The sequence below is a fragment of the Hylobates moloch genome, unplaced genomic scaffold, assembly GCF_009828535.3.
Source record: "Hylobates moloch isolate HMO894 unplaced genomic scaffold, HMol_V3 SCAFFOLD_10, whole genome shotgun sequence".
Lineage (NCBI taxonomy): Eukaryota > Metazoa > Chordata > Mammalia > Primates > Hylobatidae > Hylobates > Hylobates moloch.
Window position 1 is genome coordinate 19,020,988 of NW_026652285.1, and position 137,103 is coordinate 19,158,090.

The window sequence follows — 137,103 nt, forward strand, 5'->3', positions numbered from 1 at the left end:
AACTGAGTTCTGGAGTAAAGAAGCAGGTTCTGGCCGGGCGCAGTGGCTCACGCCTGTAATCCCAGCACTTTGGGAGGCCGAGGCCGGTAGATCACGAGGTCAGCAGATCGAGACCAGCCTGACCAACATGGTGAAACCCCATCTCTACTAAAAATACAAAAGAACTAGCTGGGCGTGGTGGCGAGCGCCTGTAATCCCAGTGACTTGGGAGGCTGAGGCAGGAGAATTGCTTGAAACCGGAAGGCAGAGGTTGCAGCGAGCCAAGATTGTGCCACTGCACTCTAGCCTGGGCAATAAGAGCAAAACTCCGTCTCAGAAAAAAAAAAAAAGCAGTTTCCCTTCTCAGTAGACACCTCCCACCTGCTGTTGGAACACATCAACTGTATCTTCAGCCTCCATTTCCAACTGTGCAGCTGTGTCTGTTTCATTGAGTGGTTGCCCATCAAATTGGAATCTGATTTGCCTCATTGACAATCCCTGTCGTTCACAATAGGCTTTTATTGGTTTACTGAGTGGTGTATGCCTCTTAATCTTAAACTGCACCACAGAACCATCCTGCCCCACCACCTTCAAATCAATATAATCATTGCTCTCAGTCTTTACTCCTTCCTCGGGCTTTTCATGGGCCATGGCGGGCGCCGGAGTGTCCTCAGCTGCTGCTCCACAAACGAGGTACCAGGTCCTCACTGAATGAGCACAAAAGCAGCACCAGGAGGGGCAGAATAACCCTTCTGCTCAGTTTTGCTGTGAATCTATCCACTGCACATCCTACAGGCAATTGAGATATTATGATACTATAATGACTCTGTGCTAATAAATTAGAAATTTTGGATTAAATGGTCAAAATTTTTGAAAAACACAACAAATCCTGTGGAACACCGGTATAGTCCTATATCTACTAGAAAAATTGTATCAGCAATTAAACATTTTCCTACAAAAAACACTTCCAGATGGTTTAGCTGCTTAATTCTTCGGAACATTAAATAAACAAATAACACCAGTTTAACACAAACTCCTTCAGAGAATAGAAAGAACACTTCCTAACTTTTTGGATGAGGGCAGCATAACCTTGATATTAAAACCGAACTAGGACATTACACCAAATGATAATTACAGAACAATCTCTGTCAAAACACAGACATAAAATCCTAAACAAAAATAATAGCAAATCAAATTCAGTACTAAATAAAAAATGATAATGCATCATGACAAATTTTAATTCATTCCAGAAATGTAAGGTTGGCTTCACATTTGAAAACCAGTTACATAAATCACAGCATTAAAAGTATAAAGGAACAAAATCATATTTCAGTCGATGTTTAAAAAGCAATTGATAACAATTCAACATTTATTCATGATAAGAATTCTTAGCAAGGTAAGCATAAAAGGAAATTTTCTTAATCTGATAGTGAATTTTAAAAACACAGCAAACTTTACATTTTATGGTATAAAGTATTGAAAATGATCCCTTTGAGAGTGGAACAAATTGAGGATGTCCACCACCACCATTTCTGTTCAATATTGTATCGGAGTTCTAGCCAGTGCAATAAGGCAAGAAAAAGAAGTAAAAAGTGTAAGATTTGAAAAGAAAAAATAAAACTGTGGCTCTTCATTGATGATATGATTATGTAGGTAGAACATTTTTAAAAACTACAGATATGTGCCGGGCCCAGTGACTCATGCCTGAAATCTCAGCGCTTTGAGAGGCCAAGGCAGGAGAATCACTTGTAGTCAGGAATTTTAGACCAGCCTGAGCAATATAGCAAGACAACAAAAAATTTAAAAATTAGCCAAGTGTGGTGGTGCATGCCTGTGATCCTAGCTACTTGGGAGGCTGAGATGGGAGGATCACTTGGACCCAGGAGGTTGAGGCTGCAGTGAGCCATGATTGCACCACTGCGCTCCAGCCTGGACAACAAAGCAAGACTTTGTCTCAAAAAACAAACAAACAAACAAAACCCTGAAACTACAGATATGCTGTAAGTTAATAAATTTAGCAAGGTTCCTGGAAACAAAGTTGATGTTGAAAACTTTCCATAAGTGGGCAATAGCAATTAGAGAATGAAAAAAAAGTCAATGAAAAAAATCAAATCCCAAACACCTAGGAATAAATCTGACAAAATATTCTCATAAATTTTTGTTTGTTTGTTTGTTTTTACTAGAGATGAGATCTCACCATGTTGCCCAAGCTGATCTCAGATTCCTGAGCTCAAGCAATCCTCCCAGCCTTGGCCTTCCAAAGTGCTGGGATTACAAGCATGACCCACCACATCTGGTCTATGCTCATGATTTGATACGGAAGACTATAGAATATTAATGAAAGGGGACAAAGACCTTTTTAAAAATACATAGAGATACACTGTGTTCATAGATTGCTAGTGTCATGTTATAACATGGTCAATTCTCACCTCAATTGACCTATAGATTCAATACAACCTAATATAACCTCATTTACTGCTGGTAGGAATGTAAAATGGTATAACTTCTTCAGAAAACAGTTTTATATTTTCTCCAAAGGATAAACATAAGGTTACCTGTGGCCCAACAATTCTAATCCTAGGTATATATTCAGTGAAAACGTATGTCCATACAAAAATTTGTGCATGAATGTTCAAAGTGGCATTATGCATAACAGCCCAAATGTGGAAAAAACAGATGAATAGATAAAGAAATGTGGTATATCCGTGGAATGAAATATTACTCAACCATTAACAAGATTGAAGTACTGACAGGGGCTACAACATAGATCAACTTTGCAAACATTATGCCACATGAAAGAAGCTACTCACAAAAGACCACATGTTTATGATTTCATTTATATGGAATATCCAGAACAGGCTTATCTATAAAGACAGAAAAATAGAATTAGTGATTGTCTATGGTTGGGGGTAGAGTGGGAGAGAAAAGGGAGTGACTGTTGATGGGCATGGAGGTCTTCTTAGAGGGTGATGAAAATATTGTAAAATTGATTGTGGTGACAGCTGTACAACTCTGTAAATATATTAAAAATCTATTGAATTATACACTTATTTAAATGGGTGAATTGTATGGTATGTGAATTACATCTCAATAGATCTATTTTATGAAAACATTTTTAATCCTTGAAGGTTATTTTCTTTTTCTTTTCTTTCCTTTTTTATTTTTATTTTTATTTATTATATTTTTTGAGATGGAGTCTCCCTCTGTCACCCAGGCTGGAGTGCAGTGGCACAATCTCGGCTCACTGCAACCTCCGCCTGCCAGGTTCAAGCGATTCTCCCACCTCAGCCTTCCGTGTAGCTGGGATTACAGGCACCCACCACTACGCCCAGCTAGTTATTGTATTTTTAGTAGAGATGGGGTTTCATCATGTTGGCCAGGCTAGTATCCAACTCCTGACCTCAAGTGATCCACCTGCCTCAGCCTCCCAAAGTGCTGGGATTACATTTTGGTGGAAATCGACAAGCTGATTCTAAAATGTATAGGGAAATGCAAAAGGCCAAAACTAATCATCATAAATAAGTACAAAAATGAAGGACTTAAACTACCTGTTAGTGACTTATTACAAAACTCTAGTAGTGAAAACAGTTGGTATTGGCAAAACTTACAGACAAATAGACCAATGGGACACAACAAACAGTTCAGAAACAGACCCACAACTATATGGTCCAGTGAAATGACATAAGGAAAGAATGACCTTTTCAACAAATGACACTGCATACATTTAATATTCATGTGGGAAAAAATGCACTTTGACTACTACCTTAGACCACACAGAAAAGTCAGTTCTAGGTAGATCATTAATCAAAATGTGAAGAACAATGGAAACAGACTTTCCAAATTCTGAAAAAAAAACCAAGTATTTGTCACCTAAAATTTTATACCCAGTAAAATTATCATTCAAATGTAAGGGTAGATTAAAGACATTTTCAGATGTACACCTTCTCACAAATCTATTGGAGGATCAGCTCCTTAAAAAACAAGAGAATAAAACACGAAAGAGGAAGACATGGGCTTTATGAAATGGGGGAATCCAATCTTGGAAGGATGGTTCAGGAGATTACACCTTGAGGGCTGTTCGCCTGGGCTGGAGAACAACCAGTTGGATTAGGATGGATAGAAAGCCTTCAGAAGAGATTGCTTCAAGAAAAGGAAGCAAACAGAATTCTTGATGTGTCTGAACATCCTAACGGGGGATTTGGACCACTGGGATTGAAATGGTGGTAATTACATGGAAAACTAAATGAACATCAGCAACAACACAAGATAAGTATGAACTCCAGGAGAACAGAGCAGAAGTGATCATAGCATACGACACAGCTCGGATAAGAATGATGATTATGTAGTTACAGTAAGGTACACACTGAATATTGGCTAACCAAAATTATCATGCAACCACATTGGGAGGCTGGTACGACTGGAAGTGTGACTGAATGTGGTAAAGGTGAGGAGTCAAAGAGAACTAAATTGGCCAGGCACAGTGGCTCACACCTGTAATCCCAGCACTTTGGGAGGCTGAGGCAGGCAGATCACTTGAGGACGGGAGTTCGAGCCCAGCCTGGCCAACATGGCAAAACCCTGTCTCTACTAAAAATACAAAAATTAGCTGGGCATGGTGGCATTTGCCTGTAATCCCAGCTACCTGCGAGGCTGAGACATGAGAATCACTTGAACTCAGGAGGCAGAGGTTGCAGTGAGTCTTGATTGTGCCACTGCACTCCAGCCTGGGCGACAGAGCAAGACTCTGTCTTAAAAAGAAGAGAGAGAGAGAGATTGAGAGAGAACTAAATCCTTATCTTCCATACTGGGAAGTCAAAAGATGATTTCCCAAACTGAAATATCAAGAAGTCATAATGAAAGCAAGTTATTTAGAGATATAGAGAACATCTATATAAAAAATAGCTGATCACATTGAATATCACTGGCGCTGGGGAGAAGGAGATAGTATGAAGGAGGACGGGACTACTGCCCTTTTTTAACCTGCCCCGTAGATTCCTGGCATCTAAATTAAATTATGCACACATATACCTTTGGTAAAAATTAGAAGTACATTTTTAAAAAGTAATTGTGAATTGCAAAAGAAAAAGGAACATCTTAGAATACAGAGACTAACAAAGGAGAATATGTTCATGATCTTGGTATTAGACACATAATGCTTAAACAAGACCCACATACACACACAACTAACCACAAGGAAAACATTAATAAGTTGGATTTCAGTAAAATTAAGGACGTCTATTCATCAAAAGACATCACTGAGTGAAAAGGCAAGCCCAAGATATTTCCTTTCCTTTCTTTCTTTCTTCCTTCCTTCCTTCCTTCCTTCCTTCCTTCCTTCCTTCCTTCCTTCCTTCCTTCCTTCCTTCTTTTCTTCCTCCTTTCCTTCTTTTTGAGACAAGTTCTCACTCTGTTGCCCAGGCTGGAGTATACGGCTCACTGCAGCCTCAACTTTCTGGGCTCAGGTGATCCTCCCACCTCAGCCTCCTCCTGAGTAGCTGGAACCACAGGCACGCACCACCACACCCAGAAAATTTTTTTTGTTGTTTTTAGTAGAGACAGGGTTTTGTCATGTTGCCCAGGCTGGTCTTGAACTCCTGCACTTAAGTAATTTGCCCACCTCGGCCTCCAAAAGCACTGGGATTACAGGCATGAGCCACCACGCCCTGCAGATATTTTCAACATATGTATTTAGCAAAGGACTTGTGTCCAGAACATATTTAAAATGTCTTATAAAATAAAAAAAGTTTGACAATCCAATTTTTTTAAGAAAATGGGCAAATGACTCAATATGCTTTTCATAAAACATCTAATTGGCTAATAAACATATGGAAAGGTATTCAACATATTTATCAGAAAATGCAAATTAATACAATGAGATACTACTACATATTCTATAAAATGGCTACAAATTAAAAGACAGACAATGCTATTAATAAGGATGTGGCCACTGGGACTCTCATATGGATGGGAGGAGTGTAAATTTCTGCAACCACTTTAGAAAAAACTCTGGCAAAAACTACTAAAGCTGAACATATGCATTCTCTACAATCCAGCAATTTCACTTTCAGGTATATGCCAAATAGAAGTGCATCTACATATGCATTAAAGGGGCATGTGCAAGTTTGTTTGTAACCATGTTACTTCTAACGGTAAAAAAAAAAAAAAAAAAAAAAAACAAAAAACTTGAAGAGGGCCAGGCACGGTGGCTTATGCCTGTAATCCCAACACTTTGAGAGGCTAAGGTGGGAGGGTCACCTGAGCCAAGAGTTTGAGACCAGCCTGGGCAACACAGTGAGACTCCTGTTTCTACCAAAAAAAAAAAAAATTAGCCAGGTGTGGTGGTATGCACCTGTGGTCCCTTCTACTCAGGAGGCTGAGGTGGGAGGATCATTTGAGGCTGGAAGGTTGAGGCTGCAGTGAGATATGATCACACCACTGCACTCCAGTCTTGGCCACAGAGCAAGACCCGGTCTCTCAAAAAACAAACAAACAACAACAAAAAAAAAACAAAACAAAAACTTGAAGAATCAAATGGGCCATCAGCAATAGAATGGGCGTATAGAAGTTGTGGTATATTCATTCCATGGAATAGGAGGCAAAGGCAAAGGGCAAGCCACATGCAACAGCATGGATGGATCTCACAAATACCACGAAGCCAGTCCAAACAGAAGAATATACTATATGTTTCCATGTATATAAAGTTAAAAATAAGCCAAACTATTCCACAGTGATAGAAGCTGGTTATCTGGGAGAGGGCAATAACTGGATGGGGTATGAGACAGACGTCTGAGGTGTGGGTAATGTTCCATATCTTCATCCAGTTGGCTGTCACATGGATTGTTCACTTTGTAAAGGTTTGTTGAGGTATGCATTTAATACGCACCTAGGATTCGTACACTTTACAGTAAGTATAATATATATCCATGTAAAAAATTGCTCTTCTCCTCTTTTTCCCCTTCCCTCTTTCCTTCCCCTCCCTTTCCTTCCTTTGCATACTCTTTCCTATCTTTCCTTACTGGAACAGTTCAGCCCTGAAGTCATCAGGTAGGCCAGAGCGAGGTCGGCATCCATGGTGATGAGAGTGGGAGCCACAGTGTCCCAGAACAAGATATCAGAGCCAGAGTAGGGCAATGAGGGAGGGGGAGGGGATAGCTGGTATGATCAGTCAGCGTGACTGGGGTGAGGGCTTCCACGTGTTGGAATGGTCCCATACAGTTTTCAGACCCTAGTAGTTGAGGAGAGCATCCCTACATAGGGATGGCCTGGCATGGGAAATCAGAACCAAAGTCAAGGTAAGAAGGATTCTAGGCCAGGCACAGTGGCTCACGCCAGTAATCTCAGCACTTTGGGAGGCCAAGGCAGGTGAATCTCTTGAGGCCAGGAGTTCAAAACCAGCCTGGCTATTGTGGCAAAACCTTGTCTCTACCAAAAATACAAAAATTAGCTGAGCGTGGTGGCACGCGCCTGTAATCCCAGCTACTCAGGAGGCTGAGGCACAAGAATCACTTGAACCTGGGAGGCAGAGGTTGTAGTGAGCTGAAATCATGCCATTGCACTCCAGCCTGGGTGACAGAGTGAGACTCAGTCTCATAAAAAAAAAAAAAAAAAGGATTCTACATGTAGGGGTTGGAGTGGGCACATTGGGGGTACCAGAGCCTAAGAAGAGTAAGGAGGCCGGGCGCAGTGGCTCACGCTTGTAATCCCAGCACTTTGGGAGGCCGAGGCGGGTGGATCACGAGGTCAGGAGATCGAGACCATGGTGAAACCCCGTCTCTACTAAAAATACAAAAAATTAGCCGGGCGTGGTGGCGGGCGCCTGTAGTCCCAGCTACTCGGAGAGGCTGAGGCAGGAGAATGGCGTGAACCCGGAAGGCGGAGCTTGCAGTGAGCCGAGATCGCGCCACTGCACTCCAGCCTGGGCAAAGGAGAGAGACTCCATCTCAAAAAAAAAAAGAAGAGTAAGGAGGGCATCCACCTGAAAAGGAAGTGGCAGCAGAGATGGAGAGCGGTAAAGAGTGGTTACAAAGAGGGAGATTTATCAAATAAGTGTATATATTAAGGATAATAGAAGCCAGGTTTCTCATCATTGGAGAAGGACGTTACAAATAGGGAAAGGGAGAAAACTAGAATGAACCCTGTGGTATTGGACTGGAATTGGAGGCATCTGTAGGGATCCATAGTTTTCAATATCAACAGGTAAATAAAGAAATGTAGCTGTGAATATGTGTAGGATTGTGTATTCCTATATTAGTCAGGGTTCTCTAGAGGGACAGGACTAATAGGATAGATGTATATATGAAAGGGAGTTTATTAAGGCAAATTGACTCACATGGTCATAAGGTGAAGTCCCACAATAGGTTGTCTGCACGCTGAGGAGCAAGGAAGCCAGTCCAAGTCCCAAAACCTCAAAAGTAGAGAAGCTGACAATGCAGCCTTCAGTCTGTGGCTAAAGGCCTAAGAGTCCCTGCCAACCACTGGTTTAAGTCCAAGAGTCCACATGGCTGGGGAGGCATCATAATCATGGTGGAAGAAGGAGGAACGAAGGCACATCTTATATTGTGGCAGGCAAGATGGTGTATGCAGGGGAACTGCCCTTTATAAAACCATCAGATCTTGTGAGATTTATTCACTATCATGAGAACAGCACAGGAAAAACCTGCCCCATGATTCAATTACCTCCCACCGTGTCCCTTCCATGACGTGGGGATTATGGGAACTACAGTTCAAGATGAGATTTGGGTGGGGACACAGCCAAACCATATCACCTAATAACCTCCTAAATACCCCACCTCCTAATACTATCACTTTCGGAGTTGGTATTTCAACAGATGGATATTAGGGGGCCACTAATATTCAGTCCATGACAGATGCCAAATGATTATTATCTTTTTTTTTTTTTTTACAGAATCTCACTCTGTTGCCCAGGCTGGAGTGCGATGGTGCAATCTTGGCTCACTGCAACCTCTGCCTCCCAGGTTCAAGCGATTCTCCTGCTTCAGCCTCCCAAGTAGCTGAGATTACAGGTGCCCACCACCATGCCTAGCCAATTTTTGTGTTTTTAGTAGACACGGGTTTTCACCATGTTGGCCAGGCTGGTAGCTTTTGACCTCAGGTGATACACCCACTTCAGCCTCCCAAAGTGCTGGGATCACAGGCATGAGCCACTGCGCCTGGTCCCGAATAATAATTATCTAATTCCATCATTCCTTCTGTCATTCTACTTACTGAAAAAGCTTTCTCTTGCCTGCCTGCCTGCCTGCCTGCCTGCCTGCCTTCCTTCCTTCCTTCCTTCCTTCCTTCTTTCCTTCCTTTCTTTCTTTCTCTTTCTTTCTTTCTTTCTCTTTCTCTTTCTTTCTTTCCTTTTCTTCTCCTTCCTTCCTTCTTTCTTTTCTTTTCTTTTCTTTTCTTTTCTTTCCTTTTCTTTCTTTCTCTCTTTCTGTCAGTATTAAGGTTATTATTTTACTGCTCCAGTTGTTCAGATGCAGCCAGTGAGACCTCTTCAAGCTGGCTTCTGTGTCTTTTTGATTCATCCCTGCTATGGAGTGAATTATGTCCCCTCCACCTAGCATTCCTATGTTGAAGGATTAATCCCCAATATGACTATATTTGGAGATATAGCCTTTAAAGAGGTAATTAAGGTTAAAAGAGGCCATAAGTGTATGACCTCAATCCAACAGGACTAGTGTCCTCATAAGAAGAGAAAGAAACACGAGGAGCATGTAAGCACAGAGACAGGCCATGGATGAAGACACAGTAAGAAGGCCCCCATCTGCAAGCCAGGAGAGAGGCCTCAGAGAACCCAACCCTCTCAATGCTTTGACCTTGGACTTCTAGCCTCCAGAACTGTGAGAAAATAAATGACTGTTATGTTAGCCTCCCATCTGTGGTGTTTTATTATGGCAGCCCAAGATGACTTAAATAGTCACCATCATTCTCTGAGCAGTTCCTTACTTTCTGTCACAAGATGTCCGAGGCAATATATAAGCTGTCATTTTGTACATTCCCTGGCCCAGCCTTGAAACCAACCATTTCTCCAAAGAGTTCTAGTTCCTTTTAGTGGAAAATGATACCTAGAAACCAAAATGTAGGTGTTAGGTGCCCATTGCCATTGGAATGTCACTACTTTGAAGCCTTCTCAGTGGGCAGCACTAAGGAATTGTGAAATTGCTTTGACCAAAATGCTGATAGTGATATGGACAATAAAGTCCAGGCTGAGGTGGTCTCAGTTGGAGATAAGGAACTTGTTGGGAACTGGAGCAAAGGTGACTCTTGTTATTTTGTTTGTTTGTTTGTTTTTTTTGTTTTGAGATGGAGTTTCGTTCTGTTGCCCAGGCTGCTGGAGTGCAGTGGCATGATCTCAGCTCACTGCAAGCTCTGCCTCCCGGGTTCATGCCATTCTCCTGCTTCAGCCTCCCGAGTAGCTGGGACTACAGGCACCCGCCACCACTCCTGGCTAATTTTTTTGTGTTTTTAGTAGAGATGGGGTTTCACCATGTTAGCCAGGGTGGTCTCTATCTCCTGACCTCATGATCTGCCTGCCTCAGCCTCCCAAAGTGCTGGGATAACAGGCATGAGCCACCGCACCTGGCCAAATCTTGTTATGTTTTAGCAAAGAGACTGGTAGCATTTTGCCCCTACCCTAGAGATCTGTGGAACTTTGAACTTGAGAGAGATGATTTAGGGAATCTGGTGGAAGAAATTACTAAACGGCAAACCATTGAAGAGGAAGCAGAGCTTGCAAGTTTGGAAAGTTTGCAGTCTGACGAAGCAATGGAAAATAAAAACCCATTTTCTGGGGGAAATTTGAGCCTGCTGCAGAAATTTGCATAAGTAAGAAGGAGCTGAATGTTAATCACCAAGACAATGGGGAAAATGTTTCCAGGGCATGTCAGAGACTTTTGTGGCAGCCCCTCCCATCACAGGCCTGGAGGTTGAGGAGGAAAAAATGGTTTTGTTGGGCCCAGGATGTCCTGCTGTGTGCAGCCTAGGGACTTGGTGCCCTGTGTCTCAGCTGCTCCAGCTGTGCCTAAAAGGGGCCAAGGTATAGCTCAGGCTGTGCCTTCAGAGGGTGGAAGGCCCAAGCTTTGGCAGCTTCCACATGGTGTTGTGCCTGCAGGTGCACAGAAATCGAGAATTGATGTTTTGGAACCTCTGCCTAGATTTCAGAGGATGTATGGAAATGCCTGGATGTCCAGGCAAAAGTTTGCTGCAGGGGCAAAGCCCTCATGGAGAACCTCTGCTAGGGCAGTGCAGAAGGAAAATGTGGGATTGGAGACCACACCCAGAGTCACCACTGGGACACTGCCTAGTGGAGCTGTGAGAAGAGGGCCACCAACCTCCAGACCCCAGAATGGTAGATCCACTAACAGCTTGCGCCGTGCACCTGGAAAAGCTGCAGGCACTCAATGCCAGCCCATGAAAGCAGCTGGGAGGGGAGCTGTACTCTGCAAAGCTACAGGGGTGGAGTGGCCCAAGGCCATGGGAGCCCACCCCTTGCACCAGCATGCGCTGGATGTGAGACATGGAGTCAAAGGAGATAATTTTGTAACTTTAAGGTTTAATGATTGCCCTATTATATTTCAGACTTGGATGGGGCCTGTATCCCCCTTGTTTTGGCCTATTTCTCCCATTTGGAATGGGTGTATTTACCCAATGCCTGTATCTCCATTGTATCTAGGAAGCAACTACCTTGCTTTCGATTTTACAGGCTCATAGGCTGAAGGGACTTGCCTTGTCTCAGATGAGACTTCGGACTTGGACTTTTGGATTAATGCTGAAAGGAGTTAAGATTTTGGGGGACTGTTGGAAAGACATGATTGTGTTTTGAAATGTGAGGACATGATATTTGGGAGGGGGCAGGGCAGAATGATATGGTTTGGCTGTATCCCCACCCAAATCTCATCTTGAAGTGTAGTTCCCACAATCCCCACATGTTGTGGGAGGGACCCGGTAGGAAGTAACTGAATCATGGGGGCAGGTTTTTCCCCATGCTATTCTCATGATAGTGAACAAATCTCATGAGATCTGATGGTTTTATAAAGGTAAAGTTCCCCTGCATATGCTCTCTTGCCTGCTGCCATGTAAGACATGCCTTGCACCTCCTTCGCCTTCCACTGTGATTGTGAGGCCTCCTCAGCCATATGAAACTGTGAGTCCGTTAAAACTCTTCTTCTTTATAAATTACCCAGTCTTGTGTATGTCTTTATTAACAGTGAGAGAATGGACTAATACATTAGGTCATGAGGGTGGAGCTCTCATTAATGGGATTAGCGCTTTATGAAAGAGACCCCAGATAGCTCTCAAGCTCTCAAGCTCTCTTTCTGCTATGTGAAGATGCAACAAGAAGTTAGCCATCTGCAACCTGGAAAAAGGCCTTCACCAGAACCTGACTGTGCTGGCGCCATGACCTCCAGAACCATGAGAAGTAAATGTCTATTATTTATAAGCCCACCCAGTCTATGGTACTTTGTTGTAGCAGTTCAAACTAAGACAGCAACAAATATAATTTAAAAAAATATTTCAGGCAAGAGCCCTCAATGGATTCTAAGATTAATGGGTGTAGGCTGGGTGCGGTGGCTCATGCCTGTAATCCCAGCACTTTGGGAGACCAAGGTGGGCAGATCACTTGAAGTTAGGAGTTCGAGACCAGCCTGGCCAACATGGTGAAACCTCATCTCTATTAAAAATACAAAAATTAGCTGGGTGTGGTGGCATGTGCCTGTAATCTCAGCTACTTTACTTGGGAGGCTGAGGCAGGAGAATCGCTTGAACCTGGGAGGTGGAGATTCTAGTGAGCCAAGATCATGCCACTGCACTTCAGCCTGGGCAACGGAGTGAGACTCTGTCTTAAAAAAAAAATTAAATTAAACTAATGGGTACAGGTTGGACAAGGAATGGGACTTGATATAGTTTGAGATCCTCCCCACAGAAAACAATGGGAAAAGGAGTAACTTTACAGTGGATAGACCTTGTAGATGCCACCTTAATCAAGCGATCGAAGTTAACATCATCAGTAATGGGGCAAATTAAAATCATGCACCACCCAATAAGATGCAGTGAGAAGAACATGGCATCGCTTCTGTGATATTCCTACCCCAAGTTCATAACTTGAATGTAATCATTAGGAAACATCAGACAAACCCAAACCAAGAGACACTCCACAAAATCATGACCTGTGATCCTCAAAATTTACAAGGTCATGAACAGGAAGGAAAGACTGAAGATAAATGCACTGTATGATACTGGATTGCATCTTTTTGTGACAAAGGATATTTGGGACAAATGGCACAACACAAATACATTGTAGTAAAGTGTTTATATTTTTATGGTTGCATTGTGGTTGTTTAGGAGAACATTATTGTAGGATTTACACATAAGAGTATTCATGGGTGATGAAATCTCATGTTGGCAATTTACCATCAAATGCTTCAGGAAACACAACTGCTTTGCACTATTCTTGGAATCTTTCTATAAACTTGAAATTATTTCCAAATAAAAAGAAAAAAATGGTAACAAAAAGCTTATAAAAATTATGTGTATGGGAAAAGTACATGCGTGTATATATGCTAGCAGCCAAGGGGGAATGTTTTGGACATTGAGTGTTTCTACCTACCTTAGCATTTGTTTCTCCTTCTTCCAGAAACAGCATCCAGATTTTATTTTGGGGAACTGCCCTTCCCCCACTCTTGGTCAATGCCTTGCTGGTGTAGGCACATGCCCAAGTCAACCAGCCTATTTCATCCGCCAGCCATGGTCACTGGTTTAGAGAAGGGCACATGACTTAAGTCCATCCAATATGGGCAAATCTTGGGATTTTTTTGTTGTTGTTGCTGTTGTTGTTGTTTTTTGACAGACTCTCTGTCACCCAGGCTGGAATGCAGTGATGCAGTCTCTGCTCACTGCAACATCCATGTCCCGGGTTCAAGCAATTCTCCTGCCTTAGCCTCCTGAGTAGCTGGGATTACAGGCATCTGCCACCACCCCTGGCTAATTTTTGTATATTTAGTAGAGACAGGGTTTCACCATGTTGGCCAGGCTGATTTCGAACTCCTGACGTAAGGTGATCTGCCTGCCTTAGCCTCCCAAAGTGCTGGGATTACAGGCATGAGCCACCATGCCTGGCAAATCTTGGGATTTTTTTTTTCCCTCTTGAAACTATTGTGAAAGAGTTTCTGTTTTTCTCCTGGGGTTGCTTAGCTTTTAGAAAATCAGCCTGAGGCAGCTGCGTGAGACCACCACACAGAGCCAAGCTGTCCAAGAAAAAAACTACTTCAGAGAAAAGCAAAAGAATATGTAGAGAAACTGAGTCTTCTTTATCTTATTTTAGCTGATAGATCCAACTGTACTTACCTTTTTGGTTAAATAAGCCAAATATCTTTAATTTTCTGTTTAAACCACTTTGAGTTAGGCTGTTGGCACTTGCAACTGAAAAGATCATGACTAATATTAGGAAATTCCTAATTCAGCTGGGCTGGAGTTGAGAGTGGGAAAGGGGTGGGGAGAGCTGTGGCTGACAGTCAGACTTGGCAGGGCCTCTGGCCATCAGGATCCAGTGAGCGTTTTGGGGACCTAAGAAGCACTTGAAGGTGCTTTTGGAGAATTGGTGAGAGCAGGTGGCAGGGAGACAGTGACCAAGCAGAAGTCTTTGAGTGACTTTGAACAAAGCTTGGGCCCAGGCTTATTCCCAATTGGCGCCACCTCATAACAGTTTGCTACCCAGCCTGGAGCCCAGTGGCCACACCCTTGGCACATTCCTGACCAGAGATGCCTGCAGGCCTGGCCCTGGTCTTCCCTTCCAACCCTGTGGTTACTAGTCCCTGCATTTCTTCACCCTGCCTCGGTTGACAAAATACCCTGTATCCAGATTATGCAATCGAGCATTGGGACAACCCTATGGGGGAGGTGAGGCTGGGATTATTCCCGTTTCACAAGAGTAAAAGGTAAGGCTCAGAGATGTAAAGCAACCTGTCCAAAGTCACACAGCTATTTGGCGGGCAGAGCCTGGACCAGGAGATAGGGCTTTTCTCTCCAAGTCCACAGCTCTTTCCAGAACTCTCTGAGTTTTAGAATTTCTGAGCTAGAGCTAGGAGATGGCACAGCTTCTCTGGTATGGGGGATGTGGTGGAAGACAGAATCCACCCCTTGGGTTTTGAAACCTCCCTTGAGTGAGCAGGGAGGGGTGGAGCCAGACTTTCAGAGGCACATGAGGCCCTCAGGAGAGGGAAGTGGGCTGAAAAGGAAAGTAAACTAATAACTTTACTTGAGGAATGATAATTGATCTAATACATGCTACATGCTTACTTCCACCAGGCACTGTTCTACCTACTTTAGGTTCTCACAACCTTATGAACAAGATCTATGATCCCCACTTTAGAGATGAGGAAACTCAGGCACGGAAAAGGGAAGTAACTTGTCCACAGTCACACCGCTGGGAAAAGGAGCGGCTGGGATTTGAACTGGAAGTCTGAGCCCGCAAGCCAAGCTCTCACAGCGCGACTGCACTGCTCCTTTTGTGCTCCAGGCACTGTGCTAGGAGCCGGGATGAACCTGACAGATGTACCCTAGTCCTCCCAGAGAGGATCCTCCCAGAGAGGATCCTGGCCGCGGGGCGGCCAGGGACCCAAGGGAGTTTTTGAAGAGAAGTGTAGCCAGAAGCGCCTAGGAGAGAGCGGGTGGGGGGTGGGATGGTAGGTGGACAGGGGCCTGTTCCAAGCAGAGCAGGGCAGGGTCCGCGCTGGGCAGGATACCCGGGGCCTCGGGGCTCAGGAGGGGAGCGCTGGCGGACGGAGGTGGCTGGAAGGCCGGAAAGCTTGGCCTGCGGGCTCAGACTTCCAGTTCAAATCCCAGCCGCTCCTTTTCCCCGCGGTGTGACTGTGGACAAGTTACTTCCCTTTTCCGTGCCTGAGTTTCCTCATCTCTAAAGTGGGGATCATAGGCGCTGGCGGACGGAGGTGGCTGGAAGGCCGGAAGGCGGTGAGAGCATCAGCCGCGATGCCCGGCCCGCATGTTAGCTAGTCCTGAGCGGCAGGGCCTGGGGGTGACTGGGGAGCTCGGGTCCTCCCCAGTGGGAGGGGACCACGGCGCAGGAGGCAGAGCGGGGAGGAAGGATGAGGCACCCCGTGGCAAGACCATTCTGGCTGCTGCCTTTCGGAGAAAGATTTGGGCCCTAGGAGGCAGGGGCAGGGAGAGGAGCTGGGAGGCTGTGGCAGGAGTTTGCAGAGACTGCAAGGCAGGAGGAAGGAGAATCCACGGGTGAAGAGATATTACAGGGAGAACCCCATTTGATGGCCATTTTGCAGCAGGGAGTTAAAACCCACACTTGGCTGCCAGACCTCAGTTTGAAGCAGAAGTCGCCACTCATTTGCAATGCAACCAAGGGCAAGTGACTTCTCTCTGAACCTCGGTTTCCTCATCTGTAAACAGAGCTAATGACCCATGTATCTCATTGTGAAGATTGTTGTAAAGATTTAGACAATGTACGCAGGCGTCTGGACCTAAGTCCTAAGTAAACTGGAGCATTCTGGACACTGTCCTTTAGGTCGTTTTGCAGACATCTAAGTCTGGGGGAAAGAGTCTTTGGGGCAAGGAGCATAAAAAGTTTCTGGGTCCTCTCCTAGCCTCTCCCCTCCAAACTGGGTGGCTTTGGGGAGAAGCTCTCTGAGCTTCTGGGTTCTCATCTATAAAATGGGGATACTAGCATTTTCCTCACTGGACTTTGAGCAGAACAGCCGGGACAGAGCTGTTGGACTTGGAGCAGAGCATCGCTTTTGTGTGAGCAAGAGCTAGTGACCCACCAGAAGGCTATGACAAGGGTCAGCTCAGCTAACACAGCAGGGCTGCGCTGGACAAGCAGGGCTCACAGGATCCTAGGGGCCTCCCTGGATTCCCTGTGGGATTTCTTTATCTGCCATGGAATGCAGCCTCGGCAGCAATGGGAGTGTTCTCACACTCAACATCAGCAGCCCTTACTGGGCATCGAGCTCACACATCAACCACCCACTTTAAACAAGTTTTAAAACAACAGTGTATTCCTAAAATCATTTTTGAAATGCAACTGTGTAAAAGTAACATGAAGGATAATTGTTACATATCAGGGAGAGTGATGATACCTTCTGAAAATTTCCGCCAGTACGTCTGCGCCCTGTGTGACAGTAGGAGCCATAAGGAGTTTTCATATCCTGTCAGTTTCTTTTCTTATTCCTTATTCGTACCAAATTAGAAAAATCCTAAACCACAATTATAGGTCATTAGAAATGGCAGCAAATGTTTGGTGGCTCTGACAGATGGTTCTGGATTCAGACCAAACAAGAATTCAGAAATCACAGACCTGTTTCTTCCTGAAGACTGCTCTCCCCTCTCTCGGACATTAGGTCAACAGGTACCAAGCTTCCAAAAGCCAGAAGACTAAGTATTTCACCAAGGGAGAGGGGGGCGGTGGTGGGGGGAGCAAGCAGAGCCATAATCCTTTCTTTGGTTGAATTTGACTCCGGAAAGAATTCTTTAAGTTCTGATGTAATGTTTGGATGTGGTTTTTAAATAGTCTTAATAATATGTCACCGATTCCTTTCTCCTGCTCAGAAACAAAATCACCAAGTGCTGAAAAAGAATCAAAATCAAAATGGAGCAGTCATACTGCTGTTTGGTTTTAAGAAATTCTGCTAACTTGCTCCTCAACAGTAAACATTGCAATTGGTGATGTCTGAACAATACAGATATTGAATATACTGCCATTTGAGCGAGTCACTCAGGATCTCAGAAGTGGCCTTGAGTGGAGAAATGAGGGTTTTTTTGGTTTTGTTTTGTTTTTTTTTAAGAAAGAGTCTCACTCTGTCGCCCAGGCTGGAGAGCAGTGGCATGATCTCAGCTCACTGCAGCCTCTGCCTCCCAGGCTCAAGTGATCCTCCCACCTCAGCTCCCCACCACCCAACCCCAGTAGCTGGAACCACAGGCATGCACCACCATGTCTGGATAATTTTGTTTGTACTTTTTGTGAGACAAGGTTTTGCCATGTTGCCCTGACCGGTCTTGAACTCCTGGACTCAAACAATTTACCCGCTCTGGCCTCCCAAATGCTGGAATTTCAGGCATGAGTCACCAGACCCAGCAGCACATCATTGATTTTTAGCCAGCTTCACATGGGCCCACAAGAATGTTTGAAAAAGATGAAATGAAACCATTTCCTTAAGTCATTGACTAGGCCACTGAAGATCAGTTCTAAGATCTTAAACAGCTTGCTCAGATGACAATATATGTGATAACTGACAGTTCAAACCTCACCTTAGAGGAATAAAATGTCATTATCCTTTTTAAAATTTTGATATTACACAAACTATCACTGGGCAAAAACTTACATTTTTAAATGAGGAGTATAAGATAGCCGGATTTATTAAAATCAAACTATTTTCTCATAATATTTGCAATTGACACTATGTGATATCCAACACTGTCATTTGATAGAGGAAATTTGCCAAAAGTTGGTTTTTCATTCTCTGTGAGAGAAATGTGTATCATTAATAACATGACTGTGTTACAATCTTCTCAGATAGTATTACTTTGTAGCTGTGTTTTACTAAGAGGAGTGCACTTTTAAATGCTGCCTCTGTCATTTTGTTTTTCTTTCTGCCTTTGCTGGGGGAAAATCCATTAATTTTGTCCTGGAAAGCTTATTTTGCTCTTGTTCTGGAAAAAAAAGAAAAGTCTCTGATGGTTTACCAGAAAGGTCACTGTGCTGTGTTTGAAAATGATGTGAAAATCTTGATGGCTTTATGCCACTATTTGACAAAGTTTCATAACACACAACTCACTGGGGATTAAAATGGAATGGATCACCAGTCCAGTAAAGTTTAGTTTCAGATCTTCAACATCATACTCACTATTTACACTTTTTCAGCTACTTGTGTGAAATTGTCAGACGTGTCCCAGTTCTTAGAGATTTACATATTTTTGAACTAGATGCTTGTTCACTATGTATTTACTTTTCTTCTTTCTTCCTTTTTTTTTTTTAGCCCAGCCATATGCTTGGACACTACGTATTTACTTTTATAACACTATTCTCAGTTGTAGTATTTGGGTTACTATTTTCCTCACTCTTCTTAGGCTTTAATTAACCACTTTTGAATCACTGGCTTATTATGTGGGTTGAGGATATTACACATAACAAAAATAATAACCAAAAACCCATAAATGACATGAAAATATGTCTCTGGAGATGATCTGCCCAAGCTAGATCAGCCAAATTCAAATTAGAGGATGCACAATGTTGGAGAATGTGACAGTTATTAAGAACAAAATGGGGCTGGGTGCAGTGACTCACGCCTGGATCTCAGTGCTTTGGGAAGCCGAGGCAGGAGGATTACTTGAGCCCAAGAGTTCAAGACCAGCCTGGGCAACAATGTGAGAGCTCATCTCTAAAAAAAATTTGAGGATTAGCTGTACATGGTGGCGTGCGCCTGTAGTCCCAGCTACTCAGCAGGTTGAGGCAGGAGGGTAATTTGAGCCCATTTCAAGACTGCAGTGAGCTATGATCACACCACTGCACTCCAGCCTGAGTGACAGAGTGAGAACTTGTCTCTGAAATAAATAGATAGATAAATAAATAAATTTACAAGATGGGATTGTTGCAAGAATCTTAGTCAATCAATTTTGCATTTCAGATTTATGAGTAGAGCAATTCCATCCCTCCCATAGAGGTTTCCTATGGACCACTTGTATACCTTTAGGGATCCCCCAGTGGTCCATGAACCACACTTTAGGAAAATTCTATAGCCATTAAGTCTGTTGTCTGAATCATGAAATGTAGTTGGGTGGGGGACATTGTCCTGTTACCCTGGTCTCTGGCCACCCAGAGCTGGAAGAGTGCATCCTTGGCTGAGTGACATGTTAAGGGGGAGGGACCTTGATAAACACATAAGGGGCATCAAGAGAGACCCAGGACATGTAATGAGCAGAAACCTGGACAGCTCAGTCTGGAGAATATTCATGGGAAGATGCAGGGTCTGTCAGGACTCAGTTCATTATGGGCGGCTCTGGTCCCCTGATGTCCCTTGGTTAGGTGTTCTGTTTCTACCAGGGTCCTGTAGCATGCAATAAGCTGTTTTTGACTAGTGAATAACCCCCCAGAACTCTAGAGGTCTGCATTGTAATTCTCCTATTGTGGTGTCAGCTTTTTTTGATGTCACAAATACCCCCAATGCCATAGGGTCTGTGGGTCTTAAGGTCCAAGTGGCAGGACCATTTGCACCACACCCGGAACTGTTGAACAACTCTTTCTTGCTCTGCGTCTCATTCAAATTTGACAGCCTTTAATGTCACCTGTAAAACATATTCCCAAAGGTAGAACATGTTTTCTCCAGAGTCTGAGGAGGCCTACCAGATGAGCTTTCTTATCTGTTGGGCAAGAATTTCTCCTTTTCTTTGGAGTGGATGTCTAGTCATGCTTCTGACTACCAAACCACTAAAGATCTCACTGATGTTAATAAGATCCTAAATCTTTGTAGGGCTTTTTTTCTTCCCATCCCCTGGAATGCATGCACTTACCAAGGCTCCTTGGCACTTTTCTGGTCCAATTAACACGACGTCATCTGAAGAGTAGACCAATGCAGCCAGGCGCCATGGCTCACGCTTGTAATCCCAGCACTTTGGGAGGCCGAGGCAGGTGGATCACCTGAGGTCAGCAGTTTGAGACCAGCCTGACTGACGTGGTGAAACCCCGTCTCTACTAAAAATACAAAAAAATTAGCCAAGCGTGGTGGTGCATGCCTGTAATCCCAGCTACTTGGGAGGCTGAGGCAGGAGAATCTCTTGAACCCAGAAGGTGGAGGTTGCAGTAAGCCAAGATCACACAATTGCACTCCAGCCTGGGCAACAAGAGCAAAAAATCTGTTTCAAAACAAGAAGAGTAGACCAACGCACTATTCTGCAGAATGTCCAGATGATCCAAGTAACTTCAGACTTTTATGACAGAGTGGGAGAGTTAATATACCCCAAGACAAGACTTTAAATGTATATTGCTGTCCTTTCCAAGTGAATGCAAATTGTTTCTATTTCTTTCTTATAAGGATGAAAAAGAATGCATTCTTCAGATCAATGCCCACATACTATGCACCTGAGGCATGTTCATTTGCTTTAGCAAAGGTATGGCTCCTGGCCCAGCAGCGGCCACTGGGGCTAATACTCAGTTGTGTTTGCACTGGTCCACTATCGTCCTCTGGAAACCATTTGGTGAATTGTTTGGTTTTTACATAATATATCCATTCTAGCATGCCCACTTCTCTGAGCTTTTTGATCCCATCTTCTACAGTCTGCTATGACAGTTCTAGCATTTCTACTGTACTTAGTGTAAAGCTGGCTGGTGGGTGATTCAGAGCCTGTTCTCTCTTCTCTCTCTCTCTTTTTTTTGAGACAGCACCTTGCTCTGTCACCCAGGCTGGAGTACAGTGGCATCATCATGGCTCACTGCAGCCTCGCACTCCCAAGCTCCTCCTACCTCAGCCTCCTGAGTAGCTGAGACTACAGGCGTGTGCCACCACATCTGGCTAATTTTTTCTTTTTTTTTTTAGACTGCATCTCACTCTGTCACCCAGGCTGGTGTGCAGTGGCACCATCTTGGCTCACTGCAACCTCTGCCTCTTGGATCAAGTGGTTCTCATACCTCAGCCTCCCGAGTAGTTGGGATTATAGGTGTGTGCCACCACGCTCAGCTAATTTTTGTGTTTTTAGTAGAGACGAGGTTTCACCATGTTGGCCAGGCTGGTCTTGAACTCCTGACCTCAAGTGATCTGCCTACCTTGGCCTCCCAGAGTGCTGTGATCACAGCCATGAGCCACCATGCCCAGCTATTTTTTTTTTTTTTAAATAGAGATGAGGTATGTTGCTTGGGCTGGTCTCAAACTCTTGAGCTCAAGCTATCCTTCCGCCTTGGCCTCTCAAAGTGCTGGGATTACAGGCGTGAGCCACCGTGCCCAGCCCAGAGTCAGCTTCTTTAGGCCACTCCTGGCACCAGCTGTCCTAGATTAGGTCCCCAGGAAACAGACTCTAAGATGGAGTTTTATGTGCAGAAATTTTGGGGGTAGTGACTGCAGTAGGACTGGGCAGAGACAGACATTTCACTGCAGTGGATTCACAACAAAGGCCTCAGCCAACCCCACAAGGAGTTCTGGAGCTGAGGTAACCCTTGGGAGTTGTCCCTGCCTTAAGACAAGGAGTCAGGCTTTTATACCGTCACAACAACCAGCCCTAGGATGACTGCTCCCCAGGGAGGGAGCGAGACCTCTGGACTCCCTTTGCCTTGGGTGATACTTGGGGAGGAATATTGGGGCAGCGGCCTCCAGCATTCAGCATTCAGCTGGCCTCCAGCATTCAGCTGGGCGTTGCCATCCTGCAGGGGAACCCACAATAGCTCTGAGGAAAGGCAGATTTCACAGATCTCCCCAGCCGTTGGAGACTTCTTGAAAATGTGTGGGCCGGGCGTGGTGGCTCACGCCTGTAATCCCAGCACTTTGGGAGGCCGAGTTGGGTGGATCACCTGAGGTCAGGAGTTCGAGATCAGCCTGGCCAACATGGTGAAACCCCATCTCTACTAAAAATACGAAAATTAGCTGGGTATGGTGGCACACGCCTCTAATCCCAGCTACTCAGGAGGCTGAGACAGGAGAATCGCTTGAACCTGGGAGGTGGAGTTTTCAGTGAGCTGAGATTGTGCCACTGCACTCCAGCCTGGGCAACAGAGTGAGACTTTGACTCAAAAAAACAAACAAACAAACAAACAAACAAACAAAAAAAACTGTGGTGGCCCTGTCACCAGAAATATGTAAGATGTAGTTTATAATTCCCTGGCTAGGGTTTTATAGCTCAAAACCAAGTACTGAACAGAGCTTGGCCTAAATTAATGGTTTTCAAACTTGGTTCCATGGTATCCTGGGGGTTTCTTATAATTCTCAGGGGGTTCCATGGATATTCATATTCAGGGGATCATTTCTCATCACTGCTGTGACCATGGCAACTCCATTCTTATCTGTTCACAGATTAGGACTCTGCAGAAGGTTTTGTTTGAGGAAAGGCTTTTACTGCTGAAAACTAACAGTAGGATATTCTATGGAATACCTGACCAGTACTCCTTGAAACTTCAGTCATGAAAAACAAGGAGAGACTGAGAAACTCTCAAGAACCAGAGGAGACCAAGGAGACACAAACACCAAATGCAATGTGATATCCTGGATGGAATGCCAGAATGGAAAAGGGACCTTAGGAGAAAAATTCATGAAATCCGAATAAAGTCTGGAGTTTAGTTCACAGTAAAGCACCAGTGTTGACATCTTCATTTTGGCAAATGTTCCACTATGATGTAGGATGTTAACATTAAGGGAACTGGATAAGGGATATATGGGAACTTTCTGTACTTTCTTTTCAACTTTTCTGTAAATATAGAATTATTAAACCCAAATTGTAAAAGTTTATTTTAAAAAATTAGCATTCAAAAACCGTCAGACAAATGAGCTCCAAATACATCCAGAGATGAGAAGAAAGATGGTGACCTGATTCTGGAAGTTCAGATGTCCATGTTGGTGACCTGATTCAGGAAGTCTTTCAGGAGGATATCAAGCTTGGATCTTGGATAGAGCTGGGATGCGAGGCACTGGGGATTGGGCAATATCCCTGCCTGTAGGATTCTTTGTGGAATGCTGGATATTCATATTCCGGTCTTTTCTTATCTCTGGCTGCCTCAGGGAAGTAAGAACCCACCTGGGAAAGAGAGGACAGGACTGAAGAGGGACTCAAGGAAGTTGAGCTTACTGGATTGGGGGTAAATGTTAAAGTTCCAGTTTGAACAGGTTTGGAGGGAGAGATGGATGGTGGGGAGGGCATCATACCTTCATCCTTGCTAAATACTTCCTCTTCTTTCCAGCAGAGCCCAAGCTGGAGACCAGGAGAATCTAGAGGAAGGAGGTGACACAGGCCTGCTCCTAGTCTGATGGGAAAACCTACGTTATACCCTCAAGGAACCCCAATCTGGTATGGGAGACACACTCCCTGACTTCCGAGAGCTCTCTGTCTGAACGAGTGGATGCAATGCCTACCTTTAAGGAGACCCTCTGTCTTGGGAGGGACACAGCTTCTTCTCCAATCTGAAGGGGAGATGGGACACATCACATGCACACTGGTGGTAGCTGGACTGACCTTTAGACATTAGTATTCAGGGACAAGGAGAGCCTGGGAGGAAGGCTTGAGGATGACCTGTGGTCCTTCGTGAAGAGAAGGCCAGTGTAAAGGGTGCTGGGATGGAGCTGATGGGCCCCCGGGGAGTGGGCCCTGCTCAGACATAGATGTCCATATTGGTGACCAAGCTCTGATCTGTTGTCCCCACAGGGGTCTATACCAGCTGAAAAGCAGTGAGGAGACAGGGAAAGACAGGAGACACACAGAGCCATATATGGAAGAAGATCTGAAGTGGAGTGATAAAGATAAATATGAGGCTGGGCGCGGTGGCTCATGCCTGTAATCCCAGCACTTTGGAAGGCTGAAGCCTGTGGATCACCTGAGGTCAGGAGTTCAAGACCAGCCTCACCAACATGGTGAAGGCCCATCTCTCCTAAAAATACAAAAAATTAGTAGGGCATGGTGGCACGCGCCTGTAGTCCCAGCTACTCTGGAGGCTGAGACAGGAGAATTGCTTAAACCTGGGAGGCAGAGGTTGCAGTGAGCTGAGATCTAGCCACTGCACTCCAACTTGGGTGACAGAGCGAGACTCCGTCTAAAAAAAAAAAAAGAAAGAAAAAATAATAGATATTAGTATATGATTAAAATGCAGGCAGAAGGCCGGGCCCCGTGGCTCACGCCTGTAATCCCAGCACTTTGGGAGGCCGAGGCGGGCGGATCACAAGGTCAGGAGATCGAGACCATCCTGGCTAACACAGTGAAACCCCGTCTCTACTAAAAATACAAAAAATTAGCCGGGCGAGGTGGCAGGCGCCTGTAGTCCCAGCTACTCAGGAGGCTGAGGCAGGAGAATGGCGTGAACCCCGGGAGAGCGAGACTCCCTCTAAAAAAAAAAAAAAAAAAAAAAATGCAGGCAGAAGCGAAGAGAGATTCCTGCTCCCAGACCTCCCCTCACTCCCCACCCTATCCCCCACCCCTGCCCTGGCCCCAGCTGGCACCCCATTTGCGTCTCCCTGTGTCCATGCTCCCCAGTCAGGCGTTACCTCAGTATTTTCTTTCACTAGGGGTCAAAGGCAAACAGAGCCAAAATCCACATGCGCCAGCTTGCAGGGGAAGAGGATCTCTGGAAAAGAAGGAGAGTGAGAGCAGGTACAGCCCCCATCTACCATGTGGTACACACCAGGCTGGGTCAGGAGGAGGGGGCAGGGAAGAGCCGTCCCGGGGGCCTGTGCAGAGTTGGGCACAACACGGCAGTCAGTAATAGTTGATGACTGACTGAATGAGTAGCATGCAATCAATATTAGAGAATGGGCCATAGCACAGTGGTTAAAGCCTGTGTTCGAATCTCAGCTCTGCAACTTCCTAGCTGTGTGACTTTGGGCAAATTACTTAACCTCTCTGAGCCTCAGTTTCCTCATCTGTAAAATGAGGATAAGAATATTAAAGGAACCTACATCCTAGGACTGTTGTGGCCTTGCATCTAGCTCATGCCTACACGGACCTTACAACAGGGCCTGGCACACAGGAAACGCGAAAAAGCCCTTAGCCTGTGTCGTACAGGTACTACATGAGTGTGGTTTTCCTGTCTGTGACATGCATCTGTGCTCACTGGGGATATGGTGTGTGCAGGGGGTGCTTCTGGGCTGGTGATAGTGAGGGTGGCAGGTGGTATTGGAGGGTGGGAGGAGCTCTAGCTTTGTGGCCAGGCCGGGCAGATGTGGGATCGATTCACAGCTTTACCACTTCCCAGCCAGGGGGGAGCCCCAGCAAGGGGCTTCCCCTCACAACAGAATGGGCCTAAGCCCTTCCTGGGGCATTGTCAGTGAGGAGGTGCAAAGTGCCTCTTCAAACACTACAGAGAGCTGTAATTTTTTTTTTTTTTAGATGGAGTTTTGCTCTTTTTGCCCAGGCTGGAGTGCAGTGGTACGATCCCAGCTCACTGCAACCTCTGCCTCCTGGTTTCAAGCGATTCTCCTGCCGCAGCCTCCTGGGTAGCTGGGATTACAGGTATCCGCCATCACGCCCAACTAATTTTTTTTGTATTTTTAATAGAGACGGTGTTTCATCATGTTGGCCAGGCTGGTCTTGAACTCCTGACCTCAGGTGATCCACCCACCTCGACCTCCCAAAGTGCAGGGATTACAGGCATGAGCCACCACGCCGGGCCAAGAGCTGTAATTCTTTCCAGTGTTATGCATGGTCTGTTGTATGTGGCTGTGTGTGTCTAGAAGCCATGTAGATTTGGAAATAGGGGACATGTGGACCAATGAGAGAAGACTGATCTGGCTGTCGGGACACCTGGGTTCTTTCTGAGCTTGAGAAAGGGGATCTTGCGCAACGCCTCGGCCCTTCTGACTCTCCAGCTATAAAATAGAGGTATTAAGGCTGACGTCCCAGAGCCGTTGTGAGGATTAAATGAGACGTCATGTGTGGTGTGGTCAGCTCACAATAGTTCCTCAGCAAAAGGGAGGGAGGCAGCTCTGTTCTGATCTTTCCAACTACTGGTGGTGCCTGTGGTCAGTTTCCAGCCACGTCATCCTGTGATCTTTTCCAGGCATGCACACAGATGGAGACCTGTTTGTGCAAATAGCCACTTCTTTAGATGAAGGGGGAGGGCATCCCTTGGACCATCCTGGGTCCCTTGGACCAGCTGGGAGTAACAGATAAGCCAGGCTGCCTGGGTTTGAATTCCAGCTCAGCCACTTGCTAGCTTTGTGACTTCAGGCTACTGACTTGACCTCTCTGTGCCTCTCTTTCCTCCTTTGAAATTGGAGACAATTGGAGCACCCATCTCAGAGGGCTTTTGGAGGAGTACAAAGGTGTAAAGTGCTTACGGCAGAGCCTGGCACAATCATTTGTTGTCATTCTGAAGTTGGGCCGGGTCTGGAGGGTGTGCTCCGCTGCTCAGTTCCCACGCCTTTCCTGGCCAGCAGATATCTCATCCCCTGGAACAGTCCCTCCTGAGCTCTGACCAGTCTCCCTCAGGCGGAAGTTCCTAGAAGGGTGCAACCTGGGGCAACAGCCAGGGCAAGCTGCTAAAATGATCACACTTCAGAGGAGGCCTCCGGATGTCAGTGGGACAGATTTTGTTGGAAAGCGAATGTTCATAATGTTCAGGAAAGACAAGTGAAGGGCACCCTTTTGCAGGTCCCCAGTTGGGTAGGAAAGAACCAGCCTTTCTCAGCTCTCTTCTCCTCACTCAGACTCCCTCCCACCCAAAACTCAGAAGGAGCCTTAGGGGATAGTCAGAGTGGTCTTTGGCAAGGTCAGAGGTCTGATACTCTGAAGTTCAAATCTCACTGCCCTGTCAGTGACCTCAAGAGGGGGAGAACCAGGAGTAGAAAAATGTAAAGAGGGTGACTACAGGGGGTGGGGTGGGGGCTGGGGGAGGTATGATTGGAGTGAGAGAAGAAATGGTGGGCTGTCAAAAAGAGGGAAACAGAAACTGTGGGGATCTGCTGTACCCAAAATAGGCAGAGGGCCACATGTGCCTGTAGATGTGTGTGTAAGTGTGCATCGGTGAATGTGTGAATGAATGAATGTGTGTGAGAGCGCAGGTGGGTTTGAGTGGGTATGAGTGCCTGAGTCTGACAGTGCAGAGAGAATCATAGACTCACCCATGGGTGGAGACTTTTTCTGTTCATCCCCCTTATTTTCCAGTTGAGGAAACTGAGGCTCATTGATGGGCAGTGAAATGCCCAGACATGCTGGGAGGGGGCGGAGAGGAGCTTTTCCTAGCTTGGTCTTCCCTTCAGTGTCCCCTCCCCCCACCCCCCAGCTATTTCTTGAGGTCAGAGGGAGGGGGCAAACCAGGGCTGCTGGGGAGAGGAGGAGGGGGGTGGGAGGCAGCCTTGCAGGGCACAGGGGCTCTGCGGGAAGGGTCCGGACACGTGGCCTCCCCATTTTCTGCGGACGTGGACTCCCCACCCAGCAGAGACGTGTCATCCCTGGAGCGGGCAGCAGAGCCTCTCCAGCTTTTCTGCCAGATCCAGCCTCGAATGCGGGGAGGGCCCTTCAGAAGGACGCTTGGGCAGGTTCCCAGTCTGAGAAAGCTGAGCCCTAAAAGGGAGTGGGTGAACCTGGGCCCACCCAAGTTCAGGCCCTCCCCTGCCCGCCTCTCCTCAGTGTCCCCATCTGGGAAATGGGAGAAAGTCAGGGAACTCTATCTGCCGTGGGAAGGTAGAATCTGGGTGAGGGGCGTGCAAGTCTTCGAAGCCCCCTTCCGATGGCAATCGGGGAGCAAGACCTCATCCCAGGCCTGCCTGTGGCTTCCTCCCCCACTTCAGAGCCCCCTGCCTGGGAGAGGCACCCTCTCCCTGACTGTGGGGGAGGAGGAGAAAGAGGGTCCATGTCAGGAGAGGGAAGCTGCAGCCAGAACAGACATTCCCAATGACTCACAGCCCCGGAATGCCTTGAGAGCCGCAGGGACAGCCCCCTGTTCAACTGGGGCAGCTGGAGACCCAGGACCCTGGGGGGCAGGGAGGCAAAGTGAGGGGGAGGCAGGGGTCAGAGGCAGAGCCTGGAGACAGGATTGAAGCAAAGGTCCCTGAGAGCAGCTGAGAGATGGAAGACAGTGTATCGCCCACCTCATCCTAGCCACATACTGTGGTCCTCACACAGCAGAAGGAGGAAGACTAGATCTTACAGAGGACCCCCTCCTAGACCACCATGGAACTCTTCTTCTTGTGAACGCTTGAAAAGAGGAGGAATGTCCTGCCCCTGTCCCTTTCTGGGTCTGATCCTAGCACCCTCCTGCCCTGAGGAGGCAGGGGGATGGCTACAATGACCTGAGAGCCCCCACCTGATTCTCACCCACTCCAACCCACTTCATTGTCATGCTTCTCCCATGACCTCTGTCCCCTCCACTTTCTGGGCCTCAGGTTTGAGGAGGGCAAACTGAGGCCCAGCCTGGTCATGGGGGGCGCTTGAGGAACACAGCTGCTCTCCCCAGGCCAGCCTGACCCAGCAGAGCTCTGGGCTCAGGGCCTCTGTGTTCTGCTCTTCCTCCCTCCAGCGAAGATGCAGCTAAGCCTCCAGTCTACGTGGCAGGCAAGGGGGGAGCTTGCGAGGGAGGGGAGCTGGGAATGAGGTCAGCGGGTTGGATGGGCCAGGCCATGGCTGCGAAGGCATCTGGGCTGCAGCAGTCTGGAAGGTAGGGGCCTCCGGGTCAGGCCACTCCCAGCCCAAACCCGCCATCCACCCGCCCACCATGGCCTCCTTCCCGTCTCCTGCTCCTCCCCTCCCTGCAGCCCACATTCCGCCCGCCCAGGCCAGATGGTTCGCATCAAGGCTTTTCCATGTGGCAGTTCCTCCCTGCCCACCAGACTCCCTTCCCCCTCTGGCCACATGGCTCAGCTAAGAGTTGGGGAGCAGCTCTCTTGGGCTGTCCTCCTAGGTCCAAACTGGGATTATGTGGGATCCCCATGTCATGCTGTCATCACCATCCTCAGTGACCTCCCTGGCCCTGCCAGCTCCCCAGCCCCAACCGCCTGGGCTCTTGAAGTGTCACAGGGTTCTTACCTCTGATCCCTCAATCCCAGCTGTGTGACCTCTGGCAGCTACTTTCCTTCTCTGGGCCTCAGTTTTCTAATCTGTACAAGGAGGGGAGAACAGAATAAACTCGAAATTTCCTTCCAGCAGAATGTCTCTTATTCTGTGATATTTCCACCTAGAGACTCTAAAGCTCTGGGATCCAGCAGAGGTCAAACCGCAACTCTGGAGGGGTTATCTGGTCTACCTCTTTACCTGCTCCCAGCCCCATTTGTTTGTTCATCTCCATATCCATGAATTCCTCCCAACCCACCTATACTTTCCTCGAATCTTTCCCTCCCTTTAAGGGCCCCAGCCTTCTAACTTGAGTCCTTCTGCTCTCACCAAGGTATAAGTCCTCTGGGTGAGTTCTCGGCAAAAGGATCACAACCATTCTCCTCTCAAAGGCAGTCACCAACTCTCTATGGCCACCACTGAGTATAACTCCTTCCCCCAGAATCCCAGGCCTCTAGAAGTTGGCCCTAGCCTGCTTTTCCAGCCTTATCTTCCTCTGCTCATGGCCTTCTCTCTCTTTCTGTCTGTCTGTCTGTCTCTCACTCAATCTGTGTCAAGCTTCCCAGGCTGGGCGGTGCCTTTCCTCCCATTTAAACCGTGCATTTGAACCCTATCACCCACCCTCCCAAGCCTGGCTGGAAAGCCACCTCCTCCATGCAGCCTTCCTTATCTCTCATTGGCACTCCCATCATCCTTTGTGTCTAGAGGCTTCCATTTACTGAGCAAGACATAGACCAGCAAGGTGGTCTCACTACTACCCCAGTTCACAGACTGGGGAAATGAAGTTCCAAGATGAAGCATTTATTCAAAATCACACAGCCAGTGCTGCCTCAAGTGAGGGGCATTTTTGTGTGTGTTTTATTCCTCTTCCTGGCTCCCCACTCTCCCAGAATAGGAGCTATTGTCCCCAGAGCTCTCCCCAGCACACGGCTGGCCCCAGAAGGCCTGAAGTAACCACTCAGTGAATAGGATCAACTAGAGGGCCGGCAACAGGCACCAAACTCAGCATATTGTCCCCCAAGCAGGGTCCTTGCCCAGCCAGAAGCCCGGGGTCATCCATGTTCCTCACCACCCCACCCCACATCCAATCCAACCCCAGCACCTGTACATTTTGCTTCCCAAAGGGCTCTCAAGTCCATCCTCTTCTCTCCATCTCCATTCCCACCTACCGGGGCTTCCTCACCTGGGCAAGTATAGCAGCCTCTCAGCTGCTCCTCCACCTTCGCCCACAGCCCTCCTCCCGCAGGTACCTACTCCATCGAGTGCCCATGGCGTTCTTTTACAAATGCAGACCTGATTGTGACCCTCCCCTGCCTCAGGCCCTCTGCTGGGGCCCATAGCTCAAAGGAGGCAAACTACACCCATGATGGGGCTTCTCTGGCCTTCCCAGCCTTTGCCTGTGGTGCTCCAGCCACACTGGCCTTCCCTGAATTCCCTGGGCATCCAGCACTCACCATGCTCCCTCTTGCCTTTGCATATGTGGTCCCATCACTCTCCACCCTGCCTCCTATCCTTTCCCATCAGCCTACCCAGGGAAGCCTTCCTAGGGCTCCAGGACTAGAGCAGACCCTCTGCCATGTCTGCCCATTCAAAGCTCTGCGTTCTTCTCCTTAGTAACCTTAATGGCTGCACCTCCACGTTTATTCATGTGATATCATTGCTGTCTGTGTCTTTACCAGACACAAACTCCATCAGGCAGACACAGAGTCTGTGCTGCTCACCATTAAATGCCTAGTACCCAGCAAAGTGCCTGGCACGTGACTATTGTTGCATGAATTTATCAGCAAATGAATGTAGCTCCTTAGCAAAATGGGGTGGGGGTGGCTTTTGGGAAGAAGGCAAGGTCATATTATCCATACGGGATCCTTTCTGTGTCCGAGCCAGACTGTCTAAAGGGGCCCTCTGCCAGGACCCCTGCCTAACAACCCGCCCTGAAACTCCATAATCCGAAGTTTGCCAGGAGGAAGAACTGGTGGCTGGGGCAGAAGCGGAAGACAGGAGACATCAGTGGCCAAGGCTTACCTGGAGTGGGGTTTGTGGGGGCTGGGTGTCAAGGAAGGAGATAAAGATCTGGAAGGTACCTCTGCCCAACAGAGGCTTCTCCTCAGCACCCCCTTCTTTTATTTAAATTCAGGATTCAAAGGAACCCTGGCATTTATCTCCCAAACACAACACGGCAACCAGACATCTGGCTGTGATGCAAGCCCTGCACCACCCGCCCCCCTGGCCACGCCCCCTATGGCTGCTGCTCTTTCTCCCCTGGAGCATCTCACCAAGGCTGCCTGCCCGCCTACAGCATGAGGAGACCCGGCAGAGCGCCATCCCCCAGGATGGGCACCAGAGAACCGGGGACTGGGGAAGAGGAGATACTGGAAGAGAATAAGGGAGGAAGAGAGGGAGGGAGAAAAAAATATGTGGGTGGAGGAGTGGAACAATGGGCCAGAGACTGAGGAAAGAAAAGGAAAGGAAGAAAAACTAAGAAAAGGAAGAAAAATGCATGAAGAGAAAAATTTGAAGGCAGAGAGGTTAGGGGGTGGGGGAGAGAAAAGGTAAATGAATAGAAAAAAGAAAGGAAGAAAGGAATGGAGAAAAGAAAATGGGATAAAACGGGCACAGAATTGAACCAAACCAGAAAGGTATAAATATTCAATCAATTCATGGGGCCAACGCTTTCTTTTTTTTTCTTTTTTCTTTCTTTCTTTCTGTCTGTCTGTCTTTCTTTCTTTCTTTCTTTCTTTCTTTTTTTTAGAGAGAGTTTTGCTTTTTTTGCCCAGGCTGGAGTGCAATAGTGTGATCTCGGGTCACTGCAACCCCTGCCTCCTGGGTTCAAGTGATTCTCCTGCCTCAGCCTCCCAAGTAGCTGGTACTACAGGCGCATGCCACCATGCCCAGCTAATTTTTGTATTTTTAGTAGAGATGGGGTTTCACCATGTTGGCTAGGCTGGGGTCTCAACCTCAGGTGATCCACCTGCCTCAGCCTCCCAAAGTGTTAGGATTACAGGCATGAGCCACCGCGCCCCGCAAAGCCAACTTTTAAGAAGAACTACACTGCCTCCAGACATCAGGAGCAGGGAGGGATGTGACAGAAAAGCTGCCAGCTACCCTGGCTGGGACCTGGTGGGATGGCTGGAGAGGGCCTGGGAGCTGGGGCCATGACAGACCTCGTGTCACCTGGGGCCATGCCCCCAGCCCTTCTCTCTCCAGCTCCCAAGTTCTCCTCCTAGGACTGGGGTGGGGGTGGTGGAGGCGGTGGGGCAGAGAATGGGGTGGGATCCGTCCAGGACTAGAAAACAAGGTTCATCTTCAAAAGCCTGGAATGAGGGCTTGTTCTAGGGGAGAATGAGGGGGAGGCTGGGCCTTGCTGTGGACATTTGAGGGCTCGGGTCACCTGGGAAGAAAAGGAAAGGGGGAAGGAGAGCGAAAGAGGCAAGTGAGATCCAGAAAAGGAGCTCTGGAGACAGAGGGGGTTGGAGAAAGCAGCGAAGTAGCTTGGAAGACAGAGGAGGGATGCAGGGGCCTGAAAGGAACGCAGGATCCAGGATGGAAAGAAAGAGAAAGAGCAGGGGAGAGAAGCCTCTCTAGACTCCTGCCACAGCCAGACTCCTCCTCCCAGTCGCTGCCCTCTGACCTTGCTTCCTGGCCTCGCACACACTCCTTAGCCCACTCCAGTCCAGCTTCCTTGCCCATCTCTCCACCACAGCAGCTCACACTGTGGAGATCAATCACCACCATTCTGCTAAGTCCAGGGAACGTTTTACTCCTTACCATACTAGTTCTCTCTGCAGCATATAACTCTACTTCCTTCTAGTACCATCTGTTTCCTCTGCACCCATGACCTCCCAATCCCTCTCACCCAGCCGTCCTTCTCTGGCCACTCTTGCCCTATCTTCTCCTCCTCCACCCAGCCCTTACACCCCGAGGGTCTCCGAGGCTCAGTGCCAGCCCCTCCACACTCCTCCCTCCATGCTTTCTCTGAGACAACACCATCCACAACCCCAGCTTCAGTTACCATCGTCCTGGGACCCACATTTGTCTCTCCTCTGAACTCCTGACCCAGGCGCCCAAGGGTTTCCTCCATATTTCTAATTGGATGTCTCACAGGCTTCAAACACTCAGCACGGACAAAACCTACTTCATCATCTTCCCACTAACCCTGGAAAGGAAAGAAGGAGGGAGGAAGGGAGAGAGGGAAATCCTAGGAGGCTGGAGGACTTGGGTTTGGGGCTAAGGCATAGAAGAGCAGAGCTGTACCTGGAAGCTGAGGAACCTAGCAAAGGGCTCCAACCGTGCAATGCTAAAGCAAGGGAAGAAGAAGGGCCTGCACACACCCGGGATCTGTCCCCAGACTCTGCTCCAGGCTCCCTCAACAGGAACTGTGCAGGGCTCCATAATAGAGACTCATGGAGAGCTTCATCCTGGGGTCTTCACTGCACCCCCACTCTTAGACCCCACCCTTCTCTCTCCTCAGCCCCTCTCCTAGGAACCCCCTCTCTATCATCAGTCCAGGGCTAGAGGTGGGGGCAGAGAAGCGTTCTGGAGAATCGGAGTTGGGGGAAGAGCAACAGAACCTCAACTGGAGGCTGCAGCAGCTGGAAAGGGTGACCCGGCTGTGCAGGGCAGGGGTGCATGCCCCCCACCAGGTGCACAACACCTGGGCTACCTCTTCCAGGTGTGTTCTCCTCCTTTGTCCCACACCATGGAGTCCAGATGGGGCGCCTGAGGAGCTCTGAGGGTGGGGGCCTTTTCCCTCCTTCTTTGGTGTTGGGGGGCACTTGGGGAAATTTGGAGAAGGAGAGAACTCAGAGCTCAGCACTTTCCTCTTTCTGTTTTTCTTCTTAAGGAATTTTTTTTCCCTAACTGCTGATGACTTTACCATTTCTTGGGGGTGTGGGGAGGAGATTTTGGCTTTTGCTCCCCCCCACTTTAAGTGCCGGACAAAGTCTTACATTCCACAAGAAGCCAGAGCTTCAGAGTTTCCTAAAGATGAGGTGGCGTCTCCTCCTCTCACAGGCACAAGCTCCCTCCTCCTCCCACCCCCCATCCCCCCAGTCTGCAGCCCTCAGTCCTGGCCAGGAAGGCCCAGCCAGGCTGGGAGGAGACCCCAAGCACATTCTTCCTCTCACTGTCATACTGCAGAAATTAAAGACACATCTTCGGCCTGGGCGCCCGCCAAGCGTTTTAAGTCGAAGAGTGGCAGGGGAGGCCTTGAGCCTCAGCTCCATGCCACGTGTAAAGGATGCTTGGAAACTGTCTGCCTCGGCCCCTGGGAGGAAGGCCTGGAACTGGACATTGGGGTGATGGCTGTCACACGCCAGGCACACAAAACCCCAATACCAGGGATCCCCAAATATCCTTCAGAACCCCAGGCCCATGATGTAGCAACTCCCAATTCACACCTCGGAGGTTTCAACTCTTCTTTAAGATGGGCGTGGGAAAGCCTGGATGGGAAACATATGGGGAGGGGCGGGGAGCTGCAGGCAGGAGCCCTTCTCGCTACGAAAACCCAAGAAGCAAGGAGGTGGACAGGTCACTAACCCTCATACTACCAAGCCCTGTGGCACCCTGCCCTAGACCACCACTCTAAATGTCTGTTCCCTCCAAAAACAGGACCCCTGTCCCCTATTAGGGAGGGGGTCTCTTGGAGCTGACCCCCAGTAGAGGGCAGAACTTTGGTGGGTTCAAGAACTGCCATCTCAGCACCTCAGCCCCCCAGTCCTGCCCTGCAGTCGCTGGCACTAGGCGGGGGCAGACCCTGGGCCACAAGTTGCCGCCACATGGTCGGGATAATTGATGAAGGTCCGTCCCTCCATTGCTGTCTCCAGCCCTGCCACTCTGGAAACTCTATATTTTCCCTTTAATTATAGCCCCTGCAGTCTCCCTCTGCTGCCCCACCCGCACCGCTCATCCTGGCTGCCCACGGCCAGCCGACGTGGCTGCCTCCCCTTCTGTTCCTTTTTTTTCCCCTTTGCCTTCGTTGCACAAAACCAGCTGGGGGAGGGCGTGGAGAGGGGCGGGGGGAGGCAATGGAATCTTGGATGGTTTGGGGGAGGCGGGACTCCCCGCTTCCACGTTTGCAGCTCTGGAGCACCGGGGGTGGGGAGCTGCTCAGGAGAGAGAGAAATGAACAGGGCACTGCAAGGAGACCCCCAGGCCTTCTCTCAGCCCTACAGAGTTTCTCAGGACGAGGTAGATTGGGATTGAGGCAGAGCCTTGTTGGGGGATTGGGACGTGGAGGAAGACAGGACTTGGAGTTCTAGAGGCATCTTCCCTAGATATAGCCTGCTGTCCTTCGGGTCCCCAGCCCCTTTCAGAGTGTACAGATGATTCTCTCTGGTTCCTAAGGCAGAGAGCAATGACCAGGATTTTCAGGAAAGAGAGGAGGCAGTGGGAAGTAGCCCCTAAAATAAAGTCAATCATCCTCTGCAGCCCATCCCACACCTCCAAAGGCAAGTTTCACCCAGACACCCAAAATATCCCATACATCCCCAACACTGAGTCCAGGTACAATGGGAGAAGGGGCTTTATGCAGCTCCCAGAAAGACACCTCTTTAGCTAAGTGCCCTCCCTCCACCCAGGTTCTCTCTGGTTTGACTGTGCTGGGTAGGAGGGTCTCTAAGCAGCCCCTGGCCATAGCCATGGCAAACAAAACTCTTCTCTAAGTCACCAATGATCACAGGCCTCCCACTAAAAATACTTCCCAACTCTGAGGTGGAAGAGTTTGGGGAATGAATTTTTAGGGGATTGCAAGCCTCAATCCCCACCTCTGTGTCCCTAGAATCTCCCACCCCTACCTTGGCTGCTCCATCACCCAACCACCAAAGCTTTCTTCTGGAGAGACCACCTAGTCATGTTTCTCACCCTGCACCTCAGCCTCCCCACCCCGTCTCTCAGTCACGCCTAGGGTTTGGAGGAAGGCATTTGATTCTGTCCTGGAGCACAGCAGAAGAATTGACATCCTCAAAATTAAATCTCCCTTGCCTGCACCCCTCCCTCAGATATCTGATTCTTAATGTTTAGAAAGGAATCTGTAAATTGTTCCCCAAATATTCCTAAGCTCCATCCCCTAGCCACACCAGAAGACACCCCCAAACAGGCACATCTTTTTAATTCCCGGCTTCCCCTGTTTTGGAGAGGTCCTCAGCTGGCCTCTTTATGCCCCTCCCTTAGCTCTTGCCAGGAAAGTCAGAGGGCGACTGGGGCACAGCCAGGAGGACCCCCTCCCCAATACCCCCAACCCTTCCACCTTTGGAAGTCTCCCTACCCAGCTCCCCAGTTCTACTTCCTCTAGATTGGAGGTCCCAGGAAGAGAGCAGAGGGGCACCCCTACCCACTGGTTAGCCCACGCCATTCTGAGGACCCAGCTGCACCCCTACCACAGCACCTCTGGCCCAGGCTGGGCTGGGGGGCTGGGGAGGCAGAGCTGTGAAGGGGGGAGATGTGGGGTGGACTCCCTTCCCTCCTCCTCCCCCTCTCCATTCCAACTCCTAAATTGGGGGCCGGGCCAGGCAGCTCTGATTGGCTGGGGCACGGGCGGCCGGCTCCCCCTCTCCGAGGGGCAGGGTTCCTCCCTGCTCTCCATCAGGACAGTATAAAAAGGGCCCGGGCCAGTCGTCGGAGCAGACGGGAGTTTCTCCTCGGGGTCGGAGCAGGAGGCACGCGGAGTGTGAGGCCACGCATGAGCGGACGCTAACCCCCTCCCCAGCCGCAAAGAGTCTACATGTCTAGGGTCTAGACATGTTCAGCTTTGTGGACCTCCGGCTCCTGCTCCTCTTAGCGGCCACCGCCCTCCTGACGCACGGCCAAGAGGAAGGCCAAGTCGAGGGCCAAGACGAAGACAGTAAGTCCCAAACTTTGGGGAGTGCAAGGATACTCTATATCGCGCCTTGCGCTTGGTCCCGGGGGCCTAGGCTTAAACCGAGACGTGGATGCTCCGGAGACTCGGGAATGGAAGGGAGATGATGAGGGCTCTTCCTCGGCGCCCTGAGACAGGAGGGAGCTCACCCTGGGGCGAAGTTGGGGTTGAACGCGCCCCGGGAGCAGGAGGTGAGGGTGGAGCGCGGCGTGAGTTGGTGCAAGAGAGAATCCCGAGCTCGCAGCCGGGAAAGTGGGGATCTGGGTGCAGAGTGAGGAAAGCACGTCGAAGATGGGATGGGGGCGCCGAGCGGGGCATTTGAAGCCCAAGATGTAGAAGCAATCAGGAAGGCCGTGGGATGATTCATAAGGAAAGATTGCCCTCTCTGCGGGCTAGACTGTTGCTGGGGCCGTGGGGGTGCTGAGCAGCGGCGGAGGGGGCGCGGAGCGTGGGCGGGTGGAGGATGAGAAACTTTGGCGCGGACTCCGCGGGGAGGGGTCCTTGCGCCCCCTGCTGACCCATGCTGAGCACTGCGTCTCCCGGTCCAACGCTTATTGGGGCAGGATCCGGAGCGGGAAGACCCGGGTTATTGCTGGGTGCGGACCCCACCTCTAGATCTGGAAAGTAAAGCCGGGGATGGGGCAGCCCAAGCCTCTTAAAGAGGTAGTCGGGCCCATGAGGTCGGCCCCGCCCCGGCCCCATTGCTTAGCGTTGCCCGACACCTAGTGGCCGTCTGGGGAGCCGCTAGCGCGGTGGGAGTGGTTAGCTAACTTCTGGACTATTTGCGGACTTTTTGGTTCTTTGGCTAAAAGTGACCTGGAGGCATTGGCTGGCTTTGGGGGACTGGGGATGGCCCCGAGAGCGGGCTTTTAAGATGTCTAGGTGCTGGAGGTTAGGGTGTCTCCTAATTTTGAAGTACATTTCAAGTCTTGGGGGGCCTCCCCTCCAATCAGCCGCTCCCATTGTCCTAGCCCCGCCCCCGCCACCCCACCTGCCCAGGGAATGGGGGCGGGATGAGGGCTGGACCTCCCTTCTCTCCTCCCGCGCCCTCCTCCTGTCTCCACCACGCAAGCCACTCCCCACGAGCCTGCCCTCCCGATGGGGCCCCTCCTATTCTCCCCCCGCCCTCCCCCCCCCCACCCTATGGTTTTTATTTCACTTGGCTTCAGCGCCAATGGGCTGAGGTTGGAGTTGGAAGCCACCGCGGACTAAAGCTTTGTTTAAATTCCTGAGAACTGGAAAGAGTTACAGCCTCCCTGGCCAGGCGCCTCGGCGCTGTCACCCGCGCTGATGAGGAGCAGGCGAGCTTTTAAGGATTTGAGGAAAGAGGAACGGGAGGAGGGGCGGGAAGTGAAAAATCCAAGTGTGCCTCTTAGACCAGGGGGAAAGGTGGTTAAAGTGAGGGTCTTGGAGCCCCAAGGTAGGGGGTCGCAGTCACTACTGACAACGCCCCTCTTCTTCCGCCTGTCCCAGTCCCACCAATCACCTGCGTACAGAACGGCCTCAGGTACCATGACCGAGACGTGTGGAAACCCGAGCCCTGCCGAATCTGCGTCTGCGACAACGGCAAGGTGTTGTGCGATGACGTGATCTGTGACGAGACCAGGAACTGCCCCGGCGCCGAAGTCCCCGAGGGCGAGTGCTGTCCCGTCTGCCCCGACGGCTCAGGTGCGGCTGCGCTCAGGGCCTGGGGCCTGGGGCCTGGGGCCTGGGGCTGGGGCTGGGGCTGGGGCTGGGGCTGGGGCTGGGGGTGGTCGGCGCTCGCTGGCCCTCCGTGCTAGAGGCCTCAGCCGACGGGAGCAGCATTAGCAAACCTTGGCTCTAACGCGCGTCTCTTCGTCCCCTAGAGTCACCCACCGACCAAGAAACCGCTGGCGTCGAGGTAATCTCCTGCCCTCGAATTTTGCCCCTCCGCGGCCCGTGACTCCTCACAGTCCTCCCTTCTCTAACCTGGCCTCTTGTTTCTTCTCCCCCAATCCCACAGGGACCCAAGGGAGACACTGGCCCCCGAGGCCCAAGGGTAAGCGTTGCACTCTCTGGGCTGTAGGGGGCTGCAGGTGGGCGTGGCTTCTGGACCCACGCTCACCCCAGCCCCGCCCTCTCCCCCTGCAGGGACCCGCAGGCCCCCCTGGCCGAGATGGCATCCCTGGGCAGCCTGGACTTCCCGGACCTCCCGGACCTCCCGGACCTCCCGGACCCCCTGGCCTCGGAGGAGTAAGTGGAGAGGACTTGTGTGTCCACTCTCCCCTGTTTTGTTTTTGTTTTTTGGCAGATGACATAATTTTATACTTTGAAATAATTTCAAACTTACAGAAGTTGCAAGAATCCTACAGGAAACTCTCACATACCCTTCACAGTTTGTGACATGTGCTTTATTAGTCTCTGTTTATGTATATGTATCATTTTTTTTTCTGAACTGTTTGAGTAAGTTGCTAACATCAGGCTCTTTTGCGCCTAAATACTTGGGTGTGTTTTTCCTAAAAACAAGAGCATTCTCTTAACTGACCATAGCACAATGATTAAATTCACTCTCTAATGTGCAGTCCGTATTCAAAGTTCACCGATGTCCCAATAATGTCCTTTATAGATTCCACCCCCCGCCACCCCAATCTGGGATCCAGTCCAGGATTATGAATTGCACTTAATCATCATGTCTCTAGTTTCCACAAATGTGGAACGTTCCTCAGACTTTCTTTGTCTTTCGTGGCACTGGGAGTTTTGAAGAGTCCAGTTGTTTTGCAGACCGTCACTCAATTTGGGATTGTCTGATTAGATTAGATGCAGGGCTGCATTTTTGGCAGGAATATCTGAAAAGCAATGTTATTCTTCTCAGCACATCACACCAGGAAGTGCATGATGTCAGTTTCTTCCATTATCGGTGCCGTCTTCTGCCTTTCAATTCACTGTCCTGACCCTGACTTCTCTTGTTTGTTCTAGAACTTTGCTCCCCAGCTGTCTTATGGCTATGACGAGAAATCAACCGGAGGAATTTCCGTGCCTGGCCCCATGGTGAGCCAGCAGGGGGAACAGGACTGACAGAAGAGAGAATGGGTATCCAGAGAAGGTGGTCACAGGCGGCTGGTATAGACAGCTTGGGAGGTCAAGATCACCTTTGGGACCTCAGAGTCCAGAAAGGATGCAGGACGACGGAGTGGTCCCAACAGGCATGAATGACTACATCCACATGCTTTCCTACAGAGGGATCACCATGACCCCCTTTCTTCTCCTTCTATAGGGTCCCTCTGGTCCTCGTGGTCTCCCTGGCCCCCCTGGTGCACCTGTGAGTATCCAGGACGTCTTCATATGCCTCCTTGGGCTTTGGTCTTTTGGAGGGAAGACTGGGATGAGGGCAGAGGAGATGCTCAGAGATCTCTTGGTAAGATTGGAGAAGGTTGACAGGGACTTGCCTTCTAACCACATCTTTCTTTCCTTCTTCTCAAGGGTCCCCAAGGCTTCCAAGGTCCCCCTGGTGAGCCTGGCGAGCCTGGAGCTTCAGTAAGCACTCTCTATACAGATACACACTCCTTCTACAAACACGCAGACTCTCCTATCGAAGAACTCCCAGGCCTGGGGTCTTCCTTACCTCTTCCCTTCAATCCCAGCCTTCCCCTTCTTTTTTTCTTATCCATATTCTAACCACCTCTGCTATCTTTTCTAGGGTCCCATGGGTCCCCGAGGTCCCCCTGGCCCCCCTGGAAAGAATGGAGATGATGTAAGTATCCCCAGCAAGAAGATACCATCTGACCCCATGGCCTCCATGAGTTGGATCCTGCAATTTCCACTCCACCACATTTGGGAACGATACTCAGAGGAAGGAGGGCAAGTCCTCTCTGATGCACGGACTGCCCTGGAACAATGATCTTTTCCCTTAGTGAGATGATTCCATGTCCCCAACAAAGTGACTGTTCTCCTCACCCCAGCCACCTTAGAGCAATCCCCAACCCCATCCCTTTGGGGAAACTGGTGCACAGATGGTGAGATTAAAATGCTGGTGACAGAAGTAGACAGAAATTCCTTTAGAGGCACTCAGATTTCACCAAACGAAGGTTTCACTGTAAATTTAAACTGAGCTCTAGATTCAAAGATAAGATTCTGGGCCCCCAAACCTGACCTGCAACAATCCAAAGAAGACTGAGACCTTCTCCACTTTTCCAGCCCCTGGGCGGTGGTGGGGAGGCAGGGGCATGATGGTCTTTTCTCTCCCTCTCAGGGGGAAGCTGGAAAACCTGGTCGTCCTGGTGAGCGTGGGCCTCCTGGGCCTCAGGTGAGCAGGGGGCTGCGGCTGAACCTGGGCTTCACTGCACTTGGGCTTCATTTAGGAGCTGGGTCCACAGTGGTGTGTTCTAATGGCCCTTCCTTGTCTTCTTCATCTCTCTCCAGGGTGCTCGAGGATTGCCCGGAACAGCTGGCCTCCCTGGAATGAAGGGACACAGAGTGAGTTACCTTTGAGTCATTTAAGCTCCCCAAGTCCCTAGCATACCCCCATCCAGTCCCAGCCTCTTCCCCAAAAGATCCTGAGTTGCATCATGGTGGGTGGCAGCTACAGAAGTCCCAAGGGACAGAGAGTGGACATCCAAAGGCACCGCCCTCCGTGGGAAAGCAGTCCCAATTAAACGACTGGGTGCGATCTTGAGCCAGTTGGGGTTTAGTCTAGCTCAGAAACGGGGATGGCGGTGATGACCTCCCAAGGCTCTTTCTCAGATCTAGGTGGGTGTCAAGGCTGTTCCACCCCCTCCACAGGTTCTCACCTTCTACCTCTTTCACGCTTTAGGGTTTCAGTGGTTTGGATGGTGCCAAGGGAGATGCTGGTCCTGCTGGTCCCAAGGTAAGAGGCTGTCTGAACATCATGGTCCTCCACATCCCCAGAGTCCCACCATGAATGAATTTCTCACTCATTATTCTCTGTTCTACAGGGTGAGCCTGGCAGCCCTGGTGAAAATGGAGCTCCTGGTCAGATGGTGAGTGTGCCCAGTTCCAGAGGGCAGGGATGGGGCAGGAGGCAGGGGCAAGATGGAGGCCTGGGGGAACGAGGCTGTCTCCCATCTCATCTGACTTCTCTTGGTTTGGTTGTCAGGGCCCCCGTGGTCTGCCTGGTGAGAGAGGTCGCCCTGGAGCCCCTGGCCCTGCTGTAAGTACTCCTGGCCCCTTGGGGGATCCCTGAGCTCTGGAAGGGGCTCCCCAGGAACTCTAGGGACTGGCCAGTGCTCAGTGGACTTAACGGGGCTTCCCCTCTCTCCTGCAGGGTGCTCGCGGAAATGATGGTGCTACTGGTGCTGCCGGACCCCCTGTGAGTGTGGCCTGTAGGCCTCAGGGCCTGGGAGTGGGGAGGGGTCTCAGTGTCTGCTCTTGGGGCTGACAACGGAGGCAGGTTATGTTGGTCTGAACCCCAGGACTTCCTCTGTCCCAGGGTGTGACTTGCAGCTGCCATCTCTTCCTTCTCGCTAACATCTCCATTTCATTCACAGGGTCCCACCGGCCCCGCTGGTCCTCCTGGCTTCCCTGGTGCTGTTGGTGCTAAGGTGAGACCCCCACTCTCCTCTAAGCATGACCCTCATGGGCCAAGGGGTTCATGTCTCCCTGTTCCCCAAACCAAAGGGACCCAGAGTGGCAAGAGAGCAGCCCGTTCACTAACACCTTTGACCTGGGGTCTCTGTCTCTGATGTTAGAGTCCTGATCATTGCTCTCCTGTCCCTGTCTCCCCTTCCTCCTGCCATCCCAAGAGGCAATGTTGGGTTTCCCAGGGTGGCTTCTGATATGTCCTTTCTTCTGATTCAGGGTGAAGCTGGTCCCCAAGGGCCCCGAGGCTCTGAAGGTCCCCAGGGTGTGCGTGGTGAGCCTGGCCCCCCTGGCCCTGCTGGTGCTGCTGGCCCTGCTGTAAGTGTCCCCGCCTCAGTGTCCCCTTTGCCACTTTCTAACCTCAGAGTCCTTGCCTGTAGCTCACACTCCTTTCTCTGTGCCACAGGGAAACCCTGGTGCTGATGGACAGCCTGGTGCTAAAGGTGCCAATGTAAGTATCCTGCCAGGCTTCAGTCCCACTCCTGCTGCCTGCAGCCTGCCTGCCCCTTTCCCTCTGCTCCTAGGCTCACCTGGCTGTCTGCCTCCCACAGGGTGCTCCTGGTATTGCTGGTGCTCCTGGCTTCCCTGGTGCCCGAGGCCCCTCTGGACCCCAGGGCCCCGGCGGCCCTCCTGGTCCCAAGGGTAACAGCGTGAGTACCAAACTCTCCCTTCTGCCCGCCCCATGCACTAGCTCCGGTGCGGCTCTCATCTGGGGAGCAGGAAGATGCAGGCCAACTGAGCGCCCCCAGCTCTCAGCTCATCCTCTTCTCTCTTGCAGGGTGAACCTGGTGCTCCCGGCAGCAAAGGAGACACTGGTGCTAAGGGAGAGCCTGTAAGTCTCCCTGCCATTCTTCTTGCAGCCCAGCCCACCCTGCCCTAGGAGCCCCCTGAGGGAAATCCAGAAAGGAAGAGGAGCTCCTAGTCTCCTGGGGGAGTCCCTGCCCCACCCCCCAGGAACCCCTGATGCTGGAGGCCCAGCCTCAGTCGGCTCTGAGGCTGGCACAGGATGGCCCCTTACGACAGGCCACCTCTTCCTCTCGGCCCTCTCCAGGGCCCCGTTGGTGTTCAAGGACCCCCTGGCCCTGCTGGAGAGGAAGGAAAGCGAGGAGCTCGAGGTGAACCCGGACCCACTGGCCTGCCCGGACCCCCTGGCGAGCGTGTAAGTGTCCCTGCCCGCCCCCTCCCGCTCCACCCTCAGTGCCTGGCTGGTGCCCGTGTGTCTCGGAGTTCACCGGCCTCTTCTCCTCCTGCAGGGTGGACCTGGTAGCCGTGGTTTCCCTGGCGCAGATGGTGTTGCTGGTCCCAAGGTAACCTCTCCTTGAGGCCGGGGGGCTGACCCTGCCGCTCCCTGGGCATCTTCTTCCTCTTTTGGCCCATGGCAAAGAGCCACAAACTTGAGACCCTAACTGTTCCTGTGACTTCCCCCAACCAGGGTCCCGCTGGTGAACGTGGTTCTCCTGGCCCTGCTGGCCCCAAAGGATCTCCTGGTGAAGCTGGTCGTCCCGGTGAAGCTGGTCTGCCTGGTGCCAAGGTGAGGCCCCAGCCCTTCGGCCTGGTTTGGCCAGGCCCTGACCATCCCGTGTAGGGTCTGGGATGAGGCGTTCTGGAGCAGGCCCAAGGGTCTGCCCCCCGGAGTCCTCCCCCACCTCCATCATGCTTCTCCCCAAATCCCTCTGCCTCCCTAGGGTCTGACTGGAAGCCCTGGCAGCCCTGGTCCTGATGGCAAAACTGGCCCCCCTGTAAGTATCACTCCCCCTGAACCCCCTGCCACTGTCCTGTCTGCCTCCCCGCTATCCTCACCGCTGCTTTCGTGCCTCCCATCCTTAGGGTCCCGCCGGTCAAGATGGTCGACCTGGACCCCCAGGCCCCCCTGGTGCCCGTGGTCAGGCTGGTGTGATGGGATTCCCTGGGCCTAAAGGTGCTGCTGTGAGTATTCAGTGAGGATCCATGAAGAGCTAGGGACAGACACACTGAGACTCAAAGGAGTCTTGGGCTCTGGGCTCAGCTCTGCTGCTGACCTGCCGTGTGACCACTCACTCTCGCTTTCTGGACCTCAGCCTCCCTATCTGTAAAATGAAAGACTTCTTGGCCGGGCGCGGTGGCTCACGCCTGTAATCCCAGCACTTTGGGAGGCCGAGGCGGGCAGATCATGAGGTCAGGAGTTTGAGACCAGTCTGGCCAACACAGTGAAACCATGTCTCTACTAAAAATACAAAAAATTAGCTGGATGTGGTGGTGGGCACCTGTAATCCCAGCTACTCAGGAGGCTGAGGCAGGAGAATTGCATGAACCCGGGAGGCGGAGGTTACAGTGAGCCGAGATTGTGCCATTGCACTCCAGCCTGGGCAACAGTGTGAGACCCCGTCTCAAAAAAACTAAAAAAAAAAAAAAAAAGAAAGGAAAGAAAAGAAAAGAAAAAATGAAACACTTCTCCAGGTTTCATGACCACTGCTCTGTCCTGGAAATAAGTGGTATTGGTGGCCCTCCACCCTGACACGTGGCGATAGGACAGGCCTTTGATGTGATAGGCACCCCCAATCTTGGTGGATTCTTTGAGGTCCAAAAGGAGATAGCAGAGGCGATGAAAGCGCTTTGCAGTGCAGGCCACAGCGGGCATCTAACAGGGAAAAGGCAGGGGAGAGGGTGCAGGAGGAGCAGCCTGGAAGGGCGTCTTGGGAGGAGTGGGCTCAGAAGGGGCCCAGCAAGAAGCGCCTGCAGGGGCATTCCCCGGGGGCCAAACAGGAGAGCCTTTTGAAAAGAAAGTCCCTTAAAAAGTCCCACTCAGAGTAAATGAGAGGCCCCCGGAGGCCCTGGTTTCTCACTTCAGCCCCCTCAACCCTAACTCCCTTTCTCCACAGGGAGAGCCCGGCAAGGCTGGAGAGCGAGGTGTTCCCGGACCCCCTGGCGCTGTCGTAAGTATCTCCTTTCCGTCCCTACCCCCTTCCCCGTTGCTGTCCCGGCACTTTCTCCTCCCTGCAGGAGGGGTGCTAGAGGCCACAGTCCTCGGCTGCTCTGCTCGGGGCCTCCTAACCCTGAGTTCCCCTTCACTGTCTTCCCTCAGGGTCCTGCTGGCAAAGATGGAGAGGCTGGAGCTCAGGGACCCCCTGGCCCCGCTGTGAGTGTCCCTGATGGGGAGATCTGGGGAGCAGGAAAGAGGAGACACCCTCAGCCCCTCGTCTCCTTGGCCTCCCCGTGACCGTAGTGTTCTCTCTGTGCAGGGTCCCGCTGGCGAGAGAGGTGAACAAGGCCCTGCTGGCTCTCCCGGATTCCAGGTGAGGCCTCATGGCTGTCAGGGTGCTGGGAGGTAGGGGTGGGAAACACCTCTTTGGTCTCTTCCAGGTTGTAAACCTTCCCTCCCTTCTTCCCCCATTTCCCACCTACAGGGTCTCCCTGGTCCTGCTGGTCCTCCCGGTGAAGCAGGCAAACCTGGTGAACAGGTAAGAGGGAGCAGCTGGCCAGACGGGTGGGAGATGCAGGGAATCCAGAGGGACAGGCCCCTGCTCCTAGCTAATCAGACAGCCATCAACTAGAGGGATTGAGGTTAGACACCAGAAAGAACTTCCTACCATGAAGGGAGCAGCACAGAGGGAAGTGGGGGCTGCATGACTGCTAGTCTGGGTGACTTCTTTTAAGAGCTCCTGGAATATGCTGTGACTTTCCCTCAACCCTTCTATTGATAAATCTTGGTCCATAGTTTGGGGAGGAGGAAGAGAGGGGCTGTTTGGGATAACCTCAATTCAGTGCTGAGAAGGGGTTCCTCTCTAATCACGGCCAGCCCCCAGGAGGAGGGACAGTGCTTTCCAGCAGAGTGGCCCCAGGTCGGTTTTGCTCACTGTCTGTTCTTCCCTCCCTCCCCCTCAGGGTGTTCCTGGAGACCTTGGTGCCCCCGGCCCCTCTGGAGCAAGAGTAAGTAGTCCTCTCTCGCTGCATCCATCAACGTGCCTTGTACTTGGCCCTGTCTCCAGAGCAGCCGTCACACGCCCTGTCCTTCCCTTCTAGGGTGAGAGAGGCTTCCCTGGCGAGCGTGGTGTGCAAGGTCCCCCTGGTCCTGCTGGTCCCCGAGGGGCCAACGGTGCTCCCGGCAACGATGGTGCTAAGGTGAGGGCAGCGTGGAAGGGGCTCTGGCAAGTAGCCCAGGGACCAGGTCTCACCCCTCCTGCAGCAGGGGATCGCTGGCTATGACCAAAGCCATGGAGATAGGGTGCAGGGTGGGGGAAAATGACCAGGGTAGGGGCCCACACACAGCCTGGAGTCTGGGCTGTGAGTCTTTTCATCTTTTCTCAAGGCTTGTCATTGGCCTTGGAAACAAGCCTGGGAGATACCAAGCGGGGCTTAGGGCTGTGACCCACTCTTGGGGCCCCAGGCCTCACTCCAGTCTTCTTGGTTGTCACATAGGGTGATGCTGGTGCCCCTGGAGCTCCCGGTAGCCAGGGCGCCCCTGGCCTTCAGGGAATGCCTGGTGAACGTGGTGCAGCTGGTCTTCCAGGGCCTAAGGGTGACAGAGTAAGTTCAACCTTCCCCCTTCCCTGAGCCCTACATGGCTCCCATCTCCGCCTGCTTTGAATCCCTCAGCATCTCTCCTTCTCTCTGGGATCTGTCCCTCTTCTCACTAATCCTCCCCTCTTCCCCTTTCCCCTCTGGCCTTTTTGCTGATGAATCCTCTCCTTGTGTTCCAGGCCCGTCTCTCCCCATGAGTTACCATGGTGATGAGAGGTGGGGGCATCTCCTGGATGGAGGCTCCCTTATTTATCCTGCTACACAAGTCAGGGGCCTCTTAACTTCAGTTCCACCTGAGTCTCCAGGCAGGCACCCTTTATCCTGAAAGAATCTTTGAGTCCTTGGCCCAGTTGGAGGCAGGGCAGAGCTGCAGAGGGCCTCTCAGGAAACCCAGACACAAGCAGAACACTATAGGTCACCTTGCCCCACACTGGAAATATCAAGCTTATCCATGTCTTTAGGGTGATGCTGGTCCCAAAGGTGCTGATGGCTCTCCTGGCAAAGATGGCGTCCGTGGTCTCACTGGCCCCATTGGTCCTCCTGGCCCTGCTGGTGCCCCTGGTGACAAGGTGAAGTGGCCGCTTCCCCACCTTCTGCCCTAACACCTCAGCAGGCCTGGGTACGGTTCTGTGGGGTTGCGTTGGGACAGCAGGTCCTGCCAAACTGAGCTGTCAACGTGGGAACCTGGAGGGACCAGAAGGAGGGGAGGCTCTCCTGGGGTCATATACTAGGAGTATTCAGGGGAGGCCCTGACCCTGAGCCTCTTGTCCCTTGCTCTCAGGGTGAAACTGGTCCCAGCGGCCCTGCTGGTCCCACTGGAGCTCGTGGTGCCCCCGTAAGTACAGAAGACCTGTTAAGACCCCATACTTGGCCCTTCCCTCCCTTCACACAGCACCCCTGGGCCTGTCTGTGCCTCCACCCCTTGCCTCTCCCCTCACCGCATCCCCACCTTCCCTCATGTAAGCGCATCTCTCCCATCTGACTCCTTTTCTTCTAGGGAGACCGTGGTGAGCCTGGTCCCCCTGGCCCTGCTGGCTTCGCTGGCCCCCCTGTGAGTACCAAGACCCCCGTCATTTTTCATCACCGACTGGGACCTGGGACCTGGAGGGACAGAATGAGGACAAAGGCGTCAGCCATCCTCGGGGGAGAAGGGTGGAGACGGGATTGTTTCCCACCCAAGCATCTTCCTGCCTCCATTACTGCTCCTCCCCCAGCCGGTGGAAACTCCTGCCTCCTTCCCTCCACTCACCGCCCTGCTTCCTCCCCCAGGGTGCTGATGGCCAACCTGGTGCTAAAGGCGAACCTGGTGATGCTGGTGCTAAAGGCGATGCTGGTCCCCCTGGCCCTGCCGGACCCGCTGGACCCCCTGGCCCCATTGTGAGTGGCTTGCCCTCTGTGCCCGTGATGCTGATGGGCTGGGACCCAGGACGGGTCCAGGCTTAATGCCTCTGTGCTCTCCTACAGGGTAATGTTGGTGCTCCTGGAGCCAAAGGTGCTCGCGGCAGCGCTGGTCCCCCTGTGAGTATCACCCACCTCTCTGCTGAGCCTCTCCCCTCTCCCCAGGCAGCAGTGGCAGGTGAGGGCAGCTGGGTCGGGTGAGTTGGCTGTTCTCCGTCTGACTGTTCCTGTGTTCTCTCCTTCCAGGGTGCTACTGGTTTCCCTGGTGCTGCTGGCCGAGTCGGTCCTCCTGGCCCCTCTGTAAGTCTCTGCAGTGGAGTCCACTGCTCTAGGTTGGGTGTGGTGGGTGGGGGCTGCCAGAAGGATGGTGGGTCCGACTGAGGATGCAATGATGCACCAGAGCCCCCTGGAGTCTGACAGCCCCTCCTATCCCCATCCAGGGAAATGCTGGACCCCCTGGCCCTCCTGGTCCTGCTGGCAAAGAAGGTGGCAAAGGTCCCCGTGGTGAGACTGGCCCTGCTGGACGTCCTGGTGAAGTTGGTCCCCCTGGTCCCCCTGGCCCTGCTGGCGAGAAAGGATCCCCTGGTGCTGATGGTCCTGCTGTAAGTGCCAGCTCAGATCTCTGCAGCTCCGGAGGTGTCCAGAGCTGGGGAGGGGTCCCTGTGCTGCTGTCCGGCACCTCACTCCTGTTTGCCTCCCAAAGGGTGCTCCTGGTACTCCCGGGCCTCAAGGTATTGCTGGACAGCGTGGTGTGGTCGGCCTGCCTGGTCAGAGAGGAGAAAGAGGCTTCCCTGGTCTTCCTGGCCCCTCTGTAAGTTCCCCCGTCACCTTGGGGGACCCTGAGAAAAACCATCACAGGACTTGGAGTGGGGTGGAGCCAAGGAGAACAGATTTGGTAGAGATGACCCCAGCGGACTCAAGGGTCCTCCCAGACCCTATCTCTGGCCTGACTCTTTGTTCTCCCTTAGGGTGAACCTGGCAAACAAGGTCCCTCTGGAGCAAGTGGTGAGCGTGGTCCCCCTGGTCCCATGGGCCCCCCTGGATTGGCTGGACCCCCTGGTGAATCTGGACGTGAGGTGAGCAGTCCCCAGCCCCCATGCCAGTACCCTCAGCATGGCCACTGTGGCCTTGCCTAAGCCCTCTTCCCTGGCTGACTCTCACTTCTCTCTCTCTCTGCAGGGAGCTCCTGGCGCCGAAGGTTCCCCTGGACGAGACGGTTCTCCTGGCGCCAAGGTAAGATGGCGACACTCCATGACCACAGCCTTGTCTGCTGCTTCCCTGCCCCATCCTGGCCCTTCAGTTGGGGCTGACCCATATTCCCCTGCTCTCCTCGCCAGGGTGACCGTGGTGAGACCGGCCCCGCTGGACCCCCTGGTGCTCCTGGTGCTCCTGGTGCCCCTGGCCCCGTTGGCCCTGCTGGCAAGAGTGGTGATCGTGGTGAGACTGTAAGTAGCTGGGCTCCAGTTCACTGTGTCTGGTCAGGCCAGGGACTCTCCAGGCCTCCTCAGAGGCCTGGGGATGGGTGTCGGACTTCACCCAGGCAGGGGGAGGAAAGGAGATCCTGCAAGATGTCGGCGCCTTAATCCAAAAAGCTGAGTTAAAGCTCAGCCCCAAGTCCCCTCTCCCAGACAGGAACCCCTCTAGTGAGTTGGCCCCAGCTCTCGTGAAGATTGCAGCGGGGAGGTTTCCCTGGGAGCTGGGAGAGATGGCCACAGTGGGAAGCAGCTGAGAAGAGAGAGATCCAGCAGAGGGGAGGCCTCATCCTGCAGCCCCAGCCTCAGCCTCCCCTGGCCAAGAGCTCATGCTTTCCTTGCTCTCCCCAGGGTCCTGCTGGTCCCGCCGGTCCTGTCGGCCCTGTTGGCGCCCGTGGCCCCGCTGTAAGTACCCTGCTGTGTCCCCCACGCCTTCAGAACTCTACAGATGCGGACAGTGCCCCACTCGATGCCAATGGAACTTCCACCCGACAGTTTGTCCCTTTCTCTCTTCTAGGGACCCCAAGGCCCCCGTGGTGACAAGGGTGAGACAGGCGAACAGGGCGACAGAGGCATAAAGGGTCACCGTGGCTTCTCCGGCCTCCAGGGTCCCCCTGGCCCTCCTGTGAGTATGCTCAGCCCCTCCCCAGCCCCCATGCTGTGCTGTGATAGGAGGGGGAGCTTTCCCTCAGTTTCCCCCTCTGGATAGTCATTCTTTCCCCTCCCTAGTGGGGACTGGGGTCTGAAGACTTATGGGCATGTCCAAGTAGCTTCTGAGAGGGTGAGGGGTACACAGAGAGGGATTATGGGAGAGGTCTCTGCCTATGGACACCCTCGGGCTAGATTTCCAGAGTAACGAAGGGGCATGGGTTGCCCACACTGCCCTTGTCTCTCCAACCAGGCCCTCAGGCTACATTTGACCCTCACTGGGCCTGAATTGCCTTTTTATCTGTCCTTCAGGGCTCTCCTGGCGAACAAGGTCCCTCTGGAGCCTCTGGTCCTGCTGGTCCCCGAGTAAGTCATGCCTTGTCTCTCCTCTTCCTGAGCCCCAAGCCCAGGCTTACCTCGGGGACCCTTGCCAGGGACCCAGGCACCCTTTGCCTCTCTGGAGAAGGGTTCAGGGACAGGGAGTGGGCAAAGAAAGGAAGAATCCTGAACAAACAATCTGATCTAGCTTTGGCCTCTCTGCTCCCCAATCCGTCCTCCCCTGGCTCAGCGGCTGGAAGGAGCTATGGCATGTCCTATGGAAAGAGGCTGAGACGGGCTCTCTGAGGCCATGGAGCCAGAGCCAGCAGGGAGGGTGGTGGGCTTCTCCTCCAGAGCTGGGGTTGTTCAGGCTCCTGGCAGCCTTTCTCAAACCATTTCCCCTACTCCAGGGTCCCCCTGGCTCTGCTGGTGCTCCTGGCAAAGATGGACTCAACGGTCTCCCTGGCCCCATTGGGCCTCCTGGTCCTCGCGGTCGCACTGGTGATGCTGGTCCTGTTGTACGTAGCTCCTCATCCCCTCTGCTCATGGCCCTCCAGCCCCCAAAGCATTTGGACGCTGGTAATCCCCACTCTCCTCCCTCTCTGTGCAGGGTCCCCCCGGCCCTCCCGGACCTCCTGGTCCCCCTGGTCCTCCCAGCGCTGGTTTCGACTTCAGCTTCCTGCCCCAGCCACCTCAAGAGAAGGCTCACGATGGTGGCCGCTACTACCGGGCTGATGATGCCAATGTGGTTCGTGACCGTGACCTCGAGGTGGACACCACCCTCAAGAGCCTGAGCCAGCAGATCGAGAACATCCGGAGCCCTGAGGGCAGCCGCAAGAACCCCGCCCGCACTTGCCGCGACCTCAAGATGTGCCACTCTGACTGGAAGAGCGGTGAGGGCCTGCCCTAGCCTCTCCCTCCCTCCTACTCCTGCCATGCCAGGGTCCCCATGCCCATATGTGCCCCTACCATATGGTGCTGGCTGTTCCCCTTCCCTGACTCCATCTTGCCCTGCCCTACCACAGGAGAGTACTGGATTGACCCCAACCAAGGCTGCAACCTGGATGCCATCAAAGTCTTCTGCAACATGGAGACTGGTGAGACCTGCGTGTACCCCACTCAGCCCAGTGTGGCCCAGAAGAACTGGTACATCAGCAAGAACCCCAAGGACAAGAGACATGTCTGGTTTGGCGAGAGCATGACCGATGGATTCCAGGTGCGTGAGCTGGACCTCAGAGCCAGTGTTAGGAGATGGGCTAGCCCAGTGCTCAGAAGGGACATGAAGTCCTGGAGTGGGTCTCTGCTAAGGGTGATGGACAGAGCTGGGCTGGGAGGCAGGGGTCTCAGGTCCCTGATAGTGATTCAGACACAGGCTGCCTATGGGCAAGTGGTGCCTCCTCTTGATATAACGGTGCATTGGGCAGCTCTCTGAGGACCCTGGACAGGGAGGCCAGGCAGGACTAGAGGTTCCCGCGTAGCGGCTCACTCTTCCCTCTCTCCCCTCCCCTGCAGTTCGAGTATGGCGGCCAGGGCTCCGACCCTGCCGACGTGGCCATCCAGCTGACCTTCCTGCGCCTGATGTCCACCGAGGCCTCCCAGAACATCACCTACCACTGCAAGAACAGCGTGGCCTACATGGACCAGCAGACTGGCAACCTCAAGAAGGCCCTGCTCCTCCAGGGCTCCAACGAGATCGAGATCCGCGCCGAGGGCAACAGCCGCTTCACCTACAGCGTCACTGTCGATGGCTGCACGGTGAGTGCCCAGAATCCCCAAGCAGGGACCCCCCTCTCCGGCCTTGGGCTTTTTGGGCAGGCCATAGTGCCCTCTTTCCATCACTCCCACGTGGTAATGCCCCCTCCCATTGTCTCCGCCCCACCCCAGAGTCACACCGGAGCCTGGGGCAAGACAGTGATCGAATACAAAACCACCAAGACCTCCCGCCTGCCCATCATCGATGTGGCCCCCTTGGACGTTGGCGCCCCAGACCAGGAATTCGGCTTCGACGTTGGCCCTGTCTGCTTCCTGTAAACTCCCTCCATCCCAACCTGGCTCCCTCCCACCCAACCAACTTTCCCCCCAACCCGGAAACAGACAAGCAACCCAAACTGAACCCCCCCAAAAGCCAAAAAATGGGAGACAATTTCACATGGACTTTGGAAAATATTTTTTTCCTTTGCATTCATCTCTCAAACTTAGTTTTTATCTTTGACCAACCGAACGTGACCAAAAACCAAAAGTGCATTCAACCTTACCAAAAAAAAAAAAAAAAAAAGAATAAATAAATAACTTTTTAAAAAAGGAAGCTTGGTCCACTTGCTTGAAGACCCATGCGGGGGTAAGTCCCTTTCTGCCCGTTGGGCTTATGAAACCCCAACGCTGCCCTTTCTGCTCCTTTCTCCACCCCCCCTTGGGGCCTCCCCTCCACTCCTTCCCAAATCTGTCTCCCCAGAAGACACAGGAAACAATGCATTGTCTGCCCAGCAATCAAAGGCAATGCTCAAACACCCAAGTGGCCCCCACCCTCAGCCCGCTCCTGCCCGCCCAGCACCCCCAGACCCTGGGGGACCTGGGGTTCTCAGACTGCCAAAGAAGCCTTGCCATCTGGCACTCCCATGGCTCTTGCAACATCTCCCCTTCGTTTTTGAGGGGGTCATGCCGGGGGAGCCACCAGCCCCTCACTGGGTTCGGAGGAGAGTCAGGAAGGGCCACGACAAAGCAGAAACATCGGATTCGGGAACGCGTGTCAATCCCTCGTGCCGCAGGGCTGGGCGGGAGAGACTGTTCTGTTCCTTGTGTAACTGTGTTGCTGAAAGACTACCTCGTTCTTGTCTTGATGTGTCACCGGGGCAACTGCCTGGGGGCGGGGATGGGGGCAGGGTGGAAGTGGCTCCCCATTTTATACCAAAGGTGCTACATCTATGTGATGGGTGGGGTGGGGAGGGAATCACTGGTGCTATAGAAATTGAGATGCCCCCCCAGGCCAGCAAATGTTCCTTTTTGTTCAAAGTCTATTTTTATTCCTTGATATTTTTCTTTTTTTTTTTTTTTTTTGTGGATGGGGACTTGTGAATTTTTCTAAAGGTGCTATTTAACATGGGAGGAGAGCGTGTGCGGCTCCAGCCCAGCCCGCTGCTCACTTTCCACCCTCTCTCCACCTGCCTCTGGCTTCTCAGGCCTCTGCTCTCCAACGTCTCTCCTCTGAAACCCTCCTCCACAGCTGCAGCCCATCCTCCCAGCTCTCTCCTAGTCTGTCCTGTGTCCTCTGTCCCCGGGTTTCAGAGACAACTTCCCAAAGCACAAAGCAGTTTTTCCCCCTAGGGGTGGGAGGAAGCAAAAGACTCTGTACCTATTTTGTATGTGTATAATAATTTGAGATGTTTTTAATTATTTTGATTGCTGGAATAAAGCATGTGGAAATGACCCAAACATAATCCGCAGTGGCCTCCTAATTTCCTTCTTTGGAGTTGGGGGAGGGGGGGACATGGGGAAGGGGCTTTGGGGTGGTGGGCTTGCCTTCCATTCCTGCCCTTTCCCTCCCCACTATTCTCTTCTAGATCCTTCCATAACCCCACTCCCCTTTCTCTCACCCTTCTTATACCTCAAACCTTTCTATTTCCTCTTTTATTTTCTATTCTTGCAATTCCCTTGCACCTTTTCCAAATCCTCTTCTCTCCTGCAATACCATACAGGCAATCCACGTGCACAACACACACACACACACCCCCTTCACACCTGGGGTTGTCCAAACCTCATACCCACTCCCCTTCAAGCCTGTCCACTCTCCACCGCCCTGGATGCCCTGCAGTTGGTGGCGGTGGGATGCTCATGGATACTGGGAGGGTGAGGGGAGTGGAACCCGTGAGGAGGACCTGGGGGCCTCTCCCTGGACTGACATGAAGGGTAATCTGCCCTCTGCTCCTTCCTCACCCACGCTGAGCTCCTGCCGAAGGAGCAACACAACAGGAGAGGGGTCTGCTGAGCCTGGCGAGGGTCTGGGAGGGACCAGGAGGAAGGCATGTTCCCTGCTCGCTGTCCTGGCCCTGGGGGAGTGAGGGAGACAGACACCTGGGAGAGCTGTGGGGAAGGTGCTCACACCGTGCTCTCGGGAAGGAAGGAGGCCTGGCCCTGCTCACCACAGACTGGGTGCCTCGACCTCCTGAATCCCCAGAACACAACACCCCTGGGCTGGGGTGGCCTGGGGAGCCATTGTGCCCCTGCCTCCCGCCTACTCCATTTTAAGCTTTTTATTTCTTTCTTTTTTTTCCTTAAATTCTCGCTTCCTCTTCCTCCCTTTTCTCCCGCACTTCTCTTTCCCTTCACCTTCTGCCTGCTCCTTGACTGTTCGGCTCCCCCATCTCAGGTAAGGGGGACAGCGAGTGTGGTCAGTGGGGGACAGAGAATCCAGGGCGTCAGAAGTTTGGAGAGAATCAGGCACCCGGAGCCAGGGAGACAGCGAGACGACAGCTGGTCACCTCTCTCACCTTGTCTCAGGTCTAAACCCAAAAGGAACAAAAAGCCCGCGTTCCTCCCTAAGGTCTCCAGAGAGATGGACAAGTCTGTAGATACCATCCATCAGCAATACTAATATCGTGGTGTCATTAAGTATTCATGGCCATTCATTATGGCCTTTAATAGTTCATCATTAGCACTTCTACCACACTTAGGACAGTGTAGAAAGGGAATCAGTCTAGAGAGGATAAGAATGATGGCATATAAATGAAGGCTTATTCATATGCAAATTACCCAAAGTTGTGTGATGCCCATGCATCTCTCTTTCTCTCTTTTTTTTGAGGCAGAGTCTCACTGTGTCACCCAGGCTGGAGTGTGGTGGTGCAGTCTCAGCTCACTGCAACCTCCGCCTCCCAGGTTCAAGCGATTCTAGTGCCTCAGCCTCCCAAGTAACTGGGATGACAGCCATGCACTACCACGCCCAGCTAATTTTTATATTTTTAGTAGAGTCAGGGTTTTACCATGTTAGCCAGGCTGGTCTCGAACTCCTGGCCTCAAGTGATCCGCCTGCCTCAGCCTCCCAAAGTGCTGGAATTGCGGACATGAGCCACAGCGCCGAGCTCCATCTCTTGATCAATGTGTTGATTGCTTGGTGATGCCTGCCATGCTGCCCAGGAAACCCTGTCCACCTGGACCTCTGGGACTTTAGGACCCTGGCTGTCCAGGCCACATCCCCATCTGCCCTCATGGGGGACCCAGGGACATCCTGAGCCTGGCATCCAAGGCTCTACCTGGTCACTACCCACCTGCCCAGGATCACTGTCCCCTCCCCTGCCCACATCTGTCACACCAACCAAAAAGGGTGGCCACAGTTCTCACAAATGCACTGCATTTCCCCACTTCCAGGCCTTCTAGATGTCCTTTCTCTCTGCATATTCAACACCCTACTGTCCGGGCCATGCTCAAATGTCTCATTCTCCTCCCATTCCCTTGCCCAACCCAGCCTGAGCTCAGCCCCTCGGAGTTTCCAAAGCTCTCCAGATCCACATAGCTCCCCTCGGTCCTTTATCCTAGGATTGTGGATGTGGTCATGTTTCCATCCTGTTATTCTCTCCAGACTAGAGGCCAGGTGTTGCGATGCAGGGCTAGGCAGAGTCTGTGCTTAGGTACTGGGGAGACTAAAGAGAGAGAGACTGAGCTAGAGAGGCCACCCATCAGGTGAGAGCATGGCGCTGTGTGTGCTTTGTGCACAGGAGTGAGCAAGTGTGAGAGGAAGAGCAAGTGAAAGGCCCATCGGGGAGCAGACAGCAATGGAGGTGCAGGGCAGGGCTTTCTACAGCAACAGACATGTCCTAGAGCTGCACTGCCCAATACGGTAGCCGCTAACCACATGCAGCCGTTGAGCATGTGAGATGCAGTTAGTGTGACTGAGGAATGCAGTTTCCACTTCTACTGAATTGCAATTAATTTTACTAACTATATGTGGGATAAGGGTTACCACATGGGGCAGCAGAGCTGTAGGCAAAGGAGTGAATATGCCTCTTGTCACCTCTGTACAAATCTACATGCGGGTATGTGAGTGTGTGTGCACGCGCGTGGGCATATATGTGGACACACGCACTGTGGGTCAGGGCTGCAGCGGGGGCAGCCTTGTGTGGCAGTGCCCCATGGGCAGCTCTGAGCCTGCATCACGTGGTGTGGGGGCCGGTGTGTGGTTTCAGTGTGTACAGGACAGGAGGGGAGGGGGACAAAGGGGCCATTGTGCCACATTCCCAACTCAAACCCTCCTTTCCGCTGACATCACAGCTGCCCTAAATACAGCCACCCAGACCCACTCCCCGAGACCCTCACTATCTCCTGCAGGGTGTCACAGAGCCTGCTGCTCTGTCAGACTCACCTTTGTCTTCTCTGTGAGAAGGACCAGGCTTCTGATTTTTGGCTGATTTTTCAGTCAAGCCCAGATGGAAAATTCTAGAAAGAGAGGAGCCTTCATTTGGATTTTTAATTTCTGCTGCAATCTCAGAATCCTGGGTCCCTTTTGGGACCTGAGCCCCATCTCCTGGCAGGATTTTCTATCACCGGAATACGGTAGATTTTCCCTCCTTTTTTTTTTTTTTTTTTTTTTTTTTCCCCAGCACCTTAACTCTCAGCTTCCCAGACTTTCTCCAGTGACAGAGCTGGGTGGATGGAGGAGGAGAGGGGTTGCAAGAGAGCTTGCCGGCTGGGGTGAGGAGACTGTGTGTGGAGCAGGCGTGAGAGTGGGCTGCGTGGGAGAGAATGCGAGGCTGCCGTCAAGCCCCAGCGTCCACACGAGGAGGCCTGCGATGGCGTCTGAGGGAGCAAGGTGAGTGCCACCAAGGGGTCCCTGTCTCCTGGGGGTGCCTGGTGATGAGAATGTGTCTCACTCTCTGTGCCCACCTACCTGTGCACAAATAAATGCATCTGTGTTCACAGGGGCCTATACACGTGTATGTGTGTGGGTTGGGGTGGGGGGGCATCTGTGCGTGATGAGGGCAGCTTCCCCACACGTGTGGCAGTGAAAGCAACCCTGTGTGAACTGTGAGAACGCATGGACTGTGGCATTTGGGACATATGTGTACATGGGCGTGACAGAGGGCATAGGAGGGTCTGTCTGTGTGATACGGATGAATGGGGCAGGGGAGCAGAGAGGAGTGTGGGAAAAATTAGTGGGGGCTCAGTGTGGGAGGAGACCACTCTCCTGAAGTCCCCCAGCCAGTGGGAGCCCTGGTGCTGGGAAGGCTGTGTCTCCCCATCCCCTTCCCCTGTGTGCGCTCCAGAGGGTATCAAGTCAGGCTGAGGGCATGTCCACAGTCAGGGAGGTAAGATCCTGGAAGCAGGAGGGGTCTTGTCCAGGAGGGGGGCAGGCCCTCCCCATGCAGAGATTTCAACCCTTTGCAGAGGATGTGCAAGGCAAGGCCAGGAGGGAGGTGGTGAGTTTGGCACATGCTAATGCTGCAGAAAGTGGGATTTTCTCCGCAAAAGACAATGGGAGGAACTGGGAAGGGGGTACTGAATGAGAAGGGACAGAGAACCACGATGGGGACTAAAACATTTTAGAGAGTGAGGCCACATACATGTTCAAGTTCTGGATGAATTCACTGCTGTGGGGCAAACTCTGCCCGCATGCTAGGGCTTCGCTGCTGAGTGCACAGAGGCCTAGGAGAGCAGGTGTTCTGTAGAAAGCAGGGAAAGGGGCTGAGCTCTGGGTGTGAGTTAATCTGGGATGGAGATACAGGAAGAGCCATGAAACCAGCGCAGCCCAATAAAGATAGAACCCAAGGCGCAGATGTAATTTTTCATGCTCTAGCAGCCATTTAAAAAAAGATAAAAAGGGCCGGGGGCGGTGGCTCACACCTGTAATCCTAGCACTTTGGGAGTCCGAGGTGGGCGTATTGCCTGAGGTCAGGAGTTTGTGACCAGTCTGGCCAACATGGTGAAATCCCGTTTCTACTAAAAATACAAAAAAAAAAAAAAATTAACTGGGCCTGGCGGTGTGCACCTGTAGTCCCAGCTACTCGGGAGGCTGAGGCAGGGGAATTGCTTGAACCAGGGAGGTGGAGGTTGCAGTGAGCCAGGATAGTGCCACTGTACTCCAGCCTGGGCAATGGAGCACAACTCCATCTCAAAAAAAAAAAAAAAAAAAAAAAAGATAAAAAGGCTGGTGCTGTAGTGCATGTCCTAGCTACTGGGGAGGCTGAGGCAGGAGGATCCCTTGAGGCCAGGAGTTTGAGACCAGCCTGGGCAACATAGCGAGACCCTACCTCTACAAAACTTGTAAAAATTAGCCAGATGTGGTGGTGAGTGCCTGTAATCCTAGCTACTTGGTGGCCGAGGCAGGAAGATCACTTGAGTTTGAGGTAACAGTAAGCTATGATCATGCCACTGCACTCCAGCCTGGGCAACATAGTGAGACCTCATCTCAAAAGAATAAATAACTACAGGTAAAACTAATTTTAGCAATGTCTTTTATTTAATCTAATGTATCCCCAAATCCGATCATTTCACCGTTACATTGAAGTACATCTCAGTTTGGACTAGCCACATCTTAAGTGCTTAGTACCCACATGGCCTGAGGCTGCTGTACTCGATGGTGCAGCTCTAGGCAGCAGATCCGTACCAAAGATCATACAAATTTAGGCTTCCGCCCCCAATTCACAGGGAGAGATTGAACTTTTTACAAGGTACAGGTGGAAATGGAGTTCATTTAGCCTGGATCTTAGGGGCCAGGGAGACCCCAGGGACCTCTGGCCTTGGGGGATTGTGTGTGTGCTTGCATGCAATAATGTGTCCATCCTTGGGAGCTGCCAGAGTGTCCAGTTCCCACAAATTCTCACAACAGCCCCAAGGCGGTTATGATGATCATCTTATGAGTAAACTAACCCTCAGCTGGCTGAGCCAGCTGTTGTGTGGCAGGATCATGATTCCAGTCCTGCTCCCGGGCAGCATGCAGCAGGGGGCTGAGGCCGGCCCTAGGTGGTGCCTTAAGTAGCCAGGTCTGGCCGATAGAGAGGTGGTGAGGGAATGTCTGAGCGTCAGGCCACGTGTGGGTGCTGTGTTTAGAAGGAAGGTGGAGGCCACCCACTGGGCAACAGGGGCAATGCCATCATGGGACTGGAGAAGACAGGGGTGGAGCAGAGTGTGCAGCTGGGCCAAGTCTCCCGGTGGAGGTGGTGATGGGGGCGGCTGCACTTCTTTGTCCTGGGCTATGGGGGTTGGAGTGTGACTGCTGGGTGGAACTTGCGCGCCAGGGAGGGGCTATTGCCCAGTGGGGAGGCACTAAGTATGTCCGTGCCCTCCCGGCATGCTGCCGGGGGCCTCTGGACATGTGTGCCCAGGCAGGGCTCAGCGTCCTCTGCAGGCACGCCATCCTCCCAGCTACTTGTCTGGGCCACTTCCTCTCAGGCCGGCAGCCAGGCTCCCGTGTGCTCTTTGGAGCTGAGCAGGCAGAAAGACGCTGCCAAGACCCCAAGGCAAAGCCGGGAAGTGAGGAGCTGGCCTTGCACTCTCCTAGCCCTGGCCAGCACAGGAAGAGCACAGGAGACCCAAGAGCTGCCTGGCTGCAGGGGGCGAGCCCAGAGATGAGGGGTGGGCAGCCTCCTCCTCAAGGGAGCAGGGATCAAGGAGGAGCCACCCCAGACAGCAGGCTGGCTGCTGGAGCCTCCGGTCTGCCCAATTCCTGGTTTCCTTCAGGAGAAAGAAAGAAATAGCCGATGAGAAGCCAGAGGCACCCGCTAGTCAAAGAACCCATTTGGTTATGGTGTGGGCACCTAAAGAGCTAGTCATTCAACAGGCAATTATTAAGCACGTACACTGCACCTCAGCCTGCCTCAGCAGATGCTCACGAAACCAATGTTTGATGAGTTGATTGACTAACTAATGGGTACAGGGAGGCTCAGGAGATAATGGAAGAACCTTTAGCCATGGCCTTGCTCACTCCCTGTGACCTGAGAAGGGGAGCGACCTCCTTAAGAACACTGAGCACAGGCACGGTAGCTCACGGCGGTCATCCCAGCTACTCAGGAGGCTGAGGCAAGAGGATCGCTTGAGGCCAGGAGTTCAGGGCCAGCGTGGACAATGTAGTGAGACCCTGGCTCTAAAAGAAATAAAGAACGCTGAGCAAACCCAGACACATGGCGTCCCTTCATGCCTTCCTTCAGAACATCCTTCCTGAGCACTCACTGTGTGCAGGCACTGCACCTGCTGCAGACTGAAAGAATCGTATGTTCTAGTGCGGAAGAGGACTCAGAATACGTGAGCCCAGACAGCGCAAATCCTCTCAGAGAGCAGGAAGGCCTCGCAGGGCAGGCAGTGGGACCACAGAGGGCACAGGGAAGGCCTCTCTGAGGAGGTGCCCTTTGGGCAAAGACAGAACCTGCATTGAGGGGCTAGTTGTGTGGATGTGGGACCCAGGGCCTCCCAGCAGAGGAAAAGGAGAAGGAGGCTGGAGTGGCGATGCCAGCCCTTGTCTGTGTTCTCTCAGAGTTGCCACTAGGGGAGGGCCTTGACAGCTGTCCCTCTTTTAGCCGGGCCCCTCTCAGGCTGAGTCCCTGGCCTGTCCTCACGTGGGAGTGGGAGTGTATGAGCCTGGATGTGGCCAGATGGCAGTGATCAGGGCCCAATTTGGTTGTGTCTACCTGGGAAAAACAGGCTCAGGCCTCCTTATGGCCAGCTGAGCTCTTCCGAGCTCATGCGGGGTCAAGCTGTGCTAGCACCACTCAGCCCAACAAGGGTCCCAGGCTGTGCTGTGTCCTCTGCACCCCTGCCCATCTCTGGAGGAGCTCAGCAAAGCGGGGAGTCCTTGAGCCTAGGGCATTCTGGGACCCGCATTCCAACCTCCCTCTTTCCATATCTTTTTTTTTTTTTTTTTTTTGAGACAGAGTTTTGCTCTATCGCCCAGGCTGGAGTGCAGTGGTGTGATCTTGGCTCACTGCAACTCCACCTCCGGGATTCAAGCGATTCTCCTGCCTCAGCCTCCTGAGTAGCTGGGATTACAGGTACGTACCACCATGCCTGGCTAATTTTTGTATTTTTAGTAGAGATGGGGTTTCACTATGTTGGCCAGGCTGGTCTCGAACTCCTGACCTCAAGTGATCTGCCTGTTTCGGCCTCCCAAAGTGCTGGGATTACAGGCATGAGCCACCACGCCCGGCCTCGCTCTCCATATCTAGATTGGCTTCTCTCCAAGCACAACAGACAGAGGGACTCTCCCTCCAGGGAATCTTGAGGTGCCAAAGAAATCTACAGGTAAGGGCCTGGATTTCCTGCTTCTAGAACCCCTCAACTCTGTAGAAGGCAGGGTGGAGGCAGAAGTGCCAGGGTCAAATTCAAGCTTTGCCACTTGCTTGTTCTGTAACCTTGGGTAAGTCACTGACTCTCCCTTGATCTCTGTTTCCTTGTCTATGAAATGGGGATAATGATCCAGGCATCCCTCACTACCAGGTTCGTGGGAGGGCTGCAGATAGCAGGTCCTTCCCTCTTTCTTCCAGATAATTTGAGAAACAGCAAAATGCCAAGAGTCCAAAGGGCAGGCTGGCAGGCACTGGCCGCCTGTGGGGCCTCCCAGAAAGCACAAAGGGAAACAGAGCCAGTGAGGACAGGGGAGGCTGCCAGCAGCAATAGGTGAGCAGAGCACCAGGTATTTATTCTGAATGTCCTTACTCCACACACTCTCATCCCGCCCCACCCCCTCTCTCTGCTTGTTTAGAGCCTGAGTTCCAGGCGGGCCAGGAGCTGGAATCAGCAGGTGGAATGTGCCGCTCGTGGTGTGGACAGAGAAGGGAGGATGAAGTCAGGGCTGGACCTGGAACCACTATGAGAAGAGAGAGTGGAGGGCTTAGAGGGTCAGATGCTAGTTCTCCTGACTTCCCCACCCTGACCCTCCAACCGTGAGTGCTTGGCATTGGGGTCATAGCCCTGGCACTGGTGAGGACCCCCAGCAGCAGCCTCAGAGGGGCAGACAAGTCTATGTGTCTCTTCCCCTGACCTCTCCCAGACCCCACCATTTGCCCCAGCCTTGAGATAAAGGCCATCTTGTTCCCAGAAATAAGGCTGGCATCACCCACCAGACCCACCTGGCTGGGCCCTCAGTGCTGGTCCAGAATGAGGGGCACCTGGGCGCTGTCCACGCGGAGAGGCAGCCGCTCACCCGTGCGCACATTGAACATGGGCAGGGTGGAGAGTGGCCGGGGCACCTCGCGGCTGGCCGCCATCTGCCGCAGCTCCTCTGTGTTCCCGTGGATGGTGCAGTGGTGGACCATCTGGATGCTGGAGGCACAGGTGGGGAGTCATCAGCTCTGGGAGTCAGCTGCTCTGGAGTACAGGCTGGCCCTGCCTCTGAGCCACCCTGCAGTCCTCCCCACCACTTACGTGGGGAGAGACTCAAACACATGATGCAGGGGCAGAAAACAAACAGAAAGCTCTATGGGGCCAGGCGTGGAGACTCATGCCTGTAATCCCAGCACTTTGGGAGGCCAAGGCAAGCAGATCACTTGAGGTCAGGAGTTCGAGACCAGTCTGGCCAACATGGTGAAACCCTGTTTCTACAAAAAATAAAAATAAAAATTAGCCAGGTGTGGTGGTGGGCACCTGTAATCCCAGCTACTCAGGAGGCTGAGTCAGGAGATTCACTTGAACCTGGGAGGCGGAGGTTGCAGTGAGCTGAGATCGCAAGAGACTCCATCTCAAAAAAAAAAAAAAAAGAAAAAAAAAAGAAAGCTCTATGGTGCCTGCTCAGTGCCCAGTGGTCAAGACATGGGCTGTGGGTGTAGACAGCCTGGGTTCAAGGCTGTGTGTCTTGGGCAAGTTGCTTAACCACTCTATGCCTTAGTTTGCTCAAGTGCCAAATGGAGATAATAACACCTACCACCAGGCCAGGCACGGTGGCTCATACCGGCAATCCCAGCACTTTGGGAGGCCAAAGCGGGTGGATCACTTGAGGCCAAGAGTTCAAGGCCAGCCTGACCAACGTGGTGAAATCCCATCTCTATTTAAAAAAAAAAAAAAAAACAAAAAAAAAACCCTACCTTCTAGGACTGCTGTTAAGATTAAAAGAGAAAATGCGGCTTAACGTTTAGAACAGTGCCCACCACGTGGTAAGTGCTCATAAGATACAGAGACATGAATAGACATCCACAGGGGCCATATTCTTCCAGAAGCCGGTGTTTGCTGAGCTTTATATTATGTTTTTATATTATTTATTTATTTATTTTTAAGAGATGGGGTCTCACTTTGTCACCAACTTCAGTGCAGTGGCACAATCATAGCTCACTGCAGCCTCTACCTCCTGGGCTCAAGCGATACTCCTGCCTCAGCCTCCTGAGTAACTGGGACTATAAGTGCAAGCCACCATGATCGGCTAATTTTTAAAATTTTTTTTGTAGAGACAGGCGTCTTACTATGTTGTTCAGGCTGGTCTTGAACTCCTGGCCTCAAGGGACCCTCCTGCCTCTGCCTCCCAAAGTGCTGGGATTACAGGCATGAGCCACTGCACCTAGCCAAGAATTGGTTTTCTTAGAGGAGCTGGGGCCCCAGGCAGGGCTGAAGCGACCCCACTTGCCACTTGGTTACTGGTGAGATGAGGGAGGAGAAGTGATCCCCAACCATGTTCAGGTCCCAATTAGTGGACACAGACTCCGGTTAGAGCCTGACAGTTTAGACTACAGAAAAGACCTAGCTTCACGCTGAATGGGCCATGCTCCTCCTGCGGGGAGTGGGACCAAGTCCTGTCTGGCCAGCAGGAAGAGGTGGAGTCACCATCTAAGGCCAGGGGAGGGTCAAGATGAGCTCTTGAGTCTGGAATTTGGTGAGCTGAGTTGTCCGAAACACAATTTTCTATTCCCAGGCAAAGGGAGACTGAGGGGAAAGAAAGCAACCAGTGTGTGGCTGCTGAGATGGAGACAGCTGGGCAGGTGAGGCCCTGGCAGAGGAAGGCCTCAGTCAGTGGGCCCCCTCCTTATTCCCAGCCCCACATCTGGGCCTCATTACTCTGGCAACACACAGGTGGAAAAATGTGCTGGGGATGTTTTTCTAGAGCAAGAGCAGAGGCCAGACCCCGCAGTGGCTTCCCCACAGTCCTTCCACATCAGCACTTGGGCAGACAGACAAACAGCAGGCACACGCACAGACACACACACACGTGGCCCAGGTCTCACCCACACCCACTCCACCACCAACACACAGTCCCTAAAGCACTGCCTCTGGCACAGAAATCCCCAGGAGAGGGTTGTGGGGCCTGGAGGACTCTGTGACCACTGAAATCTGATCTAGGTGAAAAGCAGGCAGCAGAATCATAACTTGTGGATAATCTGAAAAGTGGCAGACATTGAACAAGTGAAAAATTGGATTTTGTAGAAATACATCAACACGAAATCCAAACCAGCCAAGGCTAATGTTGCACATGGTAAAATGGTTATTGATTTCAAATTGACTGAGGCAGCAGATTTTTCTGGCAACATCAGAGCTACAGAGTTGACCCAGGGAAGGCTGGACGTGGAGGAAATACTGGTCACTAGAGAATATCCCCAGTGGCAGTAGATGTTAGTGATTAAATTTGGCGCAGTCCAAAAAAATTGAGGAATAAAATCTTCCTAGTGAAATGTACATGAAAAGTCACTGATCCCCATGGGGAAAAATTCTATAAAATTGAAAACAGAAAATAAAAACAAAGCCTTTTAACTGCTTTGTATAGAAAGTTGCTTGAGGAATGTAATCAAGGAATTACATCTCTGTTCACTCTGGAAAATATATTCCCCATAAAAATTCATAAATGTTGGTATAACCCTGATGCCTGCAAAGCTTGTATTCTTCAACCCAGTGGCTCAAAAACCCAGTGGGTCAAGACAGTGGGGTCAAAATGGTGAGTTTAAAACTGGGGGCCAGGCCAGGTGCAGTAGCTTTAGTCCCAGCTACTCAGGAAGCTGAGATGGGAGGATCGCTTGAGCCCAGGAAGTCTGAGGTTGCAGTGAGCTATGATTATGCCACTGTGCTCCAGCTTGGGTGACAGAGTGAGACCCTCTCTCTAAAAATTTTTTAAAAAATAAAAGAAGCCCAGGCACGTGCACACACACACATGCATATGTGCACGCACCGTTCAGGCCCACTGTCTGGCCCACAAGCGCAGCCCTCCTCCCCAGGACACCTGGCATGTTACATGCCTCCACCATCGGGCATCTCTGGTCCACCCCTCCCTGGAGGAAACAATGGGGCTACTGTGACCCACACAGAATTCTGGTAGCCTCTGAGGTCACCACAGAGATAACCTCACCACCCCCTGCACCAAGAGCACAAGTCTGTGGAGGCCAGCCGTGGGTGACCGTCCTTGATCCTCTCTCTGGCCACCCAGGGAAAGGTGAGGGCCAGAGCCCAAGAGGAAGCCTCAGAGAGGACCAGGAACCAGGACACACCTCAGCCATCCTGCGAGAGGCAGCCCAGTGGAGACTTCCAGCCGCCCTGGAGGTCCTTGCACCCAAGACACTTCACCTACCCCAGGGAGAGAAGCAGAAAGGCACTTCACCACTGTCCCGTCAGTGCCATTGAACTCAAATACTGCCATGGGTGGAGGCCAGCAGGGCAGCATGTCTCTAGCAAGACAGCGACTGGGCAACGCACCTGTGCCAAAGCCTGCCAGAAGCCCAGCACGTCCAAGGTGATCCTGAGGGCTGTGGCAGACAAGGGGACCTGCAAGTATGTGTCCCTGGCCACCCTGAAGAAGGCTGCTTCCACCACGGGCTACAACATGGCCCGAAATGCCTATCACTTCAAGCGTGTGCTCAAGGGGCTGGTGGACAAGGGCATGCTCAGCAGGTGACCGGCAGGGGGGCCTCAGGCTCCTTCACCCTGGGCAAGAAGCAGGCCTCCAAGTCCAAGCTCAAGGTCAAGAGACAACGGCAGCAGAGGTGGCACTCTGGGCAGCGCCCCTTTGGACAGCACAGGTCACTACTGGGCTCCAAACAGGGGCACAAGCAGCTTATCAAGGGGGTTCGAAGGGTGGCCAAGTGCCACTGCAATTAATGAGGCAGGCCAGGCAAGTAGTCAGGGGTGCCAAGCCCGCCATTGGCTCAGTGCAGTGGGAATAAAAGGAACCTAACTTATTTCACATCTGCCTCCTGGAATCTGGGGTTCAGGGGATTGGGAGAGGAAGAGGGCTGGGGGCACATAGGAGGGGTAAAGTCATGAGTTGGGGAAACCAGGCCAAAATAAGAGAGGAAGGATTTGGAAAGGGCTGGCAGAATTGGAAGCACTCATAGACACCAGCTAGTCCAACCTCGTGATGTTGCAGGCGGAGCATCTGAAGCCAGAAAGAAGGGTGACGGAGTAATTGTGGGGCAGAGCCCGGCCTGGACCGCAGGTGTCTGACTCATACTGATACTGGGAGTCTCTTAAGTTGCTTCTCAAGCCCTTTCCCCCATAGTGGCAGCAGGTCCCATTCCCCTGTGTCGCAACAGGCTCTTCTTTTTTGGGGGAAAGAGTCTCACTCTGTCGCCCAGGCTGGAGTGCTGTGGCACGATTACGGCTCACTGCAGCCTCGATCTCCCAGGCTCAAGCGGTTCTCCTATCTCAGCCTCCCAAGTAGCTGGGACCACAGGCATGCTCCACCAGGCCTGGCTAATTAAAAAAACTTTTTTTGTTGTTGAGATGAGTTCTCTGTGTTGCCCAGGCTGGCCTCAAACTCCCAGGCTCAACCAATCCTCCCACCTCAGCCTCCCAAAGTGCTGGGATTACAGGCATGAGCCACCACACCCGGCTCACTAGAGACTCTTCTATGGACACCAGCAAATAAGAAGGCAGAGTCAGGAAAGATCAGGCCCAGCATCCAGCCAGCCCGGAGCTGGGGCTCAGAGGTCAAGGGAAGGGGTGAGCATCACCCCAGAGTGGTTTATTCTGTCTCTGCTGTTCATGGCATAGTTTGGCGGGGGGGGTCCAACAACGGTCTGGGTGGGCTCCCATCCCACCCCCAGCTTTCCTTTACTCACTCGGAGGTAGCCAGGTCTCTCTTCAGCCTGTGGAAAAGTGAAGGAGAGGGTTAGCCCAGCTCTAGGCTTCACCCCAAGGTGCCCCAGGGCTCCAATGTGTGTGGAGGTCTGCGTGTGATTATCCACAATGCCCTCCTGTGCCAGGCCAGGCATATCTCCAGCCCCAAGTTGCCTAGAAAGGGGCCCAACACGCCTTTTGTGCCTGAGAACCCCATTCCCAGGGTGTCTGGGTCCCACACAGCACAAGTGCCATTGTGAGTCCCATGGGTGTGAGCTCCAGCAGGTGTTCCCCCACCCTTCATGCCCACACTCACCTTCCCTCCCGCCGGCAGCACATGACGTAGGCCAGCAGCAAGGTGAGAAGCAGGGCCACCAGCAGGGGCACCAGGAGGGTGACCAGAGCATCCACCAAGAAGTCACGGTCTGGGGCTTCAGTGGGTGGGCAGAAGAACGGGTCATGCTCCAGGATCCCATCGCCTGGGGTGGGCACCTCATCTGCAGGCTCCGGCACTGACTTATCCACCTGCACAGAGAGCTCAGGGCTGACGCAGGAAGTAGCTGGCTGGACACAGAGGTCCCCAGGAACAGGGCAGGGGCCAGGACTAGGAGGCAGGAGACAAAGTCCAGCAGAGGCGGGACAGTGCACTGGTTAGCACACAGCGCTACGGTCTGACCGCCTGGTTTGAATCCAGACTCAGACAAGTGCTTAGCTACGATGATTATGTGCCTCTGTTTCATCACCTGTAACGTCAGAAGGATAATAGTAGCACCTGTCTCCTGGAGTGGTGGTGAGCATAAAATATGTTGATGGGACAGTGCCAAGCACATAGCAAGCGCTCAAGAATGTTGTCAATTACCAGTAGCTGGCTGTGGACCCTGAATGAGTCCCTGCTCTGTTGGTCAATTCACAGGAACAGTGTATACCAGCGGTGGGATCCTGTGAACCTCAGCTCAGTGTCCAAAGAGCTGTTGTGAGCATCTTTGGTTTACAGTGTGAAGAGCTATCAGATCCTTGTTGTAAGTGGGTTTGCTAGGTGGCACCTTAGAGAAAAGCAGACAGAGCTGTCACGCAGAGGCCCTTGGTAGGGAAAGGGTTTGGGAACTGGACTATGATATAGCTGTTGGCCTGGGCAGATCTGGGGCGCGGGAGCTGGCGACCCCACGTGTGGATTGCGGACTCTGTCGCCCTCTTGTGGGGGAAAGGTAGAACTTCAGGGTGTGTGTGTGTGTGTGTGTGTGTGTGTGTGTGTGTGTGTGTGTGTGTGTGTGTATCCTCAGACTAAGCCTGTGGGCAATACTGAGAACATCAGAGAAAGAAATGGGGACTGGAGCAATTAGAGAGACGGAGGTAGGAAGCAGCATGGGAGGGAAGGGGGACTGGGATGGGGGCCATGCCCCACCCCACCCCTGGACCCAGGGTCCCTCCTCACCAGGGTCACATTGCACCAGTCAACGCGGAAGTGGGGTGCCAAGGTGTCGTAGCAAGACAGAAGTGGAGGCTGGCCCTGGGCACAGCGGGCGTAGCTATCGGGTGATGCCACCATCTTCAGGCAAGTGGAGAAAGGTGAGGCAGAACCCACCTTAATGTACACCCTGGGACCAGATAGAAGTCACTGTCAGCAGAGTGGGGGCAGGGGGCACCAGGCACCACTCTGCCAGGGGTTGTTGAAACTGTCCTGATTGTAGGCTATGACCTGGGGATGGGATGAGGGAGACGCCTAGGAGGGAGGATTAAGGGAGGAACATGGCACAGCTGGGGTCTGGCAGGAGTCACAGTCCTCCCAGAGATCTGAGGTCACGGTGAGAGTACACACAGCACCCCATTCTTCTAGGGGGCCTTACCCTCCCCACTAAGGAATGTCTTTTAATGGATGTATCTGGTATGTGCTCATGAGGCACCAGGAAGTACAGAGTTCAGGGTAACTAGGGTCGAGGCTCTGGAAGGACAAGGAGATGCGGGTGTAGCCAGAGGAGAGTGGAGAGTGGTGTGAAGCTGGGAGGTGGAGATGTGCATGGTAAAGCCCCACCTGGAAATTAGGGAGACCCTTGTTCTAGGCCTGCCACAAGCTGCATCCTCCTCTTTCAGGAAGTCCTCTAGGGTTGCACGCCTACCCTTCTTTTTGGCCCTCAATGGGAAGGGGGACACGGCCCCCACGGTCCAAGGCAGAAGTGATGTTGAGTAGCTGAAGCTCTCCGGGCTCCCAGAGTCCTCCCAAGGCTGAGAGGAAGCGGCTGGCAGGTGTTGAGGGCAGCACCTCCTCCACATCATGGCTGCGCACCAGGAACTCGGCTTGGTATGGCAGCAGGGGGCCTGGGAAGGCCAGGTGGACACCTCAGGCTGCACCCAGCCCCACCTCTGCCCCGCAAAGCCTCCCCGAAGCTCCACCCCACATCCCTGCACACCCCTTCAGGCCCCTCAATGCCCCATCCACCACAGACCCCAATGAGCCAAGGCCCCATAGTCTCTGCAACACAGTGGGTAACAGAACTCCAGAGCCTGGAATCCCAGCCCAGCACCCATTCCCTAAGAGCCTTGTCCCCACTTTCCAGGATGCCCTGCTCCATGCCTCTCCAAGCCTCTTCTGTCCACAGCCCCCTTCCCTTCCGGGAGAGATTCCCCAAGACTGGCATTGGTGGGGAAGGGATGGGCCACAGCTAGAGGTACCTTCCGGGTCCCCAATCTCCAGCACCAGCCTCTGTTGAGTGGTATCAAAGCTGTCCCGATTGTAGGCTGTGACCTGGGGGATGGGAAAGACATCTGAGAGGTGGGTTAGGGGAGAAACGTGGCACAGCTGGAGCCTGGCAGGAGAGGACTCAGATACCAAATTAGAGATATGTAAATTACATGTAAATGACTGTGAATGAACACCCAATCCCGACCCGTAGGGCTGCTCCTAGGAGGCCACTCCGGCCCACCCCTGTGATTTTCTCAGAGTCCCTGACGGCACCTCAATGACCTGGCGCCCACGATCTTCTGGGGTGGCAGAGCCGTAGAGGAAGCCAGGGTGTTGGGGGCTGCGCTGGGTGTAGCGGAGCCACCGGGGCAGGTCTGGGTGTCCCTGGAGGTGGGCGTGGTAGGTGATGTGGACAGCGGGTGGGACAGCTGGTGGAAGCAAGGAGAGGGGCTTAGAGTCACAGCAGGAGCCCTGCGGGGTACACCCCAGCCCACCCGCCTGGGTGCCTGTCAGGCCGCTCACCGACATGCTCAGGAAGGCTCAGAAACATCTCATGGTCCAAGGTGTGCACAAAGACACGGCCCACAAGTGGGTGTAGCGTGGTCTGCTGGGCCTCGGTGTCCCCCAGCCCTGCCAGGAGAACTGTGGGGACCCCACAAGTCCCAAACACACAGACCAGCCTCAGTCCTGGGCAGGGGATAAGCTCCCTTCCCCACCAAGTCCTTGGAGCCCCTAAGGCATCAAGAGAAGCGCTTCCTTTGCTGCCTCCCAGGAAGGGATTGGAGTGGGGGTGGGGGAGCAGGCCCTGCTGGGCTAGACATTTTAATCTTCTGGGTTTCGGGATTCTCGGGAGAGCCTCTCCCGCAACCTTTCCATTCCTTGTTTTAGGACCCTATTAATGGTGCAGTGAGCAGGGACTGATGTTTGACTGGGAAGAGTGTGTGTGAGGGTGTGTGTGTGTGTGAGGGTGTGTGTGTGTGTGAGGGGATGTGGGTGTGTGTGCGTGAGGGTGTGTGTGAGGGTCTGTGAGGATGTGTGTGAAGGTGTGGGTGTGTGTGAGGGTGTGTGTGCACGTGAGAGTGTGTGTGAGAGGGTGTGTGAGGGTGTGTGTGTGTGAGGGTGTGTGAGGGTGTGTGAGAGGGTGTTTGAGGGTGTGTGTGTGTGAGGGTGTGTGTGTGAGGGTGTGTGTGAGAGAGTGTGTGATGGTGTGTGTGTGTGTGTGTGAGGGTGTGTATGTGTGAAAGGCATACATGGGAAAAGAATTCCATGCTAAATGTCCAAGAATCTAGAGGAGAGGAAGAGGGGCCAGGAACCTACAGAGGAGGAAGGGTAGCCATCTGGGCCTGGAGACCCCACCTTCCTCCCCTAAAATATAGGTTAGAAGAAGGGCTGCCCTAGAGGCCAGCAGGAGCTGAGCAAAAGGAATCCTAAGCCCAGGAGAGGAGCAGAGGACCTGGCCGCCAGCTCCACCCTCCCTCCCAGGGCCAAATTTAGCCTGGGCTTAGAAGCTGCGGCCTAGCCAGCTCATTAAAGGGCCCACAACCCTTTGGGCCTGTGCTGTCAGACCCACCTCGGCCCTAGGACACCTCCAGCCCTCAGAGCTCCCAGCCCCCTCATCCCAGAGCCCAGCTCCCAGCCCCATTCCCTGGATCCCCAGCCGGCCATGGCATTAACACCCCAAAGCCCTTCTGGCACCTGCCTCACCCAACCCAGATCCCTCTTCTGCGGGCCCTCCACACCTCCATCTTACCACCCCTAAATCCCACCCCCTCATCCCGGGCCTCCCCACTGAACAAGGCACCAACTTGCCCAAGAGGAGAGGAGTCCAGAAGAGCGTCGCAGCCATGGCTGCCCAGCCTGGCCCGCCCCGTGAGTGACAGAGACAGGGGGCAGGGAGGAGAGGAGGGAAGGAGGGAGGTGGCTCGGGGCAGCTGGGTCCCAGCGTCAGCCTCCCCTCCCCGCCTGGAGCATGCACCGAATCTGGGATAGACACCCTCCTCACACTCATTGTCACTCCAACCATCCCCTCCAGTGGCCACAGTGTTTTTTAAACCACCAACCTGGCCACCTCCATCCTCCCTTAAAACTCTAATGGTTCTCATGGCCCCTGAGTTCCCAGCTCATCCCCAGTTGGTGGCTTTCTGGCCCGTCCTGAACCTGGTCAGCTGGTCTAGAAATCCCATCCTCTGCCCCTACCCTTCCAACCCCAGGCCCCTGCTCAGCCATTCCTGCCTAGCTTGGCAGACTCTCTCAAGTCTCCACGCCGTCACCCAGGCTTTTCCCTCTGCCTGCAGTTCCCTTCCCACCTTCATTCAAGCAGCAACCTTCCAGTCACCTTTCCAGACTCTGCACAGATGTCCTCTCCTCTCTGAAGCCTTTCTGACCTCCCTTCTTCTGCTAGGCCAAGCTGGATGTCCCCTTAGCCCCTGCGTGCTTTCCTGGGCACAACCCAACCACACAGACTGCTCCAAGCTCCTCGAAGACTAGGATCTTGTCACATTTGTATCCTTTGGCCTGGCACAGGGCCTGGCAACTAGTAGGCGTAGCCGGCTGGTGGCAGCTTCCTTAACAGCAAATGTAGGTGCCATCCACCCAGCCTTTATCCCCAGTCCAAGCACTTCGGTGTGGAGGTCTAGCAAGCCCTGGACAGGATCAGCCAGGTAGAGACAGGTGAGCGGAGGAGGCGCCCTCTCTGGCCCATGGAGTCAGGGCTCGGCGCCCAGACTCGGAGGTCTGGAGGTGGGCACGAGTCCCCCCTTGGCCACTTGCTGGGGATGCGGCCTTGAGTGCACCATGTGCCCTCTAGCCCATTTCCACAACTATAAACTGGCAAGAATAGTGCTTGCCTCTTGGCATCATTATGAGGACTCCACAAAGTAATGAATGCAGCGCATATTTACCGAACACCTGCTATGTATCAGACATTGAAATTGCAGAGATAAGCAAACCTCTGCCCATGTGGAGGTCACCTGCCAGTGTGTAATACCAGTTAGCCCTGCCAGCTACTGTGCTGAGAGTCTTACATATATCTACCTATATTACCTCATTCCATCTCCTCAGCAGTTCCATGAGGCAGGTATTATTACTGTGCCCATTTAACAGATGATAAAACTGAGGCACAGGGGTGTATACCTTTCCCAAGGCCACATTGCTGATGAGTAGAATGCATGCAGACGGCTTAGCCCAGTGCCTGACTCAGTTGATGACTGAGCTGCCAATGTACTTGCCCAGCCCTGCTTCCCCTTCCTTCTTGCCTCTGCCAAAGGATCTCAGTCCAGGGGCGATGGGGCGGGGTGTCCTTTCCCCAGGTCTCTCACTTAGGGCAGGCACAGGGGCAGTCTCCCCAGGTACCCTGAGAAGGGGGCGGGGACCTATGGCTGCCGGGGTTCCCAAGTCCTTGGTGCCTGTGTGACCTCTCCTCCAGGGCCTCAGGAGGACAACAAAATACTCCAGGCGAGGATCGCTTGGGTCCAGCCTAAGGGCGCAGGTGTTGGCCTGCAGATGGGGTGACTGGTAGGCAGGTTACTCAGTACTTGTCCCTTCCTCTCTCTCTCTCCACCTGACTGACCCGCTCATCCCTGGAGAGCCACCAAATTCCAGAGTCAGCGTCCCCTCAGGCAAGGCAGTACTTGTCCCAGCATCACCTGGCCATCTGTCTTCTCAGAGACAGAGGGAGGGAGGAAGAAAGGTTCTGGAGGCAGAGGAGGAGTCTGAGGGTTCTGGGGGAGCAGGCAGAAGCGCCAACTCCCTGGGCACCTGCCCAGCCTCACCCCTGAGCTTCTCCATGTGATTCCCCACCCCCTGCTGTCCCCCTGGCTATTTTTGGAGCCACCCACTCAGCTGTCTTAAGGTAGCAGTGCCTGGCCCCAGTGTCACCAGGCCCACAGAAGCCAGCCTTCCTTAATGAAGAGCTGCAGCCACTTCCCCATCAGATCCTCCCTGCCCAATTCAAGGGAGCCAGGGACTGTCCCACAAGCCAGAAAGTCCCCAGATACCCTTCTCAGGCCCCTCAGCCATCAGAGGACCTTCCCACTCAGAGCTGTCTGGATTGCAACCTGCTGCTTGTAACACACGGCACCTTCTGTCTGTTGGGCCTAGGGGTGGGAAGGGAGGTCACAGGGTCTTTCAACTTCTTAGTTTGAAAAATTTGCAGCATACTATAATAAGCCCCCATGTATCTGTCACCCGGCTTCAACAATTATCAACTCATGGCCAATCTAGTTTCATCTATACCCCTCCTGATTAATTTCATCCATCATTACATCATTATTTCAGTGTATATCTTTAAATGATAATGACTCTTTTTAACATAATCACATAACATGTTCAGTTATTAACATCATCAATAAAATTCCTTAATATCAAACTTCTAGTGTTCAAATTACCAATTTCTCATAAATATATATATTTTTACAGTGTATTTGTTTGAATCAGGATACAAAGAAGATACACACATTGCAACTGATTGATGATTTATAGGGCTTTTTTTTTTTTTTTTGAGACACAGTCTCGCTCTGTCACCCAGTTGGAGTGCAGTGGCATGATCTCAGCTCACTGCCACCTCCGCCTCCCAGGTTCAAGCAATTCTGCCTCAGCCTACAGGCACGCGCCGCCACGCCCAGTTAATTTTTTTTTATTTTTAGTAGAGACGGGGTTTCACCATGTTGGCCAGGCTGGTCTCAAACTCCTGACCTCAAGTGATCCACCCACCTTGGCCTTACAAAGTGCTGAGATTACGGGCGTGAGCCATTGTGCCTGGCCAAGGCTCTTTTAAATTTCTTTAAATCTATAGGTTCCCATACGTCTTTCTCTCTCTTTCTTTTTTCCTTCCTCCCTTCCTTCCTTCCTTCCTTCCTTCCTTCCTTCCTTCCTTCCTACTTTCCTTCCTTTCCTCCCTCCTTCTTTCCTTCCCTCCCTCCCTCCTTCTTCTTCCTTCTCTCCCTCCCTCCCTCCTTTCTTCCTTCCTTCTCTCCCTCCCTCTCCTTCTTTCCTTCCTTCCTTCCTTCCCTTCTCTCTCTCTTTCCTTGAAGGAGCCAGAAAATTTCTTCTGTAGTTTTTTGCCCTCTGGATTTTGCTGATTGCATCTCTATGGTGATCTTTAACATGTTCCTCCCACCTCCATACTTCCTATACGTTGTATTTCCTGTACATTGTTATCTCCTGTAAATTGTAGTTGGATCTAGAGGCCTCATAAGGTTTATGTTCAATTTCCTTCGTTGAGACCACTTCATAGGTGGTGACAGTGTTCTTCCATTTGAAGGCACATCATGCGTTTCTGTGGTCTTAGCAGTGTCTGTGCCTCCGCCATTAGCGTTTTGTTGTTTGTGTGTGTGCAGAATAGTGATATTCAGATTTGATCACTCTGATCATGCCTTCCTTTATTAGCTGGAATAATTATAGACAGAAACTGCCCCTTGCGATTTGGTTACTGAGTGGGAAAGTTCGTATAAGAAAGACAGGAGAAACGCTGGACTCTTCCTGTATTAAACAGTTTCTGAATAAAGAGCTGATTCCCTAGCATCCTCCAAACTCTGGCCAGTCCGAGCTTTTTTGGTAGTAGTAGAATGATGAATACATGGTTTACACTTATCTGACTGCTTCAGTCCATTGCAACTAGGGTCCCTTCGGGTGCTCACATTGCCTATCTTTAGCTCTCGGTTTTGTCATCCCCAGTTGGGGCGTCGGTCAGGTGAGCTGGAGGGGTCGGGGGCTCGCACCCTGCCTCGCACAGCTGGTTCCCTTGCCGTGCCATAGGTTCCTCCGGGACTTCCCCGGCCTCCGCCTCACTCCTGCGGCCAAGCCCTGCCCTGAGCTAGTCCCTTCTCTGTCCTCGCCTTTTTGACATACGCATCCGTCTCTTCAGCTTTCTGCCCCGTCTCTGCCCACCAGTGCCTAAATGTAAGCCCTCTGGTCCTTTGTCCCTGTATCTCCCCATCCTAGTGAATGTTTGCTGAATGAACGAATGAATGCTGTCCAGTGTGTCTCATTCAGCTTCAGTCTCTGCGCACCTGTCTCTAAGTCTCTTGAGGTCTGAGGCCGTGTTTTCTTTATCTGCATCTATACGTTGCCATGAGGCACAAAGGAAAGGGCTTCTCGTCATTGTGATCTGATTCTCGCATCTGCCTCCCAGACTCCACCCACATCTTTCTCCCCTGTCCCGTTCGCCGCCTCCGGCGCAACAACAAAGACTGCGACCTGTCCAGTCCGCCACGAGAGGGCGCGTTCGCTGGCGCCAGCCCGGTCTTGCGCCTGCGCGATGTTGGGACGGAGCGGGAGTCGGGGGCGGGATGCCTGCGGAGCGCACCGCCCCGGGCTGGGGATGCGCGTCAGCAGTGCGTGCTGGGGGACGCAGTTACAGGGGGCGACGCAGGAGGGAACCCAAGGCCACGAGCTCCATCTCGTCCTCCCCTTCCCGACCCAGAAGACGCTCTAATCTACAGGGGAGGAGAACCCGCACGGAGGCAGGGGGCTGGACATAATGATCTCTTCCCCGTTCCACCTCCACCCTATCAAGCCTCCGACTTCCAAGGACATTTCCATATCCCCCCAGACATTTTGGGATACCAGCCTGGAGACCTAAATGTACCCAGAATCCCCCGCCTTTTTATCGGTGGATTTCAGCCCTCAAAGGGTTCCGTGAGCCTCTGACCGCCCAAATCTATCACACATGAGTTGGAACGCCAGAGACCATTCCCGGCCAAACGTTAGCTTACAGCAGAACGAGAGAAGAGGAGGGACTGTCCAAGGTGCCTCGGCACTATGCCTGCACAGCTGGATCTCTGGACACGGAGCCCTGGGCCGTTTCCACCCAGACACTCCCATTCCATCAAGTGGGGGTAAGAAGGATCAATGAGATAATGGAAGCGAAAGTGCTTTGCAAACTGTAAAGCTCTGGAGAAAGTAAGGGTGTTTTATTTATTTATAACTGACAGTGCAAGGTAATAGCTGCCCAGGGCCAGCCCACAGGCACAGCCCAAGAGCTGGAAGAGGTCAGATTTAGAAGCCACCATTCACTGATAGAAGGATTAGGAAAATAAGGCCAGGCACGGCGGCTCACGCCTGTAATCCCAGCACTTTGGGAGGCCGAGGTGGGTAGATCACGAGATCAGGAGTTCCAGACCAGCCTGGCCAACATGGTGAAACCCCGTCTCTACTAAAAATAATTAGCCGGGCGTGGTGGTGGGCACCTGTAATTCCAGCTAATCAGGAGGCTGAGGGAGGAGAATCTCTTGAACCTGGGAGGCAGAGGTTGCAGTGAGTTGAGATCATGCCGTAGCACTCCAGCCTGGGTGACACAGCGAGGCTCCGTCTCAAAAAAAATTAAAAAAAAGAAGGGTTAGGAAAATAAGAGGCAAAAGTCTCTGACATCTTCTGTAGACAGCATGATTATTTATATGGAAAATCAAGAGATTCTACGGGCATATTATTAGAGTGATTAAGTGAAGTCATGCGGGACAAAGTCAACATCCAAATACAAAAAACCCTACAAAATTCAGCAGTGTTTCTATGCACTAGCAATAGTTTATTAGAAATTATAGTATTTTTCAAAGAGAAATCATTCACAATAAAATTAAAATTGTACAGAACCCAGAAAAAAATTACAAAACACATTGCAAGATATTTAGGAAGTAAAACATAGGCTACAATAGTAATAAATGGAGAGCCGTAGAGAAGTATTAGGTTAAGTATGAGATGCCTCAATGTTATGAAGACGATCCTCTCCATGTTAATCTGTTGATTCATTGCAGGTCCAATAAATATCCCAACAGGATTTTTCACAGAGCTAGGCAAACTGATTCTAAAATTCATAGAGAAGAGCAAAGACCCAAGAAAAAAGTAGAGAGTTCTGAAAAAGAATAAGGAAAGAGACCTGGCCCTAACAAATACCAAGACTTTTTTGAAAGCGATCATAATTAAAACAATGTGGTATTGGTGCCGGGCTAGACAAAGGGATCAATAGAATAGAGTGCCCAGAAACAGATCCAAGTATATGTGGGAATGTGATTTATGATAGTGGCGGCACTGCAACTCAGTGAGAATAGGCTTCAATAAAACGTGTTGTGACAATTGGCTTTTCCTCTGAAAAATCTTCACACCATCCATAAGTATGAATTCCAGATGGATTAAAGACCTAAAAGTGAAAAACAAAACTTTGAAATAATTAGGAGAAAATGTAGGAGACCTAAGGGTAGGAAAGCATTTCTTAGACAAGAGACACACTCAGAAAAGATCAGCCAATTTTCATTACATTACCCCCCAAAAGCCCTCTGCTATGAAAATGATATTACGAACAAAGTTACAACGTTAAGAGACAAGGAGCAGCCTGGGTGGCAATGGTGACAGTATTCGCAACAGATAAACGGTTAGCATTCAGAATATAAAGACCTCCTAGGAATATACAAAATTAGCTGGGTGTGGTGGTGCCCACCTGTAATCCTAGCTACTTGGGAGGCTGAGGCAGGAGAATTGCTTGAACCTGGGAGGCAGAGGTTGCAGTGAGCCAAGATTGCGCCATCCCACTGTAGCCTGGGCAACAAGAGCAAAACTCCATCTAAAAAAAAAAAAAGAAAAAAAAAACCTCCTAGGAATCAATATGGAACAGACAGAACTTTTATTTTATTTTTATTTCTTTTTCTTTTTTTTTTTTTAAACAGGGTCTTGCTCTGTCGCCCAGGCTGGAATGCAGTGACACAACCTCGGCTCACTGCAACCTCTGCCCCTCCAGGCTCAAGTGATCTTTCTACATCAGCCTCCCAAGCAGCTGTAACTACAGGCACATGCCACCATGCCCGGCTAATATATATATATATATATATATAACATATATACAACATATATTATATATAACATAACATATATAACATATACATTATATATAACATATTATATATAACACATATATAAAACATATGATATATCATATATGTTATATATGATATATCATATATTATATATAACACATATATTATATATCATATATATTATATATAACATATTATATATAAATATATATAGCATATATTATATATATAAATATATATATATATTTGGTAGAGATGGGGTCTCACCATGTTGCTCAGCCTTGTCTGAAACTCCTGGGCTCAAGCAATCTTCCCACCTTGGCCTCCCAAAATGCCAAGATTACAGGTGTGAGCCACCAAACCTGGCCTATTTTTTTCTTTCAAGGTACTCATCAAGTAGTAAGGACAGACATTTTTTGTGCCACTCCAAACAGCATCCCTTCTTTCTTCCTTGATAATCAGAACCCCATTCTGATTCAGGGGTTTGGGCTTTTTGGGAGGCTCGGCCTTCCTCAACCCCATCAGGTGAATGATGATTGGTCTAAATATAGCATGATAATTTAGTTCCTCTGGTCAATGATTGGTTTAGGTGTGAACGTTTATGCAATTCTGGAAGGTCTCCTGGTGGGGACCCCTGGGAAAGAGACTAATAAGAAAGCATCCAGTTTCTTCTGTCTCTGACGTTGTTGTCTGCACAAGAGAGTTGAGGCAGCCATCTTGGGACCATGATGGGGCCAGTCTAAGAGGCAAATCAACACAATGAGAGGGTGTTGGAAAAAGACAAAAAGAACCTGGTCTTTGATGTCACAGCGGGGCCTCTGAATTAACCACCCCCAGGACTTCTTGTTATGTGAGCTAATAAACATTCCTTTTTGCTTAAACCCCTTCTAGTTGGGCTTTCTGTTGTAACTTGCACCGAAAACTACAATAGCATAGCAAAGGATATGAACATAAGTTATTTTCCTAGAGGAAACCCACATGGTCAATGAGAGTAAGATGCTCAACCTCATAGGCAGGGAATGCAGCTTCAAGTGAGATGCCACTTCATGCCTATCAGATTGGCAAACATAAGTCTAACAAGAGCAAAAGTTGGCAAGGATGTGGTAAAACAGGATGTCTTGTACAAACGCTGGTGGTGAGAGGATCAATTGGTTCAGACGCTGTAGAGAGCAGTTTGGCAGTACTAGTCAACTTCAAAGTGTGCCTGCCCAACAATCCTAGCTTTCTAAGTATATGCCCTAATAATAGGTTCAGAGAAAAGTCCAAGCATGTTCATTGACGCCCTGTTTATATAATAGCAAAACAGGCCCGGCGCAATGGCTCATGCCTGTAATCCCCAGCACTTTGGGAAGCTGAGGCGGGCAGATCACTTGAACTCAGGAGTTTGAGACCAGCCTGGCCAACATGGTGAAACCCTGTCTCTGCTAAAAATACAAAAATTAGCCGGGCGCACTGGCGTATGCCTGTAATCCCTGCTACTCGGGAGGCTGAGGTAGGAGAATCGCTTGAACCTGGGAGGCGGAGGTTGCAGTGAGCCAAGATTGCACCATTGTACTCCAGCCTGAGCAACAGAGCGAGACTCCATCTCAAAAATAAATAAATAGCAATAATAACAAAACATACAGACGACCTAAACACCCAATTGATAAGTATATTGTGGCTTATTCTTCTGATAAAATAATAAACAGAAGTTAAAATGAACAAATCAAATGAACAAATGTGGCTACATTGTGAAAAAACATGTTGACTGGAAAAATGATACACATAGTATGATGGCCATTGCATAATTTTTTTTTTTCAGGGTCTTGCTCTGTCACCCAGGCTGGAGTGCAGAAGCACAGTCATAGCTCACTGCAGCCTGAAACTCCTGGGCTCAAGTGATTCTCCCACTTCAGTCTCCTGAATAGTCAGGACTATAGGTGCACCACCACATCTGGCTAATTTTTTATTTTTTTGTAGAGACGTGGTCTTGCCATGTTGCCCAGGCTGGGCTTGGAATCCTGGCCTCAAGTGATCCTCCTGCTCAGCCTCCCAAAATGCTGGGATTATAGGCATGAGCCACTGTACCTGCCCTTGTTACATACATTTTTAAAATACATAATTCTAGACCAGGCACAGTGGCTCATGCCTATAATCCCAGCACTTTGGGAGGCTGAGGCGGGCAGATTACCTGAGGTCAGGAGTTCGAGACCAGCCTGGCCAACATGGTAAAACCCCGCCTCTACTAAAAATACAAAAATTAGCCTGGCATGGTGGCGCGGGCCTGTAATACTAGCTACTCGGGAGGCTGAGGCAGGAGAACTGCTTGAACCCGGGAGGCAGAAGAGGGGAATGGGGGCTTATATGGGTATGGAGTTTCAGCTCTGGAAGATGAAAGTAAGTTCTAGCGATAGATGGTGGTGATGGTTGCACAACAATGTGATTGTACTTAATACCAGTGACCTGTACACATTAAATGGTGAATTTAATTTAATTAAATTAATTTATTTATTTATTTTTTGAGACAGAGTCTCGCTCTGTCGCCCAGGCTGGAGTGCAGTGGCACGATCTTGGCTCACTGCAAGCTCCGCCTTCCGGGTTCACACCATTCTCCTGCCTCAGCCCCCTGAGTAGCTGGGACTACAGGTGCCCGCCACCATGCCCGTCTAATTTTTTCTATTTTTTAGTAGAGACAGGGTTTCACCGTGTTAGCCAGGATGGTCTCCATCTCCTGACCTTGTGATCTGCCCGCCTCGGCCTCCCAAAGTGCTGGGATTACAGACGTGAGCCACCGTGCCCAGCCAAAATGGTGAATTTTGTATCTCTAGTCTGCTACAATTAAAATATAGTAACACAAAAATTATGGTCTAGAAAAGCTGTATTCCAAATGTGTGAGTGTTGGGGGAGGTGGCCAGTGGAACTAGGGAGAAAGAAAAGGGGGCCCGAGTTTTTTTTTTTATTTTTTGAGACGGAGTCTCGCTCTGTTGCCCAGGCTGGAGTGCAGTGGCGTGATCTCGGCTCACTGCAAGCTCCACCTTCCGGGTTCACGCCATTCTCCTGCCTCAGCCTCCCGAGTAGCTGGGACTACAGGCACCTGCCACCATGCCTAGCTAATTTTTTTGTGTATTTTTAGTGGAGACAGGGTTTCACTGTTAGCCAGGATGGTCTCGATCTCCTGACCTCATGATCCGCCCCCCTCGGCCTTCCAAAGTGCTGGGATTACGGCACTGGGTGGCGTGAGTCACCAGGCCCGGCAGAATATTCTCTTTTATACGTAAAAACCCAAAGCGAAAATGACACATTGCTAGCATTTGTAAATTCTGTCACATGATTCTTTGAAGGCCTCTTACTGTTAAAGAAACTTTTCGAAGTAAAAGTAAAAAAAATAATTAATGAACATTTTTGTAGAAAAAAGAGGTCTCTGAAGTAGAACTGCCCTGAAGTGCAGGATTTCTCACCCTACACCTCACCCCAAAGCCACCTGCGTGCTGGGCACTGAGCGTGGGAGACCTGAGAGCTGGTGTTCTGGAGGCTGTACCTGCACCAGGCAGAGCCTGACGGGCTAGTGGGGATGGAGATGGCGGGATGCTGTTTCCCCTGACCCCGGGCAGATGAGGCAAAGGCTGGCAGGAAAACGTGTCTCCGAGAGCCTGTCTCCTTCTCAGGCACCCACTGCACAAGATCCGGAGAGCAGATGAAACATAGGAACCATCAAAACACAGAAATGTGTATTATTAGCAGTGAGAGCAGGCAGTAGAGTTTTTTGAATCTGCTGATGACAAAATATATTGCCTAATCTTTCTGATTATTTTTTTTCTTTGACCTCCCTGCATATCTCTGGAGCTCCCACGGCTACGGGCTGTCTGCCTTGCAAAATACATATTTACAGGCCCTCTAAGCCCAGCTAAATATAGGCTTTCTTTTAAAGCAACTGATGATTTGGAGAAATCTTTCCTCTGTCCAACCCCTTCCCCCGCCCCCCAACACACACACACCCTGACTCCTCCTACTGAGTCTCCCTCCCCAGTCTCCAAGATGTATCTGAACTTTCCAAGAGCCACTGGAGCAAGTGTGGAGAGTGATAGAAAGAAACCGGCTGGAGCAGAGGGAACCAGCAGCAAGGCAGTCTCCTAGCTGTGAGAGGACCCTAAGGGACCCCTCTCCTGCAGGGACAATGAGGGGCTGGAGGCACCCACAGGCAGGAGTGAAAAACCTTTTGGGAAGTAGAGAAGAGAGGTCATCCCAAGGATGACCCCCAAAGATTTGGAGAAGCTGTAAGCAAGGGGTGTTTATATTTCAGAATTTCACATAATGAACCTTAAAAAAAATGAGAGCCCCAAAGTCCTGTGAAGACACACATAGAGATGCAAACACTGAGTTTCATTCTCAGCCACACCTGCCTGCATGTGCATGCAGGCACACACCCCCACATGTGCTTGGATACCCTGCAATCAGTAACAGCCAGCACTCTGAGCCCCATTTTAGTGCCTTATGCATTGAGGACACATTTATTCCTCACAACAACTCTATGAAGTTGGTATATTATCTCCATCTTATAGATGAAGGAATTTGTTGAAGCCCCGTAACTGGGGAGTGGCAGGTTGGGGATTCTAACAAAGATGGCCTGGCTTCAAGGCCTGTGTTCTGCTGTGCTGCATGCACAAAAGTGAGGGACACCTAGGGTTATCTATGCTCAGGAAACAGACAGTCAAGTTAAGCCTTTTGAGGAAACTGAGGCTTTGGGAGGGGACATGACTAGCCCACGGTCATCCAGCAAATGAGTGCAGCTAGGACTCAATTCAGGCCTCATGAACCCTAGCCTGGTCTGTTTCCTCTAAAACTAAGTATGTCACTTCTCAGCTTTCATCATTCTCCCTGTGAAGAGGTCAGCCAAGGGCCACTAAAGGCCCCTCCAACACTGACATCCTGGATTTGAGGTGTACACACACAAGCATACCTTCCCAGCATCCTATAACCAGTCCAAATCCCTGGCAGAGGACAACTCTTGAAGGAGAGCAACTGGGTGGGGACCACTGGCTCACCACAAAAGGATCCAAGCGCAGGGTCTGGGCCAGCCTCTGCTTAGATGACCATGGCCAAGGAAAAACCGCTTTTAGAAGCTGAGTCTCAAGGCCCCAGGGCTGGAAAGAGAAGCCAGCCTTGGCACCCAGCCCGGGCCTGCGCCCAGGGCGCTGAGGGCTCGGGACTGATCGCTCATCAGGCCTCTCCCTGCCTTCATCACCATCTTTGCAGTTACACCTGGTGTTTAAAACTAGCAAGCCTTGGGGAAAGAGTCCTAACAGAGCATCTTCCCAAGGGCCCTAATCAGATTTGGGGGTGTGTGGGAAAGCTGTGGCAGGGGAGCAGTTACCAGGAGGAGAGTTGGGGGTGAATTATTTCTGCCTAAAGCAGCCTCTGGCCTTTTTAGCACAGGCTGGGAAAGGCATCTCCTTCCCCACACCCTATCTTCTGTGTCCGAGCCACTCTCGTCTCTTTCTGGGCCTTCTTTTATCCTCCCAGAGCACAGAGGAGGATAAGTGACTTGTCCAAGGTCACACAGCCAGTAAGCAGTGAAGCCAAGATTTGAACCCTGGCAGCCTGGCTCCTAGGTCAACCACTCTATGCCAAGGCAAAGGTAAGGAAGGAACTTCCATCCAAAGACCACCGGGCAACTTGGCCATCAAAGTCTCTTCCATGAAGACAAAGGAAAAAGAAAGGGTGGTTAAATGATCCTGGAGTGCTTCCTCACCGGAGGAAGTAGGTGAAGATGACAGCCCAATGAATGAAAATTCGATTTAAAGCCTTCAGTTTGGATGGTAACCCTCCCAAACCCTCCTTGTTCCTATCAGGTGCAATTACTGCTCCAGACAGGCAGAGAAGGGATGGAGGCAATGAGACCCCATTCTTCACCCATCTCACAGGCCAGCCAGCTTGGTGCCTGACACCAGAGAACAAGTGATGGTGAAGCACTTACTACTCCATAAAAGCGTCTTTGGGAATTCTGGCCGGGGTGTTGCTCTGCTAACCAGGAGCCCATGAAATAATAATCCCACTGATTAGCCTCAGTCCCCCAAGCTCTGGCTAGCTCCACCCTCTTGAAGCCCAAACCCCCTAGAGGGGTCTGTTAAAGGGGTTTGTCCAGAGAGTCATAAACCTTTGGACAAGGGAGACCCAAGAGCACCCCTGTAATTCCAGTTTGCTCTAAGCTGCTACCGGAAATGCTAGGAGTCCGAGGGTCTCTGGGCCTAGCAGCTGGTTCTCAGCTCCTTCTCCCCCCGTCAGAAACCGGGGGCTTCCCCACCTGGCCAGACGCGTGGGCACAGACCCCTTGGGCTGGGACCAGTTAGGATGACCTACCACCAAGGGTGTGGGAGATTCTGGGCAGAACACAGGGGCCTGCGCCCTCCTCCACTCCACACAAGAGCTTCTGAGTACATTGTCCAAACTTCCAAACCTCAACTGGGTGAGGTTTCTGTCTTCTCTGGACTTCTATATTGGGGTTGGGGGGCCTGTGGGGAGGGGTTTTCAAGACCCAATCTTGAGTTTGGAAATCTAAGTCCCAAAGCTTGCTCCTGACAGAGGCCTTCTAAGAAGGGTTAAGAGGGAGGCTTCTTCACCCTGCACCATCCCAAAGTGCAAAACTGGGGAGGGGTAAGTTTCCTGGGCAGCTGGGCAAAGATGCAGGTGGCATTTGGAAAGTGTGAGGTCTGGGTTCACTTCCGGCTCCAGCTCACAACCTAGATCTTCCCTCCTCCTTAGCACCAGCCTCAGGATCAGTCCTGCGGTTCCTGGCCCCTCCCGATCCCAATATCCAGGGTTCCCAGGCGGCTTCCCCACACCCCATCCCCCACGCTGTACTCTAAGCTCTTTTGCACATGGTAACGCGTTAATATCCCACAAAACCCACACACACCCCTGCAGTGGAGTGGTAGGAGGGCTCCCTTTGCCAGCCCTTCCAGGCCAGGGGGGAGAGAGTGGGAGATTAGGAAGAGGATGGAGGGGAAGAGGGCGGGGGAGGAGGCAGAGGCCGCAGAAAGGCCTGAGATGCAGGAAGCAGCTGGGAGTGGGGGGAGGCTTTGTGCCTGAGTTGTTCTCTGGGTCCTAGGGTCCGTTGTGTTCATCAGTTTCTGGGATGTATGGACTGAACCAGCTCACCTGGACCTGTCCAGAGGGCGGACTCTCACACCCAGGGCCCAGGCAGCGCCAACACCCTAGCTTTGTATGCGGGGGGTGCAGAGAGCATCAAACAGCTTTCTGGGTTGCCAGGACAGGGGATGTGTAGGTCACTGTCACCCTCCCCACCCCCCCACCCCCACCGGAACACAGTGGCCAGGATCCTTTAAATCAGAGACCCAAGTTAGAGCTCTCACTGGGGAAACTTTGGCCCCAGGCCTGTAGAATTCCTGCTCCCAAACCCTTCCTTCCGGTTTGAGAGGCAGGAGTGCCAGGGTAGGGGCCTGAAGACGGGTGCACAGCAGACAGGCGACAGGACATCCTTTCCAGACTTCTAAAGGGCAGTTTTGGTGATCCCCTGCTACTTGGATGACGGGGTCCACCTCCTTTCTTCACCACCCCTCCCCCACCATCGAAAGGTCACCAGCGCTGGGCCAAGGTTTCACACCTCCAAGGGTGCCAAAGATTGCCTGTAGTGAAGTGTTAAAATGCAGATTCCTGGGTTCAGCCTCTGAGATTCTCCTTCACAAGGTTCGAGAGAGAGCCCAGAAATCTGTATTTTTACCAAGTGCCCAGCGATTCTGATGCTAAAGCCTTGAAGCACACCGAAGAGCTAGCTCCGAGGACCCTGAAGAATGAACCTCTGCTCCTCCCTACAAATCCCCTCCCCTCCCACTGAGACCATCGTGGATGTACTGCCTCCCCCCAATATTTCATGGGGGTGCGGTTCTGTAGGTTGTGATAAGCCGCAATCAGAGGTTGTGATGGAAACAGGTTGAAGAGTGCTGGCCAACGTCCGGGGGCAGCGGAAGGCTCTCCGCGAGGGCTGGGGAGGGGAGGGGATCCGTTCGGGTGGAGGGGAAGGGGAGGGCTCACAGGCTCCGGCCCCGGAAATCCGATCCCTTTAGGACCCAGAGGTGCTAGTCCCCCAGCGGCGGCTGCGAGAAGGGCAGCCGCTCGGTCTCCGGCAGCCGCCGCTCGGGCAGAGCCAGAGAAAGACCGAGGCTCGGGGCACGGGGGGGAGGGAGGGAGGGAGGGAGGCGCGGCGGCGGAGCGGCCCGGGCCGGCGGAGCAGCCATGGGCGTTGGGGTGCCGGGCCCCCCGAGAGCCGAGGCCTCTGGCCGGACTGGGGGACGCCCGGGCTGCCAGCCCCGCTGACACCGCCTCGGACGATGTGAGCCGGCGACACCGCGGCTGCTTCGCGGGCAGGGCGCGCGCTCCCACCGGCCCCAGCCGCCGCTTTGCTAATTTGGGTGGGGGCGACCGTACCAGGCCGCTCGGGCTTTTGAAGCGGGGCTGGCTGTCTTCAGCAGCTTGATTGGGGGAGGCGACCCACACACAGGGCGCTTGGAGATTTTTTTTTTCATTTTTTTTTTAAAGCGGGATTAACTGTTTTTGGCAGCTTGGTTTTGGGGGGACCGTAGAAAAGGCCTTCTGGGGTTTCTTTTATCGGGGGAGGGGGCGGTGGTCCCGACTTGGCCAGCCGCCTGTTGAAGCGGGGGAGCGGGGAGCAGGGGGATGTGAACCCGGCTCCCCCCACCATGATGAAGACGGAGCCACGGGGGCCCGGGGGTCCCCTCCGGAGCGCCTCCCCGCACCGCAGCGCCTACGAGGCGGGCATCCAGGCGCTGAAGCCGCCCGACGCGCCCGGGCCCGACGAGGCACCCAAGGGGGCCCACCACAAGAAATATGGCTCCAACGTCCACCGCATCAAAAGTATGTTCCTGCAGATGGGCACGACGGCGGGGCCCTCGGGCGAGGCGGGCGGCGGCGCGGGCCTGGCCGAGGCCCCGCGGGCGTCCGAGCGCGGCGTGCGCCTGTCGCTGCCCCGGGCCAGCAGCCTGAACGAGAACGTGGACCACAGCGCCCTGCTGAAGCTGGGCACCAGCGTGTCGGAGCGCGTGAGCCGCTTCGACTCCAAGCCCGCGCCCTCCGCGCAGCCTGCGCCGCCGCCGCACCCGCCGTCCCGGCTGCAGGAGACGCGGAAGCTGTTCGAACGGAGCGCCCCAACGGCCGCAGGCGGCGACAAGGAGGCCGCGGCGCGGCGGCTGCTGAGGCAGGAGCGCGCCGGCCTGCAGGACCGGAAGCTGGACGTCGTGGTGCGCTTCAACGGCAGCACCGAGGCGCTGGACAAGCTGGACGCTGACGCCGTGTCCCCCACGGTCAGCCAGCTCAGCGCCGTCTTCGAGAAGGCCGACTCGAGGACCGGGCTCCACCGCGGGCCCGGGCTCCCCAGGGCCGCAGGGGTTCCCCAGGTCAATTCGAAGCTGGTCAGCAAGCGGTCCCGGGTGTTCCAGCCCCCGCCGCCGCCGCCGCCCGCCCCGTCGGGGGATGCCCCGGCCGAGAAAGAGCGCTGCCCCGTAGGGCAGCAGCCCCCGCAGCACCGAGTGGCCCCTGCCCGGCCGCCCCCCAAGCCCCGGGAGGTGCGCAAGATTAAGCCGGTGGAGGTGGAGGAGAGCGGGGAGTCGGAGGCCGAGTCGGCGCCCGGGGAGGTGATCCAGGCCGAGGTTACGGTCCACGCGGCCCTGGAGAATGGCAGCACCGTGGCAACCGCAGCCAGCCCCGCGCCGGAGGAGCCAAAGGCCCAAGCGGCCCCAGAAAAGGAGGCGGCGGCGGTAGCGCCGCCAGAGAGGGGGGTGGGCAATGGCCGGGCCCCGGACGTGGCCCCTGAGGAGGTAGATGAATCCAAGAAGGAGGACTTCTCGGAGGCGGACTTGGTGGACGTGAGCGCCTACAGTGGGCTCGGGGAGGACTCTGCGGGCAGTGCCCTAGAGGAGGACGACGAAGAAGACGAGGAGGATGGGGAGCCCCCCTACGAGCCCGAGTCGGGATGCGTGGAGATCCCGGGGCTGTCGGAGGAGGAGGACCCAGCCCCGAGCCGGAAGATCCATTTCAGCACGGCGCCCATCCAAGTAAGTGAGCCCCCCCCGCCCTGCCCCCGCGCCGCCCCTGCCACGTGCACGCGGCCGCCCCCGGCTCGCCAGCCAGCCGGGTTTGGCAGGCTGAGTCAGCCCCTGCCACCCAGCCCCCTTCCCAGAAGTTCCCACCCTCAGGGGGGCGTGGGGGAGTTCCAGCTGTTTGTCAGAGAGGGATTTTCAGGTGTGCGAGGAGGGTGGCCTGCCCCGACCTGCCCTCAGGTTCCTCCGCCTGCTGCGCCGCCCCGCCGCTCCGCGGAACCCGCCCTGCCCCACGCGGGTCCTGGGACACCTGCTTTCCCTTCCTCACCCAGACATTCCTTCCTCCAGAGGCTGCCAGAGGCTGGGGTTTGGGTAGTGTGAAGGGGTGTGTGTGTCTTCAGGAGACACATTTACCCTTCACTGGGTAGAGAGGGGGCCGGGGTGCTTTCCCCCTGTATGGGAGCTAGATGGGGTGAGAAAGGGGAAAGCCAGGAACTTCTCAAAACGAAGCTGCAGGGGACCGCAGCCCTTCCTCCGTTCTGTTTGTACCCCCACCCCAACTTTGCAGAAGTGAAAGAGGGAAGCAGATCGTGAGGGTGAGCTGGTGTGTGGCCATGTGACTGGCTGGCGCCGTGTTCCCTGGGGGTCCCTGCAGGCCAGCTGCCCGGTCCTGGTTGCACAGGGAGGGGCACTTTGTGTGGTCCTTGATGGGGAGAGGCCTTGTGCAGGCATGGAGGAGGAGGGGGTGGGGCTGGGATCCCCCTGGGTGCCTGGCAGTAGTGGGCATGCCTTTACTCTTGGCTGCTCAATAGGACAGACTCCCATGGCCTTGGCAGTCCCCAAGTGTTCTTGCCACATTCTCTGGGAGCCCTGAAAGAGGGATGGGAGCTGCCCCTTTTGGGAGTCTCATCCCCACCGCCACTATTGGTGGTTGGGTTGTGGGTTGTGCCAGAGCTTTGAGATCCTCAGAACAGCGCTGATGGGGAGGGAACATCCCCTGGGGGGGAATCAAAAACCCCAGGCCACCCCTCCCCCCACTTCCCACCACCCTCCACTCTTGGCTAGCACATTCAGCCTGCAGGGTTCTTTCTCACCGCCCCAGGCTCAGCTGCACCCGGCCCCAGGTCCGCCCCATGGAAGTGTCCAGGTCCCTGGGCTCTCCTTGGCCTGGACCCTGCCCTGCCTTTACCCTTCCCTAGCCAAAGCACCATCTGTTTGCTTGTCGTTTCCATAACTACTCCTGGACTCTGAAGCTTCCCAACTTTCCTTTCACTCGCCCAGAATATCAGCCTCTGCCCCCCTCCCACCTCCCACCCCAGCAAGAGGCCTGAAAGGTTAAAAGTGAGTGGCTCTCAGGCCAGCCCCTCCCCTGGGCTGGGACCTGGGGGGGTCCTCTCGCAACCCCTTTCCCCTCCTGAAGGCAGTGGGGTTCTGAAGGGAATGGGGGACTGTAGTGTTTCTTGGGACTCTGAAGCAGAGTCTGGATCCCCCCACCCCACCCCCACTAATTTTTCGAGCAGTCCGATGCCCTCAGAGATGGAGTTTGGTCTGGGCCTCTGACTGTCTATATTTGACGCCTTACCCTGATTTTTCGGTAAAAAATAGCACATGATTTGGAGCAGTGCTTCCCGGCTCCCTGGTGACTTTGGAGCTGGCCCGCCCTGTGTGAGAGCCAGGGTGTGTGGCGGGCCCCGTGTGGCTGGCTTTCAGCCTCACTGGGGATTTCCTCCTCCCCACCCTGGCACAGGGGCCCCACTTTTTCTTCTTCCTGCCCCTGCCTTGATGCTAAGTCCAGGGTACCGGGCCCCACGGATGACCCAATTGTTGCCCTTCTGGAGGTGGAGGCCTCTGCTGAGGGCAGAGAACCCAATTCCAGCTTGGCCTTGGGGAGGTGGGACCTCCCCTAGGGCCCTCTGCTAGACCGGCATATCATGGTGGGCAGCCCAAGGAGGGGTAGGAGGTGGTCTGGGACCTCTGAGCCCAGGCCTCGGATTCCTGCAGGGGGCAGGACCAGAAAGGGAATGGATTTGATAGGCTGAGAGAAGAGGGCAGGGTGCAGCCCAGGACAGGCTGTGAGGGTGTGTTTTGGAGGTCGCAGTGGGCGTGTGTGTCCATGTGTGTCAGGGAGGGGTTTGGTTGACCCAGGAGACTGTAGAGACTGAATGATGAAGGGACCCTGTCTCCTAGAGCAGAGGGTGAGAGTCAGGGGACTCCAGTGCAAAGTGGGCCAAATCCCACTGCTGAGTCCAGGCTCACACCAGCCGTGTCCCAGAGCCTGGGGCATGTGTGCAGTGGAAACAAAGTCACCAGTGACCCACCCACCTGTCCCAGCTGGGTGCAGTCTCATCCTGTCTGGCCACAGTTTAACCCATGTGACCTTGGGCAGTGGGCCTGGTGCCCTGGACTATGTGTGCAAGGTAGGCAGCCTGTTTGTTCAAGGGGTGCAGAGGACAGATGAGCTTTAAGGTTTGGAGCCAGAGTTTCTCTGATGCTGTGAAATTGAGGGCATTGAGCTAAGTGACCAGAGGGGTCCCTCCCACCTAAGCCTTCTAGTCCTATGAGCACCCCCTCCCTCTCACACTGTGGCAGCGAGCCTCTCTGGTAGGGGGTGGGGACGACACGAAGCAAACCCAGACAAAGGCTGGGACACAAGAGTGCTGCTGCCCGCCAGGGTGCCCACAAGGTCTGCTCCTGGAGGAGACAGGGCCCTGACAAGGGCCCTTGGGGGAGATGGGGTCCTCGTCTGACTCCTCGTGGCTCAGACTCAGCCAACTGATAGAGCTGTTCCCCATCCCTCCCCGCCCCCGCCTGGCTCCAAGTGGTGCCAACCTGTCACTGCAGGCGATGAAGCTTGAGCATGTCATGGTACCCCAAATGGTGCTCATTAACCTCCCACTGGGGGCACCCCTGCCTGGGCCCAGAATTAGACATTCCCACAGAGCCCAGCCCCACCGTCTCTGTCCTTCTGAGAGGGTCAGAGCTGAGGAATTCCTCTTTTTGCTGAGAGAGATGGGAGAGAGACAACAGAGGGGTACAGGAGATGCCAAGGCAGGGCTGGCCTCGGAGCCCCATGGCGCCTGAGTTCGCTGTGGGCAGTGTCAGAGGCTGTCCCCTCCTCAGTCTCCTGGGCCCCCTAGCACGTGGACAGGGGGCGTAACTTAGAGAGCTGCAGTTGTGGAGGGAGAGCGGCCTGGGTGTGCAGGGAAGGCCACAGGGCCCAGCTTTTTCCCCTGCTCTTGCCACCCGAGGGGCTCCTGGGGGTGTAGGGCCTGCCTCTTCTCCACCGGGATAGAGGTGGTCTTTCCTGCTTCCCTCCCCTGCTCCAACATCCACTTGAGCGGCAAGTCAGAGCCAGTCCTGGGTACCTCTCCCCTTCCACCCCTCCTGCTCCCCTCCCCCTCTGCTGTCTCACACCCGCTCCCCCCTCTCTCCCCATCTGGCATTCTCCAGCATCTTCTCCATCCTCTCTCCCCTCCTCCTCTTCCCCTCTTCTGCTCAGCCTGTTCCTTCCTCTCTGTGTCTGTCTTTGTGTCCCCTCTTGCCTGTCTGGCTCTCTGGGTCCTATCTCTCACTTTCCCTCTATCTGGGTGTCTCGGTTCCTGAGTTGGACATTTCTCCAGGATTCCCCTTCCGTGCCTATGGCAGACCATGCTCACGCTGGTTGGAGCTGCAGAGAGAATAGCAGTGCGGGTCTGCCAAGGCTGGGTCCCTTTCTGTCTTGACCCTGGGCTCCAGAACTATAAGGGCCTTTGTTTTGCTCAGAGCTGGGGTCTCAGGGGGCTGGGTGAGGCCTCATCTCAGGGCTGTCATGGGGAGGCATGGGGTGGGTAACTCGGCCTGCCTCCTCGGCCTCCTCATGCCAGTTCTGCCCTTGTCCTCCTGCCGGCCTCTCTGACCAGCCGCCTCCCTCCCCAGGTGTTCAGCACTTACTCCAATGAGGATTACGATCGTCGCAACGAGGATGTGGATCCCATGGCGGCCTCTGCTGAGTACGAGCTGGAGAAGCGGGTAGAGAGGTTGGAGCTGTTCCCTGTGGAGCTGGAGAAGGGTGAGAGGCCAGGAGACCAGGTCACTTGGGCACAGCTGGGGTTGACCCGGGTCTCATCTCTGGCACCAGCTCCTGCCCTGTGCCCTCAGGGGCTCCTACAGACTTGCTGGGCCTCTCCCTCTGACTCGGGCCCTTGGTGACCTTCCCCGCTCTTCTCTTGTCAGTACCCAGAGCAAACAGGGCCTCCAGCCCAGGCCAAGCCACACCCCCACCACCCCAGTCATGGAACCACATTTGCACATTCAGTTAACAGGTCTCTGTAGGGTACTGTGTGCTAGGTCTTGGGCTCTGTGTTGGGGACACAGTGATGGGCTCCTGGAGAGATGGATGGGGGAGGCAGACGTGGAAGGCACAGTCACATCTAATCTCATCCTTAGGCGCTGGAATAGGGGCTGGGGAAGGTAAGGAGGGGCCGCTGTAAAAGCGTTTAACAGGTGACCTAACCAGACTGTGCTTGGGGGCATTCCCCAGAGAAGTGAGGCTTGAGTTTCACTCTGGTGAGGAGGAATTAGGGGAGTAGGCAGGAAAGGGGCTTGGCTGCATTTTCACAGGGAGGGCAAGAAGGGCATGCAATGAGGCCTTGCAGACCACGTGGTCTTTTGCTAAGATGGATTAGGAGCCATTTCGAAGCACAGGAAAGGTCTAGAAAGACACGCCAGGCTGTGATGTAGGGAGGGGATCACAAGTGGATGGAGAAAGGCCATTGTGGTGTGGACAGGAAGATGGCAGAGCGGGTGTGGGTGGACTGGAAAGATCTCCAGGGGTAGAATCCACAGGATCTGGGGGTCATTTGGCTCAGGTGGAAGCTGTGAGTGGGAGGGAGGAATCCAGGTGCCTCCCAGGTCTGGCAGGTGGCAGGTAGTGGTACCATCCCCAATGACGGAGTGTTTGTGGGGGAAGGTCGTTAGTTGGGACATCAGAGGCCCATGAGTCAGGCAGGGGCAGGTGTGGATAGGGGAATGGACCTCAGGGGAGAGGAAATCTGGAGATCTTTGGTCCTTGAAGCTGTGAGTACAGATGAGACTGGTTGAGAGGGAGAAGACCAAAGGCTTAGGGCTGAGTCCCATCCTGGCCACCCCCATCCCAGCCACACGCCCTGGTCTGCATATGCAACAGTCTTACCTGCCTGTGCCACCCTTGGCACACTCTTCTGCCCGTTGGTTCTTTGGAAGGGACAAAGGGCAGGGAGCGGCTCAGGAGCCATCCTAGTTGACTTGGCAAAGAAGGTGGACAGAACCATGCCCCTTCTTCAGTTGTGGGACATCCCCTAATGGGGACTGCTTCCTGATGTGGGGGGCTGTGCCCTGGAATTCGGGGTGGAGAGCCTCTTGTCTGTCCCCTACAAGCCCTGCCATCTCACCACTCTCTGTTCCACAGACTCCGAGGGCCTGGGCATCAGCATCATCGGCATGGGCGCCGGGGCGGATATGGGCCTGGAGAAGCTGGGTATCTTTGTCAAGACCGTGACGGAGGGTGGTGCGGCCCATCGGGATGGCAGGTACCAATCCTCCCCAGTCTGGCCTGACCCTTTTTCCCTCTCTAACCGGCCATCCTTGGTGGGGTGGGCCACTGAGCAGGGGGTGGGGCGGGCATTCCCTGGGAGACTTCCGTGCTGTGTGTGCAGCTGAGATGTTCGGGGAGCACTGCCATGCCAGGTGCTATTCCAGGCCCCAGAAATACAACAGTGAGCACGGTCAGCCCCTATGCCCTCAAGGAGCTTACGTTCTCCAGGAGGGGCTGGTGACCATGGGGGCTATAGGCGTGTGTTGTGCATCCTGGTCTGGAGTACGGGTTGGGCCCTGGTAGGGAGAAGACAGGCATGGAGTATATTTGAGCTTTTTTTTCACTGAACATTGAGTCTCTGACAATGTTGGGCTGGTGCTGGGCCCTGGGGAATCAGTGGTGAGGGCCTGGCACACTTGAGAAGTGTGCAGTGTAGTGTGAGGTAGACATTGAACAAGTGGACACACAAAAAGTAGTGAAATGGAGGGAAATGCAGACTGCTGTGAAGGCATACAACAGGAGGGTTTAACCTCTCTGAGCATTAGGGAAGGCTTCCTGGAGGAAGCAGTGCTGGAGCTGAGAGCTAAGGCTGAGCAGGAGTTAGCTGTGCTGAGGGAGTGAGTGCAGAGGTTCCAGGCAGTGGAGCCACGAGCAGGCAGGTGTGGCTGGGGCATAGAGAGCAGGGGCCAGGAGGCTGTGACTAGACCCATTGGTGGCAGTGGCTCTGGAGACAGGCTATCTTTGCGCATGTGAGTGTGTGTGCCTGTATTGAGCATCTGTGGTTGCAAGGGGTGAGTTCTGTGGGACAGAAGGTTCAGGGAGGGCATCCTGGAGCTGTGTGCCAGCCAGGGACCCCTGTGTTAGCTGTGTATTCCAGGGGTGTGGGGAGTGGCAGTAGGAAGGGCTGTAGGGCATCCCCCAGGATGGCTGTAAGTTAGAGTTGACATTGGGGATCCCTTGTGGTACCTGCAAACCTAGACCCCCTCCATGTGACAGAGGTGAGCAGGTGTCCTTGGGCAGCCGGGTGACTTTGGGATCTTGTTGCTAGAGATGGGGCTACCCTGTCAAGGGGCTTCTACCTGTTGTGGCCCGGGTGGCATGGAGAGGGGCCAGGAACAGGATGCCCTTTCATTTACCCCTTCCCCTCCCAATGTGAACTTCCAGAGCCTTTCCCATTGTTGCCTGTGGGTTGTCTAAGGAGTGAGTGTGCATGGTGGCCGTGGCCACTCACTTATGCCCACCTGGGAGTGGCATGTGTTGGGGTGAGCTGTTGACAATAGGCCATTTCCTCCATTTCCGTGTGGGAGTCCTGAGAGAAGGCCTGGAGCTCCCAGGGAGGTGGAGTGGAGGAGGGAGGTGTCTGAGAGGCCCCCCACCCTCCATCTCCCTCGGCAGGCCGGACTGAACCTCCCCTTGTGTGGAGAACACGGGCTTCAGGGGACACAACTGGAGTGTGTCGGCAGGTGCACCTGTATCAGGTGTGTGTGGGACAGTGTGAACTCGAGAGAGTGCCATTCAGTCTTGGGGACTTGGGAGGACATCTGTGCACTCAGTTCTGTGCAGAAATGTACACGTAAGAGGGTGGCATGTCATTTGTGTGCTGTGGGGCTCCTGGCCAGTGTGCATGGCAGAGATGAACTCTGAGAATGTCACACCGCTCGGTCAAGTATGATGGAGGAGGGGACAAGAGTGTGATTGTCACAGGAAGTGTGCCTGCCGCGTCTCCTGGTCCTGGACGCCTGTGTCTGCTTTGCTTGCCTGGCTCTCACTGCCCACACAGGTGGGCCTGGCTGACACTTAATCCTCTGGCCTTGTGAATGTTACGCAGGTAGACAAAGTACCAGGTCCCTGTGAGGACAAAGTATCTGTGAGGTTTTTTGTTGTTTTCTTTTCTTGGGTTTTTTTTTTTTTTTTTTTTTTTTTGAGGCAGGGTCTTACTCTGTTGCCCAGGCTGGAGTGCAGTGGTGCAAACACAGCTCACTGCAGCCTTGACCTCCCTGGCTCAAATGATCCTCCCACGTCATCCTCCCAAGTAACTGAGACTACAGGCACGTGCCACGATGCCCAGCTAATTTTTTTTTATTGTTTGTAGAGATGAGTTCTCACTATGTACTTAGGCTGGGGAGCCTGGAGTTTCTGATGGGAGGAGGCTACCTCTACCCTTGCTCCTTGGTTCCCCTGTGACCCCTTAACCAACGTCACTCCGCTAGGATTCAGGTGAATGATCTCCTGGTGGAGGTGGATGGAACAAGTCTGGTGGGAGTGACCCAGAGCTTCGCGGCGTCTGTGCTCCGGAACACCAAGGGCCGAGTGCGGTGAGAACCCAGAGGGGTGGGGCGTGGGAGTGAGCAGGAGGTCCTCATCCAGGCACTCCGCTCACCTGCCTACAGCCAGTTAAGGTTCTGGTGGCCCAGCTCACAGAGGTTCCGCCGACTCCTTGGCTGCAGGAGTTGCTGTGCCTGGAGTCCCTCGCCTCACACCTGCCTTCTCATCCCAGCTCTCTGGCCTCTAGTACTCAGCCTTCCTGGCCCACTGTCCACCAGCCCTCCAAACTGTCCTCTAGGGCTTATTCTCCTTCCCCCTACCTGTCCCCAACTCACCGACTGAAGAACCAGGACGTCCAGGGTGAATGCTAACCATACTGGGGTCCCCTCATTGGGACCTCATCCCCCCCACCCCGACCAGCCCCGTGTCATCCTGGGAAGACTCCTCCCCAGGCATGTAAGCAAGGGGACTGGATCAGAAGCTCCCTGTGTCCACTCTACCTCTGGCTTAACATTCAGGGATCACTCCCTGCCCCCCTGCAAGAGGGGTACTACCCCCAGGACAGGGTGGTGGAGAGAAACAGGATGTGGGTGGCCACCGGGAGGAGGGGCTGCTGCCTGGAAGTTCCACTATTTCCTCTCCATCCTAATCTCCAGTTGCCATCATCCCGCCCCTTCCTGAAGCGCAGAGGCTTGGAGCATACCCAAGAAACACCTCCGCAGCCCATCCCTGCTGGGAGGGTCATCTTCACCTTTCCCTGCCTCATTTTCTCCCCTGTGGCAGGGGAAGAGCCTCCTGAGTGCATGTCCCCTGCAGCCCAGCCTAGAGGTGGGCTGACATTCTCCCTCCTGCAATACTGGCCAGAGGGGTGAATGGGCCTTCCTGTCTCCCTTGGGAAGGAAACCTGATAAGGACCCCCGTTCCCCCATTCATTATTAACACTGCAGCCTTCGGACTCAGCCCTCTCATCTCTCCACCCCCGGGAGGGCCTGAGTTTGGAGAGGGGAGCATCAGCAGGGAGGATGATGGCATTACCTGGCTGAGGACAGAGGCAGCGGATGATGCTGGTGCCCCTGCAGGTTTATGATTGGCCGGGAGCGGCCGGGAGAGCAGAGCGAAGTGGCCCAGCTAATTCAGCAGACTTTGGAACAGGAGCGATGGCAGCGGGAGATGATGGAGCAGAGATACGCCCAGTATGGGGAGGATGACGAGGAGGTAGGGAGTCCCTGCCTGGCTGGCCGCGTGGTCGCCCCCTGGTGGCTAGATGAAGCATTACAGTCATCTGCCTCTACTGCTTCCCCTGCCCTGGTAAAAAGCCCACAGTGCCATTCCCTGTCCTCCAGTCACACTCTTTGTCTTCAGAGGCCAGACAAGGAATACACAGTCCTCTGAAAGAGCCCCCAGTCTGAGGGGAGAGCATAGGCCCTAGTCTTGGGGGACCTAATCTGAAAGGGAGATAGATCCAGAAGGGGAAAGATAGTACAGGCTGTTTCTTCAGAGGCCCAGGCTGATGAGGAACTGACCCCCTCTGTCATCAGGGGACTACCAGGCTGTTGGGGGAAGACGTAAACCGTGTCTCTGGTCCAGCCTCAGGCTGAAGCGGGAGGCACGAACCACATTCCTGGGTAGCTCTCTGTCTGGCATGGGCAATTGGTCCCAGCCCTGGTCATCAGGGCTGAGGGCAGCTGGGTGGGGAGGGCCCACAGTCGCCGGTCTCCCTTCGCAGACAGGAGAGTATGCCACTGACGAGGACGAGGAGCTGAGCCCCACGTTCCCCGGTGGTGAGATGGCCATCGAGGTGTTTGAGCTAGCGGAGAACGAGGATGCACTGTCCCCTGTGGACATGGAGCCCGAGAAGCTGGTGCACAAGTTCAAGGAGGTGGGATGAGGGGCTCCCTGGAGTGGTGGAGGGAAAGGCAGGCAGGTCTCCTGCCGTCGACACTGCCTGCCCCACCCTACCGGAGCTAAGTGCCTGCCCCTCTGCCCAACAGCTCCAGATCAAGCATGCGGTCACTGAGGCAGAGATCCAGCAGCTGAAAAGAAAGGTGAGGGTGCGTATGCGTGTGCGTTTGCGTGCGTGCATGCGTGTGTTGAGGAGCAGGGTCCCCCTACCCTCACATGCACATGCTGACACTTAGGCACAGGTACCCACAGAACAGGCTGCTCTAAAGCAAGAGGATATGATAGATAACGATATTAAGAGCTCAAGCTCTGGATCCATCTGCTCCAGCATCACTTGCTACTCTGTGCCTCAGCCTCCTCATCCATAAAATGAGGTCATAATAGCACCAACACCACAGGGTCGTTGTAGGATTAAATGAGATAATACACGTCAAGTCTTTAGCACAATGTCTGACATAATAGGTGCTCAATAAAAAGTCAAAGTAGGCTGAGCGCAGTGGCTCATGCCTGTAATCTCAGCACTTTGGGAGGCCAAGGCAGAATGCTTGAGCCAGGAGTTAGAGACCAGCCTGGGCAACATGGCGAAAACCTATCTCTACAAACAATACAAAAATTAGCCAGGTGTGGTAGCGCACACCAGTGATCCCAGCTACTTGGGTGGCTGAGGTGGGATGATCACTTCGGCCAGGGTAGGTCAAGGCTGCAGTGAGCCGTGATTGTGCCACTGCAGTCCACACCAGCCTGGGTAACAGAATGAGACCCTGTCTCAAAAGAAAAAAAAGTCAATGTATTAGCTGTGATACCGAAGCATGCTAAGTTCTGCTCTAGGTGTCTCTATGTTTGTGCTGTCCCACATATGTCTGCTATATATAGGCCCATTGATAAGTACAGACCACCCAGAAATACACACACTGACACATAGCAGCCTGGCCCCAGGCACATAGTACCCACAGACCCCCTCACATAGTACCTCATAGACACATAGAGACACCCACTCTACACAGACACAGTCACAGAGACAGTGGACCTGTGCTTCACATTACACTCGGGGCTATCAGCCTGGATACGCAGACCCACTCTGCACCCATCTGCTCTGAAACACACAGGCATGGCCATCGATCAGACCACCTGGTCTAGGAAGAGTGTCACAGGGCATGCACATTCTCATCTGGGCAAGCAACGCACAGGTGCTGATGCTGACCCCAGATGGAGACACATGACACACACACACACACACACACACACACACGTAGTATACACAGATGCTTACACAAGCATGTCAGGTGCCAGCACCCTCACAGGCATGCAGATATACAGACTTCATATTAAAAGTCTGTATGGGGCCACTGCTGGGACCTAGACTATAGGAGTCCCAGTACCTATGGGGCTTCTGCTGTGGTGGGGAGAGACAGATCTATAGGGGTCTTGCAGACATGGGAGTGTGTGTACCCTCTCACATGGGGGTATGCAGGAGAGGAGGCCGGGGTTTGGATGGCTGGGGCAGAAGCAGGGGTATTCCTGGCAGGGAGAGGAGCTCCATGGAGCTTGGAGGCTGGCTTTGAGGGGAGGCCAGTCAGGAGGTGGCAGCATGCCTGTCGGGGAGAGGTGGAGGCAGGGCTGGACTGCCAGGATGGGCTCTGGCTTGCAGTATCCTGCCTCCCCTCTAAAGACTCTGGCCTTGGTCCTACAGATAGCATGGGGTATGTGGCCATTGGGATTTTTCGGAAAGCCACTGCCTATAAAGTGGGAGGGCATGAAAGTGGGCAGTGCTGGGAGGCAGGCAAACTGGTTAGGGGCCCAGACAGTGTCCTGGCAGGGGTAGGCCAGGACTGCTCAGAGTATAGGCAGAGGGTCTGGAAAGGAAGGGTAGGTGAGCGCTGCATTTCCAGGGTCAGAGTGACAGGCCATGTTCCTGGGGTGTATGCAGAGTATGAAAGGGAGGGGCATGCCAAAGGTCTGTTAGTGCATTCCACTTACGAACATCCTCTGGGTACCTTCTAGATGTCCAGTACTGTTCCCATCACCATGATGGGCACAGCCAGAGTTGATCGTTGTTCTTGGGCATCTGCAAACCAGTGACTGTGTCGTCACACACTGGCATGGGGCTCTGTAGGAGAGAACAGGCTTACTGAGCTGCTAAAGCAGGAGGAACCTGATTCGGGTGGAGGTGGGAGTAGGGCTGTGCTGTTGGAGGAAGCTGTGGGGGCTTTTTTGGAGAAGTGACACATGGAGCAGAGAGCGGAAGGGTGAGCTAGAGGGAAATAACTAGGCAAGCAGGAGGGTAGATGGGGGACATTCCAGGCAGAGGGGACAGCACACGCAAAGGCCCTGTGGCAAGTCTGAGGATCTGCAGGAAGGCCTGTGTGGCTGGGGGACAGAGAGCAAGGGATGTTTGCAGCATCCCTCGCAGGGGCCTGAGACTGAGTGCCAACATGGCTGTGAGGTTGTGGCGCCTTTTGACAGAGCAAGTCAGGAAAGGAGGCATAGGTTTGTGCAGCTGCGGGGGTCTGGTCTGGGGCATGGTACCTGGGAGGAGCTGGGAGCTAAAGCTGGGAGTTTGGAGCAAGGGTGGGCTGGAACTTGAGATTTGTAGTTCAGAGTGCACAGAGGTGGTGTGGGAGATGGGCCAGTGCCCCAGGGCAATGAGTATAGAGAGAACAGAGGATCCGGAACTGAGCTGTGGGGGACTGGAGGTCTGCGCTGGGGTCACCTGGAAGCTGGGAGAGAACCAGGATTGTTCAGGAAGCCACAGGTGCAGAGACTGGCGAGCAGGGCTGGGGCTGCAGAGAGGGGACAGAGAGTAATGGTGACCCTCATCTGCCCTTTTACTTCACATATACTGTCTCACTGGAGCTTTTGTGAGCTTGGGAGGCACATATCACTACCATTTTACAGATAGGATAACTGAGGCTTGGAACATTAGTTGCATTGCCCCAAGTCAGAGTATCAGTGACTAACCGAAGCCTTCCAGCCTCCCTGCGAGGGGGTGCAGTGACAGGGAGTCTGGTGGGAGCTATGAGGCTGAGCTCTACTTCTTTCCTCTCTGGGTTTCAGTTCTCAGGCTCAGCCAAAGAGGGTTAGTAGTTGGGGTGCAATGGACTCCACAACGGTAGGAATCCCCTGGCGACTCTGGCCCCAGTGCTAGGATAGGGGTACCCTTTGGCTCCTGCTGGCCCCCACCAACCCAGGGCCATGCCTTTCTCAGCTGCAGAGCCTGGAGCAGGAGAAGGGGCGCTGGCGGGTGGAGAAGGCGCAGTTGGAGCAGAGTGTGGAGGAGAACAAGGAGCGCATGGAGAAACTGGAAGGCTACTGGGGTGAGGCCCAGAGCCTGTGCCAGGCTGTGGACGAGCACCTGCGGGAGACTCAGGCGCAGTACCAGGCCCTGGAGCGCAAGTACAGCAAGGCCAAGCGCCTCATCAAGGACTACCAGCAGAAGTACGTGGCTGGGGGCTGGGCGGGCTGGGCCCAGGGAGCATTGAGAGGCTTTTGAGGGCAGTCCCTCCCCACCCCTCCAGCTGAGTAGGGAGGCAAGGAGCACAGAAGTTGGAGGGCCCCATGGTGGGGACACCCGGTCCGGAATGACCAGGCATCAGAGCCAGCACAGAGCCAGACCCCCAGAGGCTTTGGGAAAACCTTCGGCCTCCCAACCTGAGAACAGGGAAGGACAGAGCTGCCCAGGTAGAGCTGAGGACCTGGGTCGCCCTGGATGAAAGCCAGACCACACACCCTTAACCTGCCGTCTGTCCCTTGCCTGTGCCCAGGGAGATCGAGTTCCTGAAAAAGGAGACTGCACAGCGTCGGGTTCTGGAGGAGTCGGAGCTGGCTAGAAAGGAGGAGATGGACAAGCTCCTGGACAAGGTGGGCCCGGGGCGCCCTGTGGGCAGGGCCCAGTGAAGGGAGCAACACTGAAGCCCCTACCCTGTGGGTCCTGGTGGGAGGGGATGCCATGTCCACCAGGGGGGCGGAAGGGGCTGGGATCATGCCTGGTGTCCAGACCTGACCCCCTACCCTCCTTTGTTTTCCAGATCTCAGAACTGGAAGGAAACTTGCAAACACTGAGGAATTCCAATTCTACTTAACAGGAATCATTCCTTGACTGGACAATAATTAACCCCCCTCCCATTGTCCTCCCTCCCCTGTCCTCAACACCCCATCCTTCCCCCTACCAGCCTGGGGACAGGTGCCCCGACTCCCCCCACCCCTCCACCCCACCTCCCCCAGCTTCAGGGACCAGAGGGCTCATATCACAGGCCCCCTTAAGATGGCCTGGGCAGACAGAGGTGGCTGGAAGGGCAGCCTGTTTCTTGCCCCATGGGGCTGAGGCACAGAGGCCGAGGGCTGCCGAGGGCTGGCCTGGTGGTCGATGGACACAAGCACCTGCAGATCAAACTGCCAGACTTTACACACTCCAGCTTTTGTCTCTGGACTGGAACGGGGCTGGGGCTCTCCCAGCATCTGCCAACTGGAGGCTGCTCCCTGCCCATGGGGCACCTGGGTGGCCCCTGGGCCTCTTGACTTGAGATTCTACCTTCTCAGCCCTTCCCTCTCCCCCCATCGTTGTGCCGTCTCTGTTGCATTCTGACCCTCCTGCCTGGGGGGTGGGGGCATTGCCTCAACACCTCCCCCATCTCTGTTCCCTGTCCTGGGGGGGATAGAGTCCACCCCAGAGCCAGAGGCTGGGCCTGGCCCTGCACTGATTTCTCATGTGTCCTTCGGGAAAAGGGGAGTGAGAGTGGGAAAAAGGGAGAGTTCAGGATACCTGGTCCCCAGCTCCCCATTTCCTGGGGCAGCAGCACTCAATTTCTCCTTGTGCCTCCCCTCTTCCAGGTGCCAAATAGCCATAACCTCCTCTTGGAACTGTTATGTGGCCTCTCTGGGGTCCAGGTTTCCTGGTCAAGGCTGGAAATGCCAGGGAGGAAAGGGGGTCTGGCTACAGAGGCACTAGTGTTAGGCAAGGGGAACATTTCTCCCTGGAGAGCCAGGTCCTATCCTGTGCTGCCCTGCGGAAGTCTACTGACATTGCAGGGAGTCAGCCTCACCCCCACCCCCAACCCCTACTGTTTTTCCAATGTTTTGACTGGAGGGCAAAATTTTACTACTACTCATCTTTTTGGAGACCAGGGCTGCCCTGCTGGCAGCCTGCCTTCTAAGTGAAATCGACTCTGTTTCCCCACTTTAACCCCAAATTGGGGCTTGGACCAAGGGAGGTGAGACCCCCCCCCCCAGGTCCCCTCCACTTTCAAAGTCCGTCTCATTTTGCGACTTCATGCCCCTGCCCTAACTGGGTTTTTGTTTATTTTTTAAAAACAGACCACCCATCCCATCTGTTTTGGCTTCTTGTCCCCTGTAAATAGACCATGACTTCAATCAGTATTTCTTGTCCCCACCCCTTCCTATTCCCCAGATGTGTCCCCATCCCCGAAGGAGCTGGCTGTCTCAGTCCTGGGCTCACGCACTTCACCGGGGCAGATGGAGGGGGCGGAACCGGGTGGGCGGGGCCGCTTCTGGCTGCTTGGGCCAGCGGCCACCCCTGCCCAGCCGTCGGGAGGACCACGTCTCTGTATATAATATATATATATGTATGTATTGTTCCCGGTTTTGTACGGACCATGCCCTCTGTCAGGTCGTCCCCATAAAGGCAGCCCCCAGAGCCTTGCTGCCTGGTTTCTTGATTCACTGGGGTGGGGAGTGGGCAGGGATCAAGGATGCCAGGCTGCCCCGGTGGTCCCCTCCCACCAGTGCTGCCTCTAACCGTGAGGAACTTCCTACAGTGTCCCCCCGTTCCCGGTTCCGGCAAACTGCTTCTCTGCCCCCATTCCAGCCATCAGCACCCATGCTTTTTGTCCAGTCCTCCTGGGCAGGGCTGAGGGTTTCTAGAGCGTTCGTTTAGTCTGCATTCGTTTTTCAGGGCCTCCAAGAAGTTCAAAGGATGGGCTAAATACAGCAAGGTGAACCCCAAGTCCCTCCCCCAGAAGACCTCTAAACTGTGGGGACGCTCTCAGGAGGCACCCGGTGTGAGGCAGGTGAAGGATCAAAGGATTGCTGGGGGTGGGAGGTGACTGCCTGGCAGTTTTGTACCCAGGGTCCTAGAGAATCTGTTTGCCCTTTGGGGCGGGCCAAGTGGCCTGAAATAGCCCCAGCCCCTGTGCTGGGCCGGCAGGCCTGTGTGCTGACTCACCAGCTCGAATGCTAATGGGTCTGGGAGTCTAGGTGCCAGAGTTCCAGGGACAAGCTTTGGTGAAGTCCCAGAGGGGTGAGAGCCAGCAGGGAATGGGGCAGGAGCTTATGGCAGGCCCCAGGACCAGCCTTTCCTTGCCGGGGTGCTGGTGTGCAGATGTCAGAGACCTGAAGCATGGAGGCACTTGCACTCAGTGGTGTGGCACTAGGGGATTCTCACCTTTGCCATAAGGAATGAAGTCCCAACTTCAGGGCCCTTCAAGGTCACCTTGGTGGGTCCTTAACAACATCCAGATGAGTGACCAGCACCCCCAGGGACAGTCTGCTCCAGAAGCATCCCTTGTAGATGGCTGTGTCACACAGGTCCCATTCATGCTAAGCCAAATTCTGGCTTCCCATAGCTATCCCTCAAAAACCCTAGGTCTACACCTCAGGCCAGTCCAATCCTGCCTCCCACCTGAGGGTTGCCTGGAAACCTGGGGATAGTGAATACTCTTCCCAAGGCATCTTTGCTACGTGGACGATTGTTGGAACACTCTGGGAGCCCTGAGGATGCTGAAGACGGATCAAGGTGTCTAATCCCCAAGATCAGAGACCACCAAACCACAGGGTCAGAGGTCATGGCTCCAGAGTTAGAACTCACTGAACCCTGGGGCCACCAAGGCCCTGCTCAGGAAACCTAGCCAAGAAGTGAAGTGGCGTGACCTTCCTGTAATCTGTAGTCTTAATCTGGGTGGGGAGGCAGGCACGAAGGTTTCAAGGGTTTCTGCTGGGCTGATTGGGGCTAAGAATCCAGGGCAGGGTCCCTCTGTCTCTCCCCCACTCCCCGTCTGTCCTGTGTGTTACGTGAGGGGCCTATACATTGTATGTTTCAAACGGTGGGTCAAGTAACCCCTCACATTTAAGCCCAAGTGTGTTGTGTGCCTGGAGGTGTTGTGTGTGGCTTTGCTGTGAGTTTCTCAAGCCTGAGCTATGACTTGCCCATGATACACAGTATGTCCATGTTTGGGACTTTGTCACGTAGCTGTAAGTGGGCCTGTCACCTTAAAGCCTCCTTATCCCCCCACTCACTTGCCCAATTCTGGAAGCTTGAGTAGGTTTGCCAACACTTGCCAATAAGGGGTATTTTCCCAACTCCCAGAAGCTTAGGCCTCACTAGGAATAGGGGAACAGGGGCTCCTCCTGGGTCCTATGGCCTGGCAAACATACCCATCATCTCCCCACCCCCTCGGGATGTACAGGGTCTATATAATCAAGCCCCCCACTATAGCGCACCACCCAGATCTCACCAGATGCCTACAAAGCACATCCTCTTTAAGACCGCCAGATGCAGCCCCCACAGCTGTCAACAGAGATGCCACCCCTTCCCCAGATTTCCACAATCTAGCCTCATGGCTGCCAGAAGATTCCGAAGACACCCAGAGACCCCCAAACTCCCATAAATCCCCTAGGATACCCTCAGACCCTAAAGGCTGCTAATTCCGTCTTCACTCATAGTCACAAGATTGTCCTGGTTCAACAGGCCACTTCCCAGAGGCCTCAGACTGCAGAGTCCTGTGGGCCATCAGGGAACTCTGTCCTATAGACTCCACACCTCTCCTCTGACTCTAGACCCCTGATCCAGCTTCACCACTTGCCTTTTTTTTTTTCGAGACTGAGTCTCACTCTTTTGGCCAGGCTGAAAGGCAGTGGCACAATCACAGCTCGCTGCAACCTCCGCCTCCCAGGTTCAAGCAATTCTCATGCCTCAGCCTCCAGAGTAGCGCCACCATGCCTGACTAATTTTTGTATTTTTAGTAGAGACAAGGGTTTCACCATGTCGGCCAGGCTGGTCTCGAACTCCTGACCTCATGTGATCTGCCCACCTTGGCCTCCCAAAGTGCTGGGATTACAGTCGTGAGCCACTGCACCTGGCCTTTCACCACTTGCTCTTGAGCAAAGCACTTTCCTTCTTCTAAGTCTCTGTTTTCTCTGAGGCAGTGGGTAATGGAAACGCCCACCTTGTGGGTTTATTGTGAGGGTGACAGTAGATGATCTGGGAGTGCCTGGCACCTGCTAAGATGTGACGTGCGGTAGCTGGTTGTGGATCCTTACATTGCCTCCCTGGCTGGCCTACCACTGCCATCAGCTCAGTGGGTCCAAGTCTGATCTCATCCGTCCCCACCCCCACCTGCTCCAGGACTCCCTGCCTCAAGCGAAGGTCCACAGCCATCCTAGACCCCTCCTTCCTCACCTCCTAGTCCAGCAGGTCCCCAGATCCTGTCAGCTTCTTCAGTGTCAGCTTCTTCAGGCCTGCATCCTGAAGGGCTCTCAACTTAATCTGTAATCTTTATGCCCACTGCCACCGGCCCTCAATAGCCTCCAGCGGGTCTCCCTGCCTTCAGAGTGCCCTCTGTAACCCTGTCTCCAGAGGAGCCAAGGGTGCTTCCTAAATGCACACCTGAGCCCCTCCCTCCTCTGTTAATTTTGTGTGTGTGTGCATGTGTGTGTATGTGTGTGTGTGGGGGCGGGGGGGTGCGCGGCTGGTAGAATAAAGTGCACCCCCCTGCACCTCCCCAGCTTCAATTTATCTTCCCCTCTTGCCCTCCCACCCCCAACACCCCCTGGCACTTCCCTACCCTGGCCCGCAGTTGTAGCCAACACATCACCTCCTCGGGTAATCCCCCACCCGCCCCGCCCAGCCCAGCCCAGCTCCTGCTGCGGCCGCCGGGACCCAGGCCGGGCCAGGGGTGCGCTCTCCCTTCCGGCGAGAAGTGCCCTCTGTTAGCTGGGCCCATGGCGCCCGGGCTCGTGAGGGCCTCCCCACTCGTCTGCGCCCCCGACTGGCCCACTGGCCTTGAGCGCGGTTGGGGAGCGGGGGTTCTGTTCACTGCTGTCCCCTCCAGCCTCGGCGCCCCGGCTGCTGGGCGGACGTTTGTTGAATGAATGAACGAATCGGGAGCCCTGACAGACCCGGCAGAGGAGGCAGAAGCCCCGTGGGTCCCGTGGCGGGGCCGCCCCGGAGCCTCTCCCACCCGCGCAGACTCCGGTGCGCCGCGTCTCCCGCGGGCAGAGAAGTAGCTGCAACTCCGCTCCCCGGGCCCGGCCGCCTCCTCCCCGCCGCCCTCCCCCGCCCCCGCCCCCTCGCTCCCTCCCGCTCTTTGTCTCCTGGGCGCCCGGCTTCCCCGCCACGCGCCCCCCACGACGCCCCTTCCCCGGGGACCCCTGCGGACCCCTGCCGACGCGACGCGGCGCGAATCGGCCCTGCCAGGCGGGGGCCCCGCGTCCGGCCAGGCCTGGCGGGCGGCGGGGGCGGGGAGGGAGGTGGCGCTCGCTCTTCGCTCTTCTCTCTCTCTGTCACACACACACACACACACACACACACACACACGCACGCACACGCACACACACACGGAGCATCCTCCCGTCAGGTCTCCTGGTCCAGCCCCGCCCGCGCCTCCTGCTTCCAGCGAACCTGCTCCCTCTCCCCACATCCCCCGCCCTCCATCTCCCCCGGCTCCGGGACCCTTCCCGCCGACCTCACCCCCACCCCTGGGATGGAGCGGCTCGAGCCCGCCCGGAGCCCCCCGCGGCCGGGGTAACGGTCCCCCCAACCGTCTCCTGCCCGGCGCCCGCCTCAAGCACCATGGGCCCGAGGGGTTCCCGGGGCGCCAGACGCTGAAGATGACCGATGCCGGAGGTGAGGGGCCGGGCGCCCTGGGGTGGACCGGGAACCGGGGCTGGGGCCACTCGGGCCCGCGGTGGGACCCTGAGTAGGGTTGGGCAGGGCCAAGCGACAAGGGCCTTTCTTCCCCTATCCCTAGGGGGACCGCACGGGGCTGGGGTGCCGGGCTGTCAGGGGAGGGGGCGGAGATAGGATTTATGGCCCTAATCCCCTCCCTCCCGCCCGACGCCCGGAGAAATTAATAAAAAGCTGGTGTGGGGGGAAGGGGAGAGGGTTTAACTCTTTCTTGCCCGGCGGGGAGTTGTGCTGATGGATTGGAGATAAACTAGCCACCGGGCTCTGACTGGGGAGGAGGGCTCTGAGAGTGGAGTAGGTGCCCTGTCCCCAACCTCACCCCATCTCCAACAGTGCTTTGAGGGGGTGCCCGACTCCTGAGGACTACCCCAAGCCTGGGGCCAGTGGACGGCCGGCGATATGGGAAGGGGGGACCACCTCTCTGGCTCCACAACTGCCTCCCCGACCGCTAGTCTCCTTTCCCATCCACCTCTTCCCGGCCTCTCCCAGTTGCACTTCTCTCTGTCGCTTTCTCCTCTTCAGGGGCCCTTTCCTCTCGCCTGCCCGAAGGGCTTCTCCCTTCTCTCCCACCCTCGGGCGTCACTTAGAGCGGCGGAAGCCCTTGTCCCCAGTGCGGCTTCCCCTGGCCCCACTCTCGGTGTGATCTCTTTCTTCTCAGCAGCCCTGTGGACTCTCCGCCAGTCTGTGTGTCTGTCTCTGCTTCTTCCTACTCCTCACTTCCTTCCGCTCCCGCTCCCGCTCCCTCCCCAGGAATTGTGCGCCCTTTCTTTCTTTCTTTCTCTCTCCTTCCCCTGGGTCCCAAGAGGCTGTGAGCTCACCTGCCTCCCTTTCTCCCCGAGAAGGGTCAAAGGTCATTGGTGCTCCTTCTCCGGGATTGGAAGCCTTGGGGGGGAGGGTATCCAGAGGAACCGGTTCAATCCCACCCTTGTGCAGTTACCTGGCTGAATGTGTGTGTGTGTGTGTGTGTGTGTGTGTGTGTGTGTGTGTGTGTGTGTGTGCAGGGTGTGTGTGGGAGTGAGTGGGGGCGGAGTTTGGTGTCTAATTTTTCTAGGCTCAGTTTTGGAAGGAGAGGGTTGGGTGGGAGGGGTCTGGTGACCCCCTGGAGACAATGTCGGCAGGGTCCCCATACACACCCCAGAAAGTTAGTTGTTGAAGGGAAGAAAAGAGACCAGTTTGTGCTGAATCAGGATGGACCGAGAATGGCTTTGAGCAGGAAACCCCAATCCAGCCCAGAGGGTGCCTGGAAGAGGAGGACTCCAGCCAGCAGAGGATCTCGACCCTGGAATGGGCTCTTGAATAAAGAACACAGGATCTTCAATCTCAGAGGCAGAGAGGAGACAACACCACTGCCCTCAGAGAGCCTCCATTCTGATGGGAGAGGCAGTTCCTGTCTTCAGAGTCCCTAGTCTGACGGGAGAATACGTGGACCCTTTCTTCTCTGAGCTCCCATCTGATTGGTGGGGGGGAGATGAGACCTATTTAAGGAATCAGTGAAGTATGAGAATTCCCCATTTCCCAGTAGTTGGAGAAGGGTGGATTTAGAAATTACGCAGACAAATGAGAGGAGGGAGGGCTACCTAGGACAGCTTCCTGCAGGAGGTGGCAGCTGGGTCCTAGCCAGATAAGGCTTTGTGGTTGAATGAGGAGATGTGGTTAATTCTTAGGGTCAGCCTCCCTTCCCATCTGGCCTGTCAGGACAGGAAGAAATGTTCTAGATCTTTGCTAGTAGCCCCCCCCGAGTTCAAGAATGGCAGGAGGGTTCTTGGAGGGTCTACTTCCCTGATGACCCCTTCCCACACCTCATTTTCTGCTTTCAGCCCCAGGCATTTATGGAATCTGGAGGTGGTTTTGTTTTTTTGGGTTTTGTTTTTGAGATGGAGTTTTGCTCTTGTTGCCCAGGCTGGAGTGCAATGGCACGATCTCGGCTCACTGCAACCTCCGCCTCCTAGCTTCAAGTGATTCTCCTGTCTCAGTCTCTCGAGTAGCTGGGATTACAGGAATGTGCCACCGCAGCCGGCTAATTTTGTATTTTTAGTAGAGACAGTTTTTCCCATGTTGGTCAGGCTGGTCTCAAACTCCCGACCTCAGGTGATCTGCCCGCCTCAGCCTCCCAAAGTGCTGGGATTACAGGTGTGAGGCACTGAGCCCAGCCTGGAGGTGGTTTTGATGCTTCTCCCAGTCCCAGTCAGTGTGGAGCAGCTTCCCTCCCTCTATGCTTATCTCTTCCTCCACCCCTAAACTGAAGATCATCACCTAGGATAGTGCAGAGGGGCAGGAGCCCTGGCTTAAGGCTGAGTTCTGCCTCTTTTATTATTATTATTTTTTTGCTTCTATTTATTTACTTGTTTACTTTTTTTTTTTTTTTTGAGATGGAGTTTCCCTCTCGTCACCCAGGCTGGAGTGCAATGGCACGATGTCGGCTCACTGCAACCTCCACCTCTCAGGTTCAAGTGATTCTCCTGCCTCAGCCTCCTGAGTAGCTGGGATTACAGGTGTGCACCGCCACACTCAACTAATTTGTGTGTTTTTAGTAGAGACGGGGTTTCACCATGTTGGCCAGGTTGGTCTCAAACTCCTGACCTCAGGTGATCTGCCCTCCTCAGCCTCCCAAAGTGCTGGGATTACAGGCATGAGCTATCACGCCTAGCTACTTACTTATTTTTGAGATGAGGGTCTCACTATGTTGCCCAGGCTGGTCTATAATTCCTGGGCTCAAGAGATCCTCCCACCTCAGCCTCCTGAGTAGCTAGGATTATAAGCATGCACCAACTTTGCCTGGCTTTAGTTCTTCCTCTCATCTCCTGTTTCTCAGTTTTCACATCTGTAAAGTGGGGATATGTATCTGTAAAGTGGGGATATGAAAATTCCCGGGCCAGGCACGGTGGCTCACGCCTGTAATCCCAACACTTTGGGAGGCCGAGGTGGGCGGATCACGAGGTCAGAAGATCGAGACCATCCTGGCTAACACGGTGAAACCCTGTCTCTACTAAAAATACAAAAAAATTAGCCAGGAGTGGTGGTGGGCGACTGTAGTCCCAGCTACTCGGGAGGCTGAGGCAGGAGAATGGCGTGAACCCGGGAGGCAGAGCTTGCAGTGAGCCGAGATCGCGCCACTGCACTCCAGCCTGGGCGACAGCAAGACTCCGTCTCAAAAAAAAAAAAAAAAAAAATTCCCAAGGCTGGCCACAGTAAAGGTAGATGATGTCTATGTAATAATGGAAAAGAAGAGTTGGAAAAGACCCCAGCAGGCATGTGGCCTAGCCTTCCTACATCTGACACATGTATGATCTAGCTCAGTGCCTTGCCATTCTCCTGGGGACCTGAGTGTTAGAAGTAATTGGAGGTCATGTCGCAGCCATGCAGCATCCCCTTGCCTTAAACCATCAGTGGCCCCTGGGCTTCCTCTCTCTCCCCCCAGCCAGTATCCCCTGGCCAGTGGGCTCTCTAGGGCTACTGGAATCCTACGTCTGCTTGAAAGCCTATTCAAATGGTTTCAGCTACATATATCCTTCCCTATCTGCCCTCCCTTCTTGCTTCCCACCAAAAAACCTTGAACCAAAACAAAAAAAAACCCTACCCATTCACACTTCTTCCCAGAACATAGTTGCATCATAGAGGTTTGGCTGTCCATTGTGTGCTGTGTGTACTCCTCATACCCTCCTACATCTATGAGTCTGTCAAGAACTGTGAGAACTGTGTCTGGAACAGTGGCCCTGCTGATGGTGCCAGCTTCCTGAACAGCTCTTGTTCAGAAAGGCAGGTGGTGAGGGCACCAGTGATGCGGGTGTAGGGAAGGGGGAGGCAGGACTGGAAAAGAGATGGAGAATTGATGGATGCAAAGATAGGTGGATGGACAGATGGCAGCAGATGTTGGGTGCATGGGAGCAGATGTTGGATGGATGGATGGGTAGATAGATGGGTGAGTGAATGGATGATGAGTAGGTAAGTAGATAGGTGGATGAGTGCATAGGTGGGTAGATGGATGGGAGACCCCGGGTCCTGGTCCTGATTTTGCCATTAACTTGCTATGTGATCTTGGGCCAGTGACTCCCCCTTCTGTTTCTTCATTTGTAACATGAGAGGATTGGATTTAATAATCTCCATAACTTCTCCCAGATTTGATTGGACAGTTGATGATTGAAAGCTTTTAGGGGATGCTAATGATGCGAAGGTCCAAGACAGTGAAGGGGAGAAGTTCAGTGACCCACGAGAAAGCACACAGCAAATCAGTGGACCAGGATACCAGGACCACAGGGCCCAGCCTGTGTCTGTGCCTTGGATTTGCATCTGCCCCCACCCTCCTACTATACCTCCTGCCCTGGCGCCCACGATCTGGGTTACGATTCCAATGGCTTCTCTTCCAGGGGCCAGAAGAAGGGTTCTAAGGTAAGGGGAGGGGCCAACAGGCCTGGAGCAGGTAGCCTTCCACATCTCTCCTGCCTCGGTCAGCCTGAATCTCTTACCCAGGCTCTCTTTTTCTTTCTCTCCCCTCTTGTCCTCCCCAGCTCTCTTAAGTCATGGCTTCTTCAAAGCTCCAAGAACCCGTGGATGAGGTTTTTGGTAAGTTCTGTGTGGCTCTATCTCTAGTCAATAGACACAGCCATAGAGTACTTCCTTCCTGGGCCACCAGGCATTGAAGGGGATAGGGTGCTTCCTGATGGCTTCAGAGTGTGTGTGTGTCTGTGTGTGTGTGTGTGTGTGTGTGTGTGTGTATTGTGGCCTGACCTTTTGTCATCACTATCTTAGTGGCCACACCAGTTATAACAATAAGGGTCCCCATTTATTAAGTGCTTATCTTATGCCAGATACTAGGTTAAGCACCCCCATCTCACATGCACTGTATTAGTTAACCCTTACAATAATGCTTAGAAGTAAGCCCAGTTTACAGATCAGGAGTGTAGGGTACAGAGGGCTGAAGTGACTTGCTTTCAAGATCACATTGTAAGTTAGTGGCAGGGCTGGGACCAGAACCCCAAACTGCCAGCATTCCTGCTCTTAGTGACTATCCTATACACCTGTAAACTCCAGCCCAGATGACAAACGTTACCTCCAAGTCACATAAATAAGTGCAAGGGACCTCACCCTGCTTGGATGTGTGCTGAAATCAAATGCATAACACACACAGCCTCAATACCCCCAGGCTGGCCCCCTCATGCTGGCCTGCACGCCCATGTCCTCAGTACACACTGGGGTGCATGCACACACCACGGTACCATCATTTACCCCCTGCAATCTTCTCTTGTGTGGACTGGAGAAAGAGACCACCCCAGCTAGGCAGAGTTCCCAGCATGCACTGGGGTGGAAAGCCGGTTTCCCAGCGGGATTCTGGTGGAGGAGTCAGGAGGAGTCCTGAGCAAAGGAACTTGGGGGAATGAAGGAGAGGGGGAGAGAGGCCTGCTCCTCGAGGGGCTCCTATGCCAGAGGGTCCCCAGCTTCTCCTCATCTCTCCCTTCTTCCCTCTCTGCCCTGGCCATGCCAGGAACTGCTGCTTCCCATCCCAGTCTCCTCCAGATCCCCTAGCCTTGAACTGCCTCAGGCCTGACAGAAATGAGCTCTCCCTCCCCTGGGCTTTTCTGCCCCTACTCCCCCACCTCCCTACCCTCTACTCCCCACACAACCCCTGCCTGTTTTCCTCACTGCTGAGGTAGCTGGGTCCTCACTGCTTCCTGATGTGAAAGGCCATTAAATATTTATGAATTCCCACTGCCCAGGGCTGGGAGGAGGAGGAAGAGGGAGAGAGATGGGGGAGGAGGATAGGGAAGGAGGGCAGGAGCAGAGAAGAGGGAAGAGATAGAAGCTGAAGGGAGAGGCTCATAGAGCAGAGGACCCAGGACAGGCTGACCCACCTTGCCTCAAAACCACCAAGCCCCTTAGGAGTCCCCTTGCTCCCCAGCCCCTCCAAGGTAAGATGGCCATGGTGCTGATATGGCCCAGAGTCAGGAGCAAGGGACCCCTCTCCCTGTTTTGAGTTGGCTGGGCACCAGCTAGGTGCCAGAAGGGTAGAGGATGCCAGAACCCTGGCCTGGGAGCCTCTCTCCTCAACTCCCTCTGTCCCCTTGGCCAAAGGTGTCCTCCTGTCCTCCATGAGCCTCAGTTTTCCCATCCATACAATGAGAGGTTGGACTCAAAATTCCTTCCCATCTCTGCTTCAGAGAGGGTGTAGCATGCTTAATGCATACCAACAGAGCTAGATCGTCTATCTGTAACCCTGGCCGGCTCCTCACCAGCTTTACGCCCTCGGGCAAATTAAGGCTGCCCTGGGGATTCCTGGAGTCCCTTCCTTGTAGGGCTACGGGGAGGCTCAAATGAGCTAGTAATTGTAAAGCACTTAGAACAGTGCCTAGCACAGAAAGAGCTCAATAAGGATTAGCTCATATTTTTCTGTGGTTCAGCCTTCAATCCTTGCTGCTGCTTCCAGGCAGTGCCTGGAGATTCTGTGTCAGGGGGCTGGGAACAGAGGGCTCCCTCCCCCAGCTCAGCCCCAGGGGCTGGAAACACCAGCAGGTTGCCCCCTGGACAACTGCAATCTCCTCTCGGTGTCTGCCTTCCCTTTTCAACCAGACCCTTCCTTCCCCTCGCAGGCTGTGCTGGCCCCCTCGCTGCTCCGCAGATGCTCCAAGCCCAAGACTGCACCATTCTCTCTCCTTAGAAAGCTCTTTTTGTTCCTTCTGCAACCTCGGCTCTTTATGGTTAACCAGACCTTAGCCTGGCTGCCATATTTAAAGTAGTAGCCTCCCAGTCTCCCCCTGTCTTTTCATCCATTCGACAAATATTTATAGAGCTCCTAATATGCATCAGGCTCTGTCCTTGGCTCTGGGGAGACAGCAACGAACAAGCCAGACAAAATCACTGTCCTCATGGAGCTCAAATTTTCGTGCAGGGGCAAGTAGGGGGACAGATGATCAAAGCACACATAAATAAACAAGGAACATACTAGATGGTGGGGAGTGCTGGGCAGAGGATTGAAATGTGGGCATGATGGGATGTGGGCATGGGCGTGGAGGTGACCTTCACCAGCACCTGTGTGTGTCTGGAGGCCATCTCTGCCAAAGCATGCACTAGTCCATGGAAATGTGACTTTGCTTCAACACTTCCTGAGCACCTGCTCTTTGTCAGGTGCCACACCAGGCTCTCATGATACACAGTGGACAGGGAAGGGTTTCACCCTCTGCAGGTTGCAGGCCAGCATGAGGAGACAGTCATTGGCGACCATATCCCGACCGTATCGTGACCATATGGTAGTGTGGTGCGGCTGTCAGACGGTGCTGTGTCAGAGTTGATTAGCCAGACAAAGAAAGGCTGGAGAGAGATGGAGCACAGGGATGGAGGTGGGAAGCAAGGTAGAGGCAGGTACACATATAGCTATCAGTGTAAGCAATTCAGTTGATCCCACAGACGCCATCACCAGCGAGCATCTGTTGAGCTCGTACTAAGTCACAGCATTATGGTGAAATACTGTATATGGATTATTTTATTTGATGCTTACAACCACCCTATAAGGAAGATAGTGCTAGTATAATCCCATTTTACACATGAGAAAGCTGACACCTGAAAGGAAGTAACTTGCCCAGAGTCACCCAGCCAGCAAATGATAGAACTGGTTTCAGCCTGGCCATCTGGCTCTAGGGCCAGTGCTCTTAGCCATAGTCATGTAAGAGGAGGAATCTGTGGGGAACACAGAAAGGGTGGGCTGGGCCCCTCAGGCCTTGAATAGAGGAGAGCTGAATAGCATGGACTTTATATTGTTAGCTTTGGGACCCCTTCTGCGAGAGTTTCAAAAGCAGGAGAGTATGGGACATGGTCAGAAATGTGCTTCAGGCTGGGCGCAGTGGCCCACACCAGTAATCCCAGCACTTTGGGAGGCCAAAGCAGGCAGATCACTTGAGGCCAGGAGTTCAAGACCAGCCTGGCCAACGTGGCGAAACCCCATCTCTACTAAAAATACAAAAGTTAGCCAGGTGTGGTGGCACATACCTGTAGTCCCAGCTACTTGGGAGGCTGAGCCAGGAGACTCGCTTGAGCCTGGGAGGTGGAGGTTGCAGTGGGCTAAGATCATGCCACTGCACTCTAGCCTGGGTGGCAGAGCGAGATTCTGTCTCCACAAGAAAAAAAAAAAAAAAAGAAGGGTGCTTCAGAAAGTTTCTTCTAGTCACATGGAAGGTACGAGGAGGAGCCAGACCGGAGGCAGGGAGCGAAGGAGGGATAGTTGCATGTTTTGGGGTGGCAGGGGGTGGGAGGCGGGGGAAGCTCCTCTCCACTCAGGTGAAGGCCTGAGCTAAGGCAGTTCGGTCCAGAGGGAGAGGAGAGCCCAGGTTCCGTGGGTGTGAGGAGGCCAATCAACAGAACATTTTTCTTTCATTAAAAGAGTGTGCTAAGCACCTACTGTGTGCCAGGCACTGTTCTCTACCTCTGGTAGAGCAGTGAACAAAGCAGAAAGCTGTCCTCATGGAGCTGACATTCTAATGGGTGGAGAGAGACAATAAATGATATAAGCAAAATATATAGCATGCCAGAGAATGAAAAATGATATAGGAAAAAAACAGGTGTGGAGTTTTGGAGTAGGGGGGCTATTATAAATTGGGTGGTCAGGGAAGGCCTCAGTGAGAGAAAGCATTTAAGCAAAGACTTGAAGGAAGTGAGGGAGAGAACCATGCAGAAATCTGTGGAAAGAGCCTTGCAGAAAAAGGGCAGTGGAGGTGCAAAGGCCCTGCAATGCAGGCTGGCTTGTGTGAGGATGAGCCAGGCGGCCAGGATGGCTGGAGTGGAGGGACAGGAGTAGTGCTCAGAGAGGCAAGGGAGCATAGGCTGACTCTGGAAGGCCACTGGGAGAACTTTGGCTCTTAATCTGCATGAGACGGAAGTCACTGGAGGGTTCTGAGCAGGGGAGTGATATAAACTGACATGTTTGATCAGGATCACTCTGGCTGCTGTGTTGAAAATAGACTGTAGATGGGAAAGAGAGGCAGAAGGAAGACCAGCTAGGAGCCTGTTTGTAATAATCCAGGCTAAAAGATGATGGCAGTTTAGACCCTCTGGTCTAAGAGACTGTGAGTTCTCCCTCTCACTTCCCTCCCTTTCCTCCCATCCTCTCCCCTCTTTTTCTTTCCTCTCCTCTCCTCTTCCTTCCTCTGCTTCCCTCCCTTTCTCTCCATATGTACGCATGTGTAGGAGTATGTGTATACATTTGCATACACAAACAATAATTTATTAAGGAAAATCTCAGATTCAAAATTAGAGATTACAGCAAAGTGCACTCTATCGTGCACTCAAGAACTCATTACCCAGCCTCAACAATGACCTAGTCATAGCCAGTCTAGTTTCATATCTATCCCATCCACGTCCTCCCCCTATTGCCCTGGATTATGTGGAACCTAGTCCAAAACATCATACCCCTTCACCATAAATATTTCAGTATGTCTAGCTATTTTTTGAAAGTAGAGCTAACAGGAATTGTGGATGAATCAGTTTGTAGGATGGTAGGGAAAGCAGTGAAGAATGACTCCAGGGGTTCAGCTGAGCAACTAGAAGCATGGAGCTACGGTTCACCAAGACTGGGAGGAGCAGCTCTGGGGTGGGAGAGATCAGGAGATTGCAGCACATGTAGGCTGAAGACCCCTGGTGGACATCAAAGTGGAGGTGTCAACTAGACAGTTGGACATATGAATTACCAACTGGGTCTGGGGCTGAGAGAGAAGGGTAGCTTAGGGCTGTCTGACTTGGGCGACTTGGGTGGACAAGGGGGCTTTTCACTGAGTCAAGGAAGAGAGTAGAAGCTGGTTTGAGGTTACATGATCGGTTCATTTTGATGAGTTGAGCTTGAGACACCTTGGGGTCTTTGACGTGGTAACTTCCTTGGCAGGTGCCTGAGTGCCCACACTCAGAATTCAGGGGAGGGGGTCAAGGCTAGAAATAGAAATAGGTGGTAGTTAAGCCAGGAGAGCAACTGGGGTGGCTTAGGGGTTGTCTACAGAAGGAAACAGGAGCAGACAAGGCAGGGTGGGCATGAGTGACAGAATAGGGCCCCTGAGATCATGCTAGGTGGAGTGGGGAGGAAGTCTTGACCCATCTTGAAGCCTGGGAAGACTCTTTCTGTTAGGAGACCCCAGTGCCAAGCTCAGGACTGGTACAGCATGAGGGCTTCATTCCGAGGTGCAGCACATGACAAGTGGAGCTATGAGCAATAAGGACTTTAATGCTGGACCCATTGGGTCTGCCCACTCTTCCTCCATGTCCTCGTGCAAGACCTAGCACTGGGCCACAGACCCAGGACAGAAGAGGTTTCGGGGACTATGGGGCTTTCCTTCCTGCCACTGCCAGTGGATTCTGGGGGTGTCCCTTTGCTTTACTCCAACTGCAAGCCCTCTAGATGCTCAGCAGTGTTATCTCTTAGTGAGACCCTGTGCGTGGCACAGCAAGCCAGTGTCCCCAGTAGGGCCAGTCTCTAGAGCCAGACTAGCCAGGCTCAAATCCTGTACCATTGCTAGCTGGTGGCTTTGGTCAAGTGACTTAACCTCTCTGAGTTTTAGTTTGCTCAGCTGTAAAGTATGCATAGTAACTGTCCTAACCCCACCGGGTTGTTTTGAGTGAGAGATGATGTATGTACATTGTCTGGTGTGTAGTAAGTGTTTCTTAAATGGTGGCCATTATTGCCATCATCTCTCCAGCCTCATCCCTCAACCCTTCTCTCCACAAAGCTACCCTCCAACTGTCCCTGGGGGTACCACCCTTGTTTCCCTACTTCCTAGCATTGCATATACCTGTTTTGCCCACCTCATCTCTTACAAACTCCTACCCAGACCTTAAAACCCAGCTTTGGTGTTTCCTCCTCTGATGCATCCAAACAGGGCTGCCCTTCCTCCGTGTCTACATGAGGGTTCATCACACGGCGCTGTATTTTAGTGCTGGCATTTCTGCTTCCCCTGCACACCCGCCCACTCCCACCTGAGACGGGGAGACACCCTGTTTTTCATCTGTCTGTACTCCCAGCACTCAAGAACACGGGTTGAATGCCTGGGCTGTGGGTGCAGGTGGCCCCTGAGGTGGGCCTCTGGGCTTGCCGTCACCTCTCATGTGTCTGGTCTCTGCTCCCTTCCCCCGGTTCGCAGACCTGGACTTGGCTGTGCCAGAGACGGCCAGACTGGACAGCAGTTTACACAAGGCCCGGGCCCAACTGTTGGCCAAGGGCAGGAGACACCGGCCGTCCCGCTCCAGGCTTCGGGACAGTGCCAGCTCCGCGGAGGATGGTGAAGGCTCCGATGGGCCCGGAGGCAAGGTTGGGGCAAGTTAGGAAAACACACATACACCCTCCCACCCCTCCCTCTCCTCCCACCCCTGGATAATCTCTCCAAAGTGCTCTTCCAGGGAAACCACATCCCCAGACTTCTGACCTAGTAATGCTACCAAGTGTTAGCTGCAGTTCACTTCTGGCTCATTTAATCCTGTGTAAAGAAGATATTATTAGCCCCATCTTACAGCTGAGGAAACTGAGGCCCTGAGCGGTCCAGTAGCAAAGTCACAGTAAGTGAAGGAGGGGGAATTCAGCCCCAGCCTGTGTGACTCAAAGCTCCTGTTTCCCACCTCTCACTCTGCAGCCACCCCGCTGCCTAAGGCATGAGGAAACCCTCCCTCTAGGCCCTGGAAGGACCCTCAGGGCCCGCAGTTTACAGGGTGAAAGTCTCCCAGCTCCTCCGGGAAGGGAGGAGGAGGGTTCTCGGTGAGCGGCTGCCCCCTCGTCCAGGTGACCGACGGCTGCGGGAGCCCCTTGCACCGGCTACGCTCGCCTTTGCACTCAGGCCCGGGGTCCCCGGCCGGGGGCTCTTTCTGCCTGGATCCGCCGGGGTTGCGGCGCAGCCTGGACGAGGACGAACCGCCGCCCTCGCCGCTCACACGCTACCGGCCCCTGCACAACGCTGCGTCGCACGAGGGCCTGGCCGCCGCCTTCTCCTCTCCGCCGCGCTCCGCGCCCTCCTCCGACAGCTCCCCCAGCTTCGTGCGCCGCCACCCGCGCGCAGAGCCGCACAGCGAAGGTGAGAGGCGGCCAGCGCCGCACCTCCTGCTGGTCGCTCCCGGGCGCAGCAGCCCTCTCGGTCCCGGCGCGCACCGCAGCGGCGGAAGGGGCAGCTGGGCGAGGTGGCTGGGGGAGGTGGAGAGTAAACACCGCGGCTCACCCATTCTTTACCGAGCGCCTACTAAGTGCCATACCCTGTGGGCTCTGGGACACCCAGGTGAGCAAACACATGCAGTCTTTATCATCATAGTAGTTTAGTGGAGAAACAATCAAAGCAGTCCTGGCTGGCGGCTCACGCCTGTAATCCCAACACCTTGGGAGGCTGAGATGGGAGGATCGCTTGAGCCCAGGAGTTCGAGACTAGCCTGGGCAACATAGCGAGACCGTCTCCAGAAAAAATTAAAAAATTAGCCCTGCGTGGTATGCACCTGTAGAACCAGCTACTTGGGAGGCTGAGGCAGGAGGATAGCTTGAACCCGGGAGTTTTGAGCTGCAGTGAGCTATGATCACTCCTTGCCTCAAAAACAAAACAAAACAAAAACCCAATCAAATCATCCCTTAACTAAACGTCTAGTTACAAACTATAACAAGTGCTATTTGGGAAATGTGTGCGGCAGCATGGCGGGAGAGCACACACCAGGATGCTTGGCCTGGCTAGGAACATCCTGGAAATGACATTTGAGCCAAGATTGGAAGGTTAGTTAGATGTTGGCCAGGATAGGCCGAGTGCGGTGGCTCACGCTTGTAATCCCAGCACTTTGGGAGGCCGAGGCGGGTGGATCACCTGAGGTCGGGAGTTCGAGACCAGCCTGGACAACATGATGAAACCCTGTCTGAACTAAAAATACAAAAAATTAGCCGGGCGTGGTGGCGGGCGCCTGTAATCCCAGCTACTCAGGAGGCTGAGGCAGGAGAATTGCTTGAACCCGGGAGGCGGAGGTTGCAGTGAGCCAAGAGCACACCATTGCACTCCAGCCTGGGCAACAAGAGCAAAACGCCATCTCAAAAAAGAAAAAAAAGAAGTTGGCCAGGATAAAATTGAGTAAATGGTAGTGCATCCTATCTTTTTGGAACGTTTTATAGTTTGTAAAAGGCTGTCATAAGCATCCCATTAGGTCTCATGAAGTAGGTAGATGTTATTATCCCCATATTTAAAATGGAGGAAGGCCAGAGAGGTAGAGTGGCTTGTCCTAGGACACCCAGCTAATGAAGGCCACCAGAGCCAGGATGCCTGATTCTAAGTCAAGAGAATTTCTACCACCCCACACTGGCAGCTGAAGGAGGCAGGCAGGGCAGCAAACAGGCAATTTCCTTCCTTCTCTCCCTGGAAAGATGACAGCCGCGACGCCAGTCCTCCTGAGCCCGCCAGCCCCACCATCGGCCTGGATAAGAAGACTCGCCGAAAGTTCCTGGACCTGGGGTGAGTGGAGGCGGGGCTAGATCGCAGGGCTTGGAGCTGCTGGGGTAAGGGGTAGCACAGTGGGCAGCCCTGCCCCACTTCTTGCTGCCTCCCCACAGGGTCACCCTGCGCCGAGCATCCACGGGCAAGAGCCGGAAGGAGAAAGGCAGCAACCGCCTGTCCATGGGCAGCAGGTGAGAGGTGCCCATGGCGGCCCACCCACAGCTCCCGCCCCTGGCTCCCCATGTGCCCTGGTCCTCCCCTCTGTACCCACACCCATGCTGGACACTCTCTCTGCAGGGAGTCAGTGGAGGGGTCCGGCAGGTCAGGGGGCTCCCCGTTCCTGCCTTTTTCCTGGTTCACAGACAGCGGCAAGGGCTCAGCATCCTCTGGTAGCACCACCTCCCCAGCCTGCTCCCCTAAACACGAGGGCTTCAGCCCTAAGAAGTCAGCTTCCCAGGTAAGTCCATGCCTTTCTTGTCCCCAAACTGGCCCCCAGTCTCAGATGGCATGAAGGCATACTTCACCCTGGCTCAGGCTGGGATTCAGACATTCCTGGAATCAATTTGTCCATCCATGGAGCCATGCAGTGATCTGTTACTTCATGCATTCTCTGAATTCATTCGTTCACTCATCCACTCCTTCATATTCTGAGTAGTTCATTCCTTGATTCATTCACTGCTTCATGCATTCAACAAATCACTAAACACTGATTCCCTACTGTTCACCCAGTTGGAGACTTCCTTCATTCCTGCTAACTCTTCTGCCTGGTTAAGTTCTAACCCCACTCCTGTGTGAGGAGCTGGGCCACCTGCTTGGTAGGGTGAGGCCTGGGGGATATAGAGACAAAACAGGACCCCAACCTAGTGGTCTGAAAACTTACAACCCTATGTGATGTGAGCCGAGTAACAGAAGCAATGATGAGCATCTGCTTATGTTCAGAGTGCCCTCCACAGTTTACAAAGCCCCAAACGTGTTTCTGCTTTACTCTCACAAAGGCTCAGTGAAGTAGGGAGGGAAGGCCTGCTCATCTCCATTGTACAGATGAGCAAAGGAAGGCCCAGAGAGAAGGGGCTTGCCCAGACTGGCACAGATATAGGTGCCAAGCTCTACGACCCCCAGCCCAGTACTTGTTCTACGGTTCTGTTTCTTACGTGCAGTTTGGGCAGAGGAGAAAATCAGAAGCTGGGAATTCTGGGAAGAAAGAATCCCTTCGGACCTGGAACTTCCTTCTTTCCTCCTTCTCTTTCTTCCCTCCCTTATGCTGGTCACTGGGACACCACGATGAACAAGATACAACCCAGGCCCTCCTAGAGCTCACAGGCCAGTGAGGATAAAGACCTCTAATCAGGCACTTACTAGCTGGGGTACTAGAGGCCAGGCGGGAGGCACATAGCAGAGACGCCTGACCCAGCCTGGGGGAATCCTGGTGGTCTGCCTGTAGGAAGTGACACCTTGCCTGAGACCGCCTCCATTCCTACTAACCTGGCTTGGTTCTAGCCCCATGTCCTCCAGATGACTGCCTGCTCTCCCGACGGCTTCAGGTCCTGATGCCTGACATGAGTTATCATGTCCTGTGTGCAGGCCCAGCTCCTGGCTCATGCACAGGAGGCACTGAGCAACTCCTGGTGCCTAGTCCAGGACTTCGTTCGGCTCCACCCAGATAGGGATGGTGGGTTGGGGGTGAACTCTCCTCAGTGGCATGCACCTTTTTCTGTCTAGGAATCCACTCTGAGTGATGACTCCACGCCCCCCAGCAGCAGCCCCAAGATCCCCAGTGGGCCCCGGCAGGAGGCCAAATGTTCTTACCCCTACCACACGCTGTCTCAGTCTTCAGACGAGGTGAGCAAGGCTGGCCCAGGGTGCCCACGGAGTCCTGACCTCTGACTCTGCAAGGTGCTCAGGTCACAGGCCAAGCCTCCCCCTCACTCTCCTTGGTCTCTGCCCAGTTCCTGGATGAACCCCTCCCCGCTGTCCACCATTGGACCAGCCAGCAGGTGGGCCAGTGGCTGCAGAGCCTCAACCTGGAACAGTATGCTGCCGAGTTTGCTGCACGGCAGGTAGACGGGCCGCAGCTGCTGCAGCTGGATGGAAGCAAACTAAAGGTGGGTCAGAGCGGAAGGGCCATGACCCAGCCCAGTTACTTGAGGTGACTTTCAAGGATTGGAAGTCCCTTGTCCTGACCTTTGACCCTCAGCCCAGCCTCCTGGGCTGACCTTTTCACTCCATCTGTGGCCACTACCCTGACCTCTGACCTCTAGGCAAGGTCCTTGGTCTAATCTTTTGAGTTGTAGCATGAATCCCTAGATTGACTTGAAACTCTAGTCCATGACTTCAGTGTGACCTTCAAGCTCCAGCCCTGGTCTCCAGGCTGACCTTGCCCTCTAGGATGACCCTTGATGCATATGAGTGTCCTGGGATCATGGGAAGCCACATCTCCCCCTGGTCAGCTTGGTCTGATTCTATCTCAGAGGCTAGTGGTAATGGTGGGCAGGGGGAGACTGTAGGGAGGGGGTGGGTGGCCTCTGACCTATAAGCTGGGAGGTTCCTGGCCTGTCTCCTGCTCTCTGCTGAGTTGCTTGGGGGCAGGGATGGTGAAAAGAGCCCCCAGGAAGTCTCTGGAAGTGAGGAGGGTCCGTGGGCACTAACTGTGTGACCTTGGGCAAGTGACTCCCCATCTCTGGGCCTCAGGAGGTTGGGCAGGGCCAGGCCAAGGCTGAAATACTGAGTGGAGGAATGGTGGGGGAGGAGGAGGAAACGCCTAATACCCCCAACCCTCATCTTTCCCAACCACACTCATTCCAAATTCTTGCTTTGGGGGTTCTGATCCATGGGCAGGTCACGGTGTGGGAGGCGGAGGCTCCACTCCAGGGAGGATTCAGAGCTCCACAGAGTACACCTGGGGCAAAAGGAGCCTGGGCATGGGGGGCCAGGACGGGGAAGGTTCTGGGACTCTCTCCCTCACCCCGGACTCCTCCCCAGAGCCTGGGGCTCAGCAACTCGCATGACCGGGCACTGGTGAAGCGCAAGTTGAAGGAGATGGCAGCGGCTGCCGAGAAGGAGCGCAAGGCCCAGGAGAAGGCTGCGCGGCAGCGGGAGAAGCTCCGGCGCCGAGAGCAGGAGGCCAAGAAGAGCTAGGGGAGGGTGCACAGGCGCTGGCGCCCAGCAGGGGCAGCCACTGGCTCCACGGGCACAGGCCTCACCAGCGAGGCTGGACCTGGGTGCTGCACTTGGGCTAGCCTGGTCCCACGCTCTCAGGGGGGACATGCCCTCTCTTACCCTGTCACTTGGTCTAGACCCAGAGCCCCCAGAAAGGGAGACCCCAGGGAGAGGGCCTAGTAATAAATCCTATTTTGAGGACTTGTTTGGCGCAGAGTTCCTGGGGGAGGAGCAGATGAAGGGGAGAGGGAAGAGAGGCCAGGGCTGAGGCAAGTCTGGGAGCCTGGGTCAGGCTGTCCCATTGCCCTCAGGCCATCGTGGGGCTGGGGTGGAGGGGAGCTAGGAGGCCTGCCTGCCTGCTTGCCTGCCAGAGGCCCTGAGGCCACGCCCCAGGGCTCAGAGCTGGGCTGGGCATTTCAGCAGGGGCAGGTGTGGGGGCAGCTCCTCTCCACTCTCCCAGGGCGCTGTGTGGTGGGAGAGCTCTGTCCTGCTCCCCCAAGAGGCCAGTGGGCACTGCAGCCAGTCGCACTCAGGGGAGACTCCCAGCCAAACTCCTCAACAGCAGAGCAGAGAAAGCAGCCTGGGGCGAGTGCAGTCTTTGCCAGGACTCAAGAGGGGTGGATGAACACCCCCTTCTCCCTCTCCCCTCCTCTGTCCTGTGGGTCCCAGGGGGCGAGATGACATCCACACAGGTCTGCCTCTCAGGGCCCAGTCAAGACCTGGTCTTTGACCCATTCTCCAAGCCAGGACTCCCTTCACTTCCTGCTGCTTCCTCAGAGGGCACCTAAGCCCTCTTTGGGAGCTGAGCAAACAGGAACTGATAGGGACAGAGGGCACCACTTCCACCAGCCAAGGCCTAGGAGCTGCTGACCTGGTCAGCCCTCACCCCAGCCAGGCAGAGAGGCAAAACCTGGGGGTCCCTGGCAGCTACGAGATTGGAAAGGTTCATCAGCCCACCCCCATCTGCCCCAGGCATTGTCAGAATCAGTGGGCTCAGAACTGGCAGGCGGTGCAAGCTCTGCCTCCCTGGGCCACACTGAGGGCTGGGGCCAGCTCCCTGGGTGGGGGTGGAGTTTACCAGCAGCCTGGGGACAGCATGTGTCCTTTTTAGGAAATGTCCTTGGAGGAAGTGTTCATGTGTGGCGCTGGTCAGCAGCTAGCCCCGCTTCCAGGACACTGGTCAGAGTTACCGATGAGGCCAGGGGGCTCCTGCTTGGAAACCCCTCCAGCTCCTCCCATCTGCCCAGAGCGACAGATGGCACCAATGCATGCTGGCTCCCTCATTCCTGCCCAGGGGCTGTGGCTTACGGCCAGCACCCTGTACCTGGGACTCAGCCCTTATCCCCCCTCTGCTATCTGTGCTGGGAGAGGGGCTTCGGAGGGAAACAGATATGAGGACACTGGCACCATCTGGGCCTGGTGGCAGGGCCATGGGAGGTTGGAAGGCACCCACATCCTTAAAGCCATCAGTAGCTATAGTGGGTGCCCACCTGCATGTGAAGGGGAGGCAGTTCTCAATTTATTTCAATAAATACTTATGATGTGCCAGTGACCAGAATTTCTGTCTGCTCCAGTTGTTGGGTTGGCTGGACTCTGCTGGGCCCTGAGTATGGTGGGACAACAGGTCTGTCACCAGGTGCTGGGCCATCCGGCGTTCTGAACAGATGGCTTTGCCCAGGGTTTTACTCACGGTCCTGAGCTGGGCCGGATGTCCCCAGTGTGTCATGTGGTGGTCACAGGGCGCTGCAGTGCGCATGTGTACACGTGCACGTGTGGGTCCCCTCCCCCAGGGATGCAGCCAGGCCAGTCTCATTCAGTCTCCTCTTTACTGTGGGTGTGGGTGTCACTGTCACTGCCACAGCCACTGGGAGGGACACATAGCTTTAACCCCTGTGTGCTTAGGGTAAGGGTGGGGGCATTCAGGGTTATAAAACTAACTATATACACAGAGGGTCCTAGGGAGAAAGCCACCCTGAGCACACGTCTGGGCACAGTAGGGGCTGGGGGCTGGAGCTCAGGCAGGACGGACTGGGCTTGTGGAGGAGCGGGTGGGCATGAGCATGTGAGGACATGCTGGGAGGGCTCAGGAGGTGGCACAGACATTGCCAAGGCCACTGCAGGGCCTCGAGCAGCTTGGCTGGATGGCGAGCTCTCCATCTAACAAGGTTCCTCCACTTTAGGGTTGGGCCCTGTGAGAGCCACCCCCTCCGCCACCGACCTTCAAGCCCGGAGTGGAGGCAGAGGCTGCAGGACCAGCCTCATTCCCTACTCACGGGTGTAACTCCTTTCCCCATTCAGTCCCCAGGTCTGGAGGGCACCCAGCCTCTTCCTAACACTTCGACAGGCCAAGGCCAGGGTGCCTTTGTGGGCTGGGGGAATAAGGCAAACGGGACATCCACTTGGAAGGCCTGTGCTGTGGAGGGTGCTGAGGGGAACCCAGTACCCCTGGCAGAAAAGTGACAGCCCTGGTCTCAGAGAGGAGGACTGCCATGGGAAAATGTCTCTGGGACACCCCATCAGGGTGGAGACATCCCCAACCCTCAGACATCGCCCACAGAGATGGGGAGGCCACCGAGGGGTCTCCATGGAGACGGACTGGCACTTAGGGACCATCACAGACCTATCACCGCAGTGAATTCCATAGAGACAGAACCTGGTCATCAGGGAGAACCCACAACCTGCTCCCCCAGGAGGACGGTGAGGGGCACCACGGTGGGGGGACCCAGAGGCGGCAGTCCGTCCCCTCAGGTGCAGATGCGCGGCGGCCCTTAGCTGACGCGGTACGTGGACGTGTTCTTGGGCTCCGTGCTGGGCACACACCAGTCGCCGGCCTCCTGGATGGTCTGGTAGTGGCGCCAGGCTGACTTGTTGTAGACAGGCAGGCGCTCCACCGAGTCCGTGGACAGGGCCTGGGGAATGCCAGGGTCAGCCCCTCCTACCTCCCTGGGCGTTGTCCACTCCTCAGCAGACCACCCCACCCCAGCTCAGTGGCAGCCCGGCTGCCAGACACAGGGGCCTGGAGAGACCACGAAAGGGTGGTCCCTCCTGTGTCCCGCTCCTGCCCATTCAAGCAAGCAGCTCCCTCTAAGGGAGGGAGAGGGAGGGGGAGGAGGCTGGGCTATGTGACTCTGAGCAAGTCACCAGCTCTGGGCCTCAGTCTTCTCCTCTGAACTGAATGGCAAGACCTAGGGTGTCCCCTTCCTTTTGGGTCTAACAAGTCAAGGGTTCCCAGCACAGGGGTCTTAATCATAGACCACACACTCCCCTAAATTCCCTGACAAGCTGTGCGTGTCTGGGGATTGAGGGTTCTTCAGGTTGAGGAACTGTAGCTTTGCTTGGATTCTTAGAGTCTGGGGCCAGGGAAGGATTGGGGGGATGGAAAGGAACGCTTGCAGCTGGCCAAGCCTGCCCAGGTCCTATCAGCAAACCTCTTCTCCAGCTGGGCTCTGCGGGAAGGGCCCTCACCTTGAGATAGATGACAGCATCGGTCCCAAAGCCTTCCATGGAGAAGAGCTGCAGGTCTCCCTGGAAGTACTTGGCGTAGAGGCGGGAAATGGGGAGCCCGTAACCAAAGCCAGCCTGCAGCGGGGCAGGAAGGCTGTGAGGATGAGGAGGCTGGCAGGGGCCTCCTGGAGCTGCAGGGATTGACGCAGGGAGGGAAGGGTGTGCAGCTGGGGCCACACGGCGGGGGTCCCAGAGCTGGGAGGGGACATGTGGGAGGGGACACTGAGGCAAGAAGTACGTGTGGGGTGAATGGGGGAATCATGAATGCGGGAGGGAGGCTTGGCAGGGACAGGAGTTCCGCTCAGGGGCCAGGAAGTCACAGCAGGCCCCACGGCTCCTTTGAGTCTCAAGTTCTCTAACAGGGAGGTGCTGACAAGTTGGACAACACCAGGAGAAACGTAGAAATTGGGGGTTTGGGAGCTACAGAGGAGAGGGAAGATGGGGGAAAGGTGACAGAGAGACATCCGACAGGTGAGATCTGTGCAGACTGGGGAGATGTGGGAGGTGCAGGGGCCCAGATTCAAGACAGGTGACTGTCACAGATGGCCACACAGGAGCTGAGTGAGCAGGGACATAAGGAAGTGAGTGAGGAGGAGAGAAGCCTCCCTCAGGAGGTGGGAGGAGCTGAGGTGAAGCCATCTCACCAGCGGTGTCCCCCCGGTGCCGGGCTGGGGGGTGGGTGCGGTGGAGTACATATAGCTGAAGAGTCGCTCAATCTTCCTCAAGGGAACACCCCCGCCTCGGTCACTCATCTGGGAGAGATGGGACGTGTCAGGGATTCTTTACAGCTCAGTTTCCCCACCCTGCCCAATACCCCCGACCTTCTCATGGTCTTCCCCACCCCCAGGATCTGCCCACCGTGTAGGAGAAAAGGAGAGCCTGTCTCCTGGCAGGAGGGAAGCCCCCACTACTGCTCCCTGGTCCCCAAGGTCAAAGGGTCACATACCTTGATGGACAGATCTTCCTCGCCCAAGGCCACCATGACCTTGATGGGTGGGAGAATGAGGCTGGACTCATGGCTTTCCACAGTCGCCCGCATGGCATTCTGCGGAGGGGCAGAGGTAAGAGATGCATGGGAGAAGCCAGCCCTACTCACGCTCCCCGCAAAGCACCGGCTCCCAGCCTCCTCACCTTGAAGAGCTCAAAGAGCATGTGGTAGAGGTGGGAGGGAACGTAGACCATGTGAATCGGCTGTTTGGAGTTGGCTGCTGTAGGGTAAGTCAGGACCAAGGGTCAGGAAACTGTCAGGAGGTCACTGCTCAACCACCTTACCCAAAGGACGCACCCCCTCCCACAAAGTTCTAACTGAGTGCATGGCTGCCCAGCGAGAGACTAAATCCCCAGCCTCCCTTGAGCTGGGGTAGCCAGTGACTCATGGAGGTGATGCATTCAATTCTTGGGCCCTGCCTTCCACACCCTTGTTCCCTTCCTCCAGGCTAGAACTGAATCAGGGGTCGGGAGCCAGCCCTGACCTGTCCAGCAAGGGGCTGGCGAGAGGGAAACCTCTCTCTTAAGTAAGCCACTGGTATTGGGGTTCTAGGAAAGCCGCCAAGCTGATACACAATCTAACACGCCCCTCCTCCCCACCCCTGTTGAGTTACCCCATTTTATTTCCTTCCTGTCACTTGTCATGATCTGAGATGGTCTTATTTACATGTTAATTGGCTGAAGGCCCCATTCCACAATCTCCCTAGCACCAAAAATGTAAGGTCCATGAGAACTGGGACCATTTCTGTCTTGCTTACTCTTTCATTCATTCATTCACTCAATTTCTTATTTGTTTGAGATGAAGTCTCACTCTGTCTTCCAGGCTGGAGTGCAGTGGTATGATCTCAGCTCACTGCAGTCTCAGCCTCCCAGGTTCAAGTGATTCTCTTGTCTCAGCCTCCCAAGTAGCTGGGATTATTAGCATGTGCCATCATGCCCGGCTAATTTTTGTATTTTTAGTAGAGACAGGGTTTCACCATGTTGCCCAAGCTGGTCTCAAACTCCTGACTCACGTGATTCGCCTGCCTTAGCCTCCCAAAGTGCTGAGATTACAGGTGTGAGCCACTGTGCCCAGCCCAAATATTTATCAAATGAATTAACAATACAATAATAACTCTGCTTCTCCCCATCTAGAAAACAGTCCATCTCCCAACTCCCCGTCTCACCTTGCCCTGCCGTGTCCCCAGCCCCAAGACAGACACACACACAGCCCCGATCACTCACCATTGATCTCCTGGATCTCCAGGTCAGGTGAAGCCATGTAATATTTGTCACACAGGAGCTTAGCCATGTCATAGGCATCTGAGAGAAGATGGGGTCATTCAGGGCATGGGTGGCCCACCCAGCAGGCAGTCCTCTTGACATTGACACTGGGGACCACCAGCACTAAACCCATGGCACCCCTTACTGAGGAACGAGTCACCCTCTGGCCAGGTAAGCTTGGAGGGGGTCCCTGGGGCTCTTCTGCGGGCCAGGCACCGTGGGAATGGCTCACCTTTGACCACCTCAGAGACGTTGCAGTTGGGGTCGATGCTGCCGATGTGTTTGGGATGGGCTGGGTTGGTGCTGCCATCAAAGATGAGGGCTGCAGGCAGGAAGAGAGGATGCTGTTGGCTGGGCTGCAGTCTGTCCCAGCGCTCCCTCTTCCCCCGGGCTCTCCTTCTCTCTCTACTTTCACCTCCAACGCCTCTGTAGGCTCCAGTCCTAAAGCTGCCCCGCTCCCCTGCTTCTGTCCTCCCTTCCCTGACCCCTGAACCCTCCAGCCCTGGCTTAGGCCGTTTTTAAACCTTTGCGAACCTGAAACAGACATCTTTTCAGAGGTCTCTCCCCACATCACATCTCCACACTGCATTTGTTCTTTTCTTTGACTATAACATTCTAAGAGAACTCTTACCACCTTGCTTTGGAAATTATTTGAGCATGAGGAACTTGTTTAATTTATGACCGGCTACAACCCTCAAAAATCATAGTGAATCCTCCTGGAATAAGAAACTCTAAACAACAAATTGTTTTTGAACATAATGAGAGTTTTTATAAATACTAAATTAAACATTCTTTTAAAGATGTGACATAATTTTACATTTTGCAAACATTGAAAACAAAACGTTTTTGAAATGGAAAATGAATGAGAAAGAAAAATTTTATTTTTCTATGTTGGAGCCATTAACTCCATAGTTACTGGAGTAACTATTCAAAGACTCCCTTTGTGGGGTTCTGAAGAGTGGTCTAGGTCCCCTCAGCAGCTCGGCCCTGGGCCCCAGCACTGCCCCCCCATCGCCCGCCCCCCGCCGCCGTGGCCGGCACCCACTGTGCTGGTTGATGAGCATGCGGATGGAGATGCGGCTGAGGTAGAAGCGGTCCAGGAAGTACTGGATGTTCTGGTTGGAGACGGGGTCATCGCCATAGGTGTCCTTGTACTCAAGCACGCCTTGTGCCATGGTGGGCACCACGTCGTTGTGCCGGTTCCGGATGGTGACCAGGGCGTCAGTGAACCTGTGGGGCAGGGCAGGTGCTCACATGGGACACCCCCAGACCCTCCTCCGCTTCTGACTCCCCTCTCCACGGTGCCTTCACCCGCTCTACCCTTCCCAATCCGATGGACTCCCAATGCCCTCCCTGCTCCTCCCAAAGCCCGTTCTGATCTTTTAGCTGCCTGCCGGCAGCCTTCCCACTCAAAAGCCCAGAGTTCTCATCCTCCCCAGGGCAGGGCCTGGGTCTTGCCCACCGGGCTCAGGGAACAGTGAGAACGGACTCCATGTCTCTCCCATCAAACCTGGGGCTCCCTGAAGCAGAGTCTGTTTCCCCCCTTAGACTGGATGTTCCTGAAGGCAGGGGTCTCTTCTTCCATCCTGCTGTACTTCTGCCCCAGGGGCTGCAACCCCAGATGCCTGTGGCCAACACCTGCCTTCCTGCCTCACCCAGGGTCCCCACTCACTGGCTCAGGGTGCGATGGTCCTCGGGATCCTTGTCCAGGAACTCCATGATGTCCAGGAGGCTCTGGACATACCTGTGCGGGGGAGGGAGGGGACATAGCCTCAGCTTCAGGCGGCCAGCCCCTCCTCACCCACTTCAGCTGGGCCTCGCTCTTGTCCTGCTCCTACGCGGGCCCCACACAGAGCTGCCGACAAGCCGCCTCACTATTTTTCTTCATCCATTTCATTTGTATGTGAGTCTCCCTGACAACCCAGTCAGTTATGCAAGAAAACTTCAAATTTGCTGGTCCCCCGTTTAGCACCTTTGCTTTGGAATCCTAGAATAGTCCTCTCAGAAGGGGCTTGGAGATGATCCCATCCAAGAGGCCTCACAGATCAGGAGACTGAGGCTGAGATGGGGCAGGGAGACTGGACCTAGCGCCTGCAGTGGGGGAAGGCAGGGAGGTGCATCAACTTCTCTGAGCCCCAGCGTGGAAACAGCTCCTAATGTTTCTCCCCCCGGGGTGTTGCTGCATCCAGCAGGCACAATGGCAGAGGGGCCAGCACAGGGCCTCCCAGAGTGACCCCTGACAGAGTGGCCAGCACAGGGCCTCCCAGAATGACCCCTGAGCTGGGGTGCCCTGGGCCAGGCACCTGCCTAGGCAATTGGATTCTAAAATGGCAGGGGGGAAGGACCCAAAGGTGGGGTGGGTGTGCCTTGTTCTGTCCCTAGGTGGGGCTGGGGCCCATGGAGAGTCCAGAGAAGCTCACTCTACTGCAAAAGGCCAGGTAGCAGTGGGTGATGCCCTGCCACCCCTCCCATCTACAGGCCTGATGGGGAGGCCAGTTTTCCCTGGGCTACGAGAAGAGCTTGATGCTCTAAAAGGAACATCAAGAATTCCTGAACTCAGCCAGGTGTGGTGGCTCACACCTGTAATCCCAGCACTCTGGGAGGCTGAGGTGGGCAAATCACCTGAGGTCAGGAGTTCAAGACCAGCCTGGCCAACATGGCGAAAACCTGTCTCTACTAAAAATGCAAAAATTAGCTGGGCGTGGTGGCACATGCCTGTAATCCCAGCTACTCAGGAGGCTGAGGGAGGAGAATCGCTTGAACTTGTGAGGCAATGGTTGCAGTGAGCTGAGATCGCTCTATTGCACTCCAGCCTGGGTGACAGAGCGAGACTCTGTCCCCCCGAAAAAGAAGCCCTGAACTCAGGGACAGCAGCAGGCCTCCTTCTGCAAGGGAGTCAGGCCTACCTGTGGTGGCAGATGGTACCAAGCTGGAGCTACTGTGCCCGTGCCCTGGGGAGCCATGACCTGTTTCCCTGCTAACATGCCCGGTCTGTGGCTTGTTCCTTTGGGGAAGGCAGGAAGAGCCTCTCTCTGGAAGAAACACTTATAACCAGGAGGAACGGGGGGCTACCTAGAGCCCTGCAGTGCCGAGGGCCCCAGGGGCCCAACAGTGTTTCTAGAAAAGGCCCCTCCACACGAGGACTCATTCCCATGTCCACAGTGCTCTGACCTTCACTGTAACCTGTAACATGTAGACAGGCAGGAATCAGCCCCATGCACAGCATCCCCCAGGGAGGCGTCAGCAGCCCCATAGCTAGTAAGTGGGATGATGAAGCCCCCGAGTCTCCAGCGCTCTTGCCACTCCAGAGTGCTGATTCTGCTCGACTCTCACCTCCACGCTTCTGTTCACACAGTGCCCTCTGCTAGGAATGCCCTTCCCCTTAGACCTAGCAATTGCTGCTCTTCTCGCTCTTGCCTGACAGAGAGTGAAAGAACCAGCTCTGGACCCAGACCTGGCTCTTTAAGCACTTGGAGCTGTGTAGCCCTGGGTAAGTCATGGAACCTCTCTGGGCCTGAGTTTGCTCATTAGGAAAATGGCGATTGTTATTCCTATCTACTACTGCTTTGTGGTGAGAATTCCATGTGATGATTAGCACAGTGCCTAGCACATAGTGAGCACTCTCTAAATGCTTGCTCTTATTAAGGCTGGTAGCTCAAACGTTGTCAACAGCTGCGTGCATCCTCTGAGCCCCCCAGGCAGCATCTGACACTCTCCCACTGCTTGTAGGCTCTGAATCACATGTTTGAGCCCCTATGCCCTGGAGACCTGCCCCCCTGCCACAGGAAGGGGGCTGTCTCAGGCCCAGAGCTCACCGCCCACCCGTCCCTACCCAGAGCTCTGCACAGAGCCCGATAGGAGGAGCTGTGGCTGCTGATGGGGCTGGGGACCCTGACAGCAGAAAAGATCAGCCTTTCTCTCAGCCCCCCTCACCATCCCTGCCACCCCAGCAGACGATCAGGCTGGCACTCCTAAGACCTCACCTGTCTCCCTGGAGAATAACATAGCGACCACTAACATCCACTTGTGCCGAGTCCCACACAGGGTCTCTCATCTGCCAACAGCCTTGATGAGCACAAGGTATTTCCCTCTTTTTGCAGACAACGAGACCAGCACTGAGAGGCTAGTGATATGCCCCAGGCCACACAGTAAGCAGCAGGCTGGGATTCAAACCTAGCTCTCGCAGGCTCCAAGTCTACACCACATGGCCAACGGCCGACACTGGCCCTGATGGTGATGCCGCTGCTGATGGTGATGGTGGCATTTACTGGGTACCAATGGCCAGGTCCACCCTGTGCTTCCATCCTGCCCCACTTTCACCTCCGCAAGAACCCTGGAGGTGGGTGCTACTGCTGGACCCATTTTACAGATGAGGAAGTTAACACGCAGAGCTGAGATTCTCTCTCCCAGGCCTATGTGGCTCCGAATCCCTTGCTCCCTAAACGCACCCAAAATAGACCTTCATGCTCATATGATTCTTAGGGGAGAGAGGGCCCGCACACAGGCAGTGCTAGGGGCAGGTGGGGAGAGGAGGAGGAGGAGACCCACTGCAGAGTGGGGCCTGGGACCCCTTCCCAGGGGGCAGGTGGGGATGAAGCGGGTGGGAGCTGGGAGGCTAAGCCACTTCCTGACTGTGATGGGCAGCAGGTGGGGGTGGGCACGGTCAAAGTCCCAGTCTCACTTAGGGAGAGTGCCCCAGCTGCTGGCACCACCCCTTTTGTGGCTGCTGAACAACCCTAGAGGGCAGAAATGGGGCCTGGTCACATGGCCACTGAAGTGGAGCAAAGGGCACCGGCACGGAGTGACAGTGGGCAGTGCCTGCCAGCCTCCCTCACAAGGCCAGGGCTCCTCCAGGGCAGGGGGCCCGGGCTACTCTTGGAATGGAGGGGAGAGGATGAGGATTTTCCCAGAGGTCCCTGGCCTGGCCCTGAAGCCCCTCAGGGGCCTAGTGCACCAAATGTCACCCTGGGGCCGGTTCTTGGTCCTAAGAAGAGAGATTGGGGACGAGTGGTGCTGGCCTCTGGGCTGCCCACCCCTTGCAGGCCAGAGAGAGAACTGGGCTTATATAAGGGAGGCCTGAAGCAGTGGTGCAGTGACAGGCACCGACAGGCGGGAGAGGCATTGCCCCCACCCCTCCCCGGGACCTACGGGGAGGCTGGGGTCTCTGGGCCTGCTGACCTCTGCAGTAATCAAGGCCCCCAGGAGTCCCTTGGTGAGATCCGGAGCTCCCAAGCCCAGCCCAAGGTAATGTGGAGACCCACCCAA

General features: G+C 53.7%; 7 protein-coding genes and 1 long non-coding RNA gene across 19 annotated transcripts in view; 4 read left to right on the forward strand and 4 right to left on the reverse strand.

Annotated features, from left to right (window-relative positions):
- Positions 1-342: 342 nt before the first annotated feature.
- On the reverse strand, positions 343-630 carry LOC116474127 (small ubiquitin-related modifier 2-like). The gene has a single exon (XM_032761415.2). The coding sequence runs from the start codon at positions 628-630 to the stop codon at positions 343-345; it is 288 nt and encodes a 95-aa protein (XP_032617306.1).
- Positions 631-23,408: 22,778 nt separating this feature from the next.
- LOC116474648 (uncharacterized) lies at positions 23,409-29,726 on the reverse strand. Of its 2 annotated transcripts, XR_004249725.2 has the most exons (6): positions 29,653-29,712; positions 26,967-27,142; positions 25,176-25,255; positions 24,054-24,218; positions 23,847-23,909; positions 23,409-23,718 (listed from the first exon to the last, which is right to left on the reverse strand). It is a non-coding gene; the product is annotated as an uncharacterized LOC116474648 (long non-coding RNA). The 2 variants fall into 2 exon arrangements; XR_009215263.1 differs by lacking the exon at positions 26,967-27,142 and having other exon boundaries at positions 23,467-23,718; positions 29,653-29,726.
- Positions 29,727-37,292: 7,566 nt separating this feature from the next.
- Positions 37,293-54,872, forward strand: COL1A1 (collagen type I alpha 1 chain). Its single transcript, XM_032163271.2, has 51 exons — positions 37,293-37,513; positions 39,002-39,196; positions 39,376-39,410; positions 39,513-39,548; positions 39,641-39,742; positions 40,466-40,537; positions 40,764-40,808; positions 40,970-41,023; positions 41,187-41,240; positions 41,739-41,792; positions 41,909-41,962; positions 42,300-42,353; positions 42,442-42,486; positions 42,603-42,656; positions 42,771-42,815; positions 42,994-43,047; positions 43,304-43,402; positions 43,491-43,535; positions 43,636-43,734; positions 43,863-43,916; positions 44,136-44,243; positions 44,338-44,391; positions 44,517-44,615; positions 44,770-44,823; positions 44,912-45,010; positions 45,943-45,996; positions 46,146-46,199; positions 46,303-46,356; positions 46,468-46,521; positions 46,946-46,990; positions 47,084-47,182; positions 47,480-47,587; positions 48,043-48,150; positions 48,363-48,416; positions 48,579-48,632; positions 48,851-48,958; positions 49,046-49,099; positions 49,226-49,279; positions 49,420-49,581; positions 49,683-49,790; positions 49,948-50,055; positions 50,159-50,212; positions 50,317-50,424; positions 50,803-50,856; positions 50,969-51,076; positions 51,412-51,465; positions 51,828-51,935; positions 52,028-52,310; positions 52,443-52,633; positions 52,930-53,172; positions 53,302-54,872. The coding sequence occupies exons 1-51, from the start codon at positions 37,411-37,413 to the stop codon at positions 53,446-53,448; spliced, it is 4,395 nt and encodes a 1,464-aa protein (XP_032019162.1). The 5' UTR covers positions 37,293-37,410; the 3' UTR covers positions 53,449-54,872.
- A 135-nt stretch (positions 54,873-55,007) lies between these two features.
- SGCA (sarcoglycan alpha) lies at positions 55,008-72,923 on the reverse strand. Of its 4 annotated transcripts, XR_009215262.1 has the most exons (12): positions 72,845-72,923; positions 71,558-71,677; positions 71,309-71,463; positions 71,026-71,098; positions 70,473-70,671; positions 69,791-69,953; positions 68,675-68,883; positions 68,361-68,387; positions 63,462-63,654; positions 59,245-59,340; positions 57,767-57,840; positions 55,008-55,913 (listed from the first exon to the last, which is right to left on the reverse strand). XR_009215262.1 is itself a non-coding variant. In XM_032163274.2 (10 exons), the coding sequence occupies exons 1-9, from the start codon at positions 72,879-72,881 to the stop codon at positions 63,474-63,476; spliced, it is 1,164 nt and encodes a 387-aa protein (XP_032019165.2). In that variant the 5' UTR covers positions 72,882-72,923; the 3' UTR covers positions 59,860-61,074; positions 63,462-63,473. The 4 variants fall into 4 exon arrangements, 2 of the variants coding, with proteins under 2 accessions (XP_032019165.2, XP_032019163.2); XR_004249726.2 differs by lacking the exon at positions 59,245-59,340; XM_032163274.2 differs by lacking the exons at positions 55,008-55,913; positions 57,767-57,840; positions 59,245-59,340 and adding an exon at positions 59,860-61,074.
- On the forward strand, positions 66,416-67,483 carry LOC116474652 (putative spermatid-specific linker histone H1-like protein). Its single transcript, XM_032163275.2, is given in 4 exon segments — positions 66,416-66,736; positions 66,883-66,906; positions 66,909-67,177; positions 67,180-67,483. Coding segments are annotated over 4 exon segments (717 nt in total). The 5' UTR covers positions 66,416-66,531; the 3' UTR covers positions 67,399-67,483.
- Positions 72,924-88,001: 15,078 nt separating the features above from the next.
- PPP1R9B (protein phosphatase 1 regulatory subunit 9B) lies at positions 88,002-105,253 on the forward strand. The gene is made up of 10 exons (XM_032163276.2): positions 88,002-89,900; positions 93,801-93,933; positions 95,311-95,431; positions 97,647-97,751; positions 98,781-98,916; positions 99,428-99,580; positions 99,693-99,746; positions 102,809-103,038; positions 103,365-103,461; positions 103,629-105,253. The coding sequence occupies exons 1-10, from the start codon at positions 88,530-88,532 to the stop codon at positions 103,680-103,682; spliced, it is 2,454 nt and encodes an 817-aa protein (XP_032019167.1). The 5' UTR covers positions 88,002-88,529; the 3' UTR covers positions 103,683-105,253.
- Positions 105,254-108,845: 3,592 nt separating this feature from the next.
- SAMD14 (sterile alpha motif domain containing 14) lies at positions 108,846-127,636 on the forward strand. Of its 7 annotated transcripts, none has more exons than XM_058445876.1 (11): positions 109,073-109,459; positions 113,636-113,905; positions 114,025-114,079; positions 120,625-120,786; positions 121,257-121,545; positions 122,859-122,946; positions 123,045-123,119; positions 123,226-123,385; positions 124,648-124,767; positions 124,875-125,030; positions 125,908-127,636. In XM_058445876.1, the coding sequence occupies exons 2-11, from the start codon at positions 113,868-113,870 to the stop codon at positions 126,061-126,063; spliced, it is 1,299 nt and encodes a 432-aa protein (XP_058301859.1). In that variant the 5' UTR covers positions 109,073-109,459; positions 113,636-113,867; the 3' UTR covers positions 126,064-127,636. The 7 variants fall into 7 exon arrangements, with proteins under 7 accessions (XP_032019172.1, XP_058301859.1, XP_058301860.1 ...); XM_058445877.1 differs by having other exon boundaries at positions 120,625-120,762; XM_058445878.1 differs by having other exon boundaries at positions 109,082-109,459; positions 120,625-120,791.
- Positions 127,637-127,891: 255 nt separating this feature from the next.
- The window catches only part of PDK2 (pyruvate dehydrogenase kinase 2), a 15,720-nt gene continuing 6,508 nt past the window's right edge, over positions 127,892-137,103 (reverse strand). For both annotated transcript variants that reach the window (XM_032163284.2, XM_032163285.2), the window contains exons 3-11: positions 133,511-133,582; positions 132,884-133,068; positions 132,071-132,160; positions 131,800-131,877; positions 130,720-130,796; positions 130,535-130,633; positions 130,233-130,340; positions 129,550-129,663; positions 127,892-128,993 (exon numbers count right to left, since the gene is read on the reverse strand). In XM_032163284.2, coding sequence (XP_032019175.1) covers positions 128,853-128,993; positions 129,550-129,663; positions 130,233-130,340; positions 130,535-130,633; positions 130,720-130,796; positions 131,800-131,877; positions 132,071-132,160; positions 132,884-133,068; positions 133,511-133,582 — 964 coding nt within the window. In that variant the 3' untranslated portion in view covers positions 127,892-128,852. The remainder of the gene's footprint in view (positions 128,994-129,549; positions 129,664-130,232; positions 130,341-130,534; positions 130,634-130,719; positions 130,797-131,799; positions 131,878-132,070; positions 132,161-132,883; positions 133,069-133,510; positions 133,583-137,103) is intronic.

Excerpts from the sequence above, each read along its gene's own strand:
- PPP1R9B (XM_032163276.2), top strand. The coding sequence starts at position 88,530 with ATGATGAAGACGGAGCCACGGGGGCCCGGGGGTCCCCTCCGGAGCGCC. Across the intron at positions 98,917-99,427 it reads ATGGGGAGGATGACGAGGAG|ACAGGAGAGTATGCCACTGA; the intron begins GTAGGGAGTCCC and ends CTCCCTTCGCAG. Across the intron at positions 103,039-103,364 it reads ATCAAGGACTACCAGCAGAA|GGAGATCGAGTTCCTGAAAA; the intron begins GTACGTGGCTGG and ends GCCTGTGCCCAG.
- COL1A1 (XM_032163271.2), top strand. The coding sequence starts at position 37,411 with ATGTTCAGCTTTGTGGACCTCCGGCTCCTGCTCCTCTTAGCGGCCACC. Across the intron at positions 48,959-49,045 it reads CTGGACCCCCTGGCCCCATT|GGTAATGTTGGTGCTCCTGG; the intron begins GTGAGTGGCTTG and ends GCTCTCCTACAG. Across the intron at positions 50,857-50,968 it reads TTGGCGCCCGTGGCCCCGCT|GGACCCCAAGGCCCCCGTGG; the intron begins GTAAGTACCCTG and ends TCTCTCTTCTAG.
- LOC116474127 (XM_032761415.2), bottom strand. The coding sequence starts at position 630 with ATGGCCCATGAAAAGCCCGAGGAAGGAGTAAAGACTGAGAGCAATGAT.
- SGCA (XM_032163274.2), bottom strand. The coding sequence starts at position 72,881 with ATGGCTGCGACGCTCTTCTGGACTCCTCTCCTCTTGG. Across the intron at positions 71,678-72,844 it reads CTGGACTCCTCTCCTCTTGG|TTCTCCTGGCAGGGCTGGGG; the intron begins GCAAGTTGGTGC and ends GGGTCCCCACAG. Across the intron at positions 68,884-69,790 it reads ACTGGTGCAATGTGACCCTG|GTGGATAAGTCAGTGCCGGA; the intron begins GTGAGGAGGGAC and ends CTCTCTGTGCAG.
- SAMD14 (XM_058445876.1), top strand. The coding sequence starts at position 113,868 with ATGGCTTCTCTTCCAGGGGCCAGAAGAAGGGTTCTAAG. Across the intron at positions 120,787-121,256 it reads AGGCTCCGATGGGCCCGGAG|GTGACCGACGGCTGCGGGAG; the intron begins GCAAGGTTGGGG and ends CCCCTCGTCCAG. Across the intron at positions 121,546-122,858 it reads CGCAGAGCCGCACAGCGAAG|ATGACAGCCGCGACGCCAGT; the intron begins GTGAGAGGCGGC and ends CTCCCTGGAAAG.